Source organism: Telopea speciosissima, chromosome 4 (assembly GCF_018873765.1).
Source record: "Telopea speciosissima isolate NSW1024214 ecotype Mountain lineage chromosome 4, Tspe_v1, whole genome shotgun sequence".
Taxonomy (NCBI): domain Eukaryota; kingdom Viridiplantae; phylum Streptophyta; class Magnoliopsida; order Proteales; family Proteaceae; genus Telopea; species Telopea speciosissima.
The window spans coordinates 52487573-52631751 of record NC_057919.1 but is presented as its reverse complement, the minus strand read 5'-3'; the positions used below and the strand labels follow the sequence as shown (position 1 = coordinate 52631751).

Genomic DNA, 144179 nt, shown 5'->3' with positions numbered 1-144179 from the left:
TCTTGGCTAGGATTTGCAACAATTGGATGTTAAAAATGCTTTCCTTCATGGAGAGCTGGAGAAGGAAGTCTATATAGAGATCCCTCCAGGTTTTTCTTCTGACAAGACTAATGGAAAGGTTTGCAGACTGAAGAGGGTGCTATATGGGCTGAAGCAATCTCCTTGGGCTTGGTTTGACAGTTTCCATAAGCCAATGATCTCTGTAGGGTACAAACAGAGCAATGCTGATCACACCTTGTTCATCAAGCGAAATGGAGATAAAGTTACTCTCCTCATAGTCTATCGACGACATAGTGGTGATTGGCAATGATGCAAATGCAGTCTTTCACCTAAAGACTTTCTTGGGACGAGAATTTGAAATAAGGATCTAGGACAGCTCAGGTATTTTCTTGGGATTGAAGTTGCTCGTTCTCCCAAAGGCATCTTTCTCTCCCAAAGAAAATATGTTCTAGATTTACTTTCAGAGACTAGTTTGTTAGGATGTCACCCATGTGACACCCCTTTAGAGGCTACTACTCGTCTACAAGAGAAGGATGGTGATCCTGTTGATAAGGGGCGTTATCAAAGGTTGGTGGGAAAACTAATCTATCTCTCCCACACCAGACCAGACATTGCATTTGCTGTTAGTTTGGTCAGGCAGTTCATGCATGATCCCTACTCCCACCCATATGGTCGCTGTTCTTCTTATTCTCTACTATTTGAAGTCAGCTCCAAGGAAAGGGATTCTCCTGTCTCCTCATGATCACTTTCGCATTGAGGCGTACACAGATGCTGACTGGGGTGGTAACCTAGATAGAAAATCCACTTCAGGTTATTGTAGCTTTGTAGGAGGTAACCTTGTCATATGGCGAAGTAAAAAGCAAAATGTGGTGGCCAGGTCTAGGGTTGAAGCAGAATTCCGTGCCATGGCCCAGGGCATATGTAAAGTATTGTGGCTTCAGAGTTTACTCCAGAATATTGGTTGTTCTGTTCATCGTCCAATGATGTTGTACTGTGACAACAAACCAGCAATCAGCATTGCTCATAATCCAGTGCAACATGATCGTACCAAGCATGTGGAGATCGGCGGATACTTCATCAAGGAAAAGTTAGAAAGTGGGCAAATTTGTATACCCTTTGTGAAATCCGACGATCAACTTGTAGATGCATTCACTAAAGGGTTAAGTGGAAAGTTATTTCACTCTAGTCTAGTCAAGTTTGGCATGTGTGATATTTATGCACCAACTTGTGCGGGAGTGTGGAGTTATGTAACCCGATAAGGGTATTTTTGGGTGTTTCCTATGTTTTATTTTCTTTATTTACCCTCTCTAGCTATCATAGTCGGCTATGGAGGGTTATATTTGTAATTCTACCCTATTAATGAAATCTATAAGTAAAGGGGCTGAGTGAAGGCATTACTCACTGAAGCCATTCTCCCATTCTTCTCTCATTCTTCTAACACTTACTAAATCTATTAGTTTCTATTTTTGTTATTTTTGTATGTGGCTGAACGATAAACCCTAGTAGTTTTTAATTTTAGTTACCTTCTGATAAACCCAAAATCACACTGGCCAATCATGAGCCACCACGTGTCCCACCCCTAGGAGGTGGACCGTCCCAGGCCCGGTGGAGAACCAACTCCGACGTGAACCATAACCACGGCCATGTTCGCGGACCAGGCATGGGCGCGGACTCAGGCATGGGCACGGACTAAGACACAGGCGTGGACTAAGAGACGGGTGCGGATCTAGATGGGCGCGAACCAAGAGAGGGGCGCGGACCCGAACCGTGGACCTCGGATAAAGATCGGACCCTGGACATAGACCCTGATACAAGACTTGGCTACTATCGCCGCCATCAACAGAACATGGGCCACCACAAGGACTCTAGGCCACCGTCTACCAGTCACGTAGTCCCTGACAGACTCAAACACCCTAGACCTTATCCACCACACACAAGTGTCTATCTACTAAGGACATCAACCCTACTGGGACACTACCTCCCTGAGGGAGACAACCAACCAAGGAAGAACCCTGCTACTCAGGGACTCTATCAACTACGAGGACTACTCGCCATCGACTGGGACTCTCCACACCGCCACATTCCACTATAAAAGTAGAGGTACTCTACCCTATCAACTCATCTTAAATTCTAACTATTCATCTGTTTGCTCAGAGAGATCTAACTTGGGCATCAGAGAGTCCTAGGCCGGAACCACACCAGTTCTCCTTTGTCACCCAGGTCCTTTTGTAAGTTATGACACTTGAAGGGACCACTGGACGATTTCTTGATGCAATAGATTGGCGCCGTCTGTGGGAATGACGCTAGCCATTAGACCTACTAGCTCGATTCCACCATCACTCAATGGCACCACGGGGTAAGAAGACCGCTCCCTCCACCAACAATGCTGCGAGGGAGGGGAACGGATCACCTCCTCCAGAGAGCTCGCATTGTAGAGCCAATGACCCTGTCTCTCAGGAGAGGGAGGTCCCAGAGAATCAACAAGTTGAGGTAGTCGACCTCAACCCTGAAGCAGCTGTGGAGCTAGCACCTGATCCTAATGCACCAGCGACTATGGGTCAGATCAATGACTTGCAGAGGCAGATCCTTGATGACCAACGACTCTTTCGAGACTACCTGCGGCAGTGTGCAACATCCCACCGCCGTAGAACGTTGCCACTGCCAAGGACAGATCCTGTCCCATGACAGGAGCAGAGCCCTAGGAGGTCACCTCCCAGGGGTGACAGATCAGAGAGGCACACTAGGAGCGCAAGTGCCACTCACCAACGGGGGGATCCCTCCCAGCATCCCAGGAGAACAGCGGACCTCCCAGTACGGTCAGACCGTGGGAGGACACCAACATACATGCCCATGGCACCTAGTCCAAAAGGTTCAATCAGGAGGTCGGTGTTCCAAGGTTGACTAGGAGGAAGTTACACACCAAGGCAGAGCCGGACCTACCAAGAAGAGAGTCCCTCACGTTCAGGCCAAGGTTTGTCGCACCGTGACCACACACCATCCCGTCAAAACTCACAACAGGAGGGAACTTCAAGGAGAGGTCAAGAGTGAGGTCGCAGCGAACGCCCTGCTAGGCGTGAAGGGCAGTCACGGGAAGAGAAGCTAGACAAAAGACTCCAAGATTTGGTCGAGAAGCTGGAAGGACTGAAGAAGCAGACCAAGGGCGAGACACACTCGGTACCCGAACAACATCCATTCTCGACAGAGATCATGGCAGCCACACTCCCCTCCCGGTTCAGGCTGCCTGCCTTTGAACTCTACAGTAGTACCTCAGACCCCAATGACCACGTCAACTACTTCAATGGAATGATGACCCTCTACGAGGGATCGGACGTGGTCTCCTACCGAGCATTCTCTGCATCCCTCAAGGGTACAACTATCTCATGGTTTTCCAGGCTACGACCAAGATCGATAGGTTTGTTCGCAGAGTTATGTGAACAGTTCGTCACCCGCTTCCAGAGCAGTGTTAAGCAGAAGAAGATCACGGTCAATCTACTGAACGTGGTACAAAATCCTGGGGAGTCTCTCAGGGAGTACGTCACCAAATTCACCAAGGAGTCCTTGGAGGTCCAAGACTTAGACGACCAAACCCAGCATGCAGCCTTGGCTGGAGGCATCAGAGACTTGGATTTGATCAAAGACCTGACACGACAGGAGACCAAGACAATGAAGGAGCTTTTGGAACGATGCAACGAGTTCGCCAATATGGTCGAGGTACTGCAGGCTCTGAAGAGAGTAATAGAGGCCAAGCCCCAGGACAACAAGAGATCGGCGCTGGACGACCCTAAAGAGAGTAAGAGATCGAGGACCGAGCGCCGATCGGAGAAGGGTGACTGCCAGTCAGGAATGACTGACCGTCGCCCAGAGAGGAGAGACCGAGCAAGCAGCCTGAGTTCACACCCTTGAATACCACCAGGTCTCAGATCCAGGACCGTGACCTACTATATTGGCCATGACCAAGTACTGTCTCTTCTATAACGACACAGGGCATGATACAGAGGATTGCATCCAACTGAAATGGGAGATAGAACAGCTTGTGAGGGCAGGGAGTCTGAACAAGTATGTGAAAGGAGGACGACTGGACGAGACGGTCGAGGAGGTCAAGGTCGTGACTGAGAAAGAGAGGAACCAAGAAGGGAAGAAAGGACAGATTGAGATAGGGAAAGAGATCGCCCAAAAGAAAGGAGAGATACAGCAGAGCCAAGTAGCACCAAGGGAGCCCCCATCCTCACTATACTAGGAGGACCAGGGCAGGAGTCTACCAGGAAGGCCAAAGCCCATGCTAGGTTCGTGGGAGTAGCAGAGAAGCCGAGCAAGATAGCCAAGACCGAGACAGTAATCTCCTTCTCGGAGCCTTCCACATGAGGACGCCCTAGTAGTGTAGGAGGAGGTAGCCAACAGACTAGTACACAGGGTGTTGATAGACACTCGGGCGTCCGTGGACGTGCTCTCATTGGAAGCCTACTGCCAGTTCGGGTTCGGCGATGACTAACTCAAACCAGAGGTTATATACCTCCATGGGTTCTCGAGCGCCACCGCCTCCATCAGAGGTACTATAGAGTTATCCGTCACCTTTGGAGAACATACTCGGCAGATGACAATCATGGTGAACTTCTTGGTCGTCAAGTCCGTGGTATCCTGCAATGGCATCCTAGGGCGACCATCTCTAATAGCCCTTAGAGGAGTTGTATCACGCATCCATTTGAAGATGAAGTGGGTGAGGTCTAAGGAGATCAGAAGAAAGTCAGAGAATGTTATGCGACCTTCGTCAAGAAAAACAATGGCAACACCCGTGGAATGACGCTCTGCATGGAGAACTTTGTCAGCGACCAGAGAGATGAATAGACAGAGAGAAGAGGAAGGCCAGTGGAGGACCTCATCCCATGGTCGCTTAGCAAGTACGATCCTTTCAAGGTCATACAGGTTGGCTTACTGTTGAGTAAGGAACAGAAGGACGAGCTTGGGTGTCTCCTCTAAGAAAACATTGATGTCTCTGCATGGTCGACCTCCGACATGCCAGGCATACCCCGGTCCATAATCGAACACAGGCCACACATAGACTCAGCCAGGAAGCCTGTCCAACAGAAGCGATGAAATTTTGCCCTTGACCTACAAGCAGCCATCGAGGTTCGAGTTTGAGGTTTGAGGTCCGAGGTCGAAGTTTGCGAGGGGTCAAGGTTAAGGTTCGGGTATGGATGTGTCTGTGGCCAAAAACCAAATCTAGTCAATACCAAAAAAAAAAAAAAATTTTGCCACGACCAAGGGCCATGGGCATGAACGAGGATCGAGGATCGAGGTCCGAGGTCGGAGTTTGCGAGGGTTTGAGGTCGAGGTTCGAGCAAAGATGTGCTTGTGGCCAAAGACCAATACGAGTCAATATCAACCAAAAAAAAAAAAAGGGGCCACGGCTAAGGGCCATAGGCGACAGGCCATGGGCATGGACGAGGTTCGAGGTCCGAGGTCGAAGTTCGCGAGGGTTCGAGGTCAAGGTTTAAGCAAAGATGTGCATGTGGCCAAAGATCAAATCGAGTCAAAAAAAAAAAAAAAAAAAAGGCCACGGCTGAGGGCCTTAGGCAACAGGCCATGGGCATGGATGAGGTTCGAGGTTCGAGGTCGAGGTCCGGGTCCGAGGACGAGGTTCGAGGTCTGAGGTCGGAGTTCGTGAGGGTTCGAGGTCGAGGTTCGAGCAAAGATGTGTTTGTGGCCAAAGACCAATTCGAGTCAATATCAACAAAAAAAAAGGGGGGAAGTACGAGACGTCATATTTGATGCGAGTTCGAGGTTTAGAGGCAAAGTCTGAGAAGTTCGAGATGGTTCGAATACTAAGGATCGAGTACTAAGGGTCGAGATTGAGGAGGGGCCAAACTGGATGGACCCTATACTCAACTACCTACAAAACGACGTCCTATCAGGGGACAAGTTTGAGGCAAGGAAGACAAGGATGAGAGCTGTAAATTACACGGTTGTGGACAGGATACTATACAAGATAGGAGTCATTGCACTACTACTCAGGTGCCTAGGACCCAAGGGAGCCAAGTACGCCCTGGCAGAGGTCCATAAGGGGATATGCAGAAGCCACATGGGAAGGCGAGCGCTAGCCTACAAAGTCCTCTGCCAGGGTTCTACTGGCCACAGATGCAAGAAGAAGCCATACAGTATGCCAAGACTTGCGAGCAATGTGAATTGTTCGCCCCAGTACCCCATCTACCCACTACCAAATTGACATCCAAAGTTCAAGGCTTTTTGCCAACTCTATAATATTGACTATTGGCCTGTATCAGTAGCCTACCCACAGGCCAATGGTCAGGTAGAGGTGACAAATAGAACACTGCTAGAAAGAGTTAAGGAGGGCTAGAGCATCACAAAGAAGGAAGGAGGGCAAGCTGACGACCAACTAGGAAGGACCCTATATAATTTTCAAGCAGATATGCCCAGGGACTTACCGCTTGAAAATTCCGGGGGGCAAGAAGGTAGACCGTGCCTGGAACTCAGAGCATCTGAAGAAATACTACCAGTAGAGTAGCAGTAGTCGACTTTCAGCCAGTATCGCATTACAGTTTTCCGTTTTCAAGAATGATTTGAAATTTTTTGGAGTTTGAAGTAAATAGTTTGTTCTGGACTACATCCGTCTACTTTTACTGTCTACCTCAGTACTTTTAAGCACCAAGGTCGAAGGACCACTAAGGCGTAAGGCCACCAAGGTCCGCTGACCACCAAGGCGCGATGCCACCAAGGTTCGCTGACCACCAAGGCGCGATGCCACCAACGTCCGCTGACCACCAAGGCGCAATGCCACTAAGGTCCACTGACCACCAAGGCGAAATGCCACCAAGGTCCGTTGACCATCAAGGCATAATGCAACCATGGTCTCCAGACCACAAAGGCGCAATGCCACCAAGGTCCGCTGACCAGCAAGGCGGAATGCCACCAAGGTTCGTTGACCACCAAGGCGCGATGCCACTAAGGTTCGCGGACCACCAAGGTCTACAGACCACCGAGGTGTAAGGCCACCAAGGTCGAATGACCACCAAGGTGCAAGGCCACCAAGGTCCACGGACCACCGAGGCGTAAGGCTACCAAGGTCGAATGACCACCAAGGCGTAAGGCCACCAAGGTCTACGGACCACCGAGGCATAAGGCCACCAAGGTCGAATGACCACCAAGGTCTACGGACCACCGAGGCGTAAGGCCACCAAGGTCTACGGACCATCGAGGTGTAAGGCCACCAAGGTCGAATGACCACCAAGGCGTAATGTCACCCAGGTCCACGGACCACCAAGGCGTAAGACCAACAAGACATAACGCCAAGATCCACGGACCGCCCAGGCGTAAGGCCACCAAGGTCCACGGACCACTAAGGCGTAAAGCCACCAAGGTCCACGGACAACCCAGGCGTAAGGCTACCAAGGTTCGACGACTACTAAGGCCTATCGACCATATACGAGTGACAAAGAGCAATACACAAAGGAGCAAGAATCCAACATAGAAATCCAGAAAGAAGGTTGTAGGAGAAGAAAACCTCATAAAGGCAAACCTCATCCACTCGGTGGGAGAGAGCACGATCGACTCCCCAGGGGCGTGAAGGACAATCTCAGAAGGTATGAGGTACAATCGACGAAAGACACCAAGTCCGATGCGATCAAGATGCTCAAGAACTGTCCCATCCTACTATGGACCGAGGGTGCCACCCCAGCATCATCTCCAGGAGGACTACCATCTGGGCCAGGACTACCAACGGCATCCTCCCCGTCACTAGAAGTAAGTCTGGGAGGAGGCAATGGGGGGAGAGTGTCTACAGAAGAAGACGACCCTGAAGAGGGCCCATCCGTGGACCCAACCACAACAGTGGCGGAGTCAAATTCGTTAGATGTCATGGACAATGGCAAGGAAGGCTACTTACTTGAGTAGTGCTCCCCCAACGTTAAGCTACCGACCTAGGAGAGTGGAGGATAAGCTACAAACAATCAACAAGCGAACCTATAAGACAAGGTACCACCAAAAAAAATAAAATAAAAAAATCAATACTAGAGAAGGTAGGCGCAAACCAACAGCCAAAGGCGCGACGATGCCAAGGGCGCGGACAGTGGAGCGGCGCCAACGGCCTCCGATAGTTGAGCGGTGCCAACGGGCGCAAACAGGCCGAGGTATGAGCAAAGAACGTGAGACCGAGGCAGGGGCCGACAAGGGCGCAAGGAGGCGACAAGCTCGTGACCGAGACCCCCGGACGGGATCAAGATCAAGAGTAAGCAACACTAAGTAGGCCAAGGCTAGGCAAGCCATCAGGAAGGCCAAGGGCTAATAGCCAAGAAAGGAAGAGACTAGACGAGAGCAAGGGAGACAAAGCTTCAAGACAAAAATGAAAAAGCTACTCTCTTGAACACTCCGTTCCAAGAGAGTGGGGGGCAAATGATAAACCCAAAATCATACTGGCCAATCATGAGCCACCGCGTGTCTCACCTCTAAGAGGTGGACCGTCCCAGGCCCGGTGGAGAACCATGTCCGACGTGAACCATAAGCGTAGCCATGTGCGAGGACCAGGCATGGGCGAGGACTCAGGCACAGGCGTGGCCCCCTAAGGGCGCGGACCGCGGACCAGAGGCGGGCGTGGACTAAGGGACGGGCGCGGACCTAGATGGGCGCGAACCAAGAGAGTGGCGCAGACCTAGATGGGCGCGAACCAAGAGAGGGGCGTGGACCCGAACGTGGACCTCGGATACAGATCAGACCTCGGACATAGACCTTGATACAAGACCAGGCCACTATCGCCGCCATCAACAGAACATGCGCCACCACAAGGACTCTAGGCCACCGCCTACCAGTCACGTAGTCCCTGACAGACTTAAACACCCTAGACCTTATCCCCCCCACACAAGCGTCTATCTACTAAGGACATCAACCCTACTGGGCACTACCTCCCTTAGGGAGACAGCCAACCAAGGAAGAACCCTGCTACTCAGGGACTCTATCAATTACGAGGATTACTCGCCATCGACTGGGACTCTCCACACCGCCACATTCCACTATAAAAGCAGAGGTATTCTACCCCATCAACTCATCTTGAATTCTAACTATTCATCTGTTTGCTCAGAGAAAACTAACTTACGCATCGGAGAGTCCTAGGCCGGAACCACACCGGTTCTCCTTTGTCACCCAGGTCCTTTTGCAGGTTACAACACTCGAAGGGACCATCGGACAATTTCTTGACGCAACACTTCTATTTTAGTTAGATTTTAGTAAGTTCTATTTCCCTACTTTCTATTTTCAGTTAGTTTCTATTTTAGAAAGTTCCTATTTTTATTGTAAGCTTGCCTAAGCTATTAATAGGCCCCTATTGTAAGGAAGAAGTAGATTTTGGAGAATAAAATTGCAGGCCATGTTGCCATCATTTATGGGAGAATATCTTTGTTTCAACAGCTGAGATAGCTGTGGGTGAGAGACCAAAGGCTGAGATAGCCTACTATCCCTATCCCCCCTTCTCTATATCCTCTTCTTCTTCTTCTTTCATATGTAAACAGAAAAGAAAAAGCGATAAAAGTTTCAATTAGTTAATTTGTTTTTCATTGTAGTGTTGATCCTGGTTGCAATCGATCTCTTGCTGGTTTTCCCTGGTTTGAGGTCGACTTTTGCATTATTTGGTATTAGAGCCTATCTGATGTAGGTGCACTGCCTTGGACCGACCCAAACCCATTTGGGTATCCATGTGAAGATGAACCGGATCCAACAGGGTCTTTTGGTTCAATAAGGTATTTAATTTATTTATTTAATAGGGTTTTATTAGTGAGTTTATCATGTAATTTTATGTTTTAGTTTTAATAGGTTATTTAGTGGTAGAGTCTATCTAGGATTTTTTTTTTAAAGTTATGAGTGTGGTAGAGTCTATCTAGGATTTTTTTTTTAAAGTTATGAGTCCATTAGAGCTAAGGTTAATTTCAGTTTTAGAGTTTAATTAGGAGTCTTTAATTGTTTTTCTGTTAAATATCAGTGTAATTAAACAATAATCAGATTTGATTGAATAAAATTTTGGTTTCTGATAGAATCAGGTTGGGTGGCCTCTCTCTCTCTCTCTCTCTCTCTCTCATCTCTGGATTTTCTCTCACCTAACCTTCTAAATACTAATTTATTTCTCTGTTCTGTTACTTATGGTACTTGCAGACCCATAGTTCGGTATTGATCTATTTAGGTTTTCCTTAGTTCATGTTGAGATTTGGGGTTAAGATCACCCTTCCATATGTGATCGAATAACCAAAACCCTGATTTGAAACCCTCTTTTATTTAGAGTTTACATCCTAGTCTTAGACCTGCAACTAAACCCAGATCAGAGACTATCACCAGGCCATGCTTCAGAACATTACTTGGTTCCTGGTGGCAGATTCGAGTGACTTTTGGGTGGGTTTAACAGGTTAGCGGGTGAGGAATCCTCCTCTAAAGTTTGAGTTCAAATCGATCTTGCATGAGGGAGTATTGTTGCTCGACCCATCTTCTTCCCTGCTGGTTCTACTGTCTGCTTCTTCTTTTCCAAGGTTGAAGATAAAGTCCCCCTTCGATGAGTCTTCTTTCTTTTACTTTTATTACCCTATTTTCCAATTTTACCCTTCTATAATGTCATTAATTTGTTTTTTCTTCTAAGTTAGTCCTTAATCTATAAATCAAATTCCATCTGTGTCCTCCCTTTGTTTATACCCAATAGCCTTTTAGATTATGCTTAAATTACTATACTACCATCCTATTATAAACTCCTGTTTATTTACAATTCTGCCATCCCCTTATAAGCTTTAGTTAATTTACAGTTTTGCCATTAAACTTTGAATTTGGGTGTTTCCTTGCTTGGGTGGGCCCGTAAGCAACCCTATAAAGGGTTATTCCAACCCGGGTTTGCATCAAAGCCGAATATCCTACCTTTGGCGAAATGCTTTATTACCTCTTTCGTATTCGTGTTCAATTACTTAATGGAAGCGTATCTATGCTATATATTAATGGTGAAATAGAGGAAAGCATCGTATTCCAAGCAGTGGTGGATAAGTGAGCTGAAACTGACGAACCTCATTACCTTTCAACTTCGTCCTAGTTTTTATGATGGTGCTTGGTGTTGAGCATTTCCATCTTCAAAGCGCATCATCATAGTGGGTAGACGATGGTTGGAAGACCACAAAGGAAGGATTGACTGTGAGGAGAATTTATGCAGTATTACGTCTCCTTACATGTCACTTAAATATCGGATTCATGGGTTGCCTAAGGAAGAAATCAAGCAGGATGATGAACCAACATTGAGCAAGGACAAGGTGACCGCACCGATCGTTGCCAATCTAGTCGAGGATGATCTGATTGAAGGTGGGCAGTTCCTAAAACAGATTCTTTTTCAAGAGTCACCGTTTGTTGAAGATCATCAGGAGATTATGACGATGGATCTCTTCCAGGAGATGATTGATTTTATTCTTCCTGACGGTTACTTTGACAAAGAGCTTTGGTTCGTAGATTTTGTGCAGGATGATTATGGCTTTTTCAATGATGCAAATCATCCAATGTTGATCCTTCGACATTTTAAAACTCGTGGACGAGTTTTTTTTTCTAACATCAAGGGAGTTGATGTAGGTGCATTGCCTTGGACCGACCCAAACCCATTTGGGTGTCCATGTGAAGATGAACGGGGTCCAATTGGGTCTTTGGGTTTAGTAGGGTATTTAATTTATTTATTTAATTGGGTTTTTATTTTAATTAGTGAGTTTATCATGGAATTTTCTATTTTAGTTTAAATAGGTTATTTAGTGGTAGAGTCTATCTAGGATTTTTTTTAAAGTTATGAGTCCATTAGAGCTATGGTTAATTAGGAGTCTTTAATTGTTTTTCTTTTAAATGTCAGTGTAATCAAACAATAATCAGATTTGATTGAATGAAATTTATGTTTCTTATTGTTACCAGGATGTTACAATATTCAGGTTGTGTAACCTCTCTCCCTCTCTCATCTCTGGATTTTCTCTCGCCTCACCTTCTAAATCCTAATTAATTTCTCTCTTCTGTTACTTACGGTACTTGAAGAACCATAGTTGGGTATCGATCTCTTTGGATTTTCCTTAGTTCACGTTGAGATTTGGGATTTAGATCACCCTTCCATATGCGATTCAATACCCAAAAGAGTTTGCATCCAAGTCTCAGACCTGCAACTAAACCCAGATCAGAGACTATCACCAGGCCATGCTTCAGAAATTCATTACCTAGTTCCTAGTGGCAGATTCGGGTGACTATGGGGTGGGTTTAACAGGTTAGCGGGTGAGGAATCCTCCCCTGAAGTTTGAGTTCAAATAGATCTTGAGCGAGGGAGTATTGTTGCTCGACCCATCTTCTTCCCTGCTGGTTCTACCGTCTGCATCTTCTTTTCGAAGGTTGAAGACAAAGTCCCTCTTCCACAAATCTTCTTTCTTTTACTTTTATTAACCTATTTTCCAATTTTGCCCTTCCATAATATCATTAATTTGTTTTTTCTTATAAGTTATTCCTTAATCTTTAAATCGAATTCCATCTATGTCTGTCACACCCCGGCCCGGTTAGTAAGGGCAAGGTGTGACCGAATGCCAATTGGCATTCAATCGATCCCTCAGGATCAATTAGTGCAGTATTCCAAATCACAGTTCATAAACACTGTAAATCATTGCAGCGGAAGAGAATAAACAATTGTAATAACAATAATAATAAAGGAATTAGATGATAACTGAATATTTATATTAAGTGAAACCTGTGATACAATGTATAGTTCTCAGAAGGCACCACAAGTACAAAAGTAGAACAATAACTAGATATATATTTCACAAAAAGTTTATAAACACAAAAAGATTAGCCTGCTCCATCAGGCCAGATCAAGTGAACGTGCATGCATCGCATCCACAGAAGGCTTCATGAACTTCAAACTTCTGCACCGCACGGTCTCCCTCGGTGTGGAAGTCAGAAGCAGTAATATCAACATCATCTGGTTTCTCAAAACTAGCAGCACTATCTGAAAAAGAAGAGGTACCACAGGGTTGAGCTCCACCGAGCCCAGCAAGAGAAACATGCAAACACAAGCACATAGTCCATGATGCATGACTTACATCTAAGAATGCTACTAACATCAATGTCTAGGTCTCATGAGGTATAAATGTTATTGTAGTAGGTATGATATTCCCAGTCACGGAATAAACTCATCGGTCTTCCCAAGAATACCACTCTACTACGGTGGGGACCCGCCAGTTTCGGAATATACACATCAGACCACGGCAAACCCCCAGCGATAACCCTATTGTTGTTCCCATTCCAGTATGTACTCATCAGACCTGGGACAGTGAATGACATTCCGGTATTAACCCTTCAGACCTGCCACGGGTTATCCAATACCTTACCCCTGTTGGCAAGGGTCGTAGCATTTGGGTTAATGATGCCTAACCATATGCATTTCTAAACATGATGTCATATGAGGCAGCAATAGATAGTAATTTAGAAGTCCAATATCATTTCTCAACACATCACAATAGATCATAGTAAAAGTATGCAAATGCAAAAATGAGATGACACCTATAACATGTATATTTCTAATGCAAAGCAAAGGCTATAAAAACTACATGAATATACTACTTGGATGATGGATGTAAATGGCAGCCAACATAAATAAAAATTAAAGAAGAAACAATCCAAAGAAAGGCAGAATTCCCTTACCTGATATGATTGACTAGCCTAGGGCAGTAAAACTTCAGCAATCCAGTCAGAAACAGTTAAAGACAAGCTAGACCAGTCCTAAAATAGAACAAAATGTCACATATTAGGGTCAGAAGTAAGCTTAGGTCAAACCCAAGCATTGAGGGGCATTTTGGTCCAAAAATATTGGATTGGCTTCAGAGGGCAGAATTGGGGGTTTTGTTGTAGGCCCTAGATCTTGACATGCATGGGTCCAATTTCACTTTTTGGACAATTTCTAAGGTGGGTGAATATAAATTGACGGTTAATTTCAAAAACATATTAAATTTGGGGGTTTGGGCAAATAAACCCAAATTACCATCCTAGGGTTTAATGGAATGTATAATTCAGCTGTAATTTGATATGTAACATGTAATACACAAGTTACAACAACACCTGAACCATAATTTGGTCCAAATCAGGGTTAAATCATAGGATTTGGCTAATTAAACCTATTAATTTATGGTTTAATGGCTGAAATGGGTTTAGAACCCAAGTAGGGACAAGAGAATAGAGAAGATGAGGAAGAGGACAGCATACAATTCACAGCCTAATTTTATGTCTGAACCACCATTGGGTCCAATTTGGTGCTCTAGGCCTATTATAAGATGGGTCATGTCCATTTAGTGAATCAATTTCACAATTTAAGCCTAATTTGGGGATTTATCCATTAAATCCTAAATTAACTGTTTTAGGGTTTATAAATTAGTTAATAGAACCAGAAATTGGGTTCAATAGGGGGACAGCCTAAAGGTTTCAGGTGTAGCTGAACAATAATTGACCTAAAACAGTTTAATATAAGCATAATTTTATTAATAGAAGCATGGTTTTCTAAGCTTTAATGGCAGAAATGAGGATTGGGCATGGTTAGGGCTTAGGATTAGAGCAAGAGAAGTGGGTAGGGATGAAATTAGGGCTGGATAGGGCTTACCTGAATCCAGTTCTGATTTCAGTTGCAGGCAGCTTGATGGGAGGCAGCAAGGTGACTAATTGCAGTCCAATTTGCCAATTTCAGGTGAAAGGAACCAGCCCCAAAGGAAATCGTCTCTTCCCTTCTCCTTCTTCTCTTTCTTCTCTATTCTTCCTAGTTGAATCGGTTTTTGATTCCTTAGTTTAGGATTTGTGATTTATGAATAGTGAAATAACTTATATATAGATAGTGCTTAAGTGAAGGGTTGTATGCCTAATTAAAGCTAGAGTCAGTTTTTTGAAATTAGTTCTTAAATCTGATTTTTAATAGAATTTCGTACCTATTAGTTTATTCTAATTATATAATGATGTCATATGACATCAGGGGTAGTCCGGGTACGGGTAATTATTGAAAATAGGATTCTCTACTGGGGATGTGGGTCCCACTAGGTAAAAATTGCTATTCTGCCTTAGTACAGTAATTAAACAAGAATAGTATACATATATACATAGATTGGGATTCTTAGCTATTTACCAGCCTTGGATATGGTGAGGTTCCGCATATGCTCGACCTAGCAAGTCTATAAGAAACTGATAAGCTGGAACCTGGCAGGATTTTCAGACTTAAGGACAGCTAGCTGTCCTGGCTCCTCAGAATCCTCCATAGGTGTGTCAAAGGATTGCTCTGAATCCACCACCGATGCAGCCCACAACATAGAGGCAAGCATAGACACAGACCCAGAACCTATAGTCACACAAGTTCGAAAAAGTTTAAATTGGAGGTGGTTTTCACACTCCCCCAACCTTATAATAAATTTCGTCCTCAAAATTTGACATACCTGGTAAGTAAAAAAGATAGGGATATCTTTGTCGCATCACGTCTTCCCGCTCCCAAGATGCCTCTCCAGGAGAGTGATTACTCCATTTGACTTTAACAAAAGAGATGGTACGGTCCCTCAAATTATGCTCTTTGCTATCAAGGATTTCTTCTGGTACCTCCTCATATGTCAAATCAGCAACTAGCTCAGCAGGTTGCTGCGGTAAGAGATGTGTAGAATCCGGTATATATTGCCTCAACACAGAGACATGGAAGACATCATGCACACCTGCAAGTGATGGAGGTAGTTCTAGCTTGTAGGCCACTGCTCCAACTTTGGCTAGGATCTCGAAAGGACCAATGTATCTTGGGTTGAGCTTCCCTCTTTTACCAAAGCATACTACTCCTTTAGTTGGAGATATTTTCAGGAAAGCCTTCTCTCCAACATTGAACTGTAAGTGCTGTCTTCTCTTATCAGCATAGTTTTTTTGTCGAGACTGGGCAGCCCTGATCTTTTCTTTAATAAGATCAACTTTCTCACAAGTAGATTGAACCAGTTCTGGACCCAGAATGCGTTGCTCACCAACTTCATCCCAATACAATGGGGTGCGACAAGTTCTTCCATACAATGCCTTGAAAGGAGTCATTTCAATAGATACTTGGTAGCTATTATTATAAGCAAACTCAACTAGGGATAGATGCTCATCCCAGCTGCCACTCATCTCCAATGCGCATGCCCTAAGCATGTCTTCCAAGGTCTGAATTGTTTTTTCTGATTGGCCATCTGTTTCAGGGTGATGTGCTGAGCTATGGTTCAACTTGGTACCCATTGCACTATGCAGACTCTTCCAAAATCTTGATGTAAATCTGGGATCCCTGTCTGACACAATGTCTACTGGCACTCCATATAGTCGAACAATGTTATCAACATACAGCTTCGCCAACTTATCCATGGAATAAGTGATCTTCATGGGAATGAAATGGGCTGTTTTTGTTAGCCTGTCCACAACCACCCAAATGGTGTCCATACCCTTCTTAGTGCGAGGGAGGCCTGTGACAAAATCCATTGTGATCTGTTCCCATTTCCATTCCGGTATAGACAATGGCTGTAGCAATCCACCAGGCTTATGTCTAATAGCCTTAACTTGTTTGTAGGTTAAACATTTGAAAACAAAAGCTGCTACATCATTCTTCATTCCATACCACCACAAGTATTGCTTTAGGTCCTTGTACATTTTAGTACTCCTTGGATGTATAGACACCAAAGATTGGTGTGCTTCTTTCAACACCAAATCTTTCAGGTCATCAACTGCAGGCACACACAATCTGCCTCTGAACATGAGGACACCACTTGGAGTTAAGGTAAAGTCCAAGTCTCTCTGTCTACCTTCCTTGATCTCTTCCATTATTCTTTGAAATTCTTCATCAGAAGATTGAGCTGAAATGATCCGTGCTCTAAGTGAAGGCTCTACAGTTAATGTAGCTAGACCCTCAATGGTATTTCCCCTCACAAAGGTCATGTCCAGATCCTTGAACTCTTTCACTAGATGTTTGTTCAAATGTATCATTTCTGTTGACCAGTCTAGTAACTTTCTCCTCAGGGCATCAGTCACTACATTGCCTTTGCCTGGATGGTAGAGGATTTCACATTCATAGTCCTTTATAAGTTCTAGCCATCTTCTCTGTCTCATGTTCAATTCATTCTGAGTGAAGAAATATTTAAGACTCTTATGATCTGTGTAAATCTCTATCTTCTCTCCAAAGAGGTAATGCTTCCATATCTTTAAAGCAAAGACTACAGCGGCCAATTCTAGATTATGTGTAGGATAATTCTTCTTGTACTCCTTCAGTTGTCGAGAAGCATATGCAACAACTTTTCCATGTTGCATCAATACACATCCAAGTCCTACTTTGGAAGCATTAGTATACACAACCATTACTTCAGTGCCATCTGGAACAATTAGAACAGGGGCTGTTACTAGCTTCTGTTTCAGCTCTTGAAAGCTTTTCTCACAAGCCTCAGACCACTCATACTTGGCACCTTTCTTTGTCAACTGAGTCATAGGCACTGCTATCTTAGAAAAGTTTTCTATGAACTTTCTGTAATAGCCAGCTAATCCCAGGAAACTCCTTATTTCTGTCACTAAAGCTTAGAAAACCAAGCTTCTATTAATAAAATTCTGCTTATATTAAACTGCTTTAGGTCAATTATTGTTCAGCTACACCTGAAACCTTAAGGCTGTCCCCCTATTGAACCCAATTTCTGGTTCTATTAACTAATTTATAAACCCTAAAACAGTTAATTTAGGATTTAATGGATAAATCCCCAAATTAGACTTAAATTGTGAAATTGATTCACTAAATGGACATGACCCATCTTAAAATAGGCCTAGAACACCAAATTGGACCCAATGGTGGTTCAGACATGAAATTAGGCTGTGAATTGTATGTTGTCCTCTTCCTCATCTTCTCTATTCTCTTGTCCCTACTTGGGTTCTAAACTCATTTCAGCCATTAAACCATAAATTAATAGGTTTAATTAGCCAAATCCTATGATTTAACCCTAATTTGGACCAAATTATGGTTCAGGTGTTGTTGTAACTTGTGTATTACATGTTACATACCAAATTACAACTGAATTATACATTCCATTAAACCCTAGGATGGTAATTTGGGTTTATTTGGCCAAACCCCCAAATTTAATATGTTTTTTAAATTAACCATCAATTTATATTGACCCACCTTAGAAATTGTCCAAAAAGTGAAATTGGACCCATGCATGTCAAGATCCAGGGCCTACAACAAAACCCTCAATTCTGCCCTCTGAATCCAATCCAATATTTTTGAACCAAAATGCCCCTCAATGCTTGGGTTTGACCTGAGCTTACTTCTGACCCTAGTATGTGACATTTTGTTCTATTTTAGGACTGTTCTAGCCTGTCTTTGACTGTTTCTGACTGGATTGTTGAAGTTTTACTACCTTAGGCTAGTCAATCATATCAGGTAAGGGAATTCTGACTTTCTTTGGATTGTTTCTTTTTTAATTTTTATTTATGCTGGATGCCATTTACATTCATCATCTAAGTAGTATATTCATGTAGGTTTTATAGCTTTTGCTTTGTATTAGAAATATGCATGTTATAGGTGTCATCTCATTTTTGCATTTGCATACTTTTACTATGATCTATTGTGATGTGTTGAGAAATGATGTTGGACTTCTAAATTACTATCTATCGCTGCCTCATATGACATCATGTTTAGAAATGCATATGGTTAGGCTATCATTAACCCAAATGCTACGACCCTTGCCAACAGGGGTAAGGTGTTGGATAACCCGTGGCAGGTCTGAAGGGTTAATACTGGAATGTCATTCACTGTCCTAGGTCTGATGAGTATATACCGGAATGGGAATAACAGTAGGGTTATCACTGGGGGTTCGTCGGGGTCTGATGTGTATATTCCAGAATTGGCAGGTCCCCACCGTAGTAGAGTGGTATTCTTGGGAAGACCGATGAGTTCATTCCGTGACTGGGAATATCATACCTACTACAGTAGCATTTGTACCTCATGAGACTTAGACATTGATGTTAGTAACATTCTTAGATGTAAGTCATGCATCATGGACTATGTGCTTGTGTTTGCATATTTCCCTTGCTGGGCTCGGTGGAGCTCACCCGTGTGGTACCTCTTCTTTTTCAGATAGTACTGCTGGTTTTGAGAAACCAGATGATGTTGATATTACTGCTTCTGACTTCCACACCGAGGGAGACCGTGCGGTGCAGAAGTTTGAAGTTCATGAAGCCTTCTGTGGATGCGATGCATGCGCGTTCACTTGATCTCGCCTTGATGGAATAGGCTAATCTTTTTGTGTTTATAAACTTTTTGTGAAATATATATGTAGTTATCGTTCTACTTTTGTACTTGTGGTGCCTTTTGAGAACTATACATTGTATCACAGGTTTCACTTAATATAAATATTCAGTTATCATCTAATTCCTTTATTATAATTGTTTATTCTCTTCCGCTGCAATGATTTACTGTGTTTATGAACTGTGAGTTGAAGAACTGCACTAAATGGTCCTGGGGATCGATTGAATGCCAGTTGGCATTCGGTCACACCCATAGTTTGAGATCTCACCGAGTTTTTGGGAAAGCTGAGATGAGACTGCCTGCGAGTCTCAAAAGTGCAATATCTCGGTGAGATCTCGGTTTGGATCTCGGTTTCGACCCATTTTTTGAACTCATCTGGGCCACCTACCACTTAAATACCTTACCTAACTCGGCAAAACTCGATATATCTCGACGAGATCTTGGGTTGACCCAAAGTTGAGGCTTCAAGTTCGGAAAAAAAAATGCACCAACTCGGCGAGATCTCGACTCGTTTCGATTTTTCCAAGAGTCGAGTTGGTACCGAGACCCGAGTTTTAGTACCTTGGTCACACCTTGCCCTTACTAACCGGGCCGGGGTGTGACATTTTAGTGGTATGTCACTGACTTGGGAGTCTCTCATTTTACAATTGTTTCAATCTTAGCAGGATCTACTTCAATTCCCTTTGCTGAAACAATATGGCCCAGAAACCCAACTCGTGATAGCCAAAATTCACATTTGTTGAATTTGGCATACAATTGTTTCTCCCTTAGCCTTTGCATTACAAATCTCAAGTGTTTTGCATGTTCTTCTTCATTCTTGGAGTAAACCAAGATGTCATCTATGAATACAATTACAAATTTATCCAAGACATCATGGAAAACCCGATTCTTTAGCTCCATAAAAGCTGTCGGTGCATTAGTATGGCCAAAGGGCATCACTAAGAACTCATAATGCCCATATCGAGTTCGAAAGACTGTTTTATTGATATCACCTTCCCTTACTCAAAGTTGATGGTATCCAGATCTGAGATTAATCTTCAAAAACACCCTTGCACCTTGTAGCTGATTAAAAAGGTAATCAATCCTTGGCAAAGGATATCTATTCTTTATTGTCAACTTATTCAGTTCCCGATAATCTATGCACATGCGCATACTCCCATCTTTCTTCTTCACAAATAATACCGGTGCACCCCAAGGTGAGACACTTGGCCTGATAAACCCCTTTCTTAGCAAGTCTTGCAGCTGAGCTTGTAATTCTTTCAACTCACTTGGCGCCATTTTGTACGGTGCCTTGGATACTGGTGTTGCTCCAGGAAGCAAGTCAACCATAAACTCAGTCTCCCTCGGTGGAGGTGGATTTGTCAAATCATCAGGGAACACATCTGGAAATTCCCTCACAATAGGAATTTCAGACATAGGCCTAATCTTAGTCTCTATATCTATCACTGAGACGAGGTATCCCTGGCAACCTTTGCTAAGCAATTTCTTCATCTGAAGTGCTGAAATAACTGTCCTCACTGACTTTTTCTTCTTGTCTCCCAGAAATATAAACCCTTGTTCCCCCTTGGGCTAGAAAACAATCTTTTTATCTGCACAAAGCACATTTGCTTTGTATGCTGCCAACCAATCCATACCCAATATGACATCAAAGTCAGTCATATCAAGTTGGATTAGATGTGCTATCATTTCCCAGGCAGCAATCCTTACAGGACATGGCTCATACATCGTGTCTAATTCTATTGTCAATCCTGTGGGTGTGCTAATCGCCAAACCACTGGTTAGACTCTTGGGTGAAATCCCCAGTCTCTTCGCAAAAGATGGAGACACAAAGGAATGCGTGGCTCCGGTATCAAACAGGGTCTGGCGATGCACAGACAAGAATGGTACCTATTCGACAAAATTTGATGAATGCATGTGTATGTCACCAAACAATGAGCATAAGGAAAAGTATAGATAGGATTTATACCTGTAACTACAGTCTGACTTGCCTCAGCTTCTCCAACGGAGACAGAATAAACTTGACCTTGAGGCTGGTTGCCTTGTTGTCGACGGGGTAGTGGAGGCCTCCGATTGGTACAGGTCCTTGAATAGTGGCCTATTTGACCACAATTATATCACTTGGCTTCCTGGCTGGCTACACTTGTCGGAACTTCTATAGCCTTGATGTTGGGATTTGCATACACTGGCTTAGGAGCTGATGACTCTATAGCCCCCTTTTGCAGTTGAGAAGAGGCTGAGCTGTAGTAAACTGGCTGAGGAAATTTACTGTATTCCTTGTCAGCAAAAGGTACTGATCTCTTGCTAGACCCCATATTAGTCAGATAGGTGTCCCTCTGTTTGTCTTCAATCCTCTTAGCCATTTGTACAACTTCTAAGTAACCCTGAGCCTTATATGTAATCATTACTGTGGCAAGGAATGGCCTCAATCCATCTTTAAACTTTTGTGCTTTAGCCTCATCAGTGTTTAAGTGGGGAGGAGTGAAGAAAAAGAGTTCTTCAAACTTCTGTTGATATTTTAACATTGATCTGGGGCCTTGAACTAACTCCATGAGTTCAATTTCCTTCTTCTTTCTCACACTAGTAGGGAAATAGTTGCCAAAGAAGGCTTCCTTGAAGATTTCCCAGGTTAGAACAGAGTGGGCAGCAGCCAAAATAGGCTTAGTGATCTGCCACCAAGCTTCTACTTCTTGCTGTAGCTTATATCTTGCACAAGAAATTTTCTGTTCTTCATTGCAGCCTAAGAACTCAAAGGCTTTCTCCATTTCTTTAATCCACTTAACTGGTAGAAGGGAATCCTTAGAGATCCCAGCAAAAGTAAGGGGCTGGATCTTTAAGAATTTTTCCATTAAGCGGCCAGTAGCATCATTTGCAGGAGCATTTGGTGCAGCTGGGACGGCAGGAGTAGCAGGGGTAGTAGGAGCAGTAGGATGGGTCTGCATGGACCTCATAGTATCTTGCATCTATGTGGCCATAGTAGTCATATACTGTTGCATTTGTTCTTGTTGCCGATCCATCATATGATCTACTATAGCAGTAACATCTTAGACCTTGAGATTTGGAGGATTTTCATGAATGTCCTCCCTTTGGGACTGATCAACATTAGGGGGATTAGAAGTAGAGGCCGTATTAGTACGTCCTTGAGTATTCATCTGCTGATAAGTGTTCGGATGTTGTCCAACCATGGTTGATCAGCTGAGGAAAGAATCAAATTATTAGCATTTACAAAAATAGTTTGATATGAATCAATAACAAGGTAAATACTAGGGTTAAATAAAGACATACAATTACAGTGCCTTATGTAAGGCATAATGTTATAACAATTTATCATTATAATATGCATTTATAATTGTATAAGTATAAAAAAAAAAAATCAAACTTTAATACATAATATTTCACAAAATATAATTACATAACATAATATTTATGTATCAAACTACTTGATTATATAAATGAAGTTTTTATTTTCTTGTCATTTGTGTTTTACAATCAAGTTTCTTTTAGTTTGAAGCTTTTAATTTCTTGTCATTTGTGTTTTACAATCAAGTTTCTTTTAGTTTGAAGCTTTTAATTTGACATTAGGTAGGCTCACCTTCCGGTTAATGAGTCTAAGATGCTGCTGTGTTATGATTTAGGCTGTAAACAGGAGTAGAGCACCGTTTGCTCTGATACCACTAAAATGTCACACCCCGGTCCGGTTAGTAAGGGTAAGGTGTGACCAAATGCTAACTGGCATTCAGTCGATCCCCCAGGATCAATTAGTGCAGTACTCCAAATCACAGTTCACAAACACAGTAAATCATTGCAGCGGAAGAGAATAAACAATTATAATAACAATAATAATAAAGGAATTAGATGATAACTGAATATTTATATTAAGTGAAACCTATGATACAATGTATAGTTCTCAAAAGGCACCTCAAATACAAAAGTAGAACAATAACTATATATATATTTCACAAAAAGTTTATAAACACAAAAAGATTAGCTTGTTCCATCAGGCCAGATCAAGTGAACGCGCATGCATCGCATCCACAGAAGGCTTCATGAACTTTAAACTTCTGCACCGCACGGTCTCCCTCGGTGTGGAAGTCAGAAGCAGTAATATCAACATCATCTGGTTTCTTAAAACCAGCAACACTATCTGAAAAAAAAAGAGGTACCAGACGGATGAGCTCCACTGAGCCCAGCAAGGGAAACATGCAAACACAAACACATAGTCCATGATGCATGACTTACATGTAAGAATGCTACTAACATCAATGTCTAGGTCTCATGAGGTATAAATGCTACTGTAGTAGGTATGATATTCCCAGTCACGGAATGAACTCATCGGTCTTCCCAAGAATACCACTCTACTACGGTGGGGACCCGCCAGTTCCGGAATATACACATCAGACCCCAATGAACCCCCAGTGATAACCCTACTGTTCCCATTCCAGTATGTACTCATCAGACCTGGGACAGTGAATGACATTCCGATATTAACCCTTTAGACCTGCCACGGGTTATCCAACACCTTACCCCTGTTGGCAAGGGTCGTAGCATTTGGGTTAATGATAGCCTAACCATATGCATTTCTAAACATGATGTCATATGAGGCAGCGATAAATAGTAATTTAGAAGTCCAACATCATTTCTCAACACATCACAATTGAACATAGTAAAAGTATGCAAATGCAAAAATGAGATGACACCTATAACATGCATATTTCTAATACAAAGCAAAAACTATAAAAACTACATGAATATACTACTTGGATGATGGATGTAAATGGCAGTCAGCATAAATAAAAATTAAAGAAGAAACTATCCAAAGAAAGTCAAAATTCCCTTACCTGATATGATTGACTAGCCTAGGGCAGTAAAACTTCAGCAATCCAGTCAATGACGGGCTAAAACAGTCCTAAAATAGAACAAAATGTCACATATTAGGGTCAGAAGTAAGCTCAGGTCAAACCCAAGCATTGAGGGGCATTTTGGTCCAAAAATATTGGATCGGATTCAGAGGGCAGAATTGGGGGTTTTGTTGTAGGCCTTAGATCTTGACATGCATGGGTTCAATTTCACTTTTTGGACAATTTCTAAGGTGGGTCAATATAAGTTGATGGTTAATTTCAAAAACATATGAAATTTTGGGGTTTGGCCAAATAAACCTAAATTACCATCCGAGGGTTTAATGGAATGTATAATTCAGTTGTAATTTGGTATGTAACATGTTAAATCATAGGATTTGGCTAATTAAACCTATTAATTTATGGTTTAATGGCTCAAATGGGTTTAGAACCCAAGTAGGGACAAGAGAATAGAGATGATGAGGAAGAGGATAGCATACAATTCACAGCCTAATTTCATGTCTGAATCACCATTGGGTCCAATTTGGTGTTCTAGGCCTATTCTAAGATGGGTCATGTCCATTTAGTGAATCAATTTCACAATTTAAGTCTAATTTGGGGATTTATCCATTAAATCCTAAATTAACTGTTTTAGGGTTTATAAATTAGTTAATAGAACCAAAAATTGGGTTCAATAGGGGGACAGCCTGAAAGTTTCAGGTGTAGCTGAACAATAATTAACCTAAAACAGTTTAATATAAGCAGAATTTTATTAATAGAAACTTGGTTTTCTAAGCTTTAAGGGCAGAAATGAGGATTGGGCTTGGTTAGGGCTTAGGATTAGAGAAAGAGAAGGTGGGTAAGGATGAAATTAGGGCTGGATAGGGCTTACCTGAATCCAGTTCTGATTTCAGTTGCAGGCAGCTTGATGGGAGGCAACAAGGTAACTAATTGCAGTCCAATTTGCCAATTTCAGGTGAAAGGAACCAGCCCCAAAGGAAATCCTCTTTTCCCTTCTCCTTCTTCTCTATCTTTCTAGCTGAATCAGTTTTTGATTCCTCAGTTTAGGATTTGTGATTTATGAATAGTGAAATAACTTATATATAGATAGTGCTTAAGTGAAGGGCTGTTTGCCTAATTAAAGCTAGAATCAGTTTTTAGAAATTAGTTCTTAAATCTGATTTTTAATAGAATTTCGTACCTATTAGTTTATTCTAATTATATAATAATGTCATATGACATCAGGGGTAGTCCAGGTACGGGTAACTATTAGAAATAGGATTCTCCACTAGGGATGTGGGTCCCACTAGGTAAAAATTACTATTCTACTCCTAGTACAATAATTAAACAAGAATAGTATACATATATACATAGATTAGGATTCTTACCTATTTACCAGTCTAGGATATGGTGAGGTTCCGCATATGCTCGACCCAGCAAGTCTGGCATAAGAAACTGAAATGTAGGAACCCGACAGGATTTTCAGACTCAAGGACAGCTAGCTGTCCTGGCTCCTCAGAATCCTCCATAGGTGTATCAAAGGATTGCTCTGAATCCACCACCGATGCAGCCCACAACATAGAGGCAAGCATAGACATAGACCCAGAACCTGTAGTCACACAAGTTCGAAAAAGTTCAAATTAGAGGTGGGTTTCACAATGTCATCCCTTTGTTTATACCCAATAGCCTTTTAAATTATGCTTAAATTACGATGCTGCCATCCTATTATAAACTCTTGTTTATTTATAATTTTGTCATCCCTTTTATAAACTTTAGTTAATTTATAATTTTGCCATCTAACTTTGAATTTGAGTGTTTTCTTGCTTGGGTGGGCCCGTAAGCAACCCAATAAAGGGTTATTCCAACCCGGGTTTGCATCAAAGTGGTATCAGAGCTGAATATCCTACCTTTGGCAAAATGACTTCTTACCTCTTTTGTATTTGTGTTCAATTACCTATCGGAAGTGTGACTATGCTATATATTGATGATTAAATAGAGGAAAGCATCGTATCCCAAACAGTGGTGGATAAGTGTGCTGAAATTGATGAGTTTCATGACAAAGGTGAAAGCGTGTACCTCGTTGCCTTTCATCTTCGTCCTAGTTTTTATGATAGTGTTTGGTGTCGAGAGCATTTTCATCTTCAAAGCGCATCATCATGGTGGGTAGCCGATGGTTGGAAGACCAGAAAGGAAGGATTGACTGTGAGGAAAATTTATGCAGTATAACATCTCCTTTCACGTCACTTAAATATCGTATTCATGGGTTGCCTAAGGAAGAAATCAAGCAGGATGATGAACCAACGTTGAGCAAGGACAAGGTGACTGCACCGATCGTTTCCAATCGAGTTGAGGATGGGTGGGCAGTTCCCAAAACAGATTCCTTTTCAAGAGACACCGTTTGTCGAAGATCATTAGGAGATTATGACGATGGATCTCTTCCATGAGCCGATTGATTTTATGCTTCCTAACGGTTACTTTGACAAAGAGCTTCAGTTTGTAGATTTTGTGCGAGATGTATCAATAGTATGATTCAACTTCCCACGATAAGAACATTGACACATGCCTTTATTCGATGGTTGACTTCTGCCCTAGCCTCCACCAGCCCCACGACCTCCCTTGGAATCTCGACCTTTGCCAGGAAAACCATCACCACGATCACGCCCTTCGTTAGTTGAAACAAGAGCTGAATTTTCCTTAGATAAGGTCGAGCTGGATTTGGTAGTGGAGGGAGACAATACCGTTGAATCCAACAAAAGTCATCATTCATAGATGGTATCTTTTCGCCTACAAGTATCTGGATTTTGACGGATTGAAGATCAGAGTCTAAACCGGACAAAAAATTAGCAACCAGGAATTCTCCACATTGAGACTAAAGAACTTTAATATCAGTAGAGAGAAGTTGGTACACAATGAGTTTCTCCCACGTCCATTTTAAAGAACTTTACTAGTCACCAACAGATTTGCCATTCTGCTTGAAAAGAATATTTTTTTTATATAAATCATATACCCTGGAGATGTTTACCCTGAGAATAGAATTCTTTGAGGTTATCCCAGACTCCCTTAGCTGTGGTATGAAGCATCACATTGACGGCTAGTGAAGGCTCCATACTATTCCACAACCAACAAAGTACGGTGGCATTCTCTGTTGTCCACTTCTTATATTCAGCAGAAGTCATAGTAGGGGGTGGTAGAGTCAGATAATCCATCTTCCGTTTGGCATTGATATAAATTCTAACAAGCCTGTGCCTGAAGTAAATAATTTGATGCACCATTAAGTTTAATAAAAGTGATTTGGACATTGATAGAGTCCACCGGGGGGGTTTGAATCACCCATTAGAGATGAAGGATACCCGATATAACCAACAAAATATACCAGCAGCCAATTACCAATAGAAAAACACAATGGAGTGCCAATTAGAATCAAATTCTTGGAGGAAACGATAGTCAACAGAATTCTAGGATAACCTTTTCTGATGTGGCCCCAAATCTGGGAAGATATATTGGTAACTAGGGGATAAAAACCTCACAATATTGATGAAGATATAGTAGCAGTAGTTTAGATCAATTCTGAAATCACACACCCTGATTTAAGAAATCAAACTATCAAGGGGTTAGGTTGACAACAAACCAGAATCGAAGAAGCCTCTTTGATAGGAGAAATAATCCCCAAAATATCATCAGTATCCAATGATTTGATTCCCAGATAAAGGGAATCCCAAGCAGACGAAAAACCTTAAAAGACAGAGGTACCTGCAGTATTTTGGGTGGGCATTCTTCAATAGATTGGAGGCTAATGTCAGCCCCAAGTAAGGGTCAGAGGTTCTTACCAGAGGGGCCAATGATGCCTTAAAACTTCAGAGCAATCTGCTGGTTAGATGTAAAGATATGGCCAGATCAAAATTCTGTTGAAGAAGCTTAGAAAACAGAATACTGCCAGCAGCTATATTGAAGTGGATTATCCCATGGAGTCACTGTTGTCGTCAGTACATACGTAGGAAACTCCAGTTTATTTTCATATAATCAAACTAGGGTTTCATAAATTAGGTATGACAACATGGGTTGCTGCAAACCACAAAGGAAGGATCCTTGGTGAACAATCAAAACAGTAATTGAAGAAAAGAAGGGCTGATTAATTAGGCTCTGATACCATGTAATAGTATCAAACCCTAATAAAACAACCAAAGGAGAAATAAGAAGAGGAGAGAAGGAAACCGAGACAGTGAAAAGAAGTGTCTCAGCTACAATTATCCTCTAGCCGATACCCACATTGTATTAAATGGAAAAGGGATTTTCTTATTGACACTCCTCAAGATGTCGAATAATTTGTAACCTACTTTTTTACCCTTTTAGTATGGTACAAATTTTTTTTAATGAGGGCAATAGTGTGATTTCACATGTATACTTGAAAAATGTGCATGACAATGACTTCTTTCGATAATGATAGAGTGATACGTCATTTTAAATTTATTTTTGAAAACCCTTTTATATCCCTAGCTTAAAGAACTTTTGGGAATAAGACAAGGGGCAACTAAAAGAAGGTGTCATGTTCTAAATACAACTATAGAGTTGTCATTCAGACACTCCCAATAAAAAATTAGATGTGTAAGTACAATTAAGGACATAACTTAAACCTACTAGTTACAATACTACCCATAGGTCACCATATTCTACCAAAGATACCCGTGGAATAATGGTAACACCTGATAACACTTGACAATAAACATCAACTTTTTAAAAAAATTGTAGATGTCACAATCCTCTAAAGAAGTAAATGGTCAAATCAAATCCACTTTCAAGACTACATAAACAGAAAAAAAATTGTCAATAATAAAAAGATATATCACTAAATCACAAGGAAATATTGTCCCCAAAACAAATTCGAGGCCAAAGGACTTGCTTCACCAAGTCATGTGCCATCTTTGTTGATTTAGGGTTCCATTAGTATGAGTTCAGCTGCAATGTTAGAGATCTTATATGTCTAATGAGATTGGATAACCTACACTTATCAATAGGTGGTGTTCTCGTATGATCGATGATATTTGGCTGAATCCCCCTCTATTATTGCTTTTGCAAATCTTCAATTAGCTACAAAATCAAAATCTCAAAGGTAGTAATTCCTCACAATTAATGTCACCTCCCCCAGTAAGACCGTAATATACACCAGCTACTGAACCATCTTCAATGGCTCAATCTAGTAGAATCTTCAACACTTGATGGGCTTGATTTCCCAGAGAGTTTTTGGCAAAGCTTTGGCATGTCCTCTAGGTGATCACCAATCACGGTACTCTAAATGCTGTTCTGGATGTAAACTAGGAGGTCCAGTCTCTCTGTTCTTATTTAATTGTTCTTCCAGACTTCCAGTGACTGTTATTTATTTTAGTTGAGTTGCATATGTAAATTGTATTTGAATGATTCAGTAGGATTTGGAGTTGATGAATCTGTACAGATATTTAACTTTCTTTCTGAGGTGAAACCAATTCCAACCATACATTTCATGCATGTATACATGTAATGTTTTTTTTTTTAATAATACATGCTATTAATTGTGGTTCCTCTCTGTTCTGGTTTGAAGCTAAAACATGACCATGCCCTTCAAGATTTGCTTTCAGTGAATATGATCATATGCTTTACTATTATAATTGTGGAACTAGTTGAGTACCCTAGCTCATCTGGTTATGTTCATCATGTATTCTTCTGTTTTAACTATTCATTTTTCTTTTGTGATTATACCAAAGCAATAATTGTGTGATACAATTTGTTGGGTGTAACTGCCATTTGGGAAAATAATGAATGGTACTGAGCCCTGTTTTATCTTCCAGACTTAGATAGCTGGTAGCCCTTACCCTTTCTGCTAGCCAGTGAATACTTTTTCCCTAGCTTCTGGTTGAAGCAGAGGCTTCCTTTTTATTGTTCTGAAATCAGTCCCCCCCCCCCCCTGAAGCTTGAATCAAGAAAGCTTTTGGAGAAACACATTATGCTCGTTGGAGAAACCTCTTAGGCACTGTTTGATAACGTTACCCGTGTTTCTGTGCCGTTTCTGTCCACAAACGTATTTTGGTGTTTTTGTTTGTAGAATAACGTTTCTGGATTGTAAAATGGTGTTTGATAAACCTATTACAGGAACATAACCAGAACACCAAAATACTGTAAAGGTGTTTGATAAAACCTATTTCCGCAACAGTTTTGTAATGTTTACTATAAATTACAAAAATGCCATTAATACTATAATCCATATAAAGTCAATGTTAGGACATTAAAAATTATTAAAAATCCATATGAAGTGTATATTAAAAAAAGGAAACAGAGATGCACTAATAGGTTACTATAAATTATAAAACTTTATGGATTGATTAGACATACAAAAGTTTTAAAGAATACAAATAGGAAATGTCTCATTCATTTTTGCGTCTGCAAAACCAGAGAAGCAACAAAGTTCATTCAAACTATCAACAAAAAAAGAAAGAAAGAAAGAAAAAAAAAAAACACAGAGAAGTAGACATTGTATGATGCTCATGATTGCCTTCTATGAAAAGTTGAATAAAAATGGTTTTGGTGGATTCGAACCACCATCCCCTTGGAACATGCTTGAGACATCCTCATGTTCCAAGTGCTCTACCAATTTGAGCTAAAGACCCAACAAGTAAAGTTTGAAATTTACAAGTAACCATGAGAACATGCCACAAACCATGCTTCAACGATAATACCCAATGGGGACCATGCCATTAACCCTTTCTAATGTTCTCACATGTATTGAACAAAACAAGAGATCATGTAATAAAACAAGAAAAAAATTATTGAAGAGGAAGATCAAAATCAATTGTTTCTTCATTAGATAACAAGTCACTGATGAGCAGCAAGTACACCTTCCAGAACTCAGCTAATCTAACCCTGTCCAGCACCGGAAACATGTTCTTATACTGTTCACCTCTCCCTTCTTCTTTTTCCTTTTATTTTAAACACTCTTTCCGTGATAAACTGCTGAGAATTTTCATCATAAATAGTTGGTGACTGTTTCCTTCATTCCACAGGCATAAGAATTGGCTAAATATTCCATCCCACTCCCCTCACCTCAGCTTATAAGATTATTTAACCTTCCTTCCCTTTCCCTTCTCCTCTGTTTTCTCCTTGAGTTTTTTTTTTAATTTGGTTTAAGGAGCAACTTCACACACCAAAACTCCCATTCAACCAAACCAAAATTTGGTTCCATCTAGCCTTAAATATCTAGTTTGAAATTCAATTAGACTAAAACTAACCATTAGGATCTGTTTATCTAGTGAGATCCAGTTGTCCATTCCAGAATCACAGACATGCCCACAATATAAATCAAAAGTTAGTTAAAAGAATTGTTGGAAATGTCAGAAAAAATTATATAGAAGCTACATAAGAGAAAGAAGAAGAACCATTGATCCAGTTTTTGGCTGGTTGGAAATGGTAGCCAGTCCTAAAAGGCTGATGGGTTGCTGTAGTGTGCTCTTAAGATTGAAGGTGTAAGAAAACCCAGTGAGAGGCTTCAACATGTACTCTATAGCCAATAAGAAGAGAACATAACCCAATAAACCAAACAACATTGAAAGCCATGGCTTCCCTTGAAGAGGTACAAATAGAAGGGGAGATGGAACAGGAAAAGGAAATGAAGGAATGAAGAAACCAAATTGCTAATTGGTATATATATATATATATATATATATTTCAAGGAAGAAGAAGAATTGTAGTTGGTCTCTCAGCCTCTACTTTTGTCATATCAATACCTGCTTACCAAATCTCACTAGATTTTATGGCATCCCTTGGAACCAGTCCTATCTTGTGTAAGATGATGACAGTCCAAGATAAGATTGAACAGCCAAAAATCAACTACTATTTTTCTGAAAAACAACATAAGCTTCTTATTTCCTGACACCTGAGATATAATGCAGAATTGCACTCACATGGCAAATAAAAAAATTGTGAATTTATAAATTAAAAAAAAACTCTAATTTAAAGATCCAACTACTGTATGACTTTTCCAAGAGTTAGGAGTTCACTGTTCACCTGCCTGGGCACCAAGATATCAAAAACCTCGTATTGTCAAACCCTTTTTTTCCTTGTCAATCCCTTTATCAGATAGAGACAAGATTGATTCATGGTAGTCTTTAGGATGAAAATGCCTTTGAACAAGAATCACCATTGACTTTACCAACTTAAGAAACTCACTTCTTTAAAGAGTAAAAAAGAAAGAAAACAGCTTCTTTTTTTCATAGTTTACATGAAAAGATGAAAAGAAAAGCCACTGAATTTCTTTAAAGATTTTATTTGGGTTGTCAGGGTAGACAGTCACTAGCAGTTCAGAACCAGTTCCTAGAATCGGGTTTTATTTTATTTTTCCTCAGATGTACCAACAACCAGAGATTTCTAAATATGAGAATTCAGAGATCTAGAAAATAGTCTACTTGAGCAAAGGGGTGATAAGTTGTCTGGTTGATTACTACACATTGTTACTCAGATTCACAACACGAAGGATTGATATAAGCAGAAGTATATCTCATTAAGGATGGCAAAAGACCAATAGAGTAATAAAATGTGAAAGTAAAGAGTTTACTTAGCACGGATTAAAGCGAGGGCTTTGGAACCAAGCCCAAACATTCAAAACAATGGAGATAGCCTGTTCTCATCTGGACTAAGAACTTGATTAAAATCACTCAACAAACACAACAGGGACAGAGACAGATAAGAGGAAATCAAAAAGCTCATGGCAAAATAGAACTATGTCACTCTCATTCAGAGGAGCATCCAAGGCAACCACACACCAAGGATTATCATGATGTGGATCCAAAAGGGTTATGGAAAGGTAAGAAAAAAATGATGTAAGACTTACTAGCAGAGAAATCAGAAGATTCAAAATGAAAGGTAAGAGAGCGTGAAACCACAAAAAATGACAGACTTCTGGAAAAGAGAAACCTATGAAGAAGCATGGGTTTCTATTCTACTAATTCCAATTTGAATGAAAGAAAAGCCCTGCAAAAAGTGATACAGACCTTACCCTGTTTCCAAGGGACTTCAGCAAGCAATGTTGTACAATCAGACAAGGTAGAAGATTCAAGACCAACAGCTTCAGAGTTATCATCTGGAGTTAATTCTGTTGGAGATCGGTTATCCTCCATTTGTCCTCGATTACTATGTTTCTGGCAGAGCTTACAAACATATAAGGCACCAGCTTTCCCCTGACCCACAGTATTATCCGAATAACAAAAGTAAGTGCAAGCAAATACATGATACAGAAACATGCACTTGAACTACCAAGAATTGAATATAATGGTTAATGAACTTGGGCCTCCAAGGAAGGAGAAACCAATCAAAATACATAGAAAGCCGAAAAGTATTGGGCTTTTCTCAAAAATTCTCTACAGAATGCCATAGTGAGCAGAGACTGAAGTGGTGTATGTATAATACCCAATTATCATTGTCTCAACAACACTGCAAATTTTAATGTCACAGATAACTGGAAAAGGTCACTGCTCCATGAAACCACACACAATTATAGACTTTAGGAGAAGAGTGAAATACAAAGAATTGTTTTTTTGTGTGTGTGTGGGGGGGGGGGGGAGGAGGGGGATGGTAGTCATCTGGAGCAACGGTTTTGCAAGTATGCTATCCCCAAGCCATTGGATTAAAACTCTAGACTTGAGTAAGAGATCTGTACTCTTCTTCTAAGCTTCAATTTCAAATCCCTTTTTGGAATATTTAAATGTACTCATGGAGTAATTTCAGACTCCATCAGATGATAAGAGCTTAAGAAAAAGAAATCAGAAGAACCCGGAATTACTTTCTCACCCAGTTAGAAGTTTAATTGAAATTATAGAGGTTGAAAGTGAAACTACATAGTTTACCATTCCCAAACCAGGAGAACTTCATTTGATGGACGGGTATGGAAATGCTTCACTAGAAAATTGGGGATTTTAGGGTTTGGGGTTCCAAATAGAGATGGAAGAGATGGATGTATCAGTCATAGAAAGAATGAGGGAGGAAGAAAGGGCGATATAGCATACCTGTAGAGAGAGAGCCAACACTTTCAGATCTTCCAATAAGGAGATGGAGAGAAGATCGTGATAGAGGAGGATTCAGAGAGCCAACGCATTCCTTCTGTTTCTTCTCAGGGTTTCTTCAAGCAATAGGTTGAGACAAGGGCGTCATCAGAGAAAGGTCGAAGGATGGCCTGGGTAGGAGAAAGGTCGAGTGGAGAGGAGAGTTGCAAGTGAGGTTCGATGGTGGTAGGAGAGACTGTCGAGTGACGATGGAAAGTTGCAAGTCAGATTCGATGGCGGTAGGAGAAGCTAGTAATGGTAATAGAGAGTTCGCTGTAGCCTGTAGGTCTGGAGGTTGGAGAAGATGAGTAGCAGTTCTTGAGGTAGAAGAAGAGGGAGGGTTTTGTGAGAGAGGTTTGGACCGTGAGAGTTGCAGGTTTCTGCTTTAGGAATGGCGAGAGATGGGTAAGAGATCGAGACATCGGGTAACAGTTTTTGATAAAAGCCACAAAATGGTAAAAACAAGAAAAAGTTGTTATTCCAAAAACGTTATTTTAACCATAAATTGTTATAAATTTTGATTTTTGTTATCAAAAGCACCTGAAACAAAACAGGTTTATCAAATGCTTTTTCTGTGCCATTTGTGTGCTGGGAACATTACTAGCACAGAAACAATACGTTATCAAATGGTGCCTAATTTCTAGTTGTTGAGACTGATTTGTGACATGCACTTGGTCTTAATCTAGCCCCTTTTCTATGCCAATGAATGCATTTGTGCATTCCATACACAATGCCCAAGTTAGTGTAACCCTCGTGGTTTGACGAATCGGTATCAAATCTGTCGATTTGTATCTAGTGTTGCCTGACCAATACGATTTGGGAAAGGTATTCTCTTTGAGATATAGGAATGGAATAGAATGGAATGGAAGTATTTAGTTTTGCTTTTAGTACATAATTCTTGCATTATATATTGATAAGAGTTTGTGTTGCATTTTTTGATTGAGATATTGTATCGTATGTTATGTGGAGATACTAATTTTCTGCAATTCTGCCCATGATATTACGGAGCAGTTACACTACATAAATCAGTACTATGGGAACGCTCATTATATTGTGGGTGATGATGGCTGTATATAATATTCGAACTCATTTCCATTGGGAAACAGATGGCTTTCTTGCGATGTGAAGCTGATATTCCTTGATTTTACCCAAAAAAAAAAAAGAAAAAAAAAAGCTGATATTCCTTGGTACTTATTTTGATTTAGTCAATTAAAAATCTTGAGACCTGAAGAACTTTGATAGTTTTGGAAAGTTTTATTTTTAATTTTGAAGTATGCGATTTTGATAGATTTCTTTGTGCCTGCTTCCCATGATTTGGGCGATCCGTATCGGTAGATCCGTATAGACCAAGGGTAAAAAAATGTAAAATCCGATTTTTTGTTTTTGGAAAAATTTACAAGATTTATCTTAAATCAGGTTTCATCTTACAAAACTAATAACCGAATCTTTTGTTTAACAAATAATACCTTAAACACCGATGGATATTACAAAAATAGACAAAACAGTGCTCCTGTACGTAACCCTATTCTACTGGACAATTTTATCCCCGGAATAGCACCGATCCCTCTCAAAGTGTTATCCCCTTCTCCTGAAACCGATGCTTCACCCTATGAAACCGTCACCAAAATGCGGACAATAGGAACAGTTGTGTGGTATTTCATCTTCTTGCTTGGTGCAGTAAAGGTAACTCTGTTGGCAATGCCAGCATGGGTGCTGGTGAGGACTGCTAGTGATGGCACTAGCATTGTGGGAGGCAATGTAGGCACAGGAGATGCCAGAGAGCTTAATGGAATTGGAGTTGATGGAGATGCAATGCCGGTGCTCTCTCTCTCTCTCCCCCCCCCCCCAAGCTTGTGCAGTGACCGCTTCCAAATCTTCTCCTTTTGCATTTGGTCTTGGAAGAGAAACTAGCGAGGGAATTCGTAATGTGTCCAATTCTGCTTACCATACTGTTAACTGGTCTTATATACTAAAGGACTATTCTGTCTGAGTGGGATTATTCTGATAAACTGTTGTGCGAATGAATGAATTGAAATACAAATTTAGAACTATTATCATACATTTATTTATGTACAATTTGGAAGATGTTTCTTCGGCGACCAAAATGTTACTTCACTTCGTTGGCTAGTTTATGAGTTAGGTGCTTCTTTGATGGTGAGAGTCACTTCTAATTAATAATGGAAAATTCCAAGCCATTAGGAAGGAAAAGCCACTTTTCTTTTTTCACTCATACTGAGATCGAAATTAAGGATGGAAGCAGATAGGAGGAGGACCCAATACAGAAAACCATCATCTTTCAAAATAGGGTACTCGCCTCACAGCAAGCGAACGAAGCCAGGACATGAGCCTACTCAACAAACTCCCACTGATGGTCATCCTGAAGATCGTATACCGTATGTGTCATAGCACCACAGCAGGTGTAGCCCCGCAAGGCACCGTGCACTATGCAGCCCCACAAGGCAGTGCTGCACGCACCACTCAGTCCCGTATGGCAGCCCCGCCCTGCAGCACTGCACGCTATGCAGCCCCTCAAGGCAGTGCTACGCGCACCACGCAGCCGCATGCGCTATGCAGCCTTGTCGTGCGACGCATTGTGCAGGCCTACCGTGCGGCGCCGCCAACGCAGAATCCCTTTTTTCCTCTTTTTTTTTCACTTTTTGCGGCCCTGCACATTGTAGGCGGCGGTGCCGCCTAACCCAATTTTTGCATATAAATAGCCCCTTCCCCTCCTCATTTGCACATTCCAAGTTTCCCAAAGAAGGGGAGCTCCTAGGCTCCAAACGTCTGCCTGTTTCCCTTCCTGAAGCCCTGCTTCCCTTGTCAAGGGTCCCCAACTCCTAGCTTTCGAGTTAAGCCTTGTTTCCCTAGTCCCTAGCTTTCAAGTTAAGCCTTGTTTTCCTAATCCCTAGCTTTCGAGCCTAGTCCCTCTGTCCAAAGTCTAGCCACCCAAGCCCGATTTTTCGACCCGCTTTGCATCCATTCTTTGAAAGGGCCTTATGGCCTAGCCACTCAGTCCAAGAGTTGAGAGTTTTGCTCCCAAAACCTCGTGATGCTTTTACTCTGCACAAAAGATTCCAAGATCCAATACTAGTAAGCCGTTTCCGACAGAGGACAAGTCAGTCATTTATCTCCACTTGAACCGGGGGACATCTTTCGCATTATATTTTTCATAATTGCATTGGTTTAAAGCGTACAAATATATATTTCTATAATTAATCTTTTATTTTAACACAATGTAGTCCTATAAGCATTCTTGTGTAGTGTATATAGTTAGTGTAAATTAGTTTAATTTTATTTAAGCAGTTTGTGCATCATTTTAGTCTTGCATATTGGTATATGACATTCATATAAGGAGAATATTCGAAAACAAACATCTAGTTGAAAGACTGGTTTACCCGGGCGAGATGCATGCCTAACACCTTCTCACTCTCATAATCTGACCACTTACCTCGAATCTTTGACCAGATCAAAAAAAGTATTGTAACCCTTCACAGGGCTACACCAACGGGTCCTAGGCCCTAATCCTAGGTGGCAACGCTATTTCATAATTATTGTATGACCCCTTATCCCTTGATAATCAAAACCTCGAGAAGACGCCTTCCCCTTCTCTCTCCAACCGAGGAGCATACAAACCCTCCGCGCAAATCTAGCCCAGCGCGTCGCCGAAACAGATCCTCACATACACCTACATGAATGGCATATCCCCACTCACCTTATTTCAAACTTGGTTGTAGTTGGTTGTCGGGTTCTGATTCGATCCTCAATAGGCTTCGTCGCTTGAGGACTCTACCTTATGTAGATTAGACCAATTATGTGTGTTAAATTGTGTTTGAGTGATGGAGGGGTCCTAGGGTGTACTTAGGTTTAGGCTAGAATAGGTTTCAAATTCAAAACAAAACTGACAGCAACTCTGATTGATGCATTGGTTGATCCGGATCGACCAGAGTGGATCGACCAGAGACAACAACAGCAGAATTTCAAAGGGAGAAAAGCTTGGATAGAAGTGAAATTTCAGCTTACTTAGAGGTAGAATTGGACAATGGTTCCTTCTCGCAAAATATATCTTTATGGGTCTAGTTTCTAACAAACAAATAATCAAAGAAATTGAATCTCGGATTATGAAGTTATGTTATTTTAACTAAATAGGGTCAATTTTGAGTTGGTACACCAAATGCCACCCACAAAACCCATGATACCCTGACTTGCACACCAATGTATCTCTTCCTCCTCCAAAAGCTCATGGCTAAAGTATTGATCCAACCACTTAGTGGGATAAAACATCTCACCGCACTTCCGTCCTTTCTATCTTTTGAGACTCTCTTAATAAATATGAAAAAAGGGGCATATTCTGCGCTATCGCTCCCATGTATCTGCCTCTCTTCTCCCCTCTTTTAAAATGACCATTCTATTCCAGAAATTATTCCTTTTCAAAGTTTTCTATAAGTGTATGTTACGTTTCCAAACAAGAAACACTCAAAAAAACAACAAAACACAAACTAAAAGGAGTAATTCCTTCCCCACAAGGATTGATAATTTTCGATTGTCAAAATTTTAGGTAGTTACAGAATAGTTAATAGGTATAAGAATGTTACTGATAACATTACAGTCCAACCACAAGTCACCACACCTGAAAATCTACAGGTGAATGAAAATTTGTGCAAAACAAACGAAAGGACCGAATTTTCCTACTAATCCACAAAAACAAAGGACCAGTTTTTCTTCAATCCTTTCTCTGGGGGCTTCAGATACACAGGGGTATCAAGAGGGCATTTTGGGGAACATACTAAAACCCGATAGGGGTTGGTGGCTAAGACTTCACCATGCGGTTTAGACAAGAAACCATACGACATTAATAGGAAATAGGACCAAAACTCAAGACTCTAGATAAATGCAAATGCTCCTCCATCATCTTTAAACCCGCCAGTGATCCCATTCTCCACCGGAGCGCTTTCAGGTACAAACTCTTTGATAGCATTGAAGGATGGCTTGGGTAAAACCTCAAAAGTAGAGATGGAGAAAGCATACCTACAGGTTTCTTTTCTTGCTTCAATCAGTGTTACTGATAGCCTATATGAAAATTATGGTATTTCTTTCCTATGGGGTCCCCAACTTACATAATTGCAAGTTATCTAAATAAACAAGTGAATTCTTGATGGACAGCCATGGCATCCATAGCTTCTTTTCAAAAGAAAAAAAGACGACAGAGGTCAGTGGTTCTTTTGTTCCAAAAGAAGAAAGATTTGTCTCTTCACCATGGAGTCTCAGTAATTTTTGACTGTTATCTTATAGTTGCATATAGTCGCACTTGAAAGTCGACAACCTCAAATCAGCTGTGCCGCCCAGAAGAAACGCATGGCCTGCCCTGTCTAACAATATTATGAGGGAATTACACAGCTAATGCAGAAGATTTGCCTTTCCTAAATCCTGTATCAGAATTAATATTGAAACATTAGTATTTTAGTTCAGGGCTGAACAACCCCCCCCCCCCCCCCAAAAGAAAAAAAAAAAGAAGAGGGCTGGAAGGTGTGTAAAAAAGGAGCTTTGCAGCGGCAGTACCCGAAATGATACAACTTCAATGCTATACTTCTACTTGCACAAATCAGTAATACAAGAAATTTGGTCCCATGCAGTTCAACATAGGAACAAATCCTTTTAAGGCACTTTGACACAAACAATTCCCTGGTCAACAATACATCTCTCCATAAAAAGCTCCAAAAAATATACCTGCAACACATGCTGCCTAGTTATAAAACTGACATGCCACAGGGTAAACAAAATCTATTGCACATATTTTCTTCATTCATTAGCAGTAACTACTCAATTATGAAATCTCCTCAACATTCTTTTACAAGCTTGCCATAATAGTTAACTTAGTATGAGAATCAGGATCTTAAGAAACTTTTGAAAGCAAAAATAAAATCAACCCAAACCATTTAGAATGGACTCATTTGAGAACCACTGCAATTATTTCATCCTTGGACAGGGGGTTTGATCTGGCTGTATGCCAGTCACCTCAAAGAATGGATTCAAAGGAATTCCTAATGGAATTTCTGATTTGGTTGGGCTCAGGGTATATTGAGTGAATAGTCACTTTCCTGCATAAAAAAGTTCTCTTTATGTCTGTGTGCTAGTGCGGTGTTACTTCGACTCCTTGCTCTCTACTTCCTGTTTTGCCTTCTATCTCATTTCTTTGCTTATAGTTCGTTAACCAACAGTCTAGCTAGATCATCTCTTGGATCAGACTTCAGCTAAGTAATTTTAAATTAGGAGCATTAAGTTGCACTGTTAAGGTGCTATGTATCAGTTTCATATCAAAAGTATTCTCTTTTCAATTCAAGATCATTGAAGTATGTGCTACAAGTCACACTTTCAGGATGCACTACACCTGACCACAAGCTAATGAAATACCTTTTTTTTTTCTATTCAATTGACAAAAGTAAAAACAAACTGGTAAAACTATCATTTTCATCATGTGGTCAGAGTATTTCACTTTCAAAATCAGCTTTGAGCCCACAAAAATAGCTTTAAGACTTAAGAGTGTAAATGAAACAACATAAAGGACAAACGGCTCCTTTCTCAATATTCCTAACAACCATTCCCACCCCATACCACGTTTGGAATACAACAGACAGAGGAGAGAATTTTCACAAGGGCAAGGAGTACAGTTAATCATGGTTTTTAACACTAGACTGCACTGGTCTGGCACTCAAACTGGACAAGCAGAACGGCGCTTTTCGGTCTGGTCTAGATAGCCCAGCGCAGGGGAAAACCAGGAAATAAAATAACCAGCCTCCTTTTTTTAGATCAAGATCTACTAAGGTTTTAAAAACTATGCAGTTTATCTACTACATGTTTGCTCTTTCTCCAGGTAATAAGGAATGGATCTGCACTGGCAAAACAAAGATATTTAAAGAACATCTACCAACCACCAGAGTGGATAATTCAAATCAAAGCATATGACAAGAACTTGATGAATCTATATGAAACAAGTTTAGACAAGGCACCACTACCTCTCATTTAGGATTCCTCAGAACAATGATAACAGAGTCTCCACGAAGAAACATCTTGCTGATGAACCTATCCTTGTTCACTGGCTGTGCTTTCTTCTTTCCCTTCCCAGTCTTTGGTACCTGCAGAATAAATCAGAATGCTTACTTAAAAGTAGCATATATAAGAGCAAGAAAAAGGGGGGGAAAATTTCACTTCCAAACAAACCTCAGTCCACATCTCCCTGACATTTTCAAGAACCATGTTGCAGTGGCGGTCAAAGGCTCTCACACGACCAAGAAGTTTCTTGTTATTCCGGCAATTAATGAGCACCTGACGATGTGGAAAGTTTTAGAAAGAAGACCATGTAGAGCAAACTTTGAAACAAACTTGCTGAATAAACCAAATTTAACAAAGCCAGTATTTAAAGAACACGTGTGTTTTTGCTTCACAACCTACTGCATAAAGCACAAGCCTTGAGGTTCTGCAGGTTAAAGCCTCGGATTAAATCTTGTGTGTGGGTGCAGATAGGTGGGTTTTTTTTTTTGGGAGAGTTTACCTGAGTATTATTTTTAACACTCATCATCAAAACAGAGAGTGGTCCTGTGTTAAATTCCTCTTCCTCATTTTTTACCTGCCATGAATTGATTGAGAAAAATATCAATGCATAACCATCATAATTACATGTAACCAAGGGAAGAACTGGCAGTTAGGTAAATGATTATGCTACATTAATCAATTATATAAGACAAGGTTCCATTACTAACAACTTCTATATGAATGAACTGCCAAAGAAGCATGATTATCTTAACGTCATGATAAAAGACAATAGGACATAGAATTAAAATTCATGCATATTACATAAATATATAATGACAGAATTAGATATCATTCAAAACAAGTTCTCTCAAAACAAATATGGGAAAAAAAACAAGTGCCCCACAGATATCTCACAAATGTAGGATGTTAATTAACATGAATATGAGTGAAAAAATTTCCTACGGAAAACAAAATATGTGGCTTTCGATAGGGCACCGAAAAGGAAAACCTAATTCCACCACATGCGGACAGGAGCAATATTTTGTATCATAAAATATGAAAATTATTGGCAAAAGACAATGTTAGTTATAGAAGGTGCAAGTCAGACTGAAATTGGGCTTAATTTTGAACCAAAACGAATTAGACAGGGCTTGAGCTCAATTTGGTTCAGCATCTACCATTTCTCTATCCAGCCTGAACCCTTGCACCTGTAGTCCGTAACCACCAGGTTTGTTTTGTATGTGTTGCCAGGCCATGCTAATCAAACAGGCATAGTTCGAAACAACTGAGATTTCACAAAATATTTCGGTTTCGACAAAGTTGAAACCAAACTGGGTGCGATTAACAGGAATGCAGGGTTTCGACCTAAATTTCGTTTTCGACTTGGTTTCAGTACAAAACAGTTCATATAAAAGCATAGTTTCTTTCAACCTCGACCCATTTCGTGAGTTTTGAGTGGTTTCACCTGTTAAGAGTGGAAAAACTCCCCCCCCCCCCAAAAAAAAATTAAAAATAGGAGATTTGGTATTTTTTGCCAAATCACCTGCATTTCTTAGAGAAACAAAGTGTTAGGGGCTACTACAACGAATCTATAGCGACAATTGGCCGTAATTGAGCCTATTGTGTAAAATTCAAACTTAGAGGTATACCCTTTTTCCCCAAAGGTTTTGAGCCTTCCCGGAACTCTGTGGTATTGACATAGAGTTGGATGAATGGTTTCATGTGGGTGTTTTAGCCTGGGTTGTACAGTTGTATTCTTAAGTTATAGTTCGAAATCTCGGTTGAAACCACTGAGATTTTGTGAAATATTTCGGTTTCAACAAAGATCGAAACGAAACTAGGAGTGACTCAATAGGAATGTAGGGTTTCGACCAAATTTTTGGCATTTCAGCAGACATTTTGGTTTCAACTCGGTTTTGATACAAACAGTAAATATAAAAAACACTGTTTCGATCGAACTTTCGGCTTTGACTCAGTTTCGGGTGGCTTCGCTTGTTAAAGGGAAAAAAACTCCCAAAAAAATGTATTTGTTATTTTGGCCAAATCACCTACATTTCTTGGTGGAACAAAGTGTTGAGGACTACTACAACACATCTACAAAGACGATTTTCCACATTTGAGTAAGAGTTTGTAAGATTCAAACTTAGTGAACCTTCCTAAAACTCTATCAGGTACTGACATAGAGTTGAAGGAACGGTTTCACAGGGGTGTTTTAACCTTAGTTGTATATTTATACTTGACTATGTATAATACTTGTACATTTATACTTGTATTTGTAACATTTTGACATTATGTTATATTAAATGGTTTTCTTCATTCCTAATGCGTATCTTAGTTGTTTTCATTGAATTTTGTGTGTTCTACTACTAAATTATGTGTAGAATAAGCTATATTTGAGAAAGTATACAGCAAGGTATGGCATACACTACCAACTTAGAGCATGAAACTGAAATACTATTTTAGGTGCGGCTTTTTTACAATCTAAAGATTCCAATATGTTTAAAAATGCTTAATTAGGGTTTCCCTAAAGTTTTGGGCCAAAATATGGCCAACCAAAATGGCCAGCTGACACATGAGTTTTGGTTGAATTTCGATCGAAACCCGAAATATAGGGTCGAACCTGAAATCTCAAACCTTGACAACAGGTACATAACTTACAAGGGTTGTACATCAGTAGTTGACACAATTACAGATTTAAACATACAAATTTTATCATTTATAGGGTGTGTATGGGAAAAGATCTAAAGAAGGTGACTATTTCAGATAACTAGGGCCTATCATACACAAAGAAGGTGACATAGATGATGATGATGTTTCACAAAGAATTAAAGAGGGATGAATGAAGTGGAGAGGTGCGACCAGAGTACTGTATGACCAACACATTCCTTTAAAGCTTAAAGGAAAGTTTTACGAGACTGTGGTCTGACCTGCTATGACATATGGGGCGGAATGTTGGGCAGTTAAGAAGTGCCATATAGCGAAGCTATGTGTTACATAGATGAGGATGTTAAGATGAATGTGAAACAAAACTAGGAATGATAAAGTGAGGAATGAACATATAAGAGCTGATGTGGGAATTGCCCCGATTAGCGACCAGCTTCGAGAATGTCGTCTGATTCCGATTGAAGGAGCTAAAAGAGCTAGGGGCAGGCCTAAAATGACCATAGGTGAGGTTGTTAATAATGACATGCATAATTTGGGTCTTGTGCCAAGTATGACCTCAGAAAGAGCCTGTTGGAGGGCAAGGATCCACGTTGTCGACACAATGTAGCTCTGATTTTCCTGATTTCTTGGGCTATCCTCTTTGCTCTTACTTTCTTTTTTCATTTTCTATTTCTCACTATTCTTATCTCATTTCTTCATTCCTCTTACTTTACTTTCACTTTGTGAGGACCTCAGTTTTCCCTACTTTGTTTTGAAAGGATCCATGTAGCCGACCCCATTTAGTTGGGATAAGGCTGAGTTGTTGTTGATGTATGGGAAAAGATCTACAAGATCCAAGCCCATGACATTATGGTTGAGCATGTAAGCCATTAGTGCATATGCATGAGGATTGTGTTGTAGACTACTGATGCGGCAGCAACCTTGTTTAGCGAATGTTTTTAGCATGGGAGTTGTCCTTCTAATATTAGTTTTCAGATCAAATCTATATTAGTAGATGGGTTCAGGCTTCACTTGGGCACAAAATTCATCTGAACTATGGGTATATCTGGCCATGGGGACATAGTTCTAAATCTCACCAAGATCTTGAATATCTTGAGAATCTCAAGCTCCTCGAGATGAGATTACATACGATTCTTAAAACCTGTAGTATTTCAAAAATTTCGACCGAAATTTCAGTGAAATCTTAGATATCTCGACCTGCTTGAAAAGAAACTATTGTTTCTTCTCGAACACTATGATGTGGCATTCATATGTCATGCAAACGGAAGACAATGCACATCGGTTCCATCGGACCATGAGTGGACTTGATCCAACACGTCATAGTTCATATCAATAGACAGTCACAGACTCGCAATATTGTATTGTTGGGACATGGAAGACTATGGTGTCTATGACATACGTATTGTTCTCTGTACTTGGGTGTCTATTTAATATGCATTGTTCACTGTACTTTGTAGTTTTTACTTTAAGTCCTTAACTATTTCTTAAAATAATTATTCAATATTATGTGTCTTCATCCATTATTGCATAATTTACTTGTTTTATTTGCCCATTATGTTTCATAGCACTAAAATAATGTGTATAGGCAAATATTACACAAGGATTCAACATTCACTGCCAACCAAGGGTGCAAATCCAAAGCACAAATTTGGGTGTGTTATTTAAATATTTTTTTTTTATAATTTGAAGATTTAAATATTTTTATTAAGCCTAAAACAAGCTTCTCTTAAAGTTTCGGAGCCAACTATGGCCATTTGCCAACCAAAACAAAAAAAAAAAATGCACCGTCTCGCCGAGATCTCGAAAATCTCGACCTGGTAGAGACATCTCCTCGAGACGAGTTTTTGAACCTTGCATGGGGATTCTCAGTGAACCACTCCAATTGTAGGGATAGGAAGCTTGGTGGAGGGCCGGTTAGGAGAAGAGGGGAAGCTGGGAAGAATCAGAGTTGCAGGGGGAGAGAAGAAATCACATTAGAAGAGGGGAGGGAGGGGAAGAAGAAAACTCACACACAGCTCGCAGGCTACTCAACCATAACTCAACTATTCCATATTCAATCTGTTCTATACATTGGTTACAATGCAAGTATTTAAAGGGGAAAACAAAGACAGAAACCAAAGACTCAACGACTCCTAGTTAGACTCTAAAACTGAAATAACTTGTTATCCATCTCCTCCTACGTATCCTACCGAAATTAAAGGATTACATAATACTTTCCCAAATAAAATAAACTTCCTAAAATCCTACTAGACCCAAGACTCAAACTGGACCCAGTCTATCTCCATCTGGATACCCAACTGGGTTTGGGTCGATCGGGTCGATCCAAGGTAGTGCACCTGTATCAGAGCTATTTAAGGTGCCTTGTTATGTCAAGATAGTTTTTATAGATTATTGGATTTGAGTAGAAGTTAGACAAGCATGTTTATAAAACCTGAACTGACCATCAAATCACTGAGACCAGTTCCAGTTGGATCAATTTTTTTTTTACTTTGGAGTGGTCAAACTGCAGTTCGTAAAAAATAAATAAAAAACAAAATTGAAAAATCAGAAAACTAATTGCTTGAAGTTTCAATCGAAGATAAAGGTTCAACGCTTACGGGAATTACAACTTAACCATTCTAAAAAACACTTGAAAATAGGAACATATATTGGAAAAGGTGAAGACTAAAATGCCTTTGGGAGAAGTGAAAAAAGACATGCAAAGATTAAGGTTGACAAGTATGGCCCTGAATAGAGTTGAATTGCACAACAAGAGTTGTGAAGCCAACAGCATTTAGTTGGGATAAGGCTTAGTTGGAGAAAAAACAAAAGTAATAACTAACATCTAAATCTTATAGCTAATTTTCATCGTAAAAAAAAATTATCACTAAGCAAAACCACCATTTTTTGCCCTAATTTTTCTTCTGTTGAGATACCATTAAAGTGTGAACAACAGATTCACAATAAGCAGCATATACATGACTTATCAAAGAATTTTTAGTGCAAGTACTTCACAATATAAACCAAAAAGAGTGGTAGAAAAGATATGTGATGCAGTAGCACTTGACTGGTTGGACCAGCATGACCGAGTTAGGAGACCCAAACCCAGACAGAACCGGTCCAACATGAATATTTGGTCCATTAAGGGTTGGAAGTAGTTTATTTATTTATTTTCTAGTTATTTTCAACTCTATTTAGAGTTGCACTAGGAGATAGTCTACATTGCAACTACTACTCCACATGTAAGGTCTTCGGCCACCTTACAATACTCTGCTCCACCGATGCTACCCCTGGAGCGATGGCTGACCCTCTTGAGGAATGCTTCCCCAACTTAGAGACGTTACAAGGCCTCAATCCTCCTAACCAACAGCCTGGTTCTATTGAAGGTCTTGCCGGAGGAGACTCAGGGGCCGACACAAACGAAGAAATCCTCCAATAGGTGAACCCTCCAGATGCTCCGAGCTCCAACATCTCCTCTGACCAATCAATTAGTCGTGCTCCGACCGTCGCTCACAACCATTTCGCGATCCTCCAAGACACAATCTTTGAGTTTGATGGAGACTTTTCGCCTACTCCTTCTGAGTCAAGAGTGACCATGCCAGCTCCTCTGGCTTCTCCGAACAATCTGCAGAGCCGCAATCTAGCTCCTCCCGCAAAAAGCAACCCCCTTCATCCCTTTGCCCTCATCAACCCCCTCGTCTATCCCCACCTTCCATTCCCATACATCTGTCATCCTTCCCCTCCCTGTCATACCCCTTTGCCGGCCATAAAATGGCTTGTCGCCCCTCTATCCAACCTGCGAGTCTTTTCAAAATCGCACTATGTGATTTTAGGAAACCCCATCCCTTTAAAACCTTTCTCTTCCCTTTTTACCCCTCCCTACCCACTTAACCCCCTCTCAACGCAATGCAATATCTATACATAACATAGTGATAAAAGAGCACTAATCTCATGCTCCCCATAGACTTTTATTGACCACACACATCAAGTCACAAAGCCCAATGTAGCCATACGTTCGTCAATTCTGAATTTCAGGACTAAATTAGAAATAGTGAGAAAAAACAAATGACAAAAAAACCTGATAACGGTACTTACTTATTTTCTATCCACAAACTTAAGAGGATAAGCAACCACATAACCAACCAAATAATATCAGATGAGTTAGATAGTCGAATAAATATAATCGCACAAATATTTCAGGCATCATGACTGAAACATTCTATTACCAAGCAAGGAGATTATTCAAGAAATCCCAAACTACAACAATAAAATATCTAATTACACATGATGAGTTGAGGCGTTGCCAAAATTAGATGTATACATACTCCAAATTCATGCGGCGATACATCTTTCACGGTTCTGGCAGTCTCCATTGTTGCCCCTTGCGTATCTGGAAGAACAAAAGAAGGGTGTTCAGTACTGGCATTTTTAAATAAATGGCGATTTTTCCTTTCAACAACCCCATTTTGTTGGGTGTGTCAACACACGCGAGCTGATGGATAATGCCATTATTAGTAAAGAAGGCTTGGAGGCCACCAAACATGTATTCTCCTCCTTTATCAGATCGAACAATTTTGATACGAGTATCAAACTGAGTAAGAATCATCTGATAAAAAGTTTGAAATGCTTCACAAACATCACTTTTATGTTTCATAAGAACAGTCTAAGTAGCACAAGAAAAATCATCAACAAATGACACAAAGTAACGATAGCCAAATAAAGAGGTAGTAGGGGAAGGTCTCCAAACATCAGTATGCACAATATGGAAAGGAGCAGCAGTTCTATTACCATGATATGGACAAGAAGAACGACAATGTTTAGCAAACATACATGGTTCACATTGAAAAACATGAGAAGAAGCAATAGAAGAAAATAAGTTAGGCAACTGTTTCCTCATTACAACAAAAGATGGATGACTAAGACGACAATGCCATAACATAACAGACTCCACAAAACTACTATCATTACGTCCACACACATAAGATTGAGTTGTGGGCAAAAAATGGTCAAAAAGGTAAAGGCCTTGCTCCTCACGTCCACTACCAATAATCCTCTTCGTCACCATATCCTGAAAAAGACAGTAAGAAGGATAAAAGGTGACACAACAGTTTAGTGATTTAGTCAAATGACTCATAGATAAAAGATTAAGAGTAAGATTAGGGACATGAAGAACAAAAGTAAGAAACATAGATGACGTAACAGGGATACTGCCCTTACTAGAGATGGAGGAAAGGGAACCATCGGCTACCCTAACCTTATCCTTACCAGAACAAATGGTATAGGAATCATATAATGGGACGTACCAGTCGTGTGGTCAGTGGCCCCAGAGTCGATGACCCAAGACTGGGTTGCAGTAGAAGCTGAGGTGGAGACCTGTAGAGCTAAGGATGAAGAGGAGCTAGCCACTGTGGGTGTAGGAGATGTGCTCAGCTGTGACATGACCCTGCGAAACACTGCATCGGCCATAGTAGAGTCATCCTGTATAGCATCTGCCTCAGTCATAACAGAGTGTGCACCTCGAGCTCCCCCTCTACAGCCACCACGAGCACCACCTCGTGCACCAGGAGGACGGCCATTAAGAGTCCAACACCTATCCTTGGTGTGCCCAGATCTCCCACAATGATCCCATTTAAACCTGTCTCTGCCACCTCCACTAGCACTACCTGTCTCTACTACTCTGTCTTACCCATGGCTAGGCCCCTGGCCTCCACCACCACCACGGGTGTCCTGGAAAGGGGAAGAATTGAGAGCTAATCTCTGAAGAGATGATGCTGGAGCTAGGGCCATAGCAGCCCGCCAAGTCTCCTCACTCTGTAAATAGCTACAAACCTCATCACGAGATGGAAGAGGGGACCAACCTAAAATCTAGAGCCTGATTGGCTAATAATTAGGGTTCAGGCCACCAAGTAAGGTAAAGACACGCTCCTTTTCAAGAGTGTGATACACCTTTGCTTCATCGTCTGGATTGGTCAACTGGAGGTCCCTGTAGTGATCATACTCCTCCAAGAGACTAATATAAGCACTATAGTACTCAGAAATGGTCTTGTCACCTTGCTTCATCGAATTAATCTTTTGGTGGAGCTGATAGACCTTGGTAGAGTCACCTACCCTGTCAAATGTCTAGGAGGCACTGTCCCAAATAGCCTTTGCAGTTTCTTTCCTCATAAACCTTCTCCCAATCTTTGGCTTCAAGGAGAAGATTAACCATGTCATTACTGTAGAGTTTTCAGTCTCCCATTTCTCATAGGTAGGAGAGCCAACCTCTGGGACTTTAGTAGCTCCTTTAATATATCCAAGCTTCCCTTTACTCCTAAGGATAGCTTCACAAAATGTGACCAGTCCAAGTAATTAGTGTTATCAAGCTTCACGATGGAAATCTGTGGGTATGACCTCTCATAAACAAACTGAGGGGCTGTTGGAGTAGGCTGTGAATCAGCCGAACCAAGCCCAAAAGTCTCTGAACAGCCATCTTATAGGGAAAATGGCACTTGACCATAAACTAGGATACCAATCCAAGTGGGGAGTACACACTCAATCCAAAAAGAACCCAATCACAAGGAAAAACACAGAAACAGCTTTGATAACACTTCTCTAATACTCTCCAAAGAGTAACATTCACTTTAAACAAGCTTAATAGCTTCACAAATACTGTGCATAAGCATTACTCAACAAAGGAGGCAGCATGTTGCAGTCCAAATACAAGAAAGGCAGAAGTCAGACATTCTCGGCTTTACCTGGGCAGAAAACAGAGTTCCACGAAGAAGAGTTGTGCTCATATAGGGCCTTCAAGCAGCAAGAAGAGCACATGGACCTTAACCAGCACCCTTGAGCGATTCTATTGCACCATTCCAAACCTCAAACCCATTCCGAGAGAGAGAGAGAGATACCGAGATTGCAAGCTGAAGCTGGCGGTAACTCTAACAGTGGCTAGAAATGCTTCAAATCATCAAGAGAGCTTCATCCAAGCTCAAACAGTAGATGCAAACACAAGAATGGGTTGTATCAAACCTATTTCATGCTCCTTTCAACAGATTTTTTACATAGGGAGCTTCTCCTTGAAATCCTTTGTGCCCTAGGATTTCAAAGAGAAGGAAAGAATAAGGATAAGAAGCTGAATGCGACTCACAAAACCTACGCTCTGATACCAAGTTGGATTTTAGGTTAAGAAAGTAAGAGAGGAGGAAGAAGAAGAGGTAGAAGGAAGAAGGAGACAAGAGAGAAGAAGGAGAACAATATTTTGGTAGAATGTGTGTTGTGAGAGAGAGCTCTCCACACCTATATTACTTCACTAAAAGGCTTTGAGAATATTACATACACCTCCCTAGGGAGGTAAAAGATAAGAAAGGTAAAAAAAAATAGAAAATACACAATAGGGTAACTAGACATAAGACAAGTTCCCAAACTACCCTTATCACATGAGTTCTAACAACACTAACAGACAACCATCTTCCTCCCTGTGGCTTGGGTTCCAGCAGTTTTGGTTGAGAAGTCATACAAATATTATAAATGGATCACAACAATGGAGCCTTTTTAACCAATATGTATGCTACATATATGCTAGAAAGAAAATCTGTCAACCTATTTATCCACTGTCCTCCTGGATCAGTGCACTTCCTGTATTTGTTTGTCTGAATCAGGTACTTCTTACTGTGATAATTGATTTCTTATGAGCTGGTGGCTTACTATGTTTTCCGAACAGAGGAAATTACTCTGATAGCTTGTCTGGGGGTGGGGGGCCACTTTACGGAGCTCATGCGAGGAGCAGGACTAGAGGATATTTCATTCTGCGAGTACTCTTCTAATTCATAATTGATAGGATCACTATTAGGGAGGCTCATTGTGCATCAGCAGATGAACTCTTTTATCTGGTTTTGTCGTGTTTGACTGGCTGATGCAGGGCATTTTGGCCCAAGACCAAGCACAGCCGCAGGTTAAGCTGGCCAAGCCTAGGCCTGTGACTTTCTTTGCTGGTGGGGCCCTGGTAGGCTAGCCCAAGAAGCCACTAGAATATTTTAATGTGTCATTTAGTATTCCTAAGTCTTTATTTATTTTTTGCACTTGCCTTTTCCAATTCCTAGGCTTAGTTATTGAGTTCTTTTGAGTTTCTAGGTGCATTAAAGAGTCTTTTCAGTTTTCTATGATAGTCAAAGAGTCTATGGCTACGTAATTAATGTTCTTGTTTTTAGTTGCTAGGCCTTTATTACTTCAAGAGTTATTTTTTCTTTAAATACTACCTTAGAAGCCAACGAATGTAACATTAAAATTGAATTGAAGATTGAAAACTGAAGCCTTTGGCCAAAGTAGGCATTGAGCACCTTTTCCCTCTCACTTTATTTGGTGAGTTATCTCTCTCCCATATTTTCTTCCTCTTATCTTCTGTAACTTTCAACCTATCATCTTCTTCTTCTCCTCTTGGATTTGACCCGTCATCTTCCACCTTACACATCATCTTTCCCCATCCGTGCAACACTCCTTTGATTCCCCCATTCTCCATCCTCTTTCAACCCTCAATAATCAGATTTAAATCAAATACTCATTGTAGGACAGATCCTGGTGTGCTAGTCCTCCCAGACTGCACCACTGGCAGCTGGTTGTGAGCTAAAACAAAAGGTGGAACCTCTATTCAGTTCTTGGATTTATCAACCAATGAACACTTTCAAGCTTAATTTTGATGGTAGTCATAGTAGACTCTGGAATCCAGGATCCTAAGGGATTAGAGGAGCCTCCAGAAACAATAGAATTCTGTCCTGTACTCCTGTATGATTCAATCAAGGCCCAATTGGTACTAGTGATTTGTCGCCATGGACATCCATGCTCTTCTTTGTGACTGCAGATTAGTTCCATCCCAAGATTAGCACCAGCCTTTGATTCAGTGGAACGCTACCTGTATGAGCTAACTCATATGCAGCTGAGCTTGATAAGGTTAGTGACGCAGTTAAATCATCTACATAGGCTTATTTTATTTGGAATAAGCTTGGGGTTGGGTTATGTATGTGTTGGGCCTTTGAACCATCAGCCCTATTGCATATCAACTAAATTGTCCAGACCACAAGCCTTCCAGATCCATCAAGAAATTACTGTAAACAACACCTAAACACTTTCATACACAAATCTCCCTTACTTTTTCTATTCTCTAGCTTTAACCTCATCCTATCTGTCCAATTGAGAACCCTCATTCCCAATTTTGGAACACTCATAATAACCCTAACTGCATAAAGCAGAGCAGTTGTTTTCTCATAGTTGGTCCTGCATCACTCAAACTGAGAGAACTCCTGATATTGTTTTGGTCAATAACAAAGAATTTTATTGAAACAAAGTAGAAAGAGGGACACATGACAGCCTCTACTCTCTAGACCTGGGAAGGGGCAAAGAAACCATTATAGCAAGTTTAAGAAACTAACAATAATCACACCATTAGGCATAAAGAAGGCAGAATAACGAAGTCTCTGAGAAGCTTCACCTTTTTAACCCATCTTCTATTCGACATACTGATCTAGCCATCTAATGGAACAAAGTGTTCAATAGGAATTATAACATATGGACTTCACTAATGGTTTGAGAATACCTTCAAAGACATAAAACAGGGCTGCCCATGAAGCAATATAACCTCCTCAGTTAAACAACAACAACAACTCAGCCTAGTCCCAACTAAATAGGGTCGGCCACATGGATCCTTGTAAAGACAAAATATTAATAATAAAAGTAAAAAGAAAAGGAAAACAAAAACTACAACTACACTCAAGTCTTATACACACTAACTGTGGTTGGCTACACGGATTCTTGCCCTCCAGTCAGCTCTATTCAATGTCATACTTGAGACAAGGCCTAGACTATGCATGTCTTTCCTCACCACTTCTCCTATGGCATTATAGGCCTGCCCCTAGCTCTTTTAGTACCATCAATCTGGATCAAGTTAATTCTCCAAATTGGAGCATCAGAAGGCCTCCGTTGAACATGGCCATGCCACCTCAAATGTCTTTCACGTAGCTTATCTTGAATCGGGCTACTCCCAAATCAGCCCTAATATGATCATTCGTTAATTTATCTTTCCTGGTTTTGTTACTCATCCATCTCAACATCTTCATCTCCGCTACACTTAGCTTATCTATATGACACTTCTTAACTGCCCAATACTCCGCGCCATACATCATAGCCGGTCTTATGATTGTCTAACAAAATTTTCCTTAAGCTATAAAGGAATCTGTCGATCACATAACACTACCGATGCTCCTCTCCACTTCATCCATCCTTACTTTAATTCTCTGCGAGACATCCTCTTCTATATCACCTTACTGATGATATATCTTAGATACCTAAAATGATCACTTTGTGGAATCTCCATTTCATCAACTTTCACTCTCTCATTATCCATCCCGGAGTTACTAAAGTTACACACCATATACTCCGTGAAGTCTTCTACAAATAAATTGAGCTAAAAGGAGCCCATGAAAGTTGGCAAATCCTGAACAATAAGAGTTGAACAAGGACCATAGTTGGCATCCAGGATCCTTGAACACTATGGTCACCTAGGTAGGCACCTTGGTCGCCTTTTTGGTGGCACGGCTGGCGCTTGCATCTAGGCCCCCTCCAACAGCTTGGGTAGCCTAGAAGCCATGACAACTATGGCAAGGACACTGTTTAAGGGTGAAGGAATTAAAATTATATTCTTTTTATCATTTCTGATCATTTAATTTGATCTTTTGTTTTTTTTACTTCTGGTTGTTGTCACTCATAGGGCATTACAATCATTTCAAGTCTCATACGCTTGTACTCCTGTTAGAGTGTCTTATTAATTTGGTACTATGGCTAAGATTTTTCAATCCTTAATTACTGACTAAATTTTCTAGTCTCGTTCTACTAATCCACATATCTTAGCTTCATTTAAGAATTTTTCTGTTGCAAGGTCACGCAATCTTTTTTTTCCATAAAGCATGGTGATCTATTCATCTTATAGCATCTCATAAAAATTTGCTTCAAATCAGATGGGATGCAATGACCATATAGAGAATTCCAAAAATATCCATCCATCTCATCCACCCTGCTCTTATACCATGGGAAGCATCATCTTCAATCTTTCCCTCTCCTAGATGTGTCAAAAATCACAACCATCAGTGATGTTTGATCAACACAAGGCCATGCTTTTCTTGCCATGCGGCAGACTTTGATAGGCATATGTGGGTCCATGTTATAGAAGATCCCACACTCATCTCACTGGTCAAATTTCATCCTAAAACAAACATAGGAAGTGCTTGAGAAGTGAGTTTAAAGTCTTGTAAGATTACAAGAATGCCATTTTATTAAAATGGAAATATGTGGCATTTTTGTAATTTTCTATGATTTTGAACTCACCCTTAATGCAATCTTACTTTTTTGGGCTAAAACCAGACCAGTGAGATGGGTACAAATACCTCTATCACATGGACGCACCCATATTTTCTATGTAGCTGAATCATGATAGATTCCACTGATCACAAGCAGTGCATTTGACACATAGGAATTACTTGCATGATAATTAGATTCACAATGATTCTGTCCTTGTGTTAGGAATTCTGCCCCACAGGAGAAAGTAACTTATATCATCAAATTAGATAATAGTTCACCGGAAGGAAAGGAGTAAAAAGAAAAAAGGGCGGGTGTGGGGGAAAAGAAAACATGAAGCAGACATTTAAGAATTACCAACCAAGTTTACATGTTAGGGCATACCTACAAAGTGGTTAATTTCTTCAACCTAATAGAAGTAAATTTTCACCTAGACGTTTCTTGACTATTGCACATGAACCACACAATTTATTCCCAGATGCTCGTAAAAAAAATTGTTTAGATTAGCCTTAGGGAAGGGGGGAAAAGGGGGAAGAAACTCACGTTGATTGAATATGCAGTTCCGAGTAAAAAGCTGATGAAAAGGGCCCAAAACAATGGCCAAGAACCAACAACATATCCAAGCCAAAAACTCTGCAAGAGAAGAGAATAGATTATGCCACACTCCAAACAGGTTGCACCAGTATGTTCTCAGGTCTACGATGTGCATAGATGGATAAAGCCTAGTTGATGCAGATCAGCACCAAGGAAGGTACTCCAAAAAGTATCAAAGAAGGAAGAACAAGAACATGATTTGACACGGTCATAATGCAGTGCTGTAGCCTGTTACTAAATCAACTCAATCTTGCGATTCTTCATTGAACCAGTTCTTTTGGTTCAGACCAAGCCCATGCTTGGGTGTTTTCTGGTTCTCACTCAAAACCAGCATAATTGTGGCTACTTTAGGAGTTTTTTTTGTTTTTTTATTTGTAATCTAGTTAATAGGATTGGAAAAAGATAGAGTCCCTTCCTTTTCACATTCCTATTTTATTGGTGACTTGTCTAATTGGAACACTCCAAGATAGGCCGATTGCTAGAGGAATTCTAGTTCCTTTTTGCTTATGCCTTTTCTATGTTTTCTACTTAGAAGTCCGAGAATGATTAGGGAACCCCATTTCCAGCAACCAAAAGAGAAATCCTGATCTATTTTGGTTTGTTTCTTTTACTAGGTTACTTCCTATTGGCTGATAACTATCCTAAGGCCAATAAGATTCAGCCTTTGATGCTTCTATTAAACATTGTAAGGGCTGCTTCCCTACCCCACAATTTCTATTATTGAATAAAATATAATTTCTACAGACATGGTCTGTGAGATTTGGACTAATGGCTGTGAGATGCAGTTGTTGCCTGGTGTGATGCCGGGTTGATCAGTGAGATGCTGGTTGAGGCTTGAGTAGGATCCCATTATCAGGTCATATCTTTTCTTTATTATCTTCTTCTTCATTGTTTAGTTCCTGCAACAGGTCAGTTCTTAAGTTTAATCTTTTGCTCATATTATAGATCTAAAAATCCCCCTGACTTCAGGTAATACAATCGAATGCTATTCTGAGTTTTTTCGTCGTTTCAAAAGTTGATCTTTGTATCAGATCAAAAGAGTCTTATTCTGCTAGTACTGTTAAAGTGTGTACATGTACCACAATAGGGGGAGTGTCCCTATCGTGGTCTATTGTGTTATGTCTCTTTGCTATTTGTGGGTAAGGTTGCATTAGGTGCCGCCATCAGTCACATTTGGATGGAGCGTAATCACAGAAAATGGTCCTCCAGATCCAGATCTTTCCAACAGATTTGGGATTCCATTGCCTTCAATATTAAAAGCAAGCTTTCCTCTGCCTCCTCTGGTTGTGTAGACTCCCCAAGGAACAGGCATATTGTTGTATACCGGGGCCTCCCTCCTTTCTGCTGCCCTCTGTGTAGGGTTTTGCTTTGTTTATTTTGGATGCTCTGTATTTTTTCTTCTTCCCCTTTTGGGGTCCCTTGTGCCCCTTCCCTTTTGGTGATGAATTTTTTATTCACCAAAAAAAAATAACAGGATGAAAAGTGCATTCATAATCAATAACTAGTTATATTAAACTAAGTAACAGAGGTGAAATTCAGGCCATCTTCAGCCTCAGATTTGAACTACACTACGGCTGCGCTGGACTCAGCCCCATTCAAGACACATCAATTACATAATGCAACCTGGCCAAGTTGTAACCCTACCATACAAAGATATTATGGCAGTACATGGCAGTTATATAGAAGAGAAAGATAAAAATGCATGATACCTGATATGTGTTTAGCAATTGGGAGAGCAGCGTAGGACGGAACAAAATTGTGTTGTCACTTTGTGAAAGAAAGAAAAAAAGGCCCATATAAAAGAAGACTGGAAGCTGAAAGAAATAGGAAAATGAAGAATTCCTAAGAAAAAAAAGCAACTTCCTAATCGGACTATACTTTATGCACTCCACCATGCAAAATGAGATCATTACAGGAACACAAAAACTTGTTGCAACTTGTAAGAACTACTTTCAAAGAAGATTTTCTCAATCAAACAATTTTTATTAGAAATACCATAATAGCAAAAGAAATAACGATTGTGGCACCCATCCAAACAGAATATTCTCCAGATGCAAGTGGAAGATATGGCTTGTTAACCTGAAACAAAGAACTGAGTTCATTTTCACCATAGTTTACCAATAATTTTGTCTACGCATAGACACACATACAGAAAGCCAGAGATTATGTGCCCACTAGCTAGTTGGAGCATAACATGGTTCATAAACCTATTCTTTCAGGACATCTAAAATAAGCATCAGGTAGCCCACAAAACAATGGTCAACCACTGAACACAGGGCAAAGATGCCCAGGGAACTAGGGTTGAGCATGGAAGAGACCCCATCAGCAATACATGTCAATAAGGTGCTCTCCTAGGCCAAAACAAGGGAATAAAATCACTGGGGACATCTATCATCAACTGTTTGCACAAATACAGAAGAAGCATGATGAAAAGACATTGAGGATGTCAATAAATGGGGATGATTACGGCATACAATGACTACAAGCTAGTTAATTCTTGGTTTAGTAGATTTCAGGGTTCAGAATTTCCGAAGCAGTGTCAAACCATCCTCAGCATCGGTCTCTTCATGTGTACCTAATGATATAGGTAGACATCCTTAATAGGTACTTAGATTTCTGAAATGCTTCTTCTTTAAGTGACGGAAGTGTAGAAAGTTGTATTTGTAACTTCAATTAGACACATATTCACATGAACTACCTTGTCTATCGCTATGTCAAACAGTTGGTTTAAACCAACAATGTAAACATTCATGAAAAGTGCAGCAACTATTGCCTGCAAAAAAAATAGTGGGCAGTAGTAAAACACAAATTCATCAAGTAATCCAATAGTAATTTCAAGTTGATAAGTCTTTTGGAGCATTACCTCCAGTAACCCAGTGAAAAATAATGGAGAGAAATCTGACCAGCTCTTGACAGCAAGTAGAGAAACTGAGATTATGCTCATCGTCTGCTTGTAAATAAGTTATATAAGCCTGCTTCTCTTCTTAGTAGATACTTTAGGATAATGACGATTGTAACAAACAATAAAATTGATGCTTGGAGAACAATAGAAAAAATAGAATGTAGCATTCCAGTAAGAACTGATAATATTGGAATTAGACTTAACTGTGCCTATAACTGTGTGGGGCCGAGAAAACCGGTAGAAAACATTTAAGGCAGTTTTTATAGATTCCCAAATGTCCTTGGGATTATAAGCCTCGGGCTCAGATTCTACAGAGTGTCCGGAGGTGGCATTCACAACATACTTCTTGTCATATTTCTGATAAGATGCTGACTTTAATCCAATGCTTCTAACGTAATGGTTCATCAGATATCCTTCCAATTTTTCACAGTTGTATGCTTTCAGGCTGGTCCATGATCTTTGATTTGAAAATTGAACTGGTACATGGCGACCTACAACATCAGATACTAGAGCTCAATTAGATGACGGTCACACATAACTGAGAGAAAATATACAAAATTATGTCTCCCAGTCAACCTGTGTTTAGTGGAAATTTAGGACACCTACAAGATAAAACATGATGATAATTTAATATACAGCAGGTTCATTTTCAAATAGGTGCATGCAGATCCAGAGACAGTAAACTCACTTTGTCCTACCTTAAGTGTCTTTCATACAAAACCAAACCAGTCAAATGAACCATGACAAGATTTTCCATGATCTTTTCAATATAATCAAAAAAAAGCAAATAGGTTGTACTCTTACGATCATTCAATAGGGGTTGTCACTTGGTGCAATGGTAAAAGCTTGGACAGCCAGCATGAAGAGAGGTTCGAGCATAGTTATCAAGGCGTCGCCATGGCGTCCAGGCGGTTTTAGAGGGTCTAGGCGGTTGGACGCTTTAGTGTGTAACAGAAAGGTGAGCGCCTTGGACACCAAGGCGTCGCCTTAAGCGCCTTGGGACGCCTTTTCTTCTGGGCGGTCGCCTTAGACCATTTTTTTGGTTTACTTTTGTTTTTTAATTTTTTTTATGTTTTAATAAGATATTCTAATTGGAAATATCTCATTGGGGGTGTATTTTTAGTTCCATGCTCTGAGAAGCATGGAATCATAAGTAAAAAGTTAAAACTTAAAATAAATAAAAAAAAAAACCTCAAAAGTAACTTATCAAATCGAATTCCTTCACATTCCAAAATCGAAAGAACAAAAAAAACGAAAGAGAAGAAGCAGCGGCAGCGGCAGCGGCGACTTGCAGCGGCGACCTTGAGACTTCCTTCGAGGCTTCCCTGAGTTCTCTCTCAGTCCTCAGTCCTTCAACCCCTTTATTTCCGAGTTGCGACATCTCAATATCTCATTCTCAATCTCCAGAGAAAAGAAGCAGCGGCAGCAGCGACTTGCCGGAGTTGCAGGCTTGTAGCGGCAACTTGAGAGTTGAGACTTCATCACTTCCCTCTCATTCCTCAGTCCATCAAGGTTTCTAAAATCTGTGCCCTTCATTTCCGACATCTCATTCTCCATCTCCACCCCCACAGGTTTCCGGCGACATCCCCTGCCTCCACCGGTAAGTATTGTAATTTTGTGCACTTATGCATTCTTTTTTTTTTCTTCTTCTTCTAATATCCAAAGTCCAAACCCTTTTCTTCTAACCACATCTTTCTATTTCTTCCTTTTGCAGCGGAAACCAGCTGTCTTCCTTTACTCCGGCGACAAATTCCGGCCAGCACTGCTATAAGTCAGTAAGTGTTTTGATTTTTTTTTTTTTTATTTCAGTTCTTCTCTTTTGAGTTCAGTTCTTCGTACTCCCTTTCTTCTGGTCTATTTTGTTAATGATTAAAGAAAGGTGTTGAATCTGCTGTTTCGTTGCCCATATCTGTTCTGAATCTGCTGTTTCGTTGCCCATAATTTTTCTTTGAAAAGATAAGGTGCTCCTACACCTGACTTGTATATTTATTCCTTCAATCACCAGAAGCACCTTTTTGCTTCATCCATCCCTTCGGCCCTTCCTAATTCTATTGGCAATATCCTCTTTAAGTTCCTCACACTGTGGATGATTGAACGAAATAAAGAAAATGGGTTCTTGGGGCATCTCTTGGTCATTTATGCAATTAAGTTTCATATTTATATGCTCTATTACTATGATAATATGATGAACTTAGTTTGTTAATTTGTTTTTTTGGATGAATATCTTGCATTGGTTTGACTCTTTAATATTTATTTGGCAAAGAAGTAGAATTATATAATTTTTAATATGCTATTTGTGCCAAATAAAATGGTTATATAAAAAAAAGAACACTAGAAGGCCTTGTTCGCCAAGGCGACGCCTTGCGGCCGTCCTATCGCCAAGGCGCTTAGGAAGGCCCTCAAACGTAGTGGTCGCCTTGCCGCCTTGATAACTATGGGTTCGAGTAATTAAGCAGTCACTTTGTGCAAAATGCAAAAAATTTGGACCATCCCCACTCTCCATTCCACCCCTCCCAGCACCTTGACAATAGCATACTTGCACCAGGTTACAGCCCTATTGGTTTTTTTTTTTTTTTTTTTAATGAGGGGGTGTATAATCATTCAATCTGCTAAAAATTTGGTTAATAGATATCCTAGATGAATACCATCAAATGGTGAGTTGCAACTTCATTACATGATTCACCTGTGCTTATAGACTTTGGTAAACCATCATAGTTTACCTTGCAAGGATCATCTTTCTTTTTTTTTTTTTTTATAAGAAAGAACAATTTTATTGAATATATAAAAGGGGCCAAACAAGCCTAAGACAGAAAACTGGCAAAGAAAGCTAAAACTTAAACAGGGGGAACTCAGTCCTTAACCATATTGGCGAGAGCTAACCCGAGAGAAACAATAAAACAAGCCTACAAAGGCTCTGCGAAGCGCACCGAGGGGATCCTTGTCCTATTTGATCTTCGGGGGATCCCAGTATATACACTAGGCCCATCAAAAGCCATACTAGCCAAAAGAGCCTCCTCCTCTGGTGAAAAGGGAGATGAAATCTCCTTTTCAACCAAGGGTTGTTCTACTGCCGTGTCCACCGCTATAACACTAGGCTTTGCCTTCTTTTGACGACGAGCTCTACCAATAACTGGAGTTGCCATACGGCTACTCATTCGACCACCTCGAGGGGCATTCCTACGGCCATTACGCCTTGTTCGACCCAACACCTGAGTCCACACACCTTGCATCTCATGATCAAATTGCTCATACTCCAACCCACCCACATCTGCCCCAGATACACCAGCAGAACCCATACCCATTCTGGATCATCTACAAATACTGAAATCAGCATATGGTATAAGAGGGAAAACCCCTAATACTACATTCTATCGGTGTATATGTTAACAAAACAAAAAATTGGGAGAATGCTTGAATGATCGATTTGATCAAGCAAGCCTTATATTAATAGCATTAAGAATTACATCCTAATGACCAAACACCCCTAGCTTAACCGACTTAGCTAGGCAATACACAAAACACATAATAAAACCCCAAAAAGACCAGAATAACCCCACGGTATTCTGGTTTACATTATTCAACACTCAACTTGACTAAATTAGGATGAAACATCTTTCCAGGCAGTCCCTTGATGAATATATCAGCAAGCTGATCAGTAGACTTCACGAAAGGAACACAAATCAGCCCTGCTTCTAATTTTTCCTTGATGAAATGCATATCCACTTCAACATGCTTGGTACGATCATGCTGTACAGGATTATGTGCAATGCTGATTGCAGCCTTGTTGTCACAGTGCAACATCATAGGAAGACGAATAGGAACACCAAGATCTTTTAGCAAACCCTTCAACCAGAGCAACTCACAAATGCCTTGCGCCATAGCACGAAACTCTGCTTCGACACTAGAACGAGCCACCACATTCTGCTTCTTGCTACGCGTGAGAAGATTGCCACCTACAAAAGAACAATACCCAGAAATAGATTTGCGATCAGGAGAGCCAGCCCAATCCACATCAGTGTATGCTTTTATCCTTAGGTGATCATGAAGAGACAGGAAAATGTCTTTCCCTAGAGTGACTTCAAGTATTGAAGAATACGAAGAACCGCTTCCATATGAGAAGAGTAGGGGTCATGCATAAACTGATTCATAGTACTCACAATAACAACAATATCTGGACGTGTGTGTGAGAGATAAATCAACTTTCCCACTAACCTTTGGTACCGGCTTTTATCAACAGGTTCACCCTCCTTTTCCTTCAGACGAACATCAGCATCCATAGGAGTATTTAAAGGGTGACGCCCTAACAAACCAGTTTCAACCAACAAATCTAGCACATACTTCCTTTGGGAGAGAAAAATGCCCATAGAAGATTTGGCAACTTCAATCCCAAGAAAGTACCTTAGCTTTCCTAGATCTTTAATCCCAAACTCCTATCAAAGAAAAGTCTTCAAACGGCTGATCTCATCACCATCATTGCTTGTGACAACAATATCATCAACGTAGACTGTAAGAACAGTAAGTTTTCCACCAACCCTCTTTATAAAAAGAGTGTGATCAGCATTACTCTGCTTGTAGCCCACAGCAATCATGGCCTTGTGAAACCGGCCAAACCACGCTCTTGGTGACTGCTTCAGCCCGTAAAGTGCACGCTTCAATTTACACACTTCGGCCTTGGTTTTTTCATAAGAGAACCCTGGTGGAATGTCCATGTATACCTCCTCGAAATTCTCGATTGAGAAAAGCATTCTTCACATCCAGCTGTAAATCCCATCCAAGATTGACTGCACAAGATAGCAAAACTCGGATGATATTCAGCTTTGCAACAGGGGCAAAGGTCTTCTGGTAATCAATCTCGTATGTCTGAGTAACCCTTTTTGCCACAAGTCGTGCCTTATATCTATCCACGGTACCATCCACCTTCTGTTTCACCACAAACACCACTTGCATCCAACAGTCCTTTTCCCTGATGGAAGAATCACAAGATCCCCAGTGTCATTTTTTTTCAGGGCTTCCATTTCTTCCACCATTACTGCCTTCCACTTTCCATCTGATAGAGCTTCCTGCCAATTGTTAGGAATATGAACAGAAGAAAAGGAAGAAACAAAAGCACGAAAAGATGGAGAAAGGGAGTCATAGGAAACAACATGGGATATAGGGTACTTAGTGCAAGCCCTGACACCTTTGCGAATAGCAATAGGTAGATCAAGAGAAGAAGTATTACCAGGTGAGAAGCAAGTTCTGGATCCAGGTTCGGCAATTGGATAAGTACTGGTACTGCAATGGATTGAAGCTGCTTATGTTTCCTTGTGTAAGTCTGCACATTAGAATCGTTAATCCTCCTCTGAAATTCACTAATGGTTTTCTGGACTGGAGTTACCTCCCCCTGAATAGGAATGTCAACAGTATCTGTAATGGTCTCCCCCTGTATAGGAACCTCTCCCCCTAAGGCAGAGGAAGGACTAGGAGTAGGAGGAACAGGAACAGACTCATTGTGAACATACGGAAGGGGAGGTTCTACGGTCAGCACATCTTCACTAACACTCTCCCCCTGAAGAGGTGGGGACAAATAATATGAGAGATTCTCATGAAAGACAACATCCATACTGACCAGGGTACGACGTGCAGGAGGATAATAGCACTTGCACCCCTTCTAGGTGGCAGAGTATCCCAAAAAAATGCAGCGGAGACCACGGGGCTCAAGTTTACTAAGGGATCTAGTATCCCTAGCATAACAAACACAGCCAAAAACCCTAAGGGAAACAATGAAAGTAGTAGAGCCGTGTAAGAGCTCAATAGGGGACTTGGAGTCAAGAACCCGTGAAGGCAGCCTATTAATTATATAGGCCGCAGTAAGAACAGCATCACTCCAATAAAAAGAGGGAACATTTCGAGCAAACATAAATGCTCTAGCCACCTCCAAGATATGGCGATTTTTTCTCTCAGCCACACCATTCTGGGCTAGAGTATCAACACAACTGGCAAGAATCAAGGGCCCCACTATAGCTAAAGGCCTCTATTTGAGTAAGGCGCGCACAACCTATAAGCGCGCTCCCGCGCCCAGCAATCAAACTATTGTGCTGTCACACCCCGGCCCGGTTAGTAAAGGCAAGGTGTGACCGAATGCCAACTGGCTAGTTGGCATTCGATCGATCCCCTAGGATCAATTAATGCAGTACTCCATGTCACAGTTCATAAACACAGTAAATCATTACAGCGGAAGAGAATAAACAGTAATAATAACAATAATAATAAAGGAGTTAGATGATAACTGAGTATTAATATTAAGTGAAACCTGTGATACAATGTATAGTTCTCAAAAGGCACCACAAGTACAAAAGTAGAACAGTAACTACATATTATATTTAACAAAAAGTTTATAAACACAAAAGATTAGCCTGCTCCATCAGGCTAGATCAAGTGAACGCGCATGCATCGCATCCACAGAAGGCTTCATAAACTTCCAACTTCTGCACCGCACGGTCTCCCTCAGTGTGGAAGTCAGAAGTAGTAATATCAACATCATCTGGTTTCTCAAAACCAGTAGCACTATCTGAAAAGAAGAGGTACCACAGGGGTGAGCTTCACCGAGCCCAGTAAGGGAAACATGCAAACACAAGCACATAGTCCATGATGCATGACTTACATCTAAGAATGCTACTAACATCAATGTCTAGGTCTCATGAGGTATAAATGCTACTATAGTAGGTATGATATTCCTAGTCACGAAATGAACTCATCGGTCTTCCTAAGAATACCACTCTACTACGGTGGGGACCCGCCAGTTCCGGGATATACACATCAAACCCCGACGAACCCCCAGTGATAACTCTACTGTTGTTCCCATTCTGGTATGTACTCATCAGACTTGGGACAGTGAATGACATTCCGGTATTAACCCTTCAGACCTGCCACGGGTTATCGAACACCTTTACCCCTGTTGGCAAGGGTCATAGCATTTGGGTTCATTATAATCCTAACCATATGCATACCATAGTTGTCATGGCGTCGCCATGGCGTCCTGGCGCTGGAGAGGGCTGCATGGCGACCTACGCCATGGCGACCCTCTTTGATTTCTTCTTCCTGTCTCTCTTTCCCTCTTCGATTTCTTCTTCTTGTCTTCGATTTCTTCTTCCCTCTTCGATTTCTTCTTTCCCTCTTCAATTTCTTTCGATTTCTTCTTTCCCTCTTCGATTTCTTCTTCGATTTCTTCTTCCTGTCTTCTTTCCCTCTTCGATTTCTTTCGATTTCTTCTTTCCCTCTTCGATTTCTGAATTTTCTTCTTAAAACTTGAGAAACAATAGAGAAAAAATAAAACATGGCTTGAGTATACATCTATTAACACATTAAAAATAGAGAAAATAAAAAATAAAGACATGTCGATATATCGACGTGACACCCCTCCACCGACTTGGATCGCCGTGACACCGTGACAACTATGCATGAAAGTAGTATTATATAAACCATAGTTGTCATGGCGACGCCATGGCGTCCTGGCGCTGGAGAGGGTTGCATGGCGACCCTCTTTGATTTCTTCTTCCTGTCTCTCTTTCCCTCTTCGATTTCTTCTTCCTGCCTTCGATTTCTTCTTCCCTCTTCGATTTCTTCTTTCCCTCTTCAATTTCTTTCGATTTCTTCTTTCCCTCTTCGATTTCTTCTTCGATTTCTTCTTCTTGTCTTCTTTCCCTCTTCGATTTCTTCTTCCTGTCTTCTTTCCCTCTTCGATTTCTGAATTTTCTTCTTAAAACTTGAGAAACAATAGAGAAAAAATTAAACATGGCTTGAGTATACATCTATTAACACATTAAAAATAGAGAAAATAAAAAATAAAACATGGTCGACATGCTCGCCATGGCGGGCGACATGTCAATATATCAACGTGACACCCCTCCACCGACTTGGATCGCCGTGACGCCGTGACAACTATGATGCATACTAACATGATGGCATATGAATCAATATAAGATAATAAGGTAATTCTGTCCAGCAATAGTAATAACAACACCAATCAAGAACATAAGTAATTTCATGCATATGCATCATGTAATGCGCCCTAATAACATGCATCATCTAATGCAAAGAAGGAAAAAGCTATAAAACTATATGATCAAAGTATTATTATGATGCATGACATGGCAATATTAACAAATAGAAATTAATACAACAAACATACTGAAATTAAGTCAAAATCCCCTTACCTGAAATTGTAGACTAGACTAAGTCAGTTACCCTCCAAAGATCCTAGCAATACAGACAAGAACAGAGTATACAGCCTAAACACGGTCCTAAAACATTAGCAAAGATCAAGTGTTAGGGTCAAAAGGCAGTCTAAGGTCTAACCAAAGGTCCAGGGGCATTTCTGTCCAAAAATATTAGACTGGATTCAGAGGGCAGAATTGGGGTTTTGTTCCCATTGCATGGATCTTCACATGCAAGGACCCAATTTCAATTTTCACATTGTTCTAAGGTGGGTCAACCTGGGATTGTGATTTAATTATAAAAATTGCAATTAATTTGAGGGTTTAAAGAGATTAACCCCAAATTTCTAACTTAGGGTTCCTTAAGTTAATTGGGTTCAGCTACAATTTGATGGACAACAAGAAATTAGCAGCCAATTTCAGGTCTGAACCATAAATAGGTTCAATTAAAGAGATCAGAGATAGGTCATTGGTCAATTTAGGGGTCCAATTTCATGATTCCCACCTATTCTAAGGTGGGTCATGCCTAATTAATAGTTTAATTTTAAAATTTAATATCAATTTGGGGGTTTTGGTCCTGGTGCATGGATCCTTGCATGCATAGGTTTAATTTTATGTTCTAGGCTATATTTAAGATGGGTCAACAGAATTTGGTTGATTTAATTCAAAACCATTAACCAATTTGCGAAATTGATCAAATTCACCTAATTCACTATGCCAGGGTTCAATAGGTTTCATGTTTCACCTGTAATTTGAAGTACAGCAGGAATTATATAACTTAATTCAAGATCTGAACCTCAATTGGGTCTAATTAAAAGGATAGGGATGGGTCTTAGCCTATTAAACCAATAGGTTTAAGCTTTAATGGCAGAATTTTACTATAGGGTTAATTAGAGATGGAGAAAACAAGAGAAGAAGATGGGTACAACAGGTTCTTGATAACTTACCTTAATTCAACAGTAGACAGAGGTGAAGGCAATCTCAAATTGTACTTCCAAGCTCCAATTTCAAGTTCCAATCTAAAGCTCCAAGTGTAGACCTTACTTTCCCTTCTTCTTCCTTTCTTCTCCTTCTCTTATGTCTCTTCTCTAAGGCTCCCAAGTCTGAACCGTTTCTGGTTCTAAGTCTTTAGGATACGGGAATAGTAAATAGGACTCATATTTATAGTGGTTAAGTTAAGGGGTTGTTTGCCTTAACTGTTTATAAAATATGTTTTCTAAAACTAATTCCTAAAACTGATTTCAATTAGAATTTCGTACTTATTAGTGTATTCTAACTGTATAATGATGTCATATGACATCAGGGGTAATCCGGGTACGGGTAACTGTTGGAAATAGGATTCCCCACTAGGGATGTGGGTCCCACTGGGTAAAAATTACTATTCTGCCCCTAGTACAATAATTAAACAAGAATAGTGTATATATATATATACATAGATTGGGATTCTTACCTATATACCAGCCTAGGATATGGTGAGGTTCCGCATATGCTCGACGCAACAAGTCTGGCATAAGAAACTGATATGCTGGAATCCGGCAGGATTTTCAGACTCAAGGATAGCAAGCTGTCCTGGCTCCTCGGAATCCTCCATAGTTGTGTCAAAGGATTGCTCTGAATCCACCACTGATGCAGCCCATAACGTAGAGGCTAGCATAGACACAGACCCAGAACCTGGCATTACACAAGTTCGAAAAAGTTCAAATTAGAGGCGGGTTTCACACTCCCCCAACCTTATAATAAATTTCGTCCTCGAAATTTGACATACCTGGTAAGTCAAAAAGATAGGGATATCTTTGTCGCATCACGTCTTCCCGCTCTAAGGTTATCCCTATCTTTTTGACTTACCAGGTACGTCATATTTCGAGGACGAAATTTATTATAAGGTTGGGGGAGTGTGAAACCCACCTCTAATTTGAACTTTTTCGAACTTATGTAATGCCAGGTTCTGGGTCTGTTTCAATGCTAGCCTCTACGTTATGGGCTGCATCAGTGGTGGATTCAGAGCAATCCTTTGACACAACTATGGAGGATTCCGAGGAGCCAGGACAGCTAGCTATCCTTGAGTCTGAAAATCCTGCCGGATTCCAACATATTAGTTTCTTATGCCAGACTTGCTGGGTCGAGCATATGCGGAACCTCACCATATCCTAGGCTGGTATATAGGTAAGAATCCCAATCTATGTATATATATATATACACTATTCTTGTTTAATTACTGTACTAGGGGCAAAATAGTAATTTTGACCTAGTGGGACCCACATCCCTAGCCCCTAACAGAGTCAAGGCAACGGTGCTATATGATCAGCTCGACCGCCGGGAGAGAGTGCTAGTAGATCAACTCGACCACCAAGAGAGAGTGCTCATAGATCAGCTCGACCGTAGGCTGGTTGTTAATCAAGGGTGGTCTTAGACCAGCTTACTCTCCATTGGGCTCATCCCTTGCTTACTTGTTCTGGCGCGCTAACACGCTCTGGAGTTGCTTGGTTGAGTAATTGCGTAGGTAAAAGAATGTGTGATCTCCTTCAAGTCCGGATCAAGCATGACCGCATTCCCGGACTGGAAACCACCTTAGATGAAGTCAATAAATCAACGGCATGGACTGGTTTACATATGCCAAGATGTTACTGTACATCAAATCATTTCATTGGTCTGATGTAAAATCCCATAGGCAGTAAGGTATTTTTGGAACTGACCTTCCATATACTCAGTCCCATTATCACTTCTCAATATTTTGAGAGTGGCATTAAATTGAATCTGAAACATTTTGTAAAAATGCTGAAAACAGGAAAAAAACTTCATTCTTTGTGTGCATCAGGTAGACCCAAGTGGATCAAGAATAACAATCAATGGATGTAACAAACCACTGATGATTCGAAAGAGACACTTTACGACTAGGACCCCACACATCAGAATGAACCAATTGAAATAAGGAAGAACATCTTTTATTAGAAATAGGATAGTTTGAACGTGTATGTTTGGCCAAGACACAAGCCTCATAAAAACAATCTTCCTTATTACAATTGTTAACCAAAACTGGAAATAATGGGATAAAGTTTCTAAAGGGGGGTGTCCTGATTTAGAATGCCATTGGTGTAGTTCAGAGGAGAAAGATGAAGGCTCATATAACTTGGAAGGTAATGCCCGTGGAGGAAGTTGGTCATCATCAAGTAGGTATAATCCACCATGTACTTTACCCGATCCAATCGTCTTCCCCGAGTCCAGTTCCTGAAAAACACAATGAGTTGGAAAAAAATTCACTTTGCAATTCAAATCTTTTGTAAGACTACTAATAGAGAGAAGATTAGTAGTGAAATTTGGTATATGCAAAACAAAAGACAAGGTAAGAAAAGGGGAGCAACTAATGGATCCTTTCCCAGAAACAGATGAGAGGGAGCCATCAGCCACTTTCACCTTATCCTTGCCAGAAGTAGGGGAATAAGTATGGAAAAGGCTAGAGGAACCTGTCATGTGGTCAGTGGCACCAGAGTCTATGATCCATAGAGTGGAGACAACTGATGCACAATGACCAGCAAAGAAAATACCTGAACAGGCAAAGTGGAAACCTGATAGAGAAGAGTAACTGGCAGGAAGAGATGCAGTAGAGGCAGTGGAAGTCTGTAACATATGCCTGAAAGCCAATAATTCCTCTTGGGAAAGACCATTTTAAGCAGTGGGGGCTGGAGCTACACTTTCAGTGTGATTAGTTTTGTTTTTAGTTTTAGCACGACCACGTTTGGCTTCAAAATCAGCAGGTTTCCCATGTAATTTCCAGCAAGTAGCCTTAATGTGATAAAGTTTATTGCAATGCTCCCACTCCAGGTTCCTTGGTGGAAGTAGTAGCAGTGGGAGAAGCATCAGTAGGAGTAGCAGGGCCGGAACCAGCCTGTAGGGCAGACCTATCAACAGGAGACTGACGAAGCATGGCAGCTCTACGAGATTCCTAAGTATGAACCAAGGCAAAGATTGCTCCAGTGGTACTAAGGGAACCCTACTAAGAACTTGTGACGAATAGGATCATACTCAATGTTCAGACCTGCCAGAAAGTCATAGACCGAATTTTGTCCACATGTTTCTTATAGGCTGCAATATCCGTAGGAGTGGAAGGCTAAAAAGCAAAGTAATGATCCAGTTGCTGCCATAGACCTTTAAGGGCAGCATAGTATTTAGAGATAGGTAACTCCTTCTATGTAATGTCATGAATTTTCTTTCGAATTTTATACACTTGAGCATCATTCCCTACCTGTCCATAGGTCTCCTTAGCAAGACTCCATATGTGATGGGCGTTTCTAATAACGATAATTGCTTGGAGAGGTCATGCTCATAGTTATCAAGGCGGCAAGGCGACCACTACGTTTGAGGGCCTTCCTAAGCGCCTTGGCGATAGGACGGCCAAGGCGCGCCTTGCGAACAAGGCCTTCTAGTGTTCTTTTTTTATATAACCATTTTATTTGGCACAAATAGCATATTAAAAATTATATAATTCTACTTCTTTGCCAAATAAATATTAAAGAGTCAAACCAATGCAAGATATTCATCCAAAAAAACAAATTAACAAACTAAGTTCATCATATTATCATAGTAATAGAGCATATAAATATGAAACTTAATTGCATAAATGACCAAGAGATGCCCCAAGAACCCATTTTCTTTATTTCGTTCAATCATCCACAGTGTGAGGAACTTAAAGAGGATATTGCCAATAGAATTAGGAAGGGCCGAAGGGATGGATGAAGCAAAAAGGTGCTTCGGTGATTGAAGGAATAAATATACAAGTCAGTGTAGGAGCACCTTATCTTTTCAAAGAAAAATTATGGGCAACGAAACAATGATTCGAATGGATATGGGCAACGAAACAAAGATTCAACACCTTTCTTTAATCATTAACAAAATAGACCAGGAAAGGGAGTACGAAGAACTCGAACTCAAAAGAGAAGAACTGAAATAAAAAAAAAAATCAAAACACTTACGACTTATAGCGGTTTGGCGAATTTGTCGCGGAGTAAAGGAAGACAGCTGGTTTCCTTGCAAAAGGAAGAAATAGCAAGATGTGGTTAGAAGAAAAGGGTTTGGACTTTGGATATTAGAAGAAGAAGAAAAAAAAAGAATGCATAAGTGCACAAAATTACAATACTTACCAGTGGAGGCAGGGGATGTCACCGGAAACCCGTGGGGGTGGAGATGGAGAATGAGATGTCGGAAATGAAGGGCACAGATTTTAGAAACCTTGATGGACTGAGGAATGAGAGGGAAGTGATGAAGTCTCAACACTCAAGTTGCCGCTACAAGCCTCGCAACTCCGGCAAGTCTGCCGCTGCCGCTTCTTTTCTCTGGAGATTGAGAATGAGATATTGAGATGTCGCAACTCGGAAATAAAGGGGTCGAAGGACCGAGGACGAGAGAGAACTCGGGAAGCCTCGAAGGAAGTCTCAAGGTCGCGCCGCACTGCGCGCAAGTTGCAGCCGCAAGTCGCGCCATTGCCGCTGCCGCTTCTTCTCTTTCGTTTTTTGTTCTTTCGATTTTGGAATGTGAAGGAATTCAATTTGATAAGTTACTTTTTAGGTTTTTTTTTTTTATTTATTTTAAGTTTTTACTTTTTACTTATGATTCCATGCTTCTCAGAGCATGGAACTAAAAATACACCCCCAATGAGATATTTCCAATTAGAATATCTTATTAAAACATAAAAAAAATTAAAAAACAAAAGTAAACCAAAAAAAGGGTCTAAGGCGACCACCCAGAAGAAAAGGCGTCCCAAGGCGCTTAAGGCGACGCCTTGGTGTCCAAGGCGCTCGCCTTTCTGTTACACACTAAAGCGTCCAACCGCCTAGACCCTCTAAAACCGCCTGGACGCCATGGCGCCGCCTTGGCGACGCCTTGATAACTATGGTCATGCTGCATAGAGTGTATCAAATATGCCATAACCATAGCATCATTAGACAGCGATCAAGCAAGAAGAGGACCAGGTTCAGAGGGTGCAACAGAAGTGCCAAGGAGATGCCCAGTAAGACCATGGCCAGCAATAGTTAAGTAAGTAGAACGGGACCACATCAGATAATTTGTCCCATCAAGCTTAATAGCTGAAGCATAAGGAAGATATTCAGGTTTATTGTGTCCTTCAACATCAGAAGTAGCAGATGTAATATCAGGGCCATCCATAGCAGCCAAATATCAAAAACAATGCAGCAGCCGAGAGCCAAAAAAACCAGCAAGACCTGATCGATCTAGTCAGAATTCGATCCAAGGTTGGGGAAAGCTGGAAATCTGGAAAATCTTCAGTAGAAGGGAGCATCACAGTGTCAAGTGAGCCTTGAAGTAGTGTGAATAAGATCTGCAAAGATCAGCCAAACAAAGAAGAGAAAAACCCAAAAATCGATAAGAGTCAGGGTTTTGAAAAACCCTGAAGGGAGATCGATAATGGGTGTGGGCTTCAAATAACTTGAAATATCTGTGATAGTTGCTGTCCAATACTGCTATGGTGATTGGTGGATCTCCAATAGGGAAAATCAGTATCCAATAGTAAAAAGAGCTCGATCTTCAAGAAGGAGAGAATTCCAAAAAATCGCAAAGACACAGGGCAGCAGATATCGAACTTGATATGTGATTAAACCATCTGTTGAAGAGGTTAGATTGAGGGCAGCATCTAGATCGTATGATCACCTCATTAGTGCTGCCCTAGTCAGGGAAGAGAACCAAGGAAAAAAAGGAAGAGAAAAATAGAAGATCAGGTGGAAGACGGTGGAAGAGAAAAAACGATGGAGGGGATGGGATTTAGAAAACCTAGATCAGAGAGGTTGGCTCTGATACCATGTTAACAAAACAGAAAATTGGGAGAATGCTTGAATGATCGCTTTGATCAAGCAAGCCTTATATTAATAGCATTAAGAATTACATCCTAATGACCAAAACACCCCTAGCTTAGCCGACTTAGCTAGGCAATACACAAAACACATAATAAAACTCCAAAAAGACCAGAATACCCCCACAGTATTCTGGTTTACATTATTCAACAGTATAATCTTACAAATACTTTACCGGATGACACTTGAATTGAATGGTTAGATATATCCCTAATCCCTAAAAGAAGCATAGACCTTGCCTACTTCAAAACAGCTGTTTCACCAGAGCAATTAGGTTAAAGTAAAAATCTGCAGACTCTGTTGTCCTGGAAGGTCTTACAGTCACAATTATATCTTCTATGAGCCGGCCTACTCTTGTGAATTGCTGTGCAAATACAAATTAATGAGCAATAACTAAACTAATGCCACAGATAAAAAGGTACTATAGAATTGATAACCAAATGGATTTTGAGTAAGAAAAAGAAAAATAATACAGATATAATTAAACTTAACTAACGGTAACATCGGACTGAAGAACTTGCCAGATTTTCCCATCCCTTTGTTACTTGAACATTGAACCTTTTTGCAGACTCCAAATAAGTTTCAAGGAAAGCAAAATCTGACACAATATGTTGATTGACCAGTTGATAAATGATGTTATACAAAGTTGACTATTAAACAATTTGGCTTCATCGGTTTGTATGTAAAATATTTCAACATAAAATTTAAACAAAAAAAAAATGGAAACTTTTCTACTCATTTCAACAGTAATTTTGGGACCAACTAAAAACCTCACTAAATATTGTAAGTAAATTTTACTTTGCTTTTCAACAAAATTACTTAAAAGTGCAGAAATTTACTTCTAGTACTATCGAAAATGTAGCTATTCTCTATTATGCTATTCCATCATTTTACATCCAATCAGACAGAGCCATCAAATTGAAACTCTCATGCAAAGAAGGATAAACAAAGGGTACAAGACATAAAAGAAGGCTCTATGCATGAAGTACATAAAACATCAGGCAAGACAGATAGAAGAACAAGTTAGAAAGGACTGATGGATAGAGTTAGCCAATCTCAAGCATTAATCCAAATCAAAAGAGGGGCGTCTGACAGTATGTAAATATCTCTCTAAACAGGTGTGAATATCAACTATGGTAATGCCTCTAACAATGAAACAGCAAAGGAGTAAATTTGAGTTCAAAAAAAATATATATATCTATATTCCAGTGAACTAACATGATAAGTAAGGATCAGATTGGATCGGCCAATTCAGTCCAGGATCCAAAGTTTTAAAACCTTGAATGAAACTTCTTCATTTAGATGTGGTGTAACCATGGGAACAAGAAAAGAAACAAAAAAGTCCTTTAGTCATGGAATTGCCACATTTCTTAGCCTACTGAAGCACCAAGCTAAAAATAGAAAGCATCATGGACCCAAAACAATACAGAGTAGAAAGTGTCCATTGAAATGGATATATAAGATGTAGAAGATCAAAGGCCTTCTAATATTTTTGACACTAAGAGTTATAGCTGCACTTTGGTTCCTACACCAAATTGTGGAAGGCCGTCTACTCCATTTGAACAAATCAAACATTTTCTTTCTTTCCTGCTAACCGAAGAAATAATTCTGTTGAAGTGAAATAAAATGAGTCTTGTATAACTAGCACATGACCTAGACACCTGAATCACATATTACGCAACGAAATTGTAAACATGCCCCCAAAATGGACCGGTATGAAATGCCACATGGGATCAGCTACAGCCTCAAAAAAGACAAAAAAAGGTTACTCTTAATCATCCAAGCTAAGTGACCTAGACCATGGTTCAAAATTTAGGAGAAACAAGATGATATGCGAATTAAAAGATTACCAAATTTCTACGAAACAATACAAACCATTTATATTTAACCCATTTCAACTCATTTCTTCCAAATTTCAAGTCCTTTGCCTATTTTGCCCAAAAGGTGTAGAAACACTTGGAAAACCAGATTTTTTGCCAAATTCCTTCAGTTAGCACTTAGCAACTGGATAAGGTTTGGTGGTCGACTTTGGTGCAATCTTTTGGTGGTTTTGTGCAACATTTAGGCAAATTTCGAATGTGAAGGTAAAACCCCTTTTCTTGAAATGCGTTTTATAAAAAATAAAAAATAAAAAAAGGTAAAGATATATTGATTCATGTTCAATTTTTTATATACCATAGGCCAATCTGCAACAACAACAATAAATTATTTTTTATTTTCTGATTTGAAGATTTAATTTTCTTGAAACTAATTTTTGAAAAGAAAAATAGGGTAAATATATATTGGTTCAGGCTCAAATTATATATGGTATACTATGGTTCAAAATTTCAACCAAAATGTCAAAATTTTGGAGAAATGCCTCAGTTCCAACATGAGTCAAAAAGGAATCCAATGCAAAACATAGGTCACTCCAGATATCGGTACACAATTTCGGTCATTTCGACTCGTTTTGTTGAAATTTTGAACATGGGACCATTTATAAAAGCAAAATTTCGTTGAAATTTTGACTCATTGAGCAAGGCTAAACTTCGACTAATTTCATCGGAATTTTGAGTTTATGCCCCCTTTTACCTGAGAGCTCCAGAACTGCTACAAAACCTCTCTTTTTTTTTTCTTTTTTCTTTTTTTTTGTGCAAAATCTTTTATTTTGTTGTTGAATCAAGGCTTGGTGATCAATTGTGGAGCATCCATTTCAACATTTGGGTGGATTTAAAGAATCATTTGGCAAAATGTTTCCAAAATTTAAATTTCCCACTTATCGGTTGTGATATACTTTGAGAGATTACTAATGAAGAGGATGACATGGCCGTCATATGTCATAGAATCCAATGACACCATTTGGGGTTTTTTCCAATCTAATTATTCAAACATGTGTGCTTAAATAGGCATTTCCTGAACTTTCAGGGAAAAATTCCAGGTTTTGGCCACTGAAATGGAAATTTCTTGTTTTTCACAAACATGGCCCAATTTAGGTACCAAAATTACAGTAATTCCAAAATATTTAAGAGTTGGTGGGGTTCAAAATCCCAGCGAAATTTGAAATTTTAATCTTGACCTAGACAGAGGACAGAGGATACAACCTGGCTGCAACAATGATTGGCTTCCATGAAATATCAGATGCAGTTATGAATATAATTTAAGTAACATGGCTTTTTAAGTATTTACAACAATACAACCCAAGCAACTAATTGGATAGTTAGGATAGCCCAATAATTGTAGTTTTATGTGGTGGTCATCTAGGAGGCAGCCTAGAACTTGGCACTTGGCAGAACAAATTGCAAGAGATAAATACCATTTAGAAAAGTTCTAGTTAAGTGGTACAGTTTAGTTGTTTATATGAGACTGTAATACACCCAAAGACAAACCGGACATAAGTATCATTTGGAGTGAATGATTATATCGTCACTGTGAACATGGAAGCCATAAAGGATTCCCATAACGGTTATAGACAAGCAGAAAGATACTGAAAGTGTCACCTAGGCACCCAACAGAACCCCCAGCTTATGGCATTATTTGGATGAGTAGCAACATATACAAAATTTCTTTAAATAATGTTGAAAAATGAAAATAAAACTGCCGTGGCTTAATTAGAGATAGTAAAAATCATATTAAAAAAATTTCTTTGCTAAGATAGGGAAGGTGGGAGAAGGTGCTTTACACATGAAGTTTGAAAATTTCAAGGAAAATGTTCTTTCCTCAGAGTTTCTCCATTACTGCTCTTCAACAAGATTGCATAAGATACTTCACTGAGTTGCCGTGTTTATTAACATAGCACGTAAAATCAAATTGTAGACACCTAGCTCTAAGTTACCTGTTACCGAGGGAACCCCTGTACGCTTCGATGTCACCTACAACTTTTAAATTTGTTGCTTCACAATTATAATGGCCCAAATAACTCATAGCAGCTTTTCTTCTTCTAAATTTAAATATTTTTCAAACACTTTGTCATTAGATATTAACAGTCACAAATTTAATGCATCATTATTGAGGGTTATTACAACGTTTTAAAAACAACTCTGAGACAGCATTCAAAAATCTACAGCTTTAACTTGAAACTGTGGAACTCTATCAAACTAAGTCCAATGATTTCCATTTTACCCTCTACATACTCAGTTAATTGAGGAGGAATAAACCCATTGCACCACTTCGTCACATTAATCAGAGAGAAAAAGAGACTCACATATCATGCTCCCCTTAAACAAGTCCCATTTCCATCCCTTTCTCCTTATGAACTTGCAAAGGTATTAAAAAAAAAAAAAAGAGTAACCACAAGTATACCAAAACCCAGATGGAAAAAAGTAGAAAAGATTCTATTCTAACAAGTTTATCCACCCAAAACTAGAAATTTGAAATGAAGCAGAAGATGCTCAGATTCAACAAATGCCCCTAAGATTCATTTCTTGGTCTAAACGTGCAGTGTCATGTACAATGACGAATGGAGGATAGATAAGTACTAACAGCATAATACCCAGATGACATAAGGTTGCAGATATCTGAATTCCTCGAATTTATCCAAAATCGTGAATTTGAAAAGAACCATCCCAAATTGCATAGAAGTGCAGATATTCGAATGCCAGCATTTCTAACCACATAACCACAAAAGGCTTTAAAAAGAAAAGGAGCTACCGAAATAAAATGAAATTGCAGAGATTGGAACTCAGCTAAGCTTTTTAAAAACCATACCTTTTGTTATGGCAGATAATCCCGCAGGAGAACACTGAAGACAGGAAGGTATAGTAAACGACCCACGAATTAGAGAATCCATAGTTTCTCAAGCTAATGTAGAGAACTGCTAATGGGCTTCAAAGCCACCACATTCATTCACTCATAAACTCGACTGAGTCTGAGAAAGCTCAAAACATTGTATCGCACGCAATAAGAACGGAAAATTATCGCCCCCAGTATTACTGGGGATCCCATCGTGCACACATGAGCGATGCTGCGCCGCACGATGCGCACAGCACCCCAGTAGTAATGGGGGCGATAAAGTTAGTGTACAAAAAACGCAAGTAACTCAGTCACGATCTGAAGGACAGGCAGCTTTTTGCGCTTGCTTCACTGAAATTTCAGGTGTTGAAATGGACATTTCGTCGTAATCAAAAGTAGAGGTGTAAAGAGAGGGATAGAAATTCAGAATACTCAAATCTATCAACTTTTAGTGTCGGTAGCAAGTACGGAAGGCCAAGGAATTCAAATTAATTTAAAAAAAGAATAGGAAAAATTCTTGAGCCGACACGATAGGGATAGTAGTCTCTCTCTCTTTCCTCATTACATGAAATGACCTTATTGCCTTTTGATATATAAAACTGTTTTTCACCAAAAAAGAAAAAAAACAAAAGATATACAAAACTATTCACACTTCAGTAACTGATTGTATAACAATCTTCAATTGTCACTAAATCATAGTTGGAAAATCCGGTCTTGATTGGGATGAATCGCCCAAGTAGGGATCTAAATGGATATTCGAAAATTCGTAGTTAATCCGCATTCATATTTGTTTAGGAGAATCTGAATCCGTCCGAAACTAATCGGATTTAAAAAATGATAATCCCCCTATCCAATCGATTATTATCCGATTCGTTTAGCAGTCTGACGATAATAAAATATCTGAAATGATAATCCCCTATCCTTATTGGATTTTGTTATCTTATTTTTATAAATTTATTAGTTAAGATAATGTGATTCTTTTTCTAAATTTGCTATTAATTTATATATATTGTTTTATGCAATGTGATACATGGAATCACATGTCTATTAAAATAAATACAGGATAAAATCAAAAGTAAAAAAACGTAAGAAAATCAAAGACTAAGAAGAGTAGAAGAAAGGGTAGTTGCTGAACTCTCAAGACTCAACCCTAACCCTCATCATAAAAACAGTAAAAATGTCAACGGATAGTCGAAAATTCGTATTTGATCCGTGTTCATATCCATTTAGGAGAATCTGTACTCAAAAAATCACTATCCGGAAATTATCTGAATCCGTCCGAATATAAGCGGATACGAATATGATAGTGCCACTATCCGACCGAATTCAATCCGTTTACATCCCTATGCCCGAGTTAAAATTTTGAAAAATCTGGTCAAGAGTCGGGTAGACTAGACTAGGAAAAAATGATGAGATTGGGCATAAATCCTCCAAGTCAAATATGACTCGGTATTTTTACCCAAATCATGAGAAACTCGATGAGTTTAGTCTCTTTTAAAAATCAAAATTGGTTCACATACGAAAAAAAAAACATAAAGTTGGTTCACATAGAAATTTAGTTGAGTAAAACAATAAATTCATATTCTAAAATAGTAAGAAACCTTCAACTGCTCGACTCCCTTCTCTTGTTCAATGGTATAAACTCAAAATGCATTGATACGTGATTCCTTAATTATTATTTTTTCTTCTGGTTTTCCTATATGATTCTGTATTTTTTTTACTATATATATATTTATTATATTTATTACATATTACATTAAAATTTTAAAAAACATCACTCGTCTTGACTGGGTTTTACAAGGCCAAGTCACCAGTTTTTTCTTAAAAAACGAGTGGAGTTAAAAAACCTGATTTTCTAACTATGCACTAAATATGACAATTAATTAAATGAGAAAAAGAACGCTACTTGGTCGCATGAAGTACGCGGCCCCTACGCTCAGACATAGGGTTGCGCAAAATGATAGTTACGCCCTCAAGAATTTTTGCCTTTCCATTGGGCACGACGATCATTTCTGACGACCTTATGTCTAAGCGCAGGCCTATGCACCGCACACAACTAGATAACATTCTTTCTCCTTAATTAAATTTAGAAAAATTTTATTGTAACCAAAGTCATGAACTAAGAATTATTTATTTATTTATTTATTTTTTTGGTAGAAAAACTAAGAAGTTGTAATCTAACTTTTTGTCTTTCTAAGATAAACATATTTTTTTAAATGGGTATGAATCTTATCATTTCCCATAAATAGTTAAATACTAAACAGTTAAATGAATGGGAATTTGACCTTTTGTAAACCTTTTTTTATCCCTGTTTAAAATATGAGTTGTTATTCATGTAACTAGGATGGTTACGTTTGGAAAAATAAAAATAAAGTGAAATGACCAAATGAAATAAACAAATGAAAAAAGATTGAAATAAATAATAAATTAATTTTATGCTACACATGAGAGATATGTTTGCATCAATACACTGACTGACTGACATTAGCTTTTATTAGCCCAAGTGTCATACCCAACTCCCATGCACTCTTTCTCTCTCTTCCCAACTCCCAACAAGTTCATCATGTTTAACAAAAAAAAAACTCTGGTCCTTTATCTTTCTAACACATTCAGAGTTTCACACGTGTCCCAACTAACTCTCTCTCTCGCGTAAGTAGGGATGTAAATGGATAACTGAAAGTCCGAATTCCATCCACATCCATATCCGTTTAGGGACATCTGTTTTTGTTTCGAGATATCTGAGAAAAAATCTGAATACTCCAATAAAAATCAGTCTAGAAAAAAAATTTTGAATACTTAATATCAAAAAATTAAGTAAATAATGATCTTGAAGGTTTTTGAAGATTCAACACATTCTAGAATATGAGGAAAAGAGAATCATGATCTAAGAGATATGGATTGAGAGTGAATTGTCTCTACTAGGGGGAGGAAGGTCCAAGCCACACAAGGCAGAGATGTAAAAGGATGGTCGAAAATCCGAATTCGATCCGCATCCAAATCCATTTAGAGGTATTTATATCCGGCGAAGGAATATCCAGATCTGATCACATCTGATCCGTATCCGAGCCAAATCCGATCTGTTTACAAGCCTATACGTAAGTCCCAATTCTTTCTCATTCACATGCATGAATCTCTGTGACGCATTCATGCCTACTGCTACAATTAATGTAATGTATCATGTATGTATCCAACAAACCCATGGTTTTAGGTACTAGGTATCAAACTCGGGTATCCCCAATTCTATATCCCTTATCGTTGCTTCAAGGACTGACTTAAGCATCAGAGAGTTCCTCCAGTAATCTCCTATGCCCTTGTGTCTTATGTCTTGCGATTTAGTAGGAAATCAGAGCAAACATACCTTAGAAAAGACTCCATATGGATTGTCCCTATCCCCTCATATGCTTCCTGTGTTTGGAGAAGGATTGTGACTCTTAGGCCCCTTGTTCAATGCTTCATTTCTACTTTGATTGATGATGGGGCCTCTACTAGGCTTTGGTTGGATAACTGGCATCCGGCTGGTGTGCTTCTTCTTGAGGTGTGAGATAAAACTATCTATAATTTGGGCTCTGACAGATCTGCCATGGTCTCACATATCATCAGAGAATCTAGATGGAATCCCCCTCCCCCTCTCCTCATGTCCTCGATCCTATCTTGGCTACTCTTCCTCACCTCTGTAGGCCCCCTTGGAAGAGGTGACATCACTACTTGGACAACTTCTCCGTCTAGCTTATTTAGTTTGAAATCTGCTTGGAATCTCGTTTGAGCTCATGGAGATATAGTCATTTGAAGCAATGTTGTTTGGTTCAAAAGTCACATCCCCAGTTATAGCTTCACTCTTTGGCATGCCCTTCGAAACTGCCTTCCTTCACATGCTTTCTTCATCAATAGACACATTCCAGTGTCCCCTTGCTGCACTCTTCGTTGGACTAGCTAGGAGGATATTGATCACCTCTTCTTTAAATGCCCTTTCTCCTCTAAGATCTGGACTTGGGTTCTTGCTCGTTGCTGGCTGGCAAGGAGGCAAATTCTTCCTTTCCATAGAGAATGGATCTGGGTGGATGTGACTTTTGGTGGTTCTTCCTTCAGTGATCGAGTGGATAAACTGGCTTTAAGTACTATAATTCATCACATTTGGTATGAAAGAAATTTTAGAAGGTGGACTACCAAATCCATATCCTTTAATCAGATTTGGGATTCCATCTCCTTCAACATCAAAACCAAACTTTTAGTAGTTCCTGTTCGATTCATAGATTCCTAAAGGAATAGGCATATTGTATCCTCTTGGAATTTTACTCTCAGGTTGTATTTTGTTGTCTCTTTGTGCTTTCGGGGTTTTTTAGCCTCATATTTGTATCCCCTTCAAGGTTTTATCTCTTTTGGTTTAATGAAATTTTTATTCATCCAAAAAATAAAGGGATATGGAGTAACTGTAAAACTAGGATGATGAGTGTTTGATCCTTTACTTGGGGATTCCTCCACGTATTTATAGGTAAGCTAGCAGAGGTGGCGTGCAGACACCTCATTTTGTATTTTTCCCTAGAGGTTCCCCGTGGCGAGGATAAGCACCCTCCAAGGCATAGAGTTGTTGTATCTGTGGATGTAGCATTAGTGTGTATTGCCCGAGTCCGCTTACCGATCATCGATTCTCTGTGCCGGAGCCCAAACCAGAGCCTCCAAGCCCTCTAAGATCCTCTAGAAAGGCTAGCCCTAACCTAGACCCCTTGGAACTAGCCTGGCCCAAACAGCCCAATCCTTCGATGTCGACACCAAAGTTCAGGTCGACACTCAGAGACCCCGAGTCGACAATGACCCAACCTTCCATCGACATTGACATATTCCTATTAACTGTCAAGTAGAGCATTCCTACTTTCAAACTTACCTTGACATTCATAATGTTTACACCAATAGCTAAGCCATTTCCCTTGATGTCGAGTATTGTTCATCGACAGCCACTCGATGTTGACCTTACCCCTCTTCGATGTCGACTCGACCCTAGTTGAGGCCCAAACTTGCCATGTTTAGCTTCGATTTCGATTCCTTTCACGAACAAGCCCAATTTTGGTAACTTGGATGTGTATATTGGCTTCCTTTGCCCCAAGAAACATTTCCTAAGGCAACTAAACACTTGTCCACATCCCATTTGACATTGCCTTGATCAAACACCCATTGTCGATGCAAAGACAACCCTTTTCGAAAATCTGGATCAAGACTAACATCCTTACACGAATTTAGGAGTGCACACAACCCTCTACATCTATAAATACACCCCTTCTCATGTTGAGGAGGGTCCTAGAATCCCTTGCTACTGAATTGATGTCCAATTCAGCTCCCCCACTCAATTGCCCTTGAGCCTCTAGTCTTCGGCCCTCCACTTGGCCTTAGTCTACTGCCTCCATTGCCTGTTGAGCATCCATCACTTGAAGCTTCAAAATCATAGCTTAGAGTCACTTACCCCGGGATTTCAATGCTTGACAATAAAGTGACGCTTACAAGGAGACAAGAGAAACCACCACAAGTGGCGATACTTGCTTCCGTACATATCTCCTGAGTCACAAAAGGGAAACCTCCACATCTCCAGCTTTCGATCTCCTTCTAACTAGGTAGGTGACCTCTTCCTCTTTGGTTAGAGTACTTCAATCGAGTTTTATTGTTTACTTTACTTATCTATTTTGCATCTTCAGTGGAGTGTGATCCCATCTCTTTAGATGGTGGTCACACGTCCCCCTCTTTGTTTTATCTATTTTGCATGCATGCATTGATCCATGATCCCTATCCCTTGTAGTCTAAGACTCCCTCATGCTTGCATTCATGTTATAAATTTTACATGTATTTATATGCCACGCCCATCCTCTCCATGCCATGCATGTACATTAAGTTGTTGTTCCCTTATTTTCATGCACTCATTATTCTATCATGCTTAGTTTAGTGTTGATCATGCTTAGGTCACATAGGTTTCGAAGTCCTTTACTTTACTTTTTTGTACACTAACCCTTATTTTGTAGTCGAACCTTCGAGTATGTATTCCTTCACTTTCTTCTGTACCTTACCTTTTTTAGTGTATTCTTTGTACTTTACATTACCATCCCAAAAAGCATGTTATGATCCTTTCCTCCCTAGCAATAGAAAGACCGATAAGTTCGAATGGACTAGGGTGTCTAATACCTTCCCCGGACTGTAACTTGACCCATACCCAGATTAATGGACTTTTTATCCCCAAAAGAGCATTTCATGAGAGTCATTACATTAATTCACCTCTCTTTTTCCCCTCAAAGAGGGATGAGGTAGAGGACACATGGCGATCCCCCGCCATGTCATTGGTCCTCACAATGGCGACTCCACTAGGGAATACTTTTACTTGTATAAAATAGGTCAGACTTTTTATGTGCTTGACATATATGTTGTAGTGTTATAACTTGCTTTTTCTTTTACTGTGTGCTTTTGGATGCTAATTTCTATGCACTAACTTGCATCATGTCTTGCATACACTATCACACACCGTTGATCATGCCAAAAGCACATGGATTAATCCCATTTCTTACACCTCATGGTGTAACACTGGGCCCGGTGTGTAGACATGCGGGTTCTCCTTGGTGAAACCATAACTCATAGCACTGTACTTTCGGGTGTATTAAAAAGGCTTGCACTGTCGTACTGTTTGATCATCTTACTTGTAGGAGTGGTGAGAGGTATATAGGAGCACCTTGCTAAGGGAACCCTTATTTTATCCTATTGTCCTTTAACCAACATGCATCATGTAAGGATTTAGAGCCCAACGCTTCGGTGATGACACACTAACTATAACATTGTTTGAGAACCAAATCAACACTTTATTGGCCTTGTTCTTAATCAGTCTGATTATTCATAATCTTGTCTCGGGCCCGCTTCATTAATATGCAACCTTCGATGTATGGGCCAATTTGGAACTTGATCAACTTAGTGCCTACACTTACTAACCCATGTTTAGGATTTGCGTGCTTGTTGTGAAATTGTCTGCACATCATATTGCATATCATACTTCCTTTAGAGTGACATTCATGGGGTACGAGGTTTGTTGGCCTTGTTCTTAACCGGCTTGATTATTCATAATCTTATCTTGGGCCCGCTTCACTAATATGTGACCCTCGATGTATGGACCAATCTAGAACTTGATCAACTTAGTGCCTACACTTACTAACCCATGTTTAGGATTTGCGTGCTTGTCGTGAAATTGTCTGCGCATCATATTGCATATCATACTTCCTTTAGAGTAACGTTGATGGGGTACGAGGTTTGCCATAGGCCTAGGTTTTCCCAAATTCCCCTTTTGGTCTAATCGTGGCCCTATTCTAACTAGAAACCATTACTTCGGGATGACAGGATACCAGTTCTACAACTAGTTGGGCTAGAATTGGGAGGATGCTAGTTCGCGTTTCGAGTCCCCCTGAATTGGAAATGGGTGATACTGAGAACAATGGAATAGACATGGGAGAGTTGAAAGCTCAGATGCAACTTATAGTTGGCCAAGTAACTAAGCTAGTGCTGAGCATCATCACACTGATGGCACCGCAAACCAGTTTGGACCAGAGGCGTACACGAATCCATGGAGGCTCATTACTCAACCCCAATTTGGCTCTAAAGGAAGTAGTCATTACTTCTGGACCACAACCATCGGTCAAGACCATTGAAACCAGACTCTTGAGACAGAAGGTCGAGAAACTAGACATGCTATTAAGAATGTCAAAGGGGTAGACGACCAGATGATAGACTCTGAGGGACCTTGTTTCTTCCCTAAAGCACATTTACCCAAGGGTTTCAAGTGGAAATTCGAGAAGTTTGATGAAACCGGTGACCCATGAGCCCACCTCAGGGTTTACATACGTCAGATGAAAATCATGAATTTTTCATAATGGCAAATGGGCCAAGCATTTCAGATGTCTTGATCGGGCCTGCTTTGAGATGACCAATGTCCTTAGATTCCTCCCAAACCCACACTTAGGACAACATAATAAAGGCCTTCAAGAACCAATACTCATACAACACTGAGATAGAGTTAATCCGTAGAGATCTTGAAACCACTAAAACGAACACCTGTATATATGAACTATATTTTATATGTATTAGTATTATACTATATTAATGTACTATAATATATTGATACCCAAATTCGGTTTGGTTTTGGTTCTAACCTCCGGTTCCTATGTTGGATCCAGAAAGTAACCAAGTCCCTCCTTGGTTCTGTTCCTCAGTTCCAAATTGTAACCAAATTCTATTCGGTTCGGTTCAGGTCTAGTTTTGGTTCCAATTTGACACCCTTATATCATAGTAGGAAAACCACTTGCTAGATCAGTTCTAAACTTGTATAACTCAATGTTGCTTTCATAATTAGCCATAACCAAGGCCATGTATTTTGGCAAGAAATATATATAAAATAACAACAGTCTAATTTTTAATCATCTTTTTGTCAATAAAAGAAAAAAATATATTAAAATGAAATATTATTGTTACAAGAGTTAGTTTTCAAACCTCACAAGGCATCTAGTTTGCTTCTCCCAAAAAAAAAAATAGGGCATCTACTTTGCCATGTCGATAAATAATGTATCTATTCCCACACATGAATAGAGAGGACATGGTCTAGATTAACTACGTGTCAAATTCCATAGTGTAGTTCAATCATACACCCTATAGTCGCTGAATTTTGTCACCACTCCCAGCGATGACGACAACTGGACATAGATGATTGACAACGGACCCCAAGGACTCTTGCCCGCCCGCATATAAGCCATATCACCCCCGATATCCCTAAAAATAATTTACAAGACCCTTTTATCAAATGCTAAAGGAGGTACTGCTCACCTTCCCCGACCATGGCGGTCCCTAAAAATAATTTATAAGACCCTATGAAGCGTGAACCGCACGCGTGGTAGCATCACGAATGCAAGCACGATAGTCTAGTGCGGCACCACAGATAGGTGCAGCCCCGCTAGGCGGCACTGCAGACGGGAGCAGCAGAGCCGTAGAGCCCATTTTTACATATAAATAGCCCCCTTTCCCCCCTCATTTGCACATTCTAAGTTTCAAAGAGAGGAGAGCTCCCCAAAGCCCAGTTTTCACCCTTTTTCCAGTTTCCTTGTTTCGGGGCCCTTCCCCCTTCCTGTTTCCCAGCCTTCAAGCCTTGTCCCCTTGTCCGAAGTCCGGGTTGCCCAAACCCAACTTCTTCGATCCCTTTTTCGTCCGATTCTCAAAAACCCTCCATGGTGTAGCCGTTTTGTCCAATAACCAAGTACTCAACTCCTAAATTCCCGTGACGTCCTTACTCTATTGGAATCATCCTAAATTAGTTTTTGAAAGCCGTTACTCTATCCGACAAAGGGCAAAGTCAGTCATTTGTCTACACCTGAACCAGGGGATGCCTTTCGCATTATATTTTCCATAGTTGCATTGGTTTCAAGCATACAAGTATATATTTGTACTCTTAATTTTTAATTTGGGCACAATGTAGTCAGTCAAGTATTCCTTTGTAGTGTACATAGTAGTTAGTGTAATATAGTTTAATTTATTTAAACAGTTTATGCATCATTATTTAGCCAAGCATGTGGGTATAAGACATTCATAAAAGGAAGAATATTCGAAAACAAGCATCTAGTAGAAAGACCGGTTTAACTGGGTGAGGTGGGTGCCTAACACCTTCCCACTCTTGTAACTTAACAACTTACCCCGAATCTCTGACCAGACCAAACAGAATCTCGTAGTCCTTCACAGGGCTACACCAATTGGGTCCTAGGCTCTTATCCTAGGTGGTGATTCCTGTAGACACTGAATTTTGTCACCCCCCCCGATGATGATGATAATCAGACTCGGATAGATATCGGTACCTCTCTCGAGAAGGACTTTTACCCCAAACACCAAAGCCATCTTACTCTCACACCCTTGAAAAATCCCAAAAAACCCCTAAAGCCCAAGAAAAGAGCCAAATAGGCCCAAACAGACCCAAAAAAGCCCAAAAGAAGCCCATTTAGATCCCAAAAGTGCTTGGTGATGTCACACATTAAGCACCACATCATGAAGATTACCACGACACCGTGGAAGGCCTTCCACGGCATCGCGTGAGATCCACACGGCACCGGGGAAAAGGACAAATGTCATCTTGGTGACGTCATCCACGGTGCCGTGGAAACCCCTTCCACGGTGTCGTGAAGGCCTTCCACGGTGTCGTGAAGGCCTTCCACGGCACTGTGATTAATGGGTACCTCCCTCCTTTTCATGAAGAAGGAGTGTGGGGGAGAGGGTCCCAGTCCATTTTCTTGGTCTTTTTACCCCCTTTGAAGCCATTTCGAGTGTGGATCCTCCTTAGTCTCGGGTAAATCCTTCGATTACCCAAAATAAGAAGGAAAAGATCCTCTTCCCCAGTTTGTCTCTTTCGAGAGTAGGGAATCACTCTAGATCCTTCGATTACCCCGCCTAAGAAGTGATCCTACTAATTACCTCTTCCAGTCATTATTCTATTTGCATACGGACAACGAAGAAGCCTTCATCCCAGCTGTTATTCTATCTGTATACAAATAACGAGAATCCCTTATATAGTCGTTGCTCTGCCCGAAGTTTGAGTAACGAAACTCATCTCATATAGTCCTTACTCTGTCCGACAAAAGAGAGGCAAGCCGACCATCCATCTCCACCTGAGCCGAGGGACATCGCATATTTCGTATTTGGTACATTTTCATTCATTTCTTTTATTGCTTGACAGGTATTTGTCTCTTTCCTTCTTATTATTTTTGGCACAATGTAGACCATTAAAGTAGTTCACTTTAGTGTACATAGTAAATGACTTTTTCCTTTCTTTGTCATGTTTAGTGCATCATAATCTAGCCTTGCATGTTTGTATAGGACATATTATTACGGGAGAACTTTTAAAATCTTGCATCTAGTAGAAAGACCGGCTTACCCGGGCGAGGTGGGTGCCTAATACCTTCCCACTCTCGTAACTTGACCACTTACCCCGAATATCTGACCAGACCATATGGAATCACGTAGCCCTTTCCGCTAATCCCGAATGGGGCTACACCTACTGGATCCTAGGTCCAAATCCTAGGTGGCGACTCCATTTATTTTAATTTATAAAGCATGACCCCAATCCCCATGATGATATATCGAAATGATACGTGATAATCCATGAAAGGCAATTTTTGTTGCCATAAGGCCGAGGAAACCTCCACCTCCCTCACGAGGACCGCGGTACTTATAGTGGCGACTCCGCTAGGGACGTGTCAAGCTTTTAACACTAGATGCTCTTGTTAAATGCAAGAATACTCTCCCTTATGCATTGTTTATATGATAACATGTTTGGCTAGCCTTTTTTTGTGTACTAACTACATCATGCATCATATTCAAAGTGAAATCAAACGACGAGGGTACTCTCTGTTGTGCCTCTACCCCTGGGGAGGTGGGGCACCTCATACTAAGTAGTCTGAGAACGGATGATAGCTGCTTCCTGCACCACTTTCATGTACACACACATGGCATGGGAACACATTCAACCCCATGGTTAGTCGTTGGACCCCATGTGTAGTCATGGGTAATTCATGACAAAGCCACACCCCTTGATATTTATTGTATAGATTTATAATCATAAGTGAGGATGGTCATTAGTGTGTTGTGGGGTACATTAGATACTCAAAAAAGGCATTATTTTGATCATTCTGAGACTGACTGATCTAATCCCTAGGTATATTAAAAGAGCCACATACCCATGACTCACGTAAACGACAGATATATCGGTTCTGTCAAGGGTGACATTTTTTTATCCTATCAGCCTACCTAATAGTATGCATCATGTAGGATATTAGACCATATATGATTAGGGTACGCCACAAGCTAATCTTGTAGATGTTTGGGTTTTGGTCCAAGATTCTCAATGGTACACTTTACATAATAGAGTGTGCCTAAATAGAACTCGGATTATCCTACGACATAGTAGCATGCTGTTATTTGGCATGACATGTCTAATGATAGAGTTCAAATTGTCCCGTGATAAAGGCACTCTACATTATCATAAATATACCATTAGGATATTTTTGTCCAAACCATTTTGGATTTTCCTCATGTGATGGTATCTGAGACCATCATATGAACTTTGTTTGTATATATTTCATGTATATATTGTTTGTACATAAGTATGGTAAAACAAAAAACAAAAAATAAAAGAAAAGACTTCTACAATCAAGTGAATTCCTTTTGGATCCTGAAATAATTCTCTCTGACTTATGTAAAGCATAATTCGCATAAAAGAAGTTTCTTGTTACCCGCATGGGTCCATTATAACGATAGGCTTACCTAAATTGGTTTGATCCAATCCAGAGGTCTTGAGAACTTCCCTTTCTCCACTCAACATCGCAGAATCCGGTCAAGCTTTTCCCAGATAGTAACACCATGGATTCAATAGGCAGTGTTCACCTGAAGTGCAGTTAGATTGGCAAGATCAGTTATAGGCTGAGACGGTAGAGATGAGATAGCTTATGGTGCCAATCTTGCAAACAGTACAAGACATGTCCCAAGGAGACACAACACCCATTTTCAGAGAGCCAGAGCATGCTCAACCTATGACTCCCAAGGCAACCCCGTCAATGTCTAGGGTACCCACCAGGATTATGATGGGAAAAGGAGAAGATGTCGCGATCAACGCACCTTAGAAGTATCTTGAAGCCAAAAGGGAGCATAAGATGAGGGAAGGAGTTGAGAAGTTAGAAGTTACTGTAAAGGGTACGATTCACGAGAAACCCAAAATAGACTGGGTGTTCTTTCTAGAAACTCGTACCACTCGCCAAGAGTTAGGGATACTAAGGCAAGGCCCGACTGAAGGGTTCTCCAATTTCATCATGAAGTTCAAAGAGAAAGCCGTAAAAGTGGGGGGTTTCCCAATGGAAGTAGAGCAGATAGAGACAGTTTGGGAGGAACTATATGGGAAATGTCATGATTGTTTGAACTACCAGTACTCTAAGGCTCTCGAGGCGTCCATGATTGCAAGGAAGCATACTGAAGACAAGACATTCATGAACTCACAGGATCAAGATCGTCACTCGGTACTGGGTCGGGAGTAAAGCCTGAAGAAAAGATCAATGAGTATGCATTTGCGTATGAACGCCTGTGCTTCAGTATCATCTCCAAGGGTGATGCAGTCTGATTCACCGTCACAACCAATATTAAAGTGACAACGGTAGTTTACCGAGCTGGGTATGGTTAGGTTTCTTGTATATGCTGAATTGAAGAAACTAAAGCTTTTAGGCATGGTTCCTCCACGACCGATCAAAGATCCTACACCATCTTGGTATGACTCGGATCAGTACTATGATTATCACACTCAGAAGGGGCACCCTACTGATTAATGCATTACACTCAAACATGCCATCCAAGATTTATTGGATGATGGAAGATTTAAGACAAGTCCACTAGTACCACGAGTACCCAAGAGGCATTTCTCAGACTTAAAGGACATGTCACTGACATTTCTTTTTGGTAGACTGAAGTAGGGAGGACTCATAGATACAATTCCTCAGTGACCAATCAGTGATCCTCTACCAAAATGGAATAAGCCTAACTTGTATTGCCATTATCATAACCAGAAGGGTCATCGGACTGATAAGTGCATACATCTCAAACACGCAATTCAGGATTTGCTAGATGTTGGAAAGATTGAGCTATCGCCCAAAGGCGTTAAACTACAATTAATAACTTGATGAGCATCAGTCTTGCTGGCTAACTTAAAATGGCTCCAGCACCCAGCTCCGGTTAGAAGGACACTTGTTAATGGTACAGACTGCATGGTCCAGTGATGAGGAAGCAACAGTACATTACTCTTGAGTAGATGGGGTCACACTGAAGACATTATCGGGTCCGCATCCCTTAGGTCTTTAGGTTCTTTTTCTGTCAAATTTCCTTCTGTAGTCTCATTCGCTGTGTTTTTCATAGTGATCAATGAATATGTTTCTTTTCCATCTATTCAATTTTTTTGCTTTTTGTCTTAATCCAAATAGTATTTTGAGATTATTTCATGGACTGTTGGCCCAAAAAAAAAAATCCATTGCCCTTTTTTGATGTCAAAGTCTTGTTGGTCAAAGATCTTGAGCTTTCCATACATCTGATCCCCTTCCAATGAGCCGGAAGCTTAGGTGAAGATTTAATCTTGTAAAGCCCATTAAGAGAGGCCTTCTTTGGCCGTCAGATATCCCAGAAAAATCCTAAGACTACAAAATCCGCTAGTCCCCCTATTGTGCCTTAGCCTTTTCTTCTTTTCTTCAGAAAACTCATCTTGGTCAATCTACAACTTATTATCCATACATTCTCCTGCTTGTTGAATGTCCCATCAGCTTCTAGGGTCTAACCGAAAGAAGTCCTCGGGTTGAAATCAGAAGGGCAATACCCTCCCCATTAATGAAAAAAGGAAAAAACTTTGTTCCTGAAACTAACATTGCGCCAACCTCCAAAAAAAAAAAAGAGAAGAAAGTTCAAAAAGAAAAAAAAAAGAGCAAAAAATGAGAGTTCAAAAAGGGGAAAAAAAAAAAAAAAGAGAAAAAGAGAAAGGAGGCATTGGCCCAAGATCTTGCAAGAAAAAAATTTGGGAACAATAATCAATCAGACCATGGGGGCAAAAAATTTCCAATTCTCTTTTAATAAAACCGTCAAAATTTTCAGCCCATCTCCGAGATGGAATTGTCAAAGTCTTCAGTTGAAGTATGAGAAGAATTGTCAAACTTCTCAATTACACTTCTGGAAAGAAAAATTATCGAAGACCTCAATGAGTTTAATCACCAGATTCCTGGTTAAATTTTGGGAACAAAAGTTACTAGTCATGGTTGGACCCTAGGTGCACATTTGAGCCTTTACCATCCTTTGGAACCTAGTCCTAAGTACAACCAAGTTAAGTCCTCTCCGGCTAAATAACAGTGAGATTCACATTAACAAATTTGAGTTCATATCAACCCCCAAATCACTGTTCACGTGAACAATAACTTTTTTTCTCCCCCTTGGTCTTCTTCATGCTTCGATCTACATCACATTGGCACTTAATTTCCTAAAAGAGATCATCTGATCATGTGAGAATAACAAAAACTTCATTACACAGTTGAGGACATATGTTATCCAAAATCTAGGCTAGGAAAACAGGAGAAACATGCAATGGGGTTTTGCATGAAATAAAATAAAACTTTTGAGACAAGAGAACTTCAACTTAGTATATATATAAGGATATTTCTAAACATGTATCCAGATAGAACAAGACAAAATTTTACACTTCTAAAATATAGCCAATTTTAAAACATAACCACATGGGAGTTATCAAGATTACACAGTGTGAGATGGATGTGCAGCAAAACTAGAAGAAATGACCAGATTAGAGTTGACTTGGGAATTGCCCCGATTCAGGATAAGCTCTGTGATAGTCGTTTGAGGTGGCATGGCTATGTTCAATGGAGGCCTTAGGATGTAGCAGTATGGAAGTGTGAATTTATTTTGATTGAAGGAGTTAAAAGAGCTAGGGATAGGCCTAAAATGACCCTAGGAGAAGTAGTTAAGAAAGATATGTATAGTTTATGTAATACCCCGACCCAAGAATTTTATTTTAGTACTGGTTTACTGTCTTACTTTTTTGTATGACTAGACTGGATGGTAGGGAATCGATTTTCATGTTGATATTGTTAATTTATGGTAAGATTTCATGTAATTATGATTTTTGCATGTTTTATAATGAATTATAAGCATGAATATGATGTAAGTCATGTATAGCCATATAAGGGTATTTATATAATTTTATAACCCTTGATCTATTTATATAGACTTTGTATTGATTTTATACACGATGGGGTACATTTTTATATACTATGATTTATAATTATAGACTATGGTTTAAAGTGTATGAAATATATGTTTGATTCACTATTTGATTCATGGTTTACTATTTGGCTCATATTGGTTCTTTGTGAGTTACTTTTTGATTCAATGAAATAGGGAAACAAGGACATTATAGGAAACTCACTAGAAAGATTCCAAATACTAATTCAGTATAGGTTGTGAACAAAAGGAAAAAAAGAGTTTAAGTGTGGGTTTAATGGGAAAGTTACAAAAGGAAAAGAAGAGTTAAGTGAAGGTTTAATGGGAAAGTTACAAAGGAAAAAAGAAGAGTTAAGTGGGGGCATAAGGGAGATTTCAAGTAAGGTATAAATTAATGAGGAGATATAATAGGAAAGAAGAAGATAATGGAGGGGCATAAGGGAGATTTCAAGTAAGATATAAATTAATGAGGAGATAAAATAGGACAGAAGAAGATAATGGAGGGGCATAAGGGAGATTTTAAGTGAGATAAATCTAAGAAAGAGAGAGAGAGAGAGAGAGTCATTTTTAAAAAGAGAGAGAGTCAATCTAAGAAAGAGAGAAGAGAAAGAAAAACAAGAAAAAGAAAAGACAGGGAAGGAAAATCGTGGAAGGGGGTTTGAGTGTTCAAATTTTAGGATTTTGTGAGAAGATTTCCAAGGCTGAATTAAAGATTGGAACTTGGAGTATGATGGAGTGAAGGGCCAAAGCTAGGATCAAGACTTTGTATTCTTCAACAAGGTAGGTTTTCCATCCTTGAATTCTGATTTGTAGTCTCTTGAGAGAAAATTTCATAAATGGGATGGAAAAATAGGGCTGTGATGCTTGAGAAAACATTATGAATTTTATATTGGTTAAGGCATACATTATTTTTGTTATATTGCTGTTTTTGTAATTTAAATCATGGTTGAGAAGCATGGAAAATTCGGATACAAGAGGTGATGAGAGAGAAAGTAACTGATTTTTCTTGTTTCCGAAATTTCTGGGTTGGACAGGACAGTAGCCCAAGATTGTTCATGTTATTTACCATAGTTAGGGATTGATTCATGGTCTTAAATAATTATTGGGAGTGTATATATGTGTTAATATTATCTCCTGAAAATTTCATTAAGAAATAAGTTCATTTGACATGTTTATAAATTCGTGCTCACAGACAGGTCACTGTGAGGGTAGTTTTTTGTACACGAGATTGAGAGAGGTGTACGAGGGACTTATACTTTGAATTTTGATCTAATTTTTGGATTGAATGAACTATAACGAGTCCTACAAAATATTGAAAAAGAATGAAGACATTTTAATTCTGGAAAATGGATTTATGATTTTTACAAGTTGATGACTCCAATTCTGTCTTAGTTAGAATGATGTTTTTGAAATGTTTGGAACTCTATGATAGGAGGGGTTTCAGGATGTATGGTCTTATTATGAAATAAATACTTAGATGTTAGCTTTCAGTATCCACTGATCTTGTTCACAATCAGCACATAAGCAAACAATGAGCAAGAGACGAAAGACTTAACGTGGTTCAACTTTCTAGGACTGGAAGCCTACGTCCGCAGCAGGAAATCCCTCTACTCACTCTTGATTGTGAGGAGGGTGATCTTCTTTCTTAAATAGAAAATTACAACAAGGATTACACTCTTGATAGGATAAGGATGAGCAACCCATAGAGTCCCAATTACACCCATCAACAGCTATAGAATCCCGATTACACTTACCAACCATATATACTAGATTCCCTAGTAGATCTGGTGCGCTAATCTCGCTAACACTCCCCCTCCAAGTTGGAGCAAAGATGTCTTCAGAGGTCAACTTGGATAGCATATTTTGAAAGATTCCTCCAGATAAGGCCTTGGTACACATATCAGCAAGTTGATCTTTACTCTGAGTATATTGAGTTTTAATGACCTTGGCTTGGATCTTTTCACGAATAAAGTGGCAGTCAACTTCTATGTGCTTCGTTCTCTCATGGAAGATAGGATTGGAAGCAATGTGTATGGCTGCCTGATTATCACCAAATAATTTCATGGGAAGATTTGAAGACTCTAGACCGAGCTCTGTAATCAAGGAACGAAGCCAGACCAACTCACTGGTAGCTAATGCCATTGCTCTGTATTCAGCTTCAGCACTTGAGCGGGCAACAACACTCTGTTTTTTGCTTTTCCAAGTGACTAAGTTACCTCCAATGAAGGTGCAAAATCCGGTAGTAGATCTTCTGTCAGTAGGAGATTCGGCCCAGTCGGCATCTGCATAACCAATGATTGTAGTGTGACCATTCTTCTTCATCCACATTCCTCTGCTAGGACAAGACTTTAGGTATCGTAGGATACGATCAATGAGATCCATATGCCTTTCAGTGGGGGAATGCATGAATTGGCTTACATAGCTAACAACATACATGATGTCAGGTCTTGTAATGGTTAAGTAGATCAAACGTCCAACTAATCTCTGAAAGCGTCCACTGTCAGGCAGCGAATTATTTTTGTTAGCGAACTTACTACTATAATCCATGGGAGAATCAATAGGCTTAGCTCCAAGTTTCCCTGTTTCTTTCAGCAAGTCTACGGCATATTTTCTTTGAGACATAAACAGTCCTTTACTAGACCTAGCAATTTCAATTCCAAGGAAGTAACGCAACCTTCCTAAGTCTTTAATGTCAAATTTCTCATTCAGATGCTGCTTGAGCTTGGTTATTCCATGAAGATCGTTACCAGTGATAACGATATCATCCACGTAGACAAGAACCACAACAATCCCTATGTTACTTCTCCTAGTAAATAAGGAAGAATCAGATTGTCCCTTTTTAAAACCGACTGCAAGAAGAGCGGAACTTCATTTTCCATACTAGGCACCCGGGGATTGTTTCAATCCATTGATGGCTTTATTGAGTTTGCATACATAACCAGGTTTGTTCTCTAAAGCATGGCCAGAGGGGGAAGATCCATATAAACTTCTTCTTCAAGGTCACCTTGTAGGAACGCATTTTTTACGTCCATTTGAAACAAGTCCCAATCATGATTGATTGCAATAGACAATAACACACAGACGGTGTTCATTTTAACTACAGGATCAAAAGTTTCCTTGTAGTCGACACCATAGGTTTGGGTATATCCTGTTGCAACAAGTCTGGCTTTATTATACCTTTCAATGGATCCATCACTTTTGTGTTTAATCCTATAGACCTAGCGGCACCCAATAGGGTATTTTCCATTGGGAAGAGGAACAACGTCCCAAGTGTGGTATTTATCTAGGGCTCTGAGCTCTTCATCCATAGCTTTGACCCATACAGATAAGGTCTTAGCCTCAGAAAAGTTATTTGGCTCCCTGTGGGCATCAATCTTAGCCAAAAAGGCCTTAAATTCAGGTGCGATTTTATCATAGCACAAATGATTCTGAATTGGGTAGGCAGTAGCATAAGATGTGGAAAAGTCACGTAACCTGACAGACGACTAAGTGGCCTGGGTAGATCGACGAAGAGGAGCAATGGGAGCGTGAGTAGTTTCTTGGGTAGTTTCTTCTATATTACCTTCATTCCCAGCAAGTTGAATCATATCATCCCTATTTTTGTGAGTATCAACCTGGACCGCATCGACCTGGGTATCATTCCCATTAGCTGATTCAGATACAATAGGCAGTGGAGCAAATTCCACATTAAATTGACTATAATCATAGTCATCACCATCGTTCTCCCCCTGAATTTGATCCCTGCCAGGAAAGAACATGTGAGTTTCATCAAAGTGAACATCACGAGAGATAATCACCTTTCGGGCCATGGAATCTTAACATTTAGAGCCCTTTTTAACCGAAGAATAACCCAAAAACATGCATCAACGAGCCTGAGGATCAAGTTTCCCACTGGTTTGAGAGTGAACATAACACACACTCCCAAAGACTCGGAGATGAGAAATATTTATTGGTCGGCCAAGGAGCTCCTCCATAGGAGATTTGAAATTAAGAACCTTACTTGGAAGGCGATTAATCAGGTAACAACTTTTGAGAATGGCATCAGACCAAAAACGCTTGGGAGCATTGGCATTAAATAAGAGTGCCCTTGTCACTTCAAGTAAGTGACGATTTTTCCTTTCTGCGATGCCATTCTGTTGAGGCGTTCCAACACAGGAAGTTTGATCAACAATGCCACGGGTTCTAAGAAAATCCCCAAAAGGTCTATTAGTGTATTCCGTCCTATTATCAGTACGCAAGATTTTGATTTGGGCATTGTACTGAGTTTGAACCATGTGACAAAAGTTTTAAAACTCAGTTAACACATCACTTTTAGATTTCAGTAGATACAGCCATGTAGTACGAGACTTATCATCTATAAAAGTGACAAAATATTTACAATCATCTCGGGAATCAACAGGAGCTCTCCCCCAAACATCAAAATGTACTAAGTCAAATAAATCTGCAGAGGTAGTAATACTATGAGAAAAGGGTAACCGGTGTTGTTTTGAGTAATGACAACTACTAGAATCAATAGAAAAGGAAGGGTTCAAGGAGTGCAAAACATGATCCGATGGATGTCCCAATCTCCAATGCCACAGCTGAGCCACTGTTTCTTTATTTTATTGTGCTGCAAAAGCAATACCTGGAATATCCAAAAAATAAAGGCCATTTTGAAAACGGCCTTCACCAATCTTCCTCCTTGAAATTCTGTCCTGAAAGGTTACCTTATCCGATGAAAAAATGACATCACAATTTAGTTCCTTGGTCAGCTTGCTAACAGATTGCAGATTAGAAGACAACGAGGGAACAAATAATCCATCAAAAGATTTAGAAAATAGACTAATGTTTCCAAGCCCTTGAATCGACACATGAGTGCCATTGGCCACAGTAATGGGAGAGGAACCAGCATTAGTACTTATTAGTGATAATGCATGTGGGGAGTTGCACACATGATGAGTGGCTCCAGAATCTATAACAAACAAATCTTTAGATAGGGTGTTAAGAGAAAATATATTACCAGAAGTATGAGCCATGTGACCAGCATCAATTGGTCCTGAACCGCCATTCATCGTAGTGGAACCACCATTTTTCATCAGAAAAGATTGAAGTTGTTGAGCCAGAGTTCCAAGAGATGTATGCAAATATAAAGTTGCAGTATTATGTGAAGCAGTGTTAGCATCAGGAACTTTAGTGTCCACCCCTTTCTCTGTACTTGGGCGAAGGTGCGAATAAAGGACCCAGCAGTGGTCCTTGGTGTGGCCATCACGAGTACAATGGTCACAGTGATAGCACCCATGATTTTTACCGCCGCGCCCACAAGACGAAGAGGATGAAGACCGCTGCCCTTGAGAACTACCATTGGCAGCAAGGGCAGAATTTTCAGATACCCCCTCGCTACCAGATTTAGGATTACAAGTCATGGCATGGCGACAAGTTTCTTCTCGGTGAACTGTGGCACAAACTAAAGCGAAAGAGGGCAGAGTAGGACTCACATCTATCTCCTTAGGTCTTCATATTCAGATCGCAGACTTGCCAACAATTGAAAGGTTCGATCCTGCTCTTCTCGTTGTGCATAGGTTTCAACCGAGGCAGTAGGAAGGCGATACAACTTCATTTCGTCCCACTTACGTTTCATATTACTGAGATGCTCGGTGAAGGATTGATTTGGAGCTTGCTCCATGTGTGAGAGTTCTTGTTGTAACTCAAACACACGAGCAACATTTTCTACTTGTCCATACATGTCTTTCAATGAATCCCATAAAGCTTTAGATGTATCCGAGTAAGCAAAAATTTCATATACTTGAGGATCCATTGAATTGAATAACTAGGACATGACCAAGTTATCGTTGGCCTGCCATTCACTAAGTTTTGGATCAGTAGGATCAGGAGGTTTGATGGCACCATTAATATAGCCAAGCTTTGAACCCACCAAGGGCAATAGTCACAGCTCTAGCCCAAGGCAGATAGTTAAGGCCATTAAGGGTGAGAGATGTAAGACAATTATGAGTCTTGGTAGATTTATTAATCTCAGATGAAGGGGATGAACCAGAAGGTTTATCCATGGCAGCCATAGCAGTAAAAAACAACAAACAGAGACGAGAGAACAAGACTTATCTGCAGGAGAAGAGATCGACAAGATTGTAGTAAGCATAATCAACTCAGAACATAATAAAGCTCTGATACCATGTTCACGATCAGCGCATAAGCAAACAATGAGCAAGAGATGAAAGACTTAACGTGGTTCATCTTTCCAGGATTGGAAGCCTACGTCTACAGCAGGAAATCCCTATACTCACTCTTGATTGTGAGGAGGATGATCTTCTTTCTTAAATAGAAAATTACACCAAACACTCGTGATAGGATAAGGATGAGCAACCCATAGAGTCCCAATTACACCCATCAACAGCTATGGAATCCCGATTACCCTTACCAACCCTATATACCAGATTCCCTACTATATCTGGTGTGCTAATCTCGCTAACAGATCTTATTCAATATTAAGCACTGTAAGTATTTATTTTGTATTTTGATATCATTGTAGGTAAAATAGTGACATAACAGAATTTTACAATTGATCTTTTCCACTAGAACCTATCTTGGATTGAAGAGATTTTGAACTTGTTTGAGGATCCAAGTTAAGAACCCTAGGTTTTGGGATTTTTTTTGAAGAACAAGGACCCTCGGAAGGCCGACTTTAATTGGACGATCGGAATGCAAAAGTGTTGATAAGGAAGCATTGTTAATCAATGGTTAATATTGTAGAATGAATACATATATGTTTATGCAATGTTTATGGTGATATTGAGTAAAGATTTCTTGATATGACTATGTTAGGTCTCTATATGGTTGAATGTTGAATGATCTTATGGTTATTAATGGGAATGTAAATGGTACAAGATTCTATGAATGATGGCTGAAAATGATTAACAAAGAATGAAAATGAAAAGAAAGTTAAGTGCCGACGGGCCCAGCCAACATACGACCCAGTGCTCAGGAAGTGCCTATGAAGAAGGGTGTTGATGCCATCATTGAACCCATTCCAGTGTTTTGTAACTGGAGCCAATTCAATGGTACAACTGAACCCATTCTAGTGGTTTGTCACTAGAGCTACTTCGGTAGTACGACGGAGATATGCTGGATGGAAGTTTAAGACAGAAATGAAATTAAAAATGATAAAATGAATGAAATGTTACCGAAAGATAAACGATGGAAAGATTTATGAAAATTGACTGATTGAATGATTATTATTCAAATGATAAGGAATGATGCCATGCTTATAAATAGAAAATGAAATTTTAATTGCATGTTATATTGTGAGCATGATTGGCAATGTCATTTTTTACTGGGCGATAGCTCTGATCGTGTCATTATGTGATAAAAAATAAATCCTAATTAGAACTAATAGAACAGTGGTAAGTAGTGATCGAATCCACGGAGAACTGGAAGGCTAAAATGCTAAGGATGAAATATAGTCGTTTCGGATTTTGATTAAACTAAACAAAAAGACAATAATTTAATTAACTATAAGGGATACTAAAAATCAATTTGAGAGATGAAAGAGAGAGACTGTCTTCAGGTTTCGTATCCACATTGATTCATTAGTTAATCTATGGCATACACTTACGATCCATTACAGCTACAAGCCTAATGACACCACAGAATGATAAATTGCAATTCGACCTAGTTATAACCTATCTTGCCGATCACTATCGTCTTTCGCTTTTGGCTTAGCACGCTTAGTTCAGTCAGTTATAGATTATCATCGGTTTCAATTACAATCACAGGAATACCATTGCTTGAATAGAGAAGATGAATCGAAAAAACAAATTCCCTAAACTAGATTTAGCAATAAAATCCATTTAATGAAATAAAATTATAAGTCTTAGCATCAAGCAATCAAATGTATCATCCATAAATTTAATTAACAAAATTCATTGCTTCATCACACTTAAAGGCAGAAGATACTTAACCACTCATGTGGCTAACTAATAGGGGGCAGGAATGGTGATTTTCCATGAACGTGATACGCAGATAGAGAGCTGGAGCGGTTTTAATGGTGAGGCTGGTCTTCTTGCAGAATGCTGTCTAGGAAAATCCTTAGAAGAAGAAGAAGAAGAGAGAAGAGGAGACAATGAGACGAAGAATAGAATGATGGTGAGTGGTATTGTGCTCGGTTGTGGATGTTGGAGAGAGCGTTCTAGGAGGGAGGAGCCGTTCTTCAAAAGAAATATTAGGGAAAAACAAAAGAGAGCGTGAGAGATGGAGAGAAGAAAATGAGAGAGAGAGAGAGTCCGTGAGGGAGTCGTGAGAGATGAGAGGCATGAGAGAAAGTTGGGAGAGAGAAGGAGAGCGAAAGGGACATGAGAGAGATAGAATTAGGGAAGGAGAGAGGGAGTTTTTTTTTTATTTAAATCTAAAATCATCCTAAATTCCAATTTGATCAAAATCCACTTTTTGAAAATATCTCTTCATTCTGATCCTGGATGGACATAATCTGAGAATTAAAGTTGCTCCAATTAATGTTCGGGACAATATGAGCCCATTATCGGATATCTTCTGAAAATTTCTAATTTTCTAAAATTATGATTATGCCCTTGTGCTTGATTGTCATTTGTTGCCCAATTTCTTGGTCATACTTCTAATTTGAGGTGAAATCTTTTCAATGCCCTTGGGTCTTCAATGAAACTTCTTTCCATCTCACCCTTGATCACATGTAAGTCAATCCATGGGTAGACCGGTGCCTAAATTGCATAAAATCCTTCCATTCAGCATCTTTTATGTGCATGACCTTGTAACACCCTGCAATCACAATTACATAGCATAATGGAATTTAAACCAAAGATACTAAATTGGAACCAACAATTAAGTAGAAACTTAATGCATAATTACAGCCCGATCACACTCCCCAACTTAGACTTTTGCTCGTCCCGAGTGAAAGAAAATAAAAACTTCTCTGCTTATCACTCCATCAGCTTAATTTAACCACTCAAAAGCAAGTAAAATCATCATCAAATAATCAATAGCAAGGACCCTTAAGCATGTCAATAAAATCCAACAGAAATCTAAACAAAGAACAAGAAACTCTTTCAAGTTAGCCAACTCCTACTCATACATTCAAATCACTCATCTTAAGCTATGTCATAACGTCCAAGTGTTACACAAGTCCACTATTCATTATCATGCTTTATTTTTTTATTATATTTTTTCTCTCTTTTTTTTTTTAAAATTTTTTTAACTTCTTCAATCAGTGCAATGTCCTGACCCCTTAAGCTTTCTAGATGGATTATGCAGCGAGCTTTGGGTCAATTACTCTCAAGCCAGAGGGCTTTAAGGAATTAGGTGTAAAAACACCCCTCGGACTTACTTACTCAACCTAAATAGGCTACAAGTCAAGACTGGATTAAAGAGTCAAACCTTTTTTTTTTTTTTCAACTTTCCAACCGTTTTATGCGAAGCTCAATGTTTGTGACAAAGAGACCCGGTTACTAAGTAGGAAGTTATTTTTTTTTATTTTTTTAATTTTTTATAGACATTCCAGCTGTTTGACGCGAAACTCAATGCTTGTGACAAAGAGGCCCGGTTACTAAGGAAGAAGTCATAAATGCATGATTTTGGAAAATTTTCAACCACAAAGACTTGCATAGTTACACATGAATCATCATAAACATTCACTAAAGATGAAAATCCATATCTCAAGCAAAAATTTAACCAACAATGGAAGAGAAATAATGTTCTAATTTTAAATAACTGGTAAAAACATCAACAAACTCTAGAATCACCTACTATAACTCCTGATAACGACATTGAATGCTCTAGATTGAAATAAAATTTCAGCATGAATTCGTAATAAAGATCAAAGTTCAAAGTTGTGCCCTCCCCAACTTAAATGACATTGTCCCCAATGGCATGCAAAAGAATATGACATTATAAAACAATGGGAAACAAATAAAAACAAAGGAAAGGAGCAATACAACCTTGTGAAGTGGAGAACGACGATCATCAACCCGCACCTGCCATGGCTATCTACTGTCTACCTAAAAAACTAAGAAAAATAAAAACCAAAGTAACATGGTGGGTTGCCTCCCACAAGCGCTAAGTTTACTGTCTTCAGCCAGACAAAGAGTGGGGGCTTAAGAAAACTCATAAATTGGGTCAATCACATCAACAGACTCAATGACCTGACCATCTATAATACCATCCACATAGGGCTTCAGACGCTGCCCATTAACCTGAAAGAGTGCCCTGTTTTAGGATTTTGAATGGTAATAGCACCATGGGGCGACACTTTAATGATCACAAAGGGGCCATCCCAACGAGAACGAAGCTTACCAGGAAAGAGGCGTAACTTGGAATTGAAAAGCCAAACTTTCTGGTTAACCTCAAAAGACTTACGGACAATATGTTTATCATGAAAATTGTTTATCCTAGCCTTATAAATATGTGTGCTCTCATACGCATCATTGTGCATCTCTTCCAACTCTAAGAGTTGAAGACGACGGGTGGAACCACCTTTGACCATATCAAAATTAAATTGTTTAATGGCCCACAAAGCACGGTGTTCCAACTCGACAAGTAAGTGACAAGCTTTCCCAAATACCAATCAGTATGGGGACATGCCAATGGGAGTCTTGTAAGTAGTACGGTAGGCCCACAATGCATCATCGAGTCTCAAAGACCAATCTTTCCTATTCGGCCTAACCGTTTTCTCAAGAATGTGCTTGATCTCCCTATTGGACACCTCTACTTGACCACTGGTCTGTGGATGATACGACGTGGTAATCTTATGAGTAATAAAATACTTTCGCAGTAGAGCCCCAAAAATCCAGTCCTTAAAATGAGAGCCACCATCACTAATGATGGCACGTGGAAATCCAAAGCGACTGAAAATATGGCTCTGTACAAACTTAACCACCACATTGTGATCATTGGTTCGAGTAGCTAATGCCTCAACCCACTTAGACACATAGTCTACCACAACCAAAATATACTCAAGGCCGAAAGATGAAGGAAAAGGTCCCATGAAATCTATATCCCACACATCAAAGATCTCAACAACTAGAATAAGATTAAGGGGCATCATATCTCTACGAGACATATTTCCAACTTTCTGGCATTGGACACAATTGCGACAAAACTCATGGGCATCTCTAAAAATAGTAGGCCAAAAGAAACCACTTTGTAAAACCTTGGCAGTAGTTTTCTTGCCACTAAAATGCCCTCCACATGCAAGAGTGTGATAAAAGGTAAGGATACTATGAAACTCACTCTCGGGGACACAACAGTGAATGACTTGGTCAGGACAGTACTTGAATAATTCCGGGTCCTCCTAATAATAGAACTTTAGCTGTGAGAAGAATCTATCTTTCTCTTGCTTACTCCAACTATCAGTAAGCTTCCCAATAGCCAGGTAGTTCACAATATGTGCAAACCAAGGAGAAGGAGTATGAGAAACTGCAAACAATTGCTCATCAGGGAAGGATTCTCTAACCAACTCAGTGGTGGAGGGAGACTCAACTAAGATCCTAGATAAATGATCTGCTACCACATTTTTGGAACCTTTTTTGTCCCAAATTTCTAAACCAAACTCTTACAGCAGAAGAATCCATCTAATTAATCTAGGTTTGGTGTCTTTCTTGGCAAGTAAATGCCTAAGAGCATGATCAGAATACACCACAACCTTGGATCCTAAGAGATAAGACCAGAATTTATCGAGAGCAAATACTACAGCTAGCAACTCTTTCTCAGTGGTAGTATAATTCAATTGGGTTTTTGAGAATGTCCTGCTCGCATAATATATGACAATGGGTCTTTTGTCGACTCTTTGTCCTAATACAGCTCCAACCGCATAGTCAGAGGCATCACACATAATATCAAATGGCAGGGATCAATCCGGGGCCTGGATTATGGGTGCTCTAGAGAATGAAGCTCTAAGGGTATTGAAGGCTTGGAGGCAGGCATCATCAAAGATAAAATGTGCATCCTTGGCAAGGAGATTGCACAAGGATCTCGATATATGGTTGAATTCTTTAATGAACCGCCTATAAAAGCCTAGATGGCCTAGAAAGGAACGGATCTGCCGAATAGAAGTGGGGGGTGGGAGATTGGCAATCACATCAAATTTAGCCCTATCAACCTCTATCCCACGTTGAGACACAATGTGACCAAGCGCAATCCCTTGTTGAACCATGAAATGGCTCTTCTCCCAACTCAAAACCAGATTTGTCTCCATGCAACGTTTCAAAACTTTAGTAAACTTGGAGAGACAATCATCAAAGGAAGAGCCAAATACAGAGAAATCATCCATGAAGACTTCGAGAAACTCCCCCACCATGTCAGAAAAGATAGACATCATGCATCTCTGGAAGGTGATGGGTGCAGTACACAAACCAAAGGGCATCCTCCTAAAAGCAAATGTAATATAGGGGCATGTGAAAGTGGTTTTCTCTTGGTCCTCTGGGCACACCAACACCTGATTATAACCTGAATAGCCATCTAGGAAACAATAATGGCTTTAGCCTGCTAATTTCTCAAGTATTTGGTCTGTGAAAGGGCGAGGGAAGTGCTCCTTGTAGGTGATGACGTTCAATTTCCTATAATCAATGCATACCCGCCAACCTGTGGTTGTACGAGTAGGGACCTTGTCACCCTGGTCGTTCTCAATGATAGTGATGCCCGATTTCTTAGGCACAACCTTAGTGGGACTCACCCACTTCCTGTCAGAGATGGGGTAAATAATGCCTGAATCTAACCATTTTACCACCTCTTTCTTGACAACTTTGCACATGTTTAGGATTTAATCTCCTTTGTGCATCCCGAAAAGGTTTAGCCCCAGTAGATACGATGCATACAAATCGATGGGCTAATATCCTTCAAATCAGCCACAGACCACCCGATGGCAGCTTTATATTCTTTGAGAACACCCAACAGTTTGCTTGTTTGATCAGATGTCAAGTTGGAAGCAATGATGATAGGTAGCGTCTCATTCGATCCCAAGAAAGCATATTTCAATAAATCAGGCAATGGTTTCAATTCCAACACCGGTGGGGACTCAATAGAACTCAATGGTGGCTTCTTAGCCAGGGAAGGAAGTAACTCATACTTGACAGTCCACGAAGGATGGACAGGAGGAGTAGAGCCATCTAATAACGCATTGACCTCAGTAGTATACGCATCAATATCAAAATCATCACCTCTAGAGAAGGCCAGACACTGCTGCAATGGGTCATCTGCTAACATCACCAGTGTGCACTCTGCTACTACCTCATCTATAACATCAACGGAAGCACTCTTCCTCGCATTGGGGCCCTAAATAAGCATTGAAGATGTTCAATTGGAGCTTCTTATTACCAAAGGAATATCCAATGCACTTGATCTACAGTTGATGCAAGCATTGGTAGTAGCAAAAAATGAACGTCTTAAGATAATCGACTGTGGTTTCCCATTAGTATGTGTTTCCATGTCAAGGACTAGGAAATCCACCGAAAAATAGAGCTCATCTACTTCAACCAACACATCCTCAATGAAACCTCTAGGTACTTTAATGGAACGGTCAGCAAGTTGGAGCATAACCTGTAGGCTTCAATTCTCCAAACCCAAAAAATGATCATAAACTGAGCTAGGTAAAATATTAACACTCGCCCCTAGATCAAGAAGCGCTCGCTTAATGGCAAGTTTGCCAATGGTGCAAGATATAAGAGGGGCTCTTAGATCTTTAAGCTTAGAGGGGATTTGATTAGACAGGACTACACTAACCTGCTCAGTAAGATGGATAGTCTTAGGAATGTGGGTCTTCAGCTTACGCTTTTGAGTGCATAAGTCTTTCAAGAACTTAGCATAAGCTGGAACTTGCTTGATAGCATCTAGAAGGGGGAGATTGATCTGGACTTGTTTGAACAATTATATCATCTCTTCCATTCTTGCACCCTTCTTGCCAAATGTAGAAGAAGCTGGAGATTCTAAACAAGAGGGAAAAGGGGCTCTAAGCATCTAAACATCAGGGTTGTTACCCTCCCCAACTTGTTCAATCTCATGGTCCTCGGAAACTTGGGAAGCTTTAGGACTAGGTTTTGGACTCACCTCTTTCTCAGAATTCTCTGCAGGGGAACTCTGTCCAGGGGTTCCCAATACTCGGCCACTCCTTAAAGTCATGACTGCCTTAGCTTATTCATGGAAAACTCGGTGACTAGGCTGACTGTTAGGATTTCCTACCACCTGACTTGGTAGTTGACCTTCTTCTCTCCTACTTATGGCATCAGCTAACTGACCCAACTGAGTTTCTAACTTAGTGAGAGATTGAGTATGGGAGTGTCAGAGTTGAGTGTTTTGGTCTAACCCATTCAAGGCACGCATCACCTTTTCCTCTAATGATGAACTCATAGGCGGTGGAGGAAGTGGTTGTTGCGGCTCTCTATAGGCATTCTGTTGATTGGAAAAATTCTGCCTATAGGGTGGAGCTTGGAATCCATTAGGTTATTTCTAACCAAAGTTTGGGTGGTTCCTCCAACCAGGGTTATAAGTACTAGAGAATGGATCATTACCCGGTTTAGAGAAACTCTATGCAGCCTGGGCTTGTTCTTGAACATATTCAGGGAATTGCCCAGCTAAGGGACACTCACTCATATAATGAGAAGGATTGGCGCAAAGAGTACACACATCCTGAAAGGTTTGAGGAGAATTTGTTGGCTTAGGAATTTGCCCTATAGATAACAAACGATCTAAATTTTGAGAGAGCATGTCCACTTTGGTGTTTATGGCCACAGATTGACCTACCTCATAGAGACCACCTTTTCTATGGGGTCCAGTCATGGGAATTTTAGTCCTAGAGGCCGACACATGATGCAATGAATTCTCACTCAGGGTCTCAAACAATTGTCAAGCCTCAGTCTCACTCTTATGCATGAATGTACCTCCGCAAGAAGCATCCACCATCTATCTATGTCTATATGTTAGTCCATCATAAAAGCATTGAACTAACTGCCACTTAGGTACAACATGATGGGGACACTTTTTAATCAGGTCCTTAAGTCTTTCCCAGGTCTCATGAAATTGCTCACCATCAATTTGCGAAAAGCTAGTGATAGCTCGCCTAATCTGATTGGTCCGACCTATGGGGAAATACTTTTTCAAAAACTCTTGTTGCATCTGCACCTAAGTAGTGATCACTACAGCATCCAAGGAATTGAGCCATTGTTTGGCTTTATCCTTGAGGGAAAATGGGAACAAGATCAACCTCAGAGCATCTTCAGAAAAATTATGGATTTTAACAGTTGAGCATATCTCTAAAAATTCATCCAAATGTTTGTAGGGTTCCTCATTGTTAAGTCCATAAAAAGATGGGAGCATCTGAATAACACTGGACTTAATCTCATATTGGGCTGCCTGAATAGCAGGAACCCTAATGCATGAAGTCGACATATAGGTCGAGGGAGTGAAGTGCTCACTCAATGGGCAGTGGTTTTGTGCGTTCTCTCCCATTCTTTTATTTTTTCTAATTAAACGCAAAGTTCTCTCAATTTCAAGGTCTAAATCAGTCAATGTAGGATGACAGGAACGACGACCAAGCATCAACTAAACTAAAAGCTATAAAAAAAAGTAAACTAATGACAAAAAGACTCACAATCAAGATGGGAAGACATCATAAAATTGAACTAAACAAATCAAATAGAAGAGATAGGGTATATACCTGAAACGCCTAGCTCCAATGAAGATCGATCCTCACTTGAACTTTGCCGCATACAAGAACGAATAACCAATAAAAAAAAAATTACACATATGATCTTAAGGGGAAGGGCGAATAAAATTCTACTTTAACAATGATGAGAACAAAATAAAAGAGTGGAAGATAAATAAATAAAAAAAAAATGTGTGCAAGGGGGTTGAATGCAAGCTCAACAAGTTGGGCTGAAAATGGCACACTTGTCCTTGCTCTTCAAACTGGGCTGCCTGCAAAACATAATAAAAGCAACTTAGACTGAACTAAAATTAAACTAAAAAAGAAATTAAAAAGAAAAATTCTGATTGTGTTTTTTTTCTTTAAAAAAATATCTGAAATTAAAACAAAAAAAAACTAAATAGAAAAAGAAACAACTAAATCAATCTTAGCAAACCATGCTTCGGTTCCCCGACAACAACGTCAAAATTTGATCGTGTGGTTATGTGATAAAAAATAAACCCTAATTAGAACTAATAGAACAGTGTTAAGTAGGGATCGAATCCACGGGGAATTGAAAGGCTAAAATGCTAAGGATGAAATATAGTCGTTTCGGATTTTGATTAAACTAAATAAAAAGCAATAATTTAATTAACTATAAGGGATACTAAAAATCAATTTGAGAGATGAAAGAGAGAGAGACTGTCTTCAGGTTTCGAATTCACATTGATTCATTAATTAATTTATGGCATACACTTACGGTTCATTATAGCTACAAGCCTAATGACACCACAAAATGATAAATTGCAATTCGACCTAGTTATAACCTATCTTGCCGATCACTATCGCCTTTCACTTTTGGCTTAGCACGCTTAGTTCGGTCAGTTATAGACTATCATCGATTTCAATTACAATCATAGGAATACCATTGCTTGAATAGAGAAGATGAATCACATAAATAAATTCCTTAAACTAGATTTAGCAATAAAATCCGTTCAATGAAATAAAATTATAAGTCTTAGCATCAAGCAATCAAATGTATCATCCATAAATTTAATTAATAAAATTCAATGCTTCATCTACACTTAAAGACAGAAGATACTTAGCCACTCATGAGGCTAACTGACAAGGGGCTGCAATGGTGTTCTTCCATGAACGTGATACGCAGATAGAGAGTTGGAGCGGCTTCAATGGTGGGGCTAGTCTTCTTGCGAAATGCTGTCCAAGAAAATCCTTAGAAGAAGAAGAAAAGAGAAGAGGAAATGATGAGACGAAGGATGGAATGATGGTGAATGGTACTCTGCTCGATTGTGGATGTTGGAGAGAGCATTCTACAAGGGAGGAGCCGTTCTTCAAAAGAAATATTAAGGAAAAACAAAAGACAGTGTGAGAGATGGAGAGAAAAAAACGAGAGAGAGAGAGAGACAGAGAAAGTTCGTGAGGGAGTCGTGAGAGATGAGAGGCATGAGAGAAAGTTGAGAGAGAGAAGGAGAGTGAAAGGGACGTGAGAGATATAGAATTAGGGAAGGAGAGAGAGAGAGTTTTGTTTTATTTAAATCTAAAGTCAACCTAAATTCTAATTTGGTCAAAATCCTCTTTTTGAAAATATCTCTTCATTCTGGTCCCGAATGGACCTAATCTGAGAATTAAAGTTGCTCCAATTAATGTTTCGGATGAAAAGAGCCCAATATCGGATATCTTCTAAAAATTTTCTAATTTTTTGAAATAACGATTATGCCCTTGTGCTTGATTGTCCTTTGTTGCCCAATTTCTTGGTCATACTTCTAATTTGAGGTGAAATCTCTTCAATGCCCTTAGGTCTTCCGTGAAACTTCTTTCCATCTCGCCCTTGATCACATGTGAGTCAATCCATGGGTAGACCGGTGCCTAGATTGCATCAAATCTTTCCATTCAGCATCTTTTATGCGCATGACCTTGTAACACCCTACAATCACAATTACATAGCAAAATGGAATTAATTAAACCAAAGATATTAAATTGAAACTAACAATTAAATAGAAATTCAATGCATAATTACAGCATGATCAAGCTCATTCCTCGAATGATAATTTTTTTACAGATAAGATAGGCATGAATAAGGGCAAGGGCATTGCTATTGTCGAGCAAGATGAAGACTGATGTTCTGAGGATCATTTTTGGAGTCTATTACTTTGAAATAGATAGAACTTTTTTTTGTCATAAAGCATATTTATTTTAAAGGAGGATCTTGAACCCGGATGACTGTAATTATTTTAAAGTTCTATTCCTCTCCTTGGAGAGTATGGATTGTAGATGTTAGAGCCATCAGTACCATGTTTTAAATTTTAAATCGTTATCTTCCGCTTACAGTAATGTCTTTAATTATATGCACTTTGATTATATTGAATGCTTGAGCAAATATTTTCCTGTGCAGTCCCAACTGGACTTTGGTGTCATGGGCCCCACCTAGTCCTTGGATTGGGGTCGTTACAGTCTTGGTATCAAAGCAATAGGTTTAGATAGATTCTGTAGACTAGTGGTCTGATGGCATAGGAATGCTAACTGAACATAACTGAATTGAATGAAAACTGGATGGAATTGATTGTCAATGTAAATGGACTATTTAGAATGATGGATGATATTGAATTGATATTCTTTTTTATGTATGAGGAATTGATTGAATCCATATTTTTGGTGACCTGGTAATGGCACCCAAGAGAAGAAGAGGTAGAGGCCAGACTGAAGTACCCCAAGAGAGCCCTGCAATACCAGTGAATGAAGGGCAACCTCATATGGAACAAGTACTAGATGCTATTGGAAACCTTATGGGGGCATTACAGGACCAAACTAATCGGGTAGAGGTGACTACTCAAGCTACACCAACTATTGGTAGTGGAGGCAGAAGGGAAGTGACTGAGACTAGGGGTGTAAATGAATAGCAAAAATCCGTTTCCGTATCCGTGTCTGTATCCATTTAGAAATATCTGAATCCATCCAAAAACTAAATGGATGCGGATACGGATAGGCTATAGCTATCCGGAAAGCTATATTTACATGTGAACGGATAAAATATCTTATCCGTATCCGTGTCCATATCCGTTTAGCACTATCCGAATCCGTCTGATAGCTAATCAGATGCGGATGCGGATATAGCACTATCCGAGCCAAATTCGATCCGTTTACAACCCTAACTGAGACCGAGGACAAGCATGTCCTTAGATTTTAAAGCTCCATTGCGTCCAAGTGTTGATCAACATAGTGGATCATTGATTTGGAGAAGGTTTATGAGATGATCATCCATTATGTGCGCCACCTTTTGTTTCAAGGAGAAGCGACGCGGTGAAAATGACTAAGCCATATTGGAAGTGTCACCTAGGATGGATTCAAGGCGCATTTGATGACAAGTATTTCCCACCTTGTGTGAAGCAAAAGAAAATCTTTGAGTTCATACATTAGACTCAAGGAAGACAAACTATGATGATGTATGAGAGTAAGTTTGAGGAACTATCTAGGTATGCACCACACATGATGAGTATTGAGGAGATGAAGGTTCGATAGTTCGAGTAAGGCTTAAGGGTGGAGATCCGAAGAGTATCTCTCCCTGCAACTAAGACATATGTAAGTAGTCCACAAATCTCAGATTTATGAGGCTATGGAGAAGAATGCAACAAAAGATGAAGAAGTTGAACCAAAGAAAAGTTCAAGAAGAGTTTTGCTACCCCTACAAAAACAAGGGCAATTGGAAGAAATTCCACAAGAAAAAGCCCCAAGGAAATGTTGATCGTAAGAAGTGTGGTAAGAACCACAAGGGTGATTGTTTGGTGGGAACATTCACTTGCTTCAAGTGTAAGGAACCTGGACATCTTACAAGGAATTGTCCATCTCTGAAGGAGCAGCCAGAGCGAAACCCCTAAGGAGGGCAAGCCAATCAAAATGCCCAGAACAGAAATGACACTCAAGGAAACTAGAAGCCAAGAGCCTCTAGTAGGGTTTTTGCAATGACTCAGAAGGATGCAGAGGCATCTTCTGATGACTCAAAAGTGCAATGACTCTGGTAGGGTTTTTGCAATAGTAGGGTTTTAAATTATCGATTGTGTGTGTCTACACCTTCTGGAGGAATAATAGAGACATAATTAATTTGTGAATCATATGATGTAGAGATTATGGAAAAAAAATTTGACTACAGATTTAATTCAAATAGAAATGAAGGATTTTGATGTTATACTTGGAATGGATTGGCTAGTAGCATATCATGCTAGTGTTCTTTGTTTTGAAAAGAGAGTGGTTGTAAGACCTGTGAAGGAACCAGAGTTTGAATTTTTTGGGATGATGATAGGAACTCCTCCATCGGTGATAATTTCGACAATGCAAGCCCGAGAGTTACTGAGGCAAGGATGCCAAGGATTTTTAGCTTCAGTTGTTGACATTGAAGTGAGGGGATTAGTTTTAGCTGATGTACCTATTTTGAGGAATTTTTTGGACGTGTTTCCAGAGGATTTGGTAGAATTGCCACCCGAAAGAGATGTGGAGTTTGCTATTGAGTTGGTTCCTAGTACGGTGCCAATATCCAAAGCACCGTACCGGATGGCTCTAGTAGAACTGAAAGAATTGAAGGGTCAATTGGAAGAGTTGTTGGACAAGGATTTCATACGGCTTAGTGTTCACCGTGGGAAGCTCTAGTCCTATTTGTGAAGAAGAAGGATGGTACCATGAGGATGTGTATTGATTATAGAGAATTGAACCGGGTAACCATAAAGAACAAGTATCCCGTACCCCGGATTGATGATCTATTTGATCAACTTCAAGGAGCAAAAGTCTTTTCAAAGATTGATTTGCGATCAGGATACTATCAATTAAGAGTTAAGGAAGATGATGTCCCAAGATAGCGTTTTGAACGCGATATAGACATTATGAGTTTTTGGTTATGCCATTCGGGTTGACTAATGCCCTGGCAGCCTTTAGGGATTTAATGAATACAGTGTTCCATGACGTACTTGATCAGTACGTAATTGTTTTCATTGATGATTTTTTGATTTACTCTAAGAGTAAAGAAGAACATGAGGAGCATCAAAGGGCAGTATTACAGATACTACAGAAAGAGAAGCTTTATGCTAAGTTCAAGAAGTGCGAGTGTTGCCTCAACAAGGTCGTGTTTCTAGGTCACATTATTTCAGCAGATGGCATTATGGTAGACCCTAGTAAAGTGCAAGCTGTGATGGATTGGGCTAGACCGACAAGTGTAACTGAGATTAGAAGCTTTCTTGGTTTAGCTGGTTACTACAGAAGGTTTATAGAGGGATTTTCCACCATTATTGTATCATTGACCAGGCTCACTAGGAAGGGAGTTTGATTCGTATGGGCTAAGGACTGCGAAAAGAGTTTTCAAGAATTGAAGAAAAGATTGATTTTTGCCCCAGTGTCGTTTATTCCACAGGGAATGGGAGGTTTCATTATTTATAGCGATGCTTCAAGAAGCGGGTTAGGGTGTGTACTCATGCAACATGGAAAGGTAATAGGTTATGCTTCAAGGCGACTGAAGGTTCATGAACAGAACTACCCGACCCATGATTTGGAATTGGCAGCAGTGATCTTTCGCATTGAAGATATGGAGACACTACTTATATGGTGAGAGGTGTGAGATCTAAGGTTTACTTCACATTTTTGGAAAAGTTTGCAAAGATGTATGGGTTCTCAGCTAAATTTCAGCACTGCTTTTCATCCCCAGACAGATGGACAATCGAAAAGGACAATACAAATGTTTGGAGGACATGCTTTAAGCATGTGTTATTGATTTCAAAGGAAGTTGGGGTGAACACTTATCATTGGTTGAGTTCGCCTATAATATCAGTTATCAATCCACAATTGGAATGGCATCGTATGAAGTCTTGTACGAAAGGATCGTCGATTTGTTGGAGTGATGTTGGTAAAAGATAATTGTTGGGGCCTGAATTGGTACAACAGACTTCAGAGAAAGTAGAACTGATTCAGAAGAGACTAACGATTGCCCTCAGCCGGCAGAAACGCTATGCAGATGTGAGAAGGAGGCCTTTATAATTTGAGGAAGGGGATATGGTGTTTTTGAAAGTTGCACTAATGAAGGGAGTTATGAGGTTTGGCAAGAAAAGAAAGTTGAGTCTAAGGTATGTAGGACCCTTCGAGATTCTTGAAAGAGTTGGACCAGTGGCTCACATGCTTGCTTTACCGCCGGAGTTGTCCAATGTCCACATTGTTTTTAATGTGTCAATGCTGAAGAGGTACGTTGGTGATCCATCTCATGTTTTGAACTACCAACCGTTACAATTGAATGAAGATCTATCATATGTGGAAGAATCTGTGAAAATTCTAGACCGGAAGGATAAAGTTTTGCAGAACCGAGCTGTCTCGTTGGTGAAAGTCCTTTGAAGGAATCATACAAGTCAAGAAGCATTATGGGAGCTTGAGTCCGACATGTGGGATAAGTATCCCCAATTATTTGATGATCAAGGTACGTCAATTTCAAGGATGAAATTTTTATAAGGAGGGGAGGATGCAATACCCCGACCCAAGAATTTTATTTTAATATTGGTTTACTATCTTACTTTTTTGTATGACTGGACTGGATGGTAGGGAATCGATTTTCATGTTGATATCATTAATTTATGGTAAGATTTCATGTAATTATGATTTGGGTAATTTACACATACCACCCCCGAGGTTTAATGAAAGTATAATTATATCCCCTAGTTTTGGATAATTTGGTGTACCCCCCCAGAGTTTTATAAACGTTAACATATACACCCATTTTGTCAGTTAATGACTAACCACATAAAAAATAGGGTATGCGTTTCCAACCATTTAGACGTTTAGGGTTTGAAATTGTGGAAACCTTTGCACACCTGGAACTCGTCTTCATCCCCAAATCAAAACCCTTTGCGCACTGCAACTCGTCTTCAAAACCTGAGGGACATTAGCCAAGTGGCCCGATTGGCTGAAGTGGAGGATAAGATTAAGAATAAGAATAACTCAGAAGACGCAGGCAGAGGATCATCATATCTCACCTTTTTTTCCCTCTTTTATGTGATTGATAGATTGAAATTGAAACTCACTCTCCCAATTAGGCAATTAGTCAGAAGCGTAATGCAGAAGAACTTCGAACTTAATCAAGAAAGGCTTCCCGAAGCACGTGTTTCTATTTCACATATATATAACATTGATTGGCGGCTGTTTGAATAAAGCACGAAACCAAAGCGCCCAACTCCCAAACCCAACAACGTTGAAGCTCTTATTACCCTTCAAATCTCTCTAGCAGTTCCTATAAATATAAACAATTTAATATCTATTTTTAATCACCTGCAACTGTAAAACCCATCTGTCTCTTCTATCTCTTTAAATTGATTCTCTACTACCCATTTAATTTCTCTCTTTTTCTTTCTCTCTCTGTATATCCCCTTCAATTAAGTTGGATATATCGTATTTCATGGCGCCAACAGCATCATGGAAGTCTGAAGACAAGTTGCAGGTGTGCAAAGGGTTATGATTTGGGATTTTTTCCCAATTTCAAACCCTAAACTTTTAAACCGTTGAAATGGTTTTGAAACCCAATTGCAAGGGAAATTTTGTCAGTTCACACCCTATTTTTAACGTTGTTAGTCATTAATTGACTAAATGGGTGTATATGTTAACCTTTGTAAACCTCAGGGGGGGTATGTAGAATTATCCAGAACTGGGGGTAAAATTATACTTTCGTTAAACCTTAGGGGTGGTATATGTAAATAACCTTTATGATTTTTGCATGTTTTATAATGAATTATAAGCATGAGTATGATTGTTGGTCATGTATAGCCATGTAAGGGTATTTCTATAATTTTATAACCCTTGATCTATGTATATAGACTATGCATTGATTTTATACACTATGGTTTATAATTATAGAATATGGTTTAAAGTGTATGAAATATATGTTTGGTTCACTATTTGATTCATGGTTTACTATTTGGTTCATGTTGGTTCTTTGTGAGTTACTTTTTGGTTCAATGAAATAGGGAAACAAGTACATTATAAGAAACTCACTAGAAAGATTCTAAATACTAATTCACTATAGGTTGTGAACAAAAGGAAAAGAAGAGTTTGAGTGAGGGTTTAATGGGAAAGTTACAAAGGAAAAAAGAAGAGTTAAGTGAGGGCATAAGGGAGATTTCAAGTAAGATATAAATTAATGAAGAGATATAATAGGAAAGAAGAAGATAATGGAGGGGTATAAGGGAGAATTCAAGTAAGATATAAATTAATGAGGAGATAAAATAGGAAAGAAGAAGATAATGGAGGGGCATAAGGGAGATTTCAAGTGAGATAAATCCAAGAAAGAGAGAGAGAGAGAGAGAGAGAGAGAGAGAGTCATTTTTAAAAAGAGAGAGTCATTCTAAGAAAGAGAGAAGAGAAAGAAAAACAAGAAAAAGAAAAGAGAGGGAAGGAAAATCGTGGAAGGGGGTTTGAGTGTTCAAATTCTAAGATTTTGTGAGAAGATTTCCAAGGCTGAATTAAAGATTGGAACTTGAAGTATGATGGAGTGAAGGGCCAAAGCTTGGATCAAGACTTGGTATTCTTCAACAACGTAGGTTTCCCATCCTTGAATTCTGATTTTAAGCCTCTTGAGAGAAAATTTCATATATGGGATGAAAAAATAGGGTTGTGTAGACACTGAATTTTGTCATCCCTCGGCAATGATGACAACAGGACATGGATAGACATCGGTATCTCTCTCAGGAAAGACTATTGTCACATCTAAGCCAAATCACCCTATCATCCCTAAAATGACTTATAAGACCCTTTTACCTAATACTGAAGGAGGTACTGCTCACCTTCCTCAACCACAGCGGTCCCAAAAATGACCTATTTGGACCCAAAAGGTGAAAAGAGGGGGACCACATTATCCACGGCACCGTGGAGGTCCCCCACGGCAATGGTGTATGGAGCCATGCCACCGTGGAGGTTTTTGACGTCAGCAGGATGATGTCATCCATGATGCCATGGAAAAGTCCCCCACGACGCCGTGGTTGTCCTCCACTACGCTGTGGAGGACCTATTCGGGCCAGAGGTGTGGGGCACCCCCCTTATAAATAGGAGGGTCCCCCTCCCCTCATTTCAAGGAATTGTCAGGGTAGGGAGACCCTTCTAGTGTGAGATCCACCCCCTTTCAGCCCTGGTTTTCTCTCTTGAGAGTGTCTATTAAAGTGAGGTTCCTGTGTATGGGTAGATCCATCGATTACCCACTTGAGTGAAGAGCGCTCACCTCCTAGTCAAGATGTTATTTCGTTCGCATACGGATAACAAAAGCCTCCTTTTATAGCTATTATTCTATTTGTATACAGATAACGAGAATTTCTTAAACAGCCGTTGCTCTGCCCGAAGTCTGAGTAATGAAACCCATCTCATATAGTCCTTACTCTGTCCAACAAGAGAGAGGCAAGCCGAACGTCCGTCTCCACCTGAGCCATGGGACATCATATATTTCGTACTTGGTGCATTTTCATTTATTTCTTGTAGTTCTTGACAGGTATCTCTGTCTCTTCCTTTTTTATTATTTTTGGCATAATGTAGACAATTAAAGTAACTCGTTTTAGTGTACATAGTAAATGATTTTTCTTTCTTTGTTCTGATTAGTGCATCATAACTTAGCCTTGCATGTTAGTATAGGATATATTATTAAGGGAGAATATTCAAAAACAAGTATCTAGTAAAAGGAACGGTTTGTCTGGGCGAGGTGGGTGCCTAACACCTTTCCACCCTCGTAACCGGACTACTTACCCTGAATCTTTGACCAGACCATATAGAATCACATAGCCTTTTCCGCTAATCCCGGATGGAGCTACACCTATTGGGTCCTAGGCCTTAATCCTAAGTGGCGACTCCATTTCTTTATGAAGTATGATCCCAATCCCCATGATGATATGTCGGAATGATACGCCGTTATTCATTGAAGCCAATCCTTGTCGCCATAAGGCTGAGGAACCCTCATCCCGAGGACCGTGGTACTTACAGGTTGTGATGCTTGAAGAAACATTATGAATTTTATATGGATTAAGGCATACATTATTCATATTATACAGATGTTTTTGTAATTTAAATCATGGTTGAGAAGCATGGAAAATTCGGATACAAGAAGTGATGGGAGTGAAAGTAACTAATTTTTCTTGTTTCTGAAATTTTTGAGTTGGACAGAACAGTAGCCCAAGATTGTTCATGTTATTTACCATAGTTAGGGATCGATTCATGGTCTTAAATAATTATTGGGAGTATATCTATGTGCTAATATGATCTCCTAAAAATTTCATTAAGAAATAAGTTCATTTGGTATGTTTATAAATTCGTGCTCACGGACAGGTCACTGTTAGGATAGTTTTCTGTACCCGAGATTGAGAGAGGTGTCAGAGAAACTTATACTTTGAATTTTGATCTAGTTTTGGACTGAATGAACTATAATGAGTCTTATAAATTATAGAAAAATATTGAAAACATTTGAAGTCTGGAGAAGGGATTTATGTTTTTTACAAGTTGATGACTCCAATTCTGTCTTAGTCAGAATGGTGTTTTTGAAATGTTTGGAACTCTATGATAGGAGGGGCTTCAAGATGTATGGTACCATTATAAAATAAATACTTGGATGTTAGATTTCAGTAGCCACTGATCTTGTTCAATATTAAGCACACTAAGTATTTATTTTGTATTTTGATATCAATATAGGTAAAACAGTGACATAATCGAATTTTACAATTGATGTTTTCCACTAGAACCTATCTTGGATTGAAGAGATTTTGAGCTTGTTTGAGGATGCAAGTTAAGAACCCTAGGTTTTGGGGTTTTTTTTTGAAGAACAAGGACCCTCGGAAGGCTTATTTTAATTGGGCGATCAGAACGCGAAAGTGTTGGTAAGGAAGCATTGTTAATCGATGGTTCATATTGTAGAATGAATACATATATGTTTATACAATGTTTATGGTGATATTTAGTAAAGATTTCTTGATATGATTATGTTAGGTCTCTATATGGTTGAATGTTGAATGATCTTATGGTTATTAATGGGAATGTAAATGGTACACGATTTTATGAATGATGACTGAAAATGATTAACAAAAAATGAAAATGAAAAGAAAGTTAAGTGCCGACGGACACGGCCAACATACAACCTGGTGCTCCTGAAGTGCCTATGAAGAAGGGTGTTGAGGCCATCGCTGAATCCATTCCAGTGGTTTGTAACTAGAGCCATTTCGATGGTACGATTGAACCCATTCTAGTGGTTTGTAACTAGAGCTATTTCGGTAGTATGCCAGAGATATACTGGATGGAGATTTAAGACTGAAATGAAATTAAAAATGATAAAATGAATGAAATGTTATCGATAGATAAATGATTGAAAGATTTATGGAAATTGACTAATTGAATGATTGTTATTCAAATGATAAGGAATGATGCCATGTTTACAAATAGAAAATGAAATTTTAATTGCATATTATATTGTGAGCATGATTGGCAATGTCATTTCTTACTGGGCGATAGCTTATTCCTCGAATGATAATTTTTTTACAGATAAGATAGGCATGAATAAGGGCAAGGGCATTGCTATTGTCGAGCAAGATGAAGACTGATGATCTGAGGATCATTTTTGGAGTCTATTACTTTGAAATAGATAGAACTCTTTTATCGTAATGGATATTTATTTTGAAGGAGGATCTTGAACCCAGATGACTGTAATAATTTTAAAGTTCTGTTCCTCTCCTTGGAGAGTATGGATTGTAAACGTTAGAGCCATCTGTGCCATGTTTTAAGTTTTAAATCATTATCTTCTGCTTACAGTTATGTCTTTACGTTTATGATTATATTGAATGCTTGACCGAATGTTTTCCTATGCGGTCCCGACTGGACTCTGTTGTCATGGGCCCCATTTGGTCCTTGGATTGGGGTCGTTATAGTTTAAGCCTTGTCCCTAGTATGACTTCATGTAGAGCTGATTGAAGGGCTAAGATCCATGTAGCTGGCCCCATTTAGGTGGGTTTGTTGAGTTGTTGTTGATGTTGTTGTGCTCTTTTCTTTTTCCTTTTTCAATTATTCTTATTATCTTGTCTTTGCAAGGATCCATGGAGCCGACCCCATTTAGTTGGGATAAGTCTTAGTAGTTGTTGTTGTATTATATTTCTAACTTATTATATTTCATCAAATTCTCAGGGATTGACATATCAATTGGTGGACGATGTTCTTGATTTCACAGGCACATCAGCTTCACTTGGAAAAGGTTCCCTATCTGATATTCGCCATGTAATCTGTCCATCCCCACCACTTTAAATCAATTGAAGGTTGGAGTTGTAGGGAGTCTGAGCTACTTGTCTAAGTTGTAGGGTTCAATGAGTTGACGAATGTTAAATACTATCATAAGACCTAGTTCCTTTGAGGTCCCTCCTGCAGTCTCATTGGCCCATTCAACTGTATGTCAAGTTTTTGAGAACTTGTACTTGACTTGTGCAGGCATCTAATTGGTTTGGGACCCTCTAACTTCCATACCTACTCCTTTTTGAATAATTTTATCCCTTCCCCAGGAAATTTGGATTTATTGGTAAGCTCCATGCGGTTCTTTTTAAATACAAATGTAAATCGGAGATGGGCCTGAGGCCCAGCTGGTCCGCCCACATGGGGCAGGCCGGCCGAGCCAAAAATGAGAGAGAGAGAGGGATCGATCACTTGGACGGTCACTTAAGTGACCGATCCCTCCTCTGATTGGCCGATCCCAGGGTTTAGCCTATATATAGATATAAGGCATAAACCCTAGGGGTGTATTAATTAATTAGATCTCTCCCTCCTTCAAGTGTGTGTTATCCTAGGGTTTACATTCAATTGCCTAGGGTTTTGTGATGTGGAGTTCTTCTTCAAGGAGAAGCCTGTAGAGATCGCGTTGTGCTCGTAACTGCAAGCCACCTTTGATCATCCCTTCCGCTGCGATTCCATTCGGTTCAGGTAATCTCTAAGCCTTTGTGATTAATGGAATGTTAATATTCTAACAGTGGCATCGGAGCCCGTTAGGGCTTGTTGTTCGCAATTTTTTTTCTTCCCCTTCGCCTATCGATTGACCCTCCTTGGCAGCGGCCTTGGCGCACGGCACGGCTGTAGTGCGCGACTGTTGTTGCTACCATGTGCAAGGCGCGCTACAGCCGTCTACAGGTGTTTTTATTTATTTTAAAAAAAAAACCAATGTTGAATGGCCCCGCTGCAATCGACAGTGGCAAAGCACGGCCGCTGCAATCGACCGTGGCTGGTTTTTGGTTCTTTGGTAGTAGGTGGTTTAAAAAAAAATTAAAAAAAGGGGGAAAACCTAGAAGAAAGAAGAAAAGAAAAAAAAAACAAAACCCATTGCATCATGAGTTTTTTTTATAAAACAAAAGGTAATGATTGCATTTTCAATTTGTTTAAAAAAATTAAAAAAAAAAGCCAAAAGCATCTACGCTTTTCTTTGTTTTTTATGTTCTACAGATGTTATGCTTGTGCGCACAGCAGCGGGCCGTGGCCTGCGGCTGCCACGATTGTGTGCCACATGGTTGCTGGTATGGCGGCCAGTCCTGTGGATATAAAAAAAAAATGGGAATCACATGTTTCTTTATTAACAAAGTGGCCTTGGGCGATCTCCAATACACATGGAAAAAATATGGGATGGATTTGGTACTTGTCAAGTGACGTGTTTATTTGGATAGATGTGCGTTAGAGTTAGTACCTGGAAGTGATACAAAGTGCAGTGCATGTCGGTAGTTTGTAGTAGGATCTTGAATGTAAAGAGCCGATTGTAATTTTAATATTTTTTGAAAAGCCATGTAATGGGAGCTACTGCACTGCGTATCACAACCTAGTATCGACTCGGCATGTCACTTCAAGTACCAAATTTGGGTCTCTTGTGTGAGTCCCTTGCGCACCCGTGTGTATGGCGCATTAAACTATGGTTCGGAGATTCTTGTTTTTTCTCCTACATTTGTCCGAAATTAGTTAAAGTTATACGTCCCCAGACCCACACATTGTGAGATTTGATTACCAGCTTAGCGAAGTTTTTAGTCTCACTGTGTGGGGAAGGGTACTACTAATTTTAATTAGGGTTTCTTGAACAAATTTGTGGATTTATGGATGTATACTAAATATTATCCCTTGCACATTGTAGTGATGGCCTAAAAAATTGTTGTTACTGACCTTAACCAGGGCAACAAGTTGGATGGCACCAACTATGACATGTGGCACCGAAAGGCCAAGTTCTTGCTTAATGAGCAAGATTACCTAAAACTCCTAACCACTGAGATGGCCCCACCCAAAGTGGGTACTACCGCCCATCACCGTCAAGTAATAGAGGCTTATGACAATTAGTTTAAGAGAGATCGTAGTGCGTGCTTTCTTATGTTAAGCACGATGCACGATGATCTTATTGGCCAGTATGAGAAGTGCGAGATTGCTAAGTCCAAGTGGGACTAGGTAAAGCTCGACTATGGTGGTACATCCACGACCAGACTTAGGTCTATGACCACCTTACTGATGGGTCATAAAAGACATGATCCAGAAATTGGATGATGCTGGGGTACACCTTACTGATGACCAGTAAGTACAGGCCATCCACACATTACCTGACACATAACGACACATAACGACATTATCAAGACATTTAATGACATTGCCGCTCATGTGGAAGTAGAGGCAGAGCGCCTAGAGGCAACCCAATCACATGCCCTTGTCGCCCAAGTGGGGCAGCGCAAGAATAGGTCTAAGTGCAAGAGACAAAGGACCACTGGGAATCAGGATCAAGCTCAGAAAGTTGTGCCAACTGGGCATAAGACCACCAAGCGCCGACGTGGCAAGCGAGGTGGAAAGAAAGATATCACCAAGGTCAAGTGCTATAATTGCCAGAAGATGGGACACTTCGCTTGTGACTGTACTGAAGCGAAGCAGGTATCATTTCTGCCTCTCTCTCCATGTACTTTTGTATGTACACAAGTTTTGGTTGCCCAAACCCAATCTGACTGGATTGTGGATACAGGTGTAATAAGACACATAGCGTGAGATCAAAGAGGGTTCGTAGATTATAGAAAGATTTCAGATGGCGTCCAAAGTATCTACATGGGGAATGGCACAAGTGAAGCAGTTCGAGGAGTTGGTACCTACCAGCTCACCTTGCGCACTGGGCGCATCTTGCTACTTCATGATGTGCTATACGCACCAGAAATCCAGCATAATCTACTTTTCGTTACTGCGTTATTGACTTTAGGATATTCCTTTATTTTTTATGATGACTCTTTTGAGGTTCGTTTGGATGGTAGTAATTTTGGATATTGTAGACTTGAGAATGGTTTTATTAAATTAGATTTGATAATTCCTATTGTTTCTTCTTCATCTTTTGTAGTTGATTCTAATACTAGTCCGGATTCAATTACTTGGCATGCTAGACTAGGACACATAGGTCAAGATAGGATGGGACGACTAGCTCGAGAAGACCCTCTTGGCTCACTCGCTAAAGTCAACCTACCGACATGTGAGGCCTGTTTAGCGGATAAGGCCCACCAAAAGCCTTTTGGAAAGGCTAAACGGGCAACCCATACCCTAGAGCTTGTCCATTCGAATATCTGCAGACCAATGAATGTGAAGGCACGTCATGGTGCTTCCTATTTTCTCACCTTTATCGATGATTATTCGCGATATGGTTATGTATATCTGATCGCTCACTGCTACAAAGTGCTAGATTGCTTCAAACGCTTTGTAGCAGAGGTTGAGAATCAGTAAGCTAAGAGGTTAAAAACTCTGCGCACTGACCGAGGACGTGAATATTTGTCCGACCAATTTAAAGAGATGTGTGAGGAAAAAGGAATCACTAGACAGCTGACTATTCCCCACACTCCATAGCAAAATGGTGTAGCAGAGCGGAGGAATAGGACACTTTTAGATATGGTTAGATCGATGATGGCGCATGCCAACCTCCCAGTATCTTTCTGGGGGGATGCTATGTTGACCGCTGCCTACGACCGTAACTGCGTGCCATCACAGTCAGTTCCCTCCACTCCCTATGAATTGTGGAAAGGCGCAAAGCCCACTTTGGGGCATATGCGACCTTGGGGATGTGCACGCTATGTTCATAGTACCTCCCATAAGTTTGGAAAACTTGGCCCTAGAGCTAAAAAGAGTATCTTTATAAGATATTTCGATACCTCGAAAGGCTATGTAGTGTACGGTGAACATTAAGATGTGGATTTTTTAGAGACTGATTTCCCTAGCATTAGTGATGGTAGCAGAGAGCTTGATCTCTTTGAGATAGAGACTGATGAAAGAGTCTCACCTACTCTTGGCGAGGGTGAGGAATTAAACACTCATCATGAGATCGCTAGAGAGGGTGAGAGTGATCATCAGCCCAGTGGGAGTGCGCTACCTAATAAAAGCGCACAACCCACGGGTCAAGAACCCTCTGCATGTAAGAGCGCATGTGGACACATTTTCCAATGTCATTTTGAGATTAAAGGGGACACTGCCCTCGTCTGTGTCCCAAGGGATGAGGATGAGCCAGCCTTAGTGAGTGAGGCGCTCTCTTCTCCAGCTAAGAAAATGTGGTAAGCTGCTATGGAAGATGAGTTGAGTTCTATGAGTAAGAACCAAGTCTGGGAGTTAGTTGATCTTCCACCTGGGCGCAAGGCCATCGGGAACAAGTGGGTCCTGAAGGTCAAGTGAAAGGCAGATGGATCAATTGACAAGTATAAGGCACGTCTTGTGGCGAAGGGATATACCCAAAAGGAGGGTATAGACTATGCTAAGACATTCTCCCCTGTGGTGAAAATGGCCTCAATACGCCTCATTCTAGCCATTGTCGCGAAATTGGATTTGGAACTCTACCAAATGGACGTTAAAACTGCTTTTCTCAATGGAGAACTAGACAAGGAGATCTTTATGGCTCAGCCTATGGGCTTTGAGAAGAAGGAGATGAGCGCAAAGTATGCCGTCTCAAACGTTCCATTTATGGCCTTAAGCAATCGTCTAAGCCGTGGTACATTAGATTTCACCATGCCATTACCACTGCGGGTTTTGACATGATTGAAGAGGACCACTGTGTGTATGTTAAATGGTCCAAGGCGGGGTTCCTTATCCTATCATTGTATGTTGACGACATCTTGTTGGCTGGGAATGGCATTGAAATGATTGTCGCCACTAAAGAGTGGTTGTCCTCTACTTTTGAGATGAAGGACACGGGTGAGGCCAACTTTGTGTTGGACGTGAAGATTGTGAGGGATCGCACTAGGAGACTACTTAGTTTGTCTCAAGAGACTTACATAAAGAAAGTCCTGGAGCGGTTTCATATGAGCAACTCGAAACCCGTTGACACTCCAATGGACAAGGTATGCATTTTGAGCCTAGACCAATGCCCTAAGAGTGATGAAGGGAGAAACCAAATGTCCAAAATACCCTATGCAACGGCAGCAGGCGGTCTGATGTATGTGATGATGTGCACGCATCTAGATATTTGCTTTGCCGTTGGAATGGTGAGCCGTTAGCAGAGTAACCCAGGGCTAGCTCATTGGCAGGCAATAAAGAGGATACTTCGATACCTACGTGGCACTGTAGACCTCTCGCTCACCTTCAGTGGTTCAGACTTGAGACTGAGAGGCTACAGTGATGTTGATTGGGCTAGTGATAGAGATGATCGCAAGTCTACTTTGGGGTATGCGTTTGTCCTGGGAGGCGGGGCTATCACTTGGAGTAGCAAGAAACAGACCTGCATCGCCCTATCTATGATGGAGTCGGAGTACGTCACCTGTTCAACAGCAGTACAGGAGGTCGTCTAGCTCAGGAGGTTATTGCAGAGACGTAGCGTTTCTGCTCACTCAGACAACGTTGTGCTTATACACTGTGACAGCACGGCAGTGCTTGCATTTACGAAGGACCCCAAGTTCCATGGTAGAGCTAAGCACATTGACATATGGTATCACTACATTCGAGACATGGTAGCGCCAGGTGAAGTGGTTCTGTAGCATATCTCCACTGGCAATATGTTGGCTGATCCATTGACTAAGCCCATTGCCAGAGATGTTTTCCTAGTTCACATTAGGAACTCGGGACTCAAGCTGATCTGATATGTATTTGCTTTGAGAACACTTTGTTTGTGATGGACATTTATCTGAATTTCTCTTACATTTATTGATGAGCATATATTTGTTTGAGTAATCTTGTGTGTATACATTCATTGTTTGTAAAGATGTCACTAGGCTTAGAATCGACCCACTCACACGGGTGATTCGCCTTGGCACTGGGGTGTAGCGAGCAAGATGAGCCCATGAGCATGTGTGCTCTATGGCGCCTTAGTTAGAGCTAAGATGAGACCTTTACTTGGTCCAACTTGGAAGACACCACACTTCCAAGTAGCCTGTTAGAAGCCAGATGTGAGGTTCTAGGCAGAAACCATGAGAGTGACTGCACTAAAGACTCAGGTTAGGCGCTTAGAGAAGCGACTAGACTAAGATCTGTATGGCGTTTATTTACTATGAGTGACATGCCCACCCTAGTGGGAGTTATGCCATAGCATGCACATCATACTGCATGTGTTCATGACGATCGATAGTGAGAGTGACCGAATGGATCCCTACTTTGTCACTGTGTGAGCCACGTGGATTATATTAATACCACAGTACCCTTATTACCTGAGATAATGTCATGAAAAAGACACCCAATGACGCTACTTTGACGTTCTCCTTAGGACCATGGATGATGCGGTCCAGTGGGAAGCGATTGGGAAAGCTGTTGGGGATATTTGGATTGACATGAGGGGCTCAGGGAAAACCATTGGACGTTGCATCTTTGTTATGTGACTCATTTCCCGGGCGACGTGTCGTATTTGTGATCAACGCAGTCATGAGTACATTACATACCAAGGATTAACGCTGCTCATCATGAGGGGTTGAGAGTGTTAGATCGGGTGCAAGTGGATCGTTTGGGGTATTTCGAGACTTTTGAGAGTGAAGTACTATGTTGGCTAGATGGAAGTTTAATATAGTACTCCTACCTTATATCATCTCAACAGGTCGCATGCCCCATTACCTGTAGGGAGGATAACGCAGAATGAGAGAAACTTGAATGCATAATATATGCGCCATGTGTGGGCGAGTGGGAGATGTAAATCGGAGATGGGCCTGCGGCCCAGCTGGTATGCCCACATGGGGCAGGCCAGTCGAGCCAAAAATGAGAGAGAGAGAGGGACGGTCACTTAAGTGACTGATCCCTCCTCTGATTGGCCAATCCCAAGGTTTAGCCTATATATAGATATAAGGCATAAACCCTAGGGGTGTATTAATTAATTAGATCTCTCCCTCCTTCAAGTGTGTGTTATCCTAGGGTTTCCATTCAGTTGCCTAGAGTTTTGTGATGTGGAGTTCTTCTTCAAGGAGAAGCCTATAGAGATTGCGTTATGCTCGTAACTGCAAGCCGCCTTTGATCATCCCTTCTACTGCGATTCCATTCGGTTCAGGTAATCCCTAAACCTCTGTGATTAATGGAATGCTAATATTCTAACAACAAATATTTTGTAGTCAAAGGCCTTTGCCTTTATGATAATCACGATCAGACACTAAATGGGTACGTATACTTAAGGTTTGCTTTTGCCAAATGCCAGTATGATGAGATGTTTCTTATCTATTTGATCTGTATGTTACGTAGTTATCAAGGCATCGCCTAGGCGTCCAGGCTCCTTGGTTGCCTTGGGCACCTTGGTGTTGCCTTGATTTAGACCCTCTCCAACACCATGGTTGCCTTACCGCATTGATAACTATGGTATATTAGCTTTCAAGCTTTCAAAATATTCCTTTCCCCACCACAACCCCCCCCCCCCAAAAAAAAAAACAAATTCAACTCAGTGCAATGAAAGTGCACTGCTCCCTGCCCCTATTGTTCTTTTCATATGACTTTCATATAGACACTTAATTTGTCAGGACTAATCAGTGAAAGGGCCAATCCTTAGCATAGGTCCATCTTTCCCCCAAAGTCTTATAAGGAAGTGTATCTCCCATTATTCTAAATTAACCACCTATCCCAAATTGAGGTCTCCCATAAAAAAAAAGTTTAAAGAAAAATAAAAGATTAAAAAAAAATACTAAAAACAAGAGGGAGCCCAAGGTAGATAATACATCTATCCCTCAGAAATCGAAACAATGGTTCCAAAGCTGTAAGGTTGCCATATAGGTTGACAGCAAGGGAACCCGTATAGTCTTCACAAGCCACCTACGGGCGACTCCAAATGGATTCTGATGTAAAGTGGATGGCTACTATACGTTATGTTTCCAACGCTCTCACTATGTTGCTTTCTGTTATCAAGAGTGGTCACCTCCAAAGATAAGTCACATGCCACTCCAAACCACCCAACGAATCAAGGGGCACCAAGATTGGCTGGGTTTGGGCATATGAAGGACTGTAGATTGGGTGCACACTATTTGAAACATAAGAGAAATAAGAAGAGGTTTTCAAAAATTGATTTTTTTTTTCAGAAAAAGAAGAGAATAATAAACTAAAACACTTCGAACTACTTAAAAATCAAAAAAATAAAATGGACTATAATCTCCCAACAACAGCGCCAAAAACTTGTTTGAGTTAAAATAATACCGCAAGCGTACGGGTCAATCGTAGCTATGGGTCGAACACAAGGAGATATACACCACTCTATTTAACTAACTTAAAAGTAATGCAAAGTGAACCAAATTAAAGTGTTAAATTAAACTAATTAAATTAATAAAAATTAATGCATCCTAACTCATAAGCATCTAACAAAATTAAGGGATTAAATTGACGTCCTAACACATGAGCATTTAACCTATCAGACTAACGTAAATTAAAAGGAATAAAAATGCAGCCACACATAATAACCACATAAAAAGGAATAAGGGAATAAAAGTGCATCCACAAACCACAACCATATAAAAAAAAAATAAAAGAAATAGAGGGAGAAGAAGAAGAAGATAGAGAGAGATAGAGGAGAGGGAGAATGAGATTAAGGGTTTAGAGAATGAGATACCTTGATGTGCTTGAATACTTGAATAAACTCTCCATGGCTTCCTCTTCTAAATCTCCATGTCTTGTCATCAACATAGGAACTGAGACTATGAAGCTTTAAACTAAAACTATTACAACCATTAAACTAGACTTATGAAATCAAAACTAAGAACTTGAAATCAAAACTAAGAACTTACACCAAAAATAGGAAAAGAAGAGAAAATTTCACTAAGTGAATGAAGTAAAAATTACACTAAAAACCTGAATTAAAATTGAACTAAAAAACTAACTTCTTACAACCCAAAGGGCAAGGGGTATGTATAGAGGGAAGAGAAGAGAAGAGAGAAGAGGGAAGTGTAGGAGAAATATTCCCTAAGAAAAGAGAATATTCTCTTCTCCTTCCTCTTTTACAATGCCTTGAATCCTAAGAAAAAGAAAAAATAGAAAGAAGAAGAAACGAAGATTGTTTACATAGACCTTCTATTTCTAGAAAAGTAAACTTCCAATTCTAACAAGTGCTTCCTTTTCTTTGTAGATATCTTCTCCAAGCAATAAAATCAAAGCATCTTTGATTTTTCAACTTTCCATAGGTGAGAGAATATCTTTCAAAATAAATCTATCCCAAGTAGAATTTCAGAAGTGCCCTTGAGAAGTTGGAGGAGAGAGAGAGTAAGGGTGATGATTAGGATTCCTTCAAGAATAAATAAAATACCCATTCTGTCCTTCAGGAAACGTGGAGCATGGGATGCTTATATAGGCCTCACCATTGTGTTCCTTGCGAAAAATCACCCAAAATAAACCCAAATTTCGTCCAATTTGGAGTTCGGGAGCCCAAGATATCTCAAGTTGAAGTTGGACTGTCCAGAGCCCTCCAAATGGAATCTTTCGGGTACAAGAAATATAACTTCTTATAATTACGTTAAGGCCCCTGTAATCTGAACTTTCGCTTCACTTTGTCTCCAGCCGACTGTCAATAATTATAAATAAACCCCTATAGACCATTTTCGTGCTTCGTTATGGAAACGGCCGTAACTTCTTCGTTCAACTCGGAATCATGTGCCGTTTAAACCGTTGAGAAGTTGACTCGATGGGCTACGCATCCAAGCCATTAACACCTCTAAACTGCTTAAAAACATTTTCTTAGCATCATCTCCTCCATTTTCACAAGAAATCACCTACAACCTGAAAAGCACAAGAAAGCACCGAGTAACTCTGTCCAATGTGGTAAAATGTATGCTTTATGCCCTAAGATTTCACACATAAATGTGCTCATCAGTACTGTCATACTGGTCTTTTGTAGTCAGTAGCATATGGCAGGAGCTAGGATCCAGTTAAATTTTTACTTACGCCTAGATTGTAGGTTTCTTCTATGTGTACATTGTACTTTTGTATGTTCATATGCATGCTTGTACGTACTTGTTGATGCTTACTTCAATTTTTGCTTCTCAATTTACCGGTTAATGCAGCTGCAGACTTCTTGGCTATCTTTAAGCATTACCTAGCTATTTATAACTTTTGGTCACAACATGGTCCAATGGTAGTCAAATTTCTTGTCAGTTTTTCATAATACAGTCCACTGAGGAAGTCTTACCTAAACGGACCTAAAAATATGCCACATGGCAGATCCATGTGACCCAAATTTTGTAAACAGGTAGACCCATAGGTCCCAGTTCACATTTCAAGTTTTAGCCCCATTGGAGTTTGCCAATTGGCAAATCCAGGACTATGGAGAGTACACATTAGTGGCCAGAGTACTATAGGTGTGCATAGATATGCACAAATACACAAGAGGGTAGTTGGTTGAATTAGACTCTGAAATTTGACATGTGGCTAATCTAGATCATGTCCTCTATATCCAATGGTCAGAATTCCTCATCATCTATCCATATTATGGCTTGAATGATTGACTATTTATGAAGCCCTTCCAAAATGGGGCAATGTAAAGGCAATTTTCCCTTCTATAAGATGATGACCTATACAGACGTTTGTACAAATATTATTTAGCTAAGGAAGATTTTTCTAAAGAAGAGAACTAATAAATTGCTTCTACTATAAATTTCTTCATTTTCCAGGGAATTGTAACTGCTCCAATATTATTTGCGATTGAAGAGTTCCCTCAATTGCGGGTGGTTGTTGATCGGGGTTTTGAAGACCCTGTAGATGTTGACCTTGTTAGTTACCTTATACTATTAAACCTGCCCCAGACTGACTGAAAATTTTTGCCTGAAGGATAGGAGCCTGTGACCAATCACCCAAGCACACTGTGGAGTGTCACCCCTGTAATCAAATTTAGTGGAGAACCTCCAAGGATGTCATCCAGTATACCTGTGAGAAGATGGGTTGCAGACCCATGCAACTGCTCAGTCCACAGCCTGATGTACAGCTCCAACTCCAGGTAATCTCTCTCCCTCCCAAATACATAGGGGTAATACCTATTCATATGTGTATTTGGTCTTGGAAGGGGTATTGGTGAAGTACCCAAGTGTTAGACTTAACCCCTGTACAAGCCCAAGGCAATTATAGCAGAATTTCATTCTCTGGGCGATGCACTGGGCGATTGACCCAAACGCCCAGTAAAATGCCCAGAGTGTCTGAAACTTGTATTTTTGACTCCAGACACCTGGGAACCATGCATACAGCCTATGGACACCTCCTAGAAGTAGATGGGGATTCTAGAAACCATTACCCACCTCTGGAACCAAGTGGACCCTACCAATGCAACTGGAATGGCCCAGAATGCACTCAAAAATGCATTCTTAGAAGAAGGGGCTCACGGTAAAACAGACCTTAAGAGGTTCAAAACTATAAATAGGAGGGGCCAGCCCTCCCATTTTCGTTTGCTGCCACTACTAAAATAGAAAGAAAGAAAGAGAAGGAGAAGGAAGAAGAAGAGAAAGAAAGAGAAGGCAGTCCCTAACACTGATGTCCATTCAAGTTAGCTTTCAATTCTTATGCCAGTCTGGCGTATCTCTAGCCAGTAATGCTCAGAGCCTCACCTAGATGCCTAGTAGGGCTCTGGATCTTGCATGCATGAGCATTGCATGCAAGATCTAGTCGTTTAAAGATTAGATCTGAAGCTGTTACTGTAGTTGAGATTGATGTCAGTCTTTGAGATGAACTGCACTACAGACTTGCACCCAGATTGTCAAACCCTGCCCTCTGACTGGCTGGAATCTGACTGAAGTGCAGGAACCTTTGATCAGGCAATCAGATTCACTGTGGAGCATCGCTCTAGTGGTAAGGATCAATGAATAAACTCAGTGCATGTCCTCCTATACACCTGTGAGAAGATGGACAGCAGACCCCTGCTCTTGTACAGCTCACAACCTGATGTATGACTTGGATCCCAGGTAATCTCTCTCCTCCTTCAAGTGGTGGGACCCACCTTTGAAAAATCATATAAAAACCCATGGTGGGCATGTGGGGAGAATACCCTAACCCAGGGTCAAACCCCTGTGCTTTTCCCCTTTGAATTCTGTTGCAGGAATTCTCTAGGCGATGGCACTGGGCGATGCAGCAACCCCTAGAGACATCGCCCAGTGGTTGTTTCTGAATATTTTTAATTATTTAAATTGTGGGGACCACCCAACTTGACCATGGACACCCTCCACTGATAGAGGGGACTCTGAGGGACCACCTCATATCCCCCACCAGTGGACCCTGAACTGAACTGAATCAGTTCCAAAAATCAGTTTTTAAAAGAGGGGACTATTGCCAAACAGGACTTAGTTGGCTTTTGGCTATAAATAGGAGGCTTTTGGGTTCATTTAGAACCCTTGGTAGAACTGAATCCGAAAGAGAGAAGAGAGGGAAGAAAGGAGAGAAAGAAGAAGAAGGAGAAGAAGGAAGAAGGAAGGAAGAGGGGAGGCTACTGCCATCTCCCATAGGGGCTGATTCGAGCCCCTCCCCTGCTGTTTTCAGGTATAAAAATTATATGTATACCTGCTGTATCTGTTCTCCTCTTTCATTCTCTGCATTTCCTCAACCCTGGGCAGCCCAGACAAGCTAGGGTTTGCCCAGTCTTGGTCCAGATCAGCCATGCAGACCTTGTGCATGGTAGATCTGGGCATTTTATTAAAAATCAATATTCTAATGTGCTGCTCCCTTGGCCGAAATCCAACTCGTGCATGCATGCACCGCCTGCACCCTCTTCTCCTGGCCGCCGGATTGAAGCCTGCATCGCAAGCCAGGGCTGCAAAGACCAAACCCTAGGTGGTTGCAGCCCTGGAACCTTGTTAAACATACATATCCAGCCTTGCATGTGGCTGAATCCCAAGTTCTCAGATTTGCAAAACCCTGAACACTATTCACCAGGGTTATTTGGGCAGCCAGATCCAGCCTGATGGTGGATTTGTCGGGCGATCAGCCTGTGGCAAATGGTAGATCACCACTAGGGGTACCCAACCACCCCAACATGCAGAGGATCCATTGGACCCTTGGCCCTACAAAGCCCAGCCTAGGAAGCTCAGCCCTGCTGTCGATTGCAGGCACTGGGCGATGCAGCAAGGCCCAGAGCCATCGCCCAGTGAAGGAATCTTTTGATACAAAAGGGTAGAATTGTAATTTCCTATGGGATTTGATCCTTGGACACTATGGGATGTGGGAAATGACAAAAATGACCTTCCCCCACATCTGTCCATATGTGAAAATTGGTTGGAACCCTAAGTGGGCCTCGCAGGCAGCTATGCCTTGCTGTGCTTGATCATACTACACTGTCCTGAGTTAGACAGTAGTATGTTGTAATGTAAAATATATTGTAGACTAAATCTGACTTAGAGGCAGGTGTGGGCACTGTAAATGACCAAATTGCCTCTGTGCCCTAGGCACTGGCCCATGCACCGAGACATGACCTAAGACCCAATGCAAGGCCCGGTGTTTCCAAATAAGACCAACCAAACCTCGGGTCGACCCAGTAAGATAAGGTAACCCTAGGGCACCAGTGTAGGGCCAATAACTGAATAAAACACTATTTGATTTTTATGTTTAGGATCTGATCCCGTGCTCGAGGACAATAATCAGACAACAGCTGGAATTGAATCTATGACTGAGTACCTAGAGCCAAGTACTGTGAGTGAATGATACTATCGTATGTGCAAATGTAATTATGATCTGATGCCGGCTATTAATAATTGAATCTTGTCTGTTATGCTATTTACATACTTATAATCAAAGTTACTCAAATCACTACAAAATGACTGTTGTCGGTCAACACTATGAAATGAATATGATGATTGTGATTGTTAGAATAGATGTCATACTCGGCTTGGAAATGAGGCCTGCGGTAGCTCGTACTATGAATGCAGTTGACACTGCTTTACTCATACTGTCACACCCCCATCCCTGAACCACGGGAAATGCAACCAAAGCATACAACTACGCTCTCCAACCACCAGAATCACTGATGCAGTACCCAAGACTAACTCATTCACAATGACAGATAATAGGTAAAAGGAAAGGATTAATATTAATAAAATCAGAGTTAGCAGAAGCTAGGTGATAGCATATAAAATATTGTCTATTCAAGTTTACCCCTTCAAGTACAATTCGTTCTAATCAGGATCTATGTATTATCACTGTATAATAAATACACTTATCAAGAAAGAAATAAAAAGAATACACCTTTGAATCAGAAGATAGTTTATCAAAGTGTAACAAAAGATGGCCACCAGCCAAGAATCACTGTTCCCTCGTGGAACACATCTCATAGTAGCACTCCGGTACATGATCCTCATACTCCGGAGTCCACCACTCTTTATGACCTTCTTCAAGAGTCTTGAACTCCGTGCCATCCTGCTCGAATGTACCTGTATCGACTAAAAATATGTTTCCTCGAGGAGTGAGCTCCAACTGAGCCCAATGAGTAGCTAAGCCACACAAGCATACACAATAATAATAATGCATGGGGTTGACTGCAAACCATACATGATGGACGGATACCAAGGTGTCCCATACCACCAAGGTAAACCATACATCACATACACTTTACAATCATGCTACATGAATGAATGATGATGTATAGTTTTATTGTTATCCACCTAACACACAACTAAGTCAGGTATAGTATTATAGCAACACCTTAGGTAGCATCCCCGACATCGGTACCATAAACGGATGATATACCGGCGATGACAAACCCAAGTCACACTGGAAGTCTGCCATACCGGTCTCTACCAAGAGATATACGCAAACCCCCAAGTCAAATCCTTTCCTGGCGTTCGGCCCAAAATACGATCGATGCCCGAACTTCCCGGGTGGGTATACCCGAATAACGGTCGAAACCCACGGATTTGACCGACACCTAACCCCCTGTCGGTAAGGGTCATAGTACTGGGTAAATATTTATCCTAGCCAGCATTCACCTATTGTATGAGTGAGGTACACATGTGCATAGGCCAGAGGCCGAGTCCATAGATACCCAAATACGATCGGCCAGCTATCCTCTCGCCCCTCTAGCCCATATGTATGTCTATAAGTACGAGATGTGAATACCAAAGGCAGTCGATCGGTCACCATCCCGTTTCCACCTAATGCAATGGACAACTCTAATGCAATTTCAAGTACGGCAATCTCAAGCCCAGTACCCACCGGCACTTGGATCCCGCTTCCGAAGCCCTAGATCTACATGCCATGAGTGAGTCCATATTATAGAATCCCCAGGTCCAACACCAACCGGCACCCGAGTCCCATAACTAAATCCAATACCATTCGCACCATAGTGTAATAAAATAAATAATATCGCAAGACAAGAATGTAAAGTCCTATCAACATCTTAACATTTATATCGTCCAATATCTTATCGTCCTATATCTTACCAATAATTATACATTATAGCACACATGCATGAATGGCATTCGCAAGACACGACACACAAACATTCCATAAATTAAGACGTTTGCTTAACTCTCTCACCTTGATTCTCAGTCAATCGTCAGTACGTAGTTCTTCAAATCAGAGTTCGATGTCAAGTACACTGTCCCACGTACTAATACACCCCCGAACCGGGTCAGTCAACCTAAAAAGAGTGTACAACGTGGGGAGAGATTAGTGCCTTAGGGCTAGAAGAGTTGGGCCTCATAAGTTATCAAACGAGGCTAAAATAGGGGACCGGCACATACAGCAAGGCTATATCATGTGCCTGTCCATGTGCCTGTCCCTCTCGGACTTCCCACCGGCAGATCTAGGTTCTCAGGGATTGGCACTTGCATGTGCCTATCCATGTGTTTGTCTCTCTCAGGACCGGTAGATCTAGTTTCTCAGGGACTGGCACTTGTATGTGCCTGTCCATGTGCCTGTCCCTCTCAGACTTCCCACCAGCAGATCTAGTTTCTTAGGGACTGGCACTTGCATGTGCCTGTCCCTCTCGGACTTCCCACCGACAGATCTAGTTTCTCAGGGACAGACACTTGCATGTGCCATTCTATGTGCCAGTCTTGCTGTTCATGCCATTCTGAGAATGGTTTTACCTTGGGGTAAAATGGGGTATTCTTAGGGTTATTTAGGGGTTCTTGGCTACGAGTTCCACTCCATTAAAGGTGTCATCCCCCACATGGGTTCATGAATCCAACGCTTAGATGGGTTTTCCTTATTAAGAAAACTCATCGATTTCTACCTCACACCTAGGGTTTTCCATAAATGGTTGGTGAAACCCATAAATGGAGGTAAAACCCCACTTAGGGCTTATCAATGGGGAAGGGTTTAAGGTGAAATAGAAATCATAAGGGTTCATTGGCTCTCATTACTTAAGAATGATACTATCCATTTATGGCTTCTTTACTTAGGTAAGTAATGATCCATCAATGGCAGTTCATTCGCAAAACCCTAGTTAATAGGAATAGATGTAGAGGGAGAGAGGCTCAATGTGAGGTTAGGTACCCCCACAAGACACATGGTCAGCCATTAATGGCCTTCCAATTGAGTAGATGGAGCACTCAAGGTGTGCTCAATCGATTCAAACCCCAGGTAATAGAATTAGGGAAAGAGAGATGGAGAGAGAGAGAGAGAAAGAGACTCACCAAGGGTTGATGATGATAGCTTGTGCTCCACCATACTTCTCCCTTCTCCTTCCTTCTTCCTCTTCTTCTTTCTTCTTCTTTCTTCTTCTTCTTTCTTCTTCTCCTCTTCTTCTTTCTTTTTCTTCTCTCCTCTCCACGATTTAGGATTGTAATGTGAGGTGAATAGTAGTTTTGGGTCTTTAATAACCCATCTAGGCATTAGGTCTTGTTTGGTTAGTCTCAAGTCCTTAGGTCCATTTGCTCAGGAGCTTGTTTGGTTAGGTATAAGTCCAAGGTCTACTTTAAGTCATTGGGCCATTGGATCCACTTGGGCCCATGGCCCATGTCCTAAGTTCTAGTTACAAATAGAAAGAGGCTAAGTTCCTAAGCCCAAGCCCATTCTAGTTCTTATGCTTATTAATGGTCATGCATAGACATGAATTATTCGGATAGTGACTTACTCCCAGTCATCGCTAAGTGGATAAGGGCGATTCAAGTACGGGCCCCGCGGATCCCCATCATAAGGGAATTCCAAGAATATGCTTTTGTGGACGATTTTCCCCCTGTCTCTAACGGTGGATCTTTCCTTAAGGACTTCCCCTGTTTCACGGTCGACAATCTTATGTGATGGCTTGAGTATTATGACCCACAATTCATGAGCGTACTCCACTCCCGATTCTACACAAAAGGTTCAAACCAGACCGGTGGTCAGATCGGATTTTAAACTGGGTTTTGGGCACGGATTTAACATCCTCCCCACCTTATAAGAATTTCGTCCTCGAAATTTAACATGTCTAGGTATCCGCATAGGTGGGGATATGTCGACCGCACTTTACCTTCTCATTAACAAGATGCCCCTTTAATTTATGAGATTACAATCCATCGAGCTTTAACAAAAGTTACAGTTTGATTGTGAGGATTGCTGTCCCTACAATCAAAGTTTTCTTCAGGTAGCTCTTCGTATGTCAATCCATGACAAGCTGATGTGGCTTTTTAGTCTAGGCAATGTCAATGTAGGGGTGTATCTTCCCAACATCAATACGTAAAATACATTAACACACTTGCCCTCTTTGTCGAAGCGAATTACTCCCTTAGTTGGCGATACCAGCAAGAAAACATAATCGGCATAGCTCTTCCATTTAGATTAAGCCGCCATAATTCGGTCCCTCATCAAATCTACTTTTCCACAAGTGGCTTGTATCAATTCAAACCCCAATATTCTTTGCTAATCACTTCATCTAATATAGTGGTGTTCGGAACTTTCTATTATACTATGCTTTGAACGGTGTCATAGCTATAGTCGTCTGGTAGCTGTTGTTGTAAACAAACACTATGAGTGAGATGTGCTCATCCCGACTACCCTTCATATCAATGACACAAACCCTAAGCACGTCCTCTAGGGTCCGAATAGTCCTCTCTGACTTACCATTAGTTTGTGGATGGAGAACCGTGCTAAAATTCAACAGTGTACCCATAGCCTTCTGGAAACCGCCACAGAACTTCAATGCAAACTTAGGATCACGATTAGAAATGATATCCACTGGATCTCCATGTAAGTGAGTCACATTATCCGTGTATAGCTTAGTCAACTTGTCCATTGGATAGATCTACTTTATTGGGATAAATGTGCTAACTTGCTAAGTCGGTCAACAATGACCCAAACAGCATCAATACATTTGGCTATACAGGGCAATTTAGTGACAGAATCCATAATGATGTATTTCCACTTTCGTTCGGAAATAGGAAGTGATTGCAATAGTCTATATGGTCGTTGCCTCTCCATGCCACCTTAACTCGCTCACCATTGGGTACACATAACCTATCCCTGAACCGCAAGATGTTATTTCTGGACAAGGTAAAATCTGATTCCTCCTGCATCTCTTCCTGAATGCCATCTATCAATTTTTGTAACTCCGCATCGGTAGGTTGGGCTTCCTTAATCTTCTCCGCCAATGAGGGTTGTACTGTCAGGGTGACAAATAACATAGTAGCATCATCAATTAACACTTCCAACCCCATTCTTCTGGCTTCCTCTATAAGTCGCTCATTGACTGTTAAAGCTGGCAAGGAAGGGTTTGTGATTTCCTACTAAGTGCATCTTCCACCACATTGGCTTTGCTTAAATGGTATTGGATAGTGCCGGATAGAGGGCTTAAAATTGTGCTCAACTTTCGCTCCGGGACTGCTTAGTTATTTAGCTTAAACTAAGTTGTATTGATTTGTCCTCTAATAGTTTCCATCTTACACAATGGTATAAATCAATTCCGATTTAGTTAATATAAAGTCCAGTGTCTATAAGGACCCAGTGAAAATCAAACTCTGAGCTTATACTTCTAGAAATAAAGAGATGCAACTATTTCCATATACTTCGTCCAGTATCTGTACTCCTAAAATTTTGGGTTGAATGACACAAGGCTGTACTACTTTGCTTACCTGGCTTTTCCTATGAGGACTTTCACTTTCGATCCTCCAATACCTAACTCAGCTTTAGAATGAATTGGAATATTGATGGAATCCCTACTGTTCACTCCCAATAACGGAGGGAACATTCAGGGACCCATTACTCCACTTATATCTATTGTTGAGCAAAGTTTTGTCGAATCCTTCAGTTCCAGCTCCTTTTAGTTCTTGACTGCACTTGGCTACACTAACACCCGATATAATACTGTTCATCAACTTAAATTACTAGATCTATCATTCTCTTCCAACTACATGATATAATCCATACCTCCTAGCATCCGTCCTAAATTATCCTCTCTAGATATCCATCGGTTCGTGGGTGTATAGACATATCGAGATTCAACTACGTGCCTATATATATATTTTTTTTCACCGTCCCTTCAGAATCTAGACACAAATCTGGGGTTTCCTACTGGACAAGGTCCCTGAACGTACCAGGCCCATACACCAAGCCAATCCTAACATTCCCGGTAGATTTACCAATAAGTCCCAAAAATGGCTCTCCTGAGAGACATGTGGGGCCATAGGCTTACCCAAGGGTACTTAGGACCAATACTCAAAATTTCTAGGTGGTTCTCAAAGAAAGCCCAGGCCAGTCATTGAGGCCACGAGAAAAATGAAAGATAATTTTCCCCTAATCATTAGCCTACGTAATAAGTCCTGCGGAGAGTCTCTTACCAACAGCTAGCTTACGCAAGTTGGAATTACAACTAACGACCGTGGGTGACTAAATTGAGTCGTAAACTCTAAAATCAATAATGCGTGCACAGGTAATAGGTATAGACATAAGGTACCTGACGCAATGAAATTTACCTTATTGTCATGCTAACAATGTAAGGAAAATAACGAATGCTAAGCATTAGTGAGTTAGGTAAGGTACCTGCCACTGCGCCTGATGATGACTCTACCTCATCTGCAGGCATGTTGAGCTGGGGTTGCATGGGACCGATGGCCTGCAGGTTTGACACATACACGGGCTTACTGTACGAGCAAGTCTTGGACATATGCCCCCGCTTGTTGCAGTTGTCATAACGAATGCCCAGGTGATGAGTTTGAGGTGTTTGTGAAAAGGCTCAGGTGAGCTTTTCTTTTGTATAAATTAGCTATTTGCTAATCCATCTCAATGTGTAAGCTTCTTCCCGTTCCCACACTTGCTTATGGTATGATTCACTATTCAAAATGTTATTCGTAATGTGCCTAACTGTTGCGTGTGAAAACCTTCGGTACTTGGTTCGCCCGTGGATGAACCTGCAAAAACCAAGCAATGAGCGCAAGAGGGCCGGTGTGGCTCCGGCCTAGGACTCTCCGATGCTCAAGTCAGGTCTTCAACGCGACAGCGTAACTGCCTAGTAAAAAGCAAGATGTGGAATAGAGCTCCATACCTGGGTATTTATAGAGTAAGGAGGGGATGAGACGGCTGGGAGAGTCCTAGTATGGTAGGAGTCCTTCTTTCGGAAGGTTCTCTCGCGTAGAGCGGAGTGGAGAGTTATTTTCGGGGTCGGACTCTTATTAAGGTAAGAGTCCATGTAGAGTGTGATTCCGTGTTGCGCTGGGATCGTGGCTCGGTCCTTATCCCGTGATTCTCGGGATGTGCTGACGTGGCCCGGAGATCCCCGGTGGGGTGTTATGAGAGCCTCAATGGAGGAGGGCTCGGCCTACGAGGTCGGCCCGTGGGGTCGGCAATGGAGGTCGGCCCAGGAGGAAGTTGGTCTCGGCCATGAGGTCGGCTAGGAGTCTATGGCTGACCCGTATAATCTCGGCCTCAGCCACCGGCCAGCTCGCTCAAACCAGGCTTTGTCAGGTGACTTATCGGATATGGGGTCGGCCCAATTTCCTGCTCGGCCCAACTCGGTTCTCGGACTGAGGTCGGGTCGGCCACGTGGCAGCCTCTGATAGGTGGGGTGTTTTATGCCTCATCACTAACCACAACTTTTCTTCTTTTTTTTTTTTTGTTTTTTTTGTTTTTTTTCTTATAGACCAAGGGCTCCAGTTCTTGATTGGTATTGGTGTATCTTGAAGTCGTTGGACTTATGCAACAGCAATCCTATAATGTATAAATTTTTCTAATATATACAATAGCTCTTTATGGTTAGGCTAATCCCAATTATCATTATATTTTACATCATTGTTCATGACTTTACCCTCATAAACCTTAGTATATATCTTCTTTTTTTTTTTTTTTTTTTGTAACTCTTAGGGTTTAGTATGTAGTTTCTCATCTTTTCTTCATTTCTAAACTGGTTTATGTTCTATGGAAATCTCCTACCTTTATTTGTATTATCAAAGCATTGTTCTATCAGTAAAATTTATATATTCTTCCTTGTTCTACTGATTCTTGTTTGTGGATAAGGCTTTTAATATTTAACCCTAATTTAGAGTAAATCGGGTCATGTGAACACTGAATTAGTCTATGAGGTAGAGCATCGCGCTCTGATACCAAGCTGTCACACCCCCATCCCTGAACCACGGGAAATGCAATCGGAGCATACAACTACGCTCTCCAACCACCAGAATCACTGATACAGTACCCAAGACTAACTCATTCACAACGACAAATAATAGGTAAAAGGAAAGGATTAATATTAATAAAATCAGAGTTAGCAGAAGCTAGGTGATAGCATATAAAATATTGTCTATTCAAGTTTACCCCTTCAAGTACAATTCGTTCTAATCAGGGTCTATGTATTATCACTGTATAATAAATACACTTATTAAGAAAGGAATAAAAAGAATATACCTTTGAATCAGAAGATAGTTTATCAAAGTGTAACAAAAGATGGCCACCAGCCAAGAATCACTGTTCCCTCGTGGAACACATCTCACAGTAGCACTCCGGTACATATCCTCATACTCCGGAGTCCACCACTCTTCATGACCTTCTTCAAGAGTC

The 144179-nt window shown here is 40.3% G+C and overlaps 6 protein-coding genes and 1 non-coding gene across 7 annotated transcripts; 3 read left to right on the top strand and 4 right to left on the bottom strand.

Annotated features, from left to right (window-relative positions):
* Positions 1 to 3207: 3207 nt before the first annotated feature.
* LOC122659399 lies at positions 3208 to 3903 on the top strand. Its single transcript, XM_043854512.1, has one exon. The coding sequence runs from the start codon at positions 3208 to 3210 to the stop codon at positions 3901 to 3903; it is 696 nt and encodes a 231-aa protein (XP_043710447.1).
* A 17502-nt stretch (positions 3904 to 21405) lies between these two features.
* LOC122659398 lies at positions 21406 to 22251 on the bottom strand. Its single transcript, XM_043854511.1, has one exon. It carries the CDS (start codon positions 22249 to 22251, stop codon positions 21406 to 21408), a length of 846 nt encoding a protein of 281 aa, XP_043710446.1.
* A 17518-nt stretch (positions 22252 to 39769) lies between these two features.
* LOC122659714 (small nuclear ribonucleoprotein Sm D2) lies at positions 39770 to 51298 on the bottom strand. Its single transcript, XM_043854822.1, has 6 exons — positions 51294 to 51298; positions 50773 to 50777; positions 41728 to 41802; positions 41397 to 41501; positions 41192 to 41311; positions 39770 to 39905 (listed from the first exon to the last, which is right to left on the bottom strand). Exons 3-5 carry the CDS (start codon positions 41752 to 41754, stop codon positions 41195 to 41197), a joined length of 249 nt encoding a protein of 82 aa, XP_043710757.1. The 5' UTR covers positions 41755 to 41802; positions 50773 to 50777; positions 51294 to 51298; the 3' UTR covers positions 39770 to 39905; positions 41192 to 41194.
* A 4369-nt stretch (positions 51299 to 55667) lies between these two features.
* On the bottom strand, positions 55668 to 78592 carry LOC122659397 (homogentisate phytyltransferase 1, chloroplastic-like). The gene is made up of 6 exons (XM_043854510.1): positions 78401 to 78592; positions 58870 to 59156; positions 58627 to 58710; positions 58462 to 58536; positions 57759 to 57842; positions 55668 to 55802 (listed from the first exon to the last, which is right to left on the bottom strand). The coding sequence occupies exons 1-6, from the start codon at positions 78480 to 78482 to the stop codon at positions 55668 to 55670; spliced, it is 747 nt and encodes a 248-aa protein (XP_043710445.1). The 5' UTR covers positions 78483 to 78592.
* A 26212-nt stretch (positions 78593 to 104804) lies between these two features.
* Positions 104805 to 108352, bottom strand: LOC122659396. The gene is made up of 7 exons (XM_043854509.1): positions 108211 to 108352; positions 107957 to 108063; positions 107552 to 107773; positions 107091 to 107509; positions 106820 to 106917; positions 106317 to 106684; positions 104805 to 105311 (listed from the first exon to the last, which is right to left on the bottom strand). Exons 1-7 carry the CDS (start codon positions 108350 to 108352, stop codon positions 104805 to 104807), a joined length of 1863 nt encoding a protein of 620 aa, XP_043710444.1.
* An 838-nt stretch (positions 108353 to 109190) lies between these two features.
* Positions 109191 to 109296, top strand: LOC122660649. The gene has a single exon (XR_006332755.1). It is a non-coding gene; the product is annotated as a small nucleolar RNA R71 (small nucleolar RNA).
* A 6605-nt stretch (positions 109297 to 115901) lies between these two features.
* Positions 115902 to 116234, top strand: LOC122659395. The gene has a single exon (XM_043854508.1). It carries the CDS (start codon positions 115902 to 115904, stop codon positions 116232 to 116234), a length of 333 nt encoding a protein of 110 aa, XP_043710443.1.
* The last annotated feature ends 27945 nt before the right edge of the window (positions 116235 to 144179 follow it).

What these genes read in the sequence shown, in the direction of transcription:
- LOC122659398 (XM_043854511.1), bottom strand. Translation starts at nt 22,251, where the DNA reads ATGCAAGATACTATGAGGTCCATGCAGACCCATCCTACTGCTCCTACT.
- LOC122659396 (XM_043854509.1), bottom strand. Translation starts at nt 108,352, where the DNA reads ATGACTTTAAGGAGTGGCCGAGTATTGGGAACCCCTGGACAGAGTTCC. An exon ending in TATAAAGCTGCCATCGGGTG is followed by an intron (nt 106,918 to 107,090) that starts GTCTGTGGCTGA and finishes CATCTCTGACAG; the next exon opens with GAAGTGGGTGAGTCCCACTA. An exon ending in CCCTACTCGTACAACCACAG is followed by an intron (nt 106,685 to 106,819) that starts GTTGGCGGGTAT and finishes ATGGCTATTCAG; the next exon opens with GTTATAATCAGGTGTTGGTG.
- LOC122659397 (XM_043854510.1), bottom strand. Translation starts at nt 78,482, where the DNA reads ATGGATTCTCTAATTCGTGGGTCGTTTACTATACCTTCCTGTCTTCAG. An exon ending in TTTTCACTGGGTTACTGGAG is followed by an intron (nt 58,537 to 58,626) that starts GTAATGCTCCAA and finishes TTTTTTTTGCAG; the next exon opens with GCAATAGTTGCTGCACTTTT. An exon ending in TTGACATAGCGATAGACAAG is followed by an intron (nt 57,843 to 58,461) that starts GTAGTTCATGTG and finishes TCTTTGTTTCAG; the next exon opens with GTTAACAAGCCATATCTTCC.
- LOC122659399 (XM_043854512.1), top strand. Translation starts at nt 3,208, where the DNA reads ATGGCAGCCACACTCCCCTCCCGGTTCAGGCTGCCTGCCTTTGAACTC.
- LOC122659714 (XM_043854822.1), bottom strand. Translation starts at nt 41,754, where the DNA reads ATGATGAGTGTTAAAAATAATACTCAG. An exon ending in GTGTTAAAAATAATACTCAG is followed by an intron (nt 41,502 to 41,727) that starts GTAAACTCTCCC and finishes CCACATCGTCAG; the next exon opens with GTGCTCATTAATTGCCGGAA. An exon ending in TCAGGGAGATGTGGACTGAG is followed by an intron (nt 41,312 to 41,396) that starts GTTTGTTTGGAA and finishes TTTATTCTGCAG; the next exon opens with GTACCAAAGACTGGGAAGGG.
- LOC122659395 (XM_043854508.1), top strand. Translation starts at nt 115,902, where the DNA reads ATGGTGTTTTTGAAAGTTGCACTAATGAAGGGAGTTATGAGGTTTGGC.